Below are 114,011 nucleotides of genomic sequence, written 5' to 3' on the forward strand. Positions count from 1 at the left end.
AACAGCGTATAAAAAACAAAAAGCTGTTTCACTTCAGAAATATACCAAATCAGGAAACGTTTTAAAAAAAACACAAATTAAACAGACAAAAGATAGAAAAGAATTATAATATCAAAAACTATTTTAAAATTTTTTATACTATTAACAATGATTCCTTATAACGCCCCCACGAGCAAATTGGTGTGACGGGAATTCTCAACCAGGGATCCTCGAATTAAGAGTCGGGTTCCTTAATAACTTGGTCATGCCGGGCCTTTCGATTAAAGAGTTCAATATAATAGTGTTACTCTTAAACCTCGAATTGATTTTGTAATCAGTTGGAGTGGTATAACCAATAGCAAATGCCAGTAACGTATTTTTAACAACTAAAACTACCACACTCCTCCTCTCTTTCTCAGGTTGGTGACATGACTACTAGTTGGATGCTGATTCTTTTTTTCATCAGGAGTCGTTCCATGTTTTGGACCAGGAGGGGTCAGGATCAGAGTAAAACATTCCTCCCTTTCAGGAACTATTATTTTGTTTGTAATGTAAAATTCAAGGTAATAGCTCTCTTTACTTTACTCACAATATATTAAATTTTGTCCATAAACCGCAGTTTCAATTAATATTTCTTTTTGTGACATGTCAGGCTCATGGGTAATATTAACTCGTACTTTTTCCAGCTTCACTTATTTATGATCGCACTATTAGTACGTGTTCACAATACAGTTCCGCTTGGCTGTCATACGCACACACAAAATCCTAGTTTTACATATACAATTATTTTTAAATAAAGTTGAATTTGTCTCTAAGATTCAGTTAACCTAGTACTGTTTGTCCTGTAAGTAACTTATTTATGATGTCTAGAGGGGAGAGGTAACTAGGGCTTGGTTCATCATATATCGTGTAACTCTCTAATTTGCTCATAAATTCATTTAATTAATATTTCTCTTGTAATATTGAAGCTAGTTATCCAGGAGTGTATTGGCATGTTTCAACAGTTGTGTAGAAATTCCCAATTTATTGATCACGGAATTTTATACGCTCTCATTAAAATATGGTTTTGTATTCGCTGTAGTTTGTTCATGTGTCTTTTTGGGACATTTATCCACGTTATACAAGTATAGTCTTACAACGCTAAAATCAGAGGTTCGATTTCTTTCATTGACAGCAAATAGTCCGATATATCTTTGCTATAAGAAAACACGCACATTCTACGACTAGTGGTGTGTATGTTCTATAAATGTTTAATATGTTTTCTGGTGAAGCTACTTGTTTGTTGACAGTCGCTCTAATAAAGTTATTTGCTTTTCTCCTAATTCTGGTGTTCATACTATTAATGTGTAGTATCAACTTTAATTTTGAGTCAAATTTGATCCCTAATAATTTTGCTGAAGTTGCTACCTGTAAGAGAATCCCGCTAGCTTTTCTGGAGGTAGTTTCATCCGTTACATCTCTCTCATTCAGGATTTATTACCATTAAAAACACGAAAATAAAAATTACATTCTAACAGAACATTTGATAATGCTACACAATAGAAGGAATATATTTTTTCCTCACATTTCTTAATAAGGTTACGGAATTTTAATAATATCCTGTTATAAATCTCTGTGGCACACTTCAAAAAGATTGAAATAAATCAAAGCTAGTTTCTAGTTTCTTCTTAACAAACATTCTATGTCATAGTATCAGATTATTGAACTTAATTTGTATTTTACCAGTCTTTATATTAACTTGAATTACGTTTCAGTTGGTTATCCTCTTCACAACCTTAACTCATATTGTAGTTTTCATCACCTCCTGGTCAAGGTAATAAGTTCAAAATCTCTCACGATATTATTACCAGACGTGAAATGTAATTATTCCAAATATAAGAGAAAAATTAGTAAAGCATTATTGATGTTAACATGAAATAACAAGTGGTTTAGAAATTTAATTGATATGTAGAAATAATACTTTAACACTTGAGAGGTAATTTAATTATTTGAGTCGCTAGAGAGAATATTGAATTGGTGGATAGTAAAAGAAAAAGTTGCTTATTTACATAACTAGACAAGCATACATAAATGTTTAGTACAGCGCTGTTCCATGTATCTATCAGTTAATTCATTCCCTAAGTTTTCAACATCTGATACGTTTGTTTATTTCTATATGAAAACACAGATTCTTTGTATATGATAACTTCTATTTCGACTCTTTTATTTTTACTATTTTCTCGAGTCATCCTTCAACCCGAGATATTCTACCATAGTTCTACTAACTTAGCAAATCAGTCTGATGAACTAGCAATAGCTAAAAAAACGTTGTCTCAAAGCTTAAACTACCATATCCTGTTTCGCTCTTAAACAAATTCCATAATTCGTGGGACAACCTATAGTTGAGCATCAGATTTTTTTATAGAATTTCATATAATTTTATATGTAAATATATGCTGCATGTTAGGTAGTAGAAATGTTATTTTTTTCCTTTTTCTATGTAGAACTATTGTGACTTTTAACCAGTTTGAAATTACTAATGAGATATTTAAGAAGGCTGCAGAAATAAAATTTTATAAATGCTACAGTGCAACGCGGTGTTTCTTTATAACACACTTTAGATCTTCATAAATAAGGCTATTATAGATTTTTAACCATATTCTGCGTCTTCGATGGCTCACCTGGAAGTAAGAGAATTTATGACTCAAATATTTGGACTTCGATAACCACAGAGGATAGAACGTAGACACTCTGTTGTGTAGCAATGTGCTTAACAATAAACAAATATACTATATTCGACTTTCATTTCTAAAAATACCTTAAGATTCCAAAACAATGAAATGACAAAACTACAACCTTGCTAATTCTTACATTACAATTGTTACGTCTATAACGTTTTAATCTTTACCCGATTATTAACTAATACCGTAGCGTTTAAAGTTTTAATGAAACACACAAAGAGCAAAGTATATGTGTACGTTATACGCGGCTTTTGTTTGCCGTATACTCAGCCAAGAACAATGATCCGGGCAGACAATTGGTAGATTTTAAATTTTAATACATTTCTAAGCTAAAATATTTAATGATCTGCGCAACGAACAATTCCAAGTCTATTACAAAGTTGCGCCATATTTCATAAGCTTAAAGTGGTTAGTACGTGCCAAACAAAAGATGAATCATTAAGTCAATTTGTGTCAATTGAACTCAACTGTTGAATTTCAAAGAACTTCTATATCTTTTGCGCTTAAAAACTACTGTTATCTGAATTTTCTGTTCTTTGAGTATTTGCTTATTGCTATGTACAAACCGAACACCTAAATTTAATAGCTAATTCATCTTATACATGAAATTATGCATATTTTCAGGAAATAAAATTTACATTAAATATAGTCTCCCGCTGTTACAACGGTAAGACTACGGATTTACAACGCTAAAATCAGGGGTTCGCTTACCTTCGGTAGACTCAGCAGATAGTCCAAAGTGGTTTTGCAATAAGAAAACACACATCAAATATAGCCAAAAATGACCATTGTTAGCTTAGTTGATAATAGAATATTATCTTGCTGAAATGTCAGACTGAAGCTAATCAAAATGAGAAAGAATTGTAGTTTAAACAACCTGCTGCGGTAACACTGTGTTATTGTTTATTGGTTTTTCATTTTCGGACAAAGCTAGACGAGGGCTATCTGCGCTAGCCGTCCCTAATTTTGCAGTGTAAGACTAGAGAGAAGGCCACCAACAAATAGTGGGATTGACCGTCACTTATAACGCCCCACGGCTCAATGAGCCAGCATGTTTGGTGTTATGGGGATTTGAACCCGCGACCTTCAGATGACGAATCGGGTATCTTAACCATCCGGCCAAGTCGGGCCTCACTGTATTTTTAACAGGAGCGACAGGTTAGCGATTTTACATCTTTGTATCTCAGACTGCGGTAACCCAACCTAATGTATATTTTCAGTGAGTATACTTACTGGACTCTTACTTCACCTACCATATTTCAAGGCAATCCATTAAGAAATACCTGAGATATAACACCTCAAAATTTTTATTGAGTATTGAGTGTCTTCCTATATTTTTTTCTTAACAACAAAACTGCGGAAACTTTATTTCATAGAAAATTCGGTGTACTTATAGATCCTTTAAACCTAAAATTAGAAATGTCACTTGGTATACAAATAACTCGTATGTGTAAAGTTATTAAACACAAATCGCTCAAATTTGCCTAAAACTTGTGCGTTTGCCTACGAAAAATATCACGTGAGCTGTCATCTAACACTTTTACTAGAGCTTCACACAGAAGCAAAAGTATACCGTTTTTAAATTTTAGTCATCGGAAATAAAGGCGGATGAATTATATCAACAAAATTTAAAAAAATGAAAGGATGTGTAGATACATAAGTACTGGTTATACATATATACTGGCTAAGCGAAATAGATTACCAGCTTCTAGCCCAAGTTTTCAAAATAATCATACGAGTTGACAGTTATTATTAATGATTCATTGTAAAGTTTTTAACATAAACTTACTAACTTTTATGAAAGTATCCCAGTTAATTGCGTTTAGCGTACCTGATATTAGCTTGGGAAATTAGCATAATTAATGATATTCTCATATAGCTGTACCAATGGCCAGGCAGGTTAAGGCGTGAGACTCCTAAGCTGAAGGTTGCGGGTTCGAATACCCTTCGCCCCAAACATGCTCGCCCTTTCAGCCGTGGGTGCGTTATAATGTGACGGTCAATCCCACTGTTCGTTGGTAGAAGAGCAGCCCAACAGTTGGCGGTGGGTGGTGATGACTAGCTGCCTTTCCTCTAGTCTTACACTGCTAAATTATGGACGGCTTGGTGCAGTGGGCTAGCAACCTACTCACTTAAATACTTGTTAAAGAATCCGCAAATGATTGCGGCCCTATTTTCCTAGATGGAATCTAATGGTGATAACTAACTAACTAAGTAATATAAAGAAAGCTATTAACCTTCCTTTAGAAAGGAATAACTGCCACATATACTTTAAATAACCTGTTTATTTCTCCAATGTAAATATCTGTTCCGAATAATAAGGTTGCGATCCTAAAGGTAATGTTCGCACGATCGAGTGTCACTTTCTTACTTACTGCGGTTTCTTGGTGTCTACTGAAAAAGAGTCATAATATCTAATCATAAACACCTTAGATGTGACTAAAAAAGGTGTGGCCACAAACGAATTCTTAAAGAAATGAAATCAAAACTGGCGACCAAACTGACAGCTACATTTATAATATTAACAAGAATTTTACAGCAAATAGTCATTCATTAGTTAGATAGGATGCGTTTATTGTTTTACCTACCATCATGCCCTAAGTGGAACAAAAGTCACTATAAGTACAGCTGCCAGACTGACCACCAATTTTGATTTCATTTCTTTATGTCGCACTCTCAACTCTTTTTTTGTGCCTTAGCATTTTTTCTCACCTGAGGTGTTTTTGATTAGTTTCATGAACACCAATTGCTGGAATTGAACAGTTGACATCGTATTAATATTTTTTCATAGTTACATTTGTACTCAGTTTAGTAGAACTAAAATAGCCTGCTAAATTTTAGTTAGTTTGTTTCAAGTTAAGCCCAAAGTTAAACAATGGATCATCTGTGCTCTGAATAGGCGCCAACTTTTAGTGCTTTTTATTGTAGAGTGGACTTAAAACACTAGAAACTGGATTTTGATACCAGTGGTGGACAGAGCACAAATAGCCTTTTGTGTGGCTTTGTGCTTTACTACTAATAAATCGTAGAGTGGCCAAATTTATATATTAATAATTAGAACTTGAGTTGTACAGACCACAATATTAATTGAAATAAAATTCAAAGACAACAGTTTAAAATCAAGAACAGTAGATAATGAATTAAGGAACACGAAAACTCATGTTTTTAATTTGTGATTAAATACAAAAATATGTCCTTAACTCAAATTTCCTTCTGAAAAAATATCAAGAGCTATATATTCGATATATTTCACAGTGATAAATAAACCTTTTTCACAAAATGCAATGATATCTACTATGAAATTAGTACAGATAACATATTAACATAGCTTACAAATATAATGGTTGAACAGCTTCTAACATACATTATCTTACCATAGGCCCTGGGACACGGTAATTATGAATAAAACATGCCTTTTTCCAAGATAATAATAGCGTGTTGGCCCATATTTGTCATTAAAGACTACTTCAGTGCGTCGTGGAAGACTGTGATATTATGCTCCAATCGTCTTTTAAGGGATTAGTAAGCTCCACTACTTAAAAGGATGATCTTGACCTTTCCCTAATTCTGTACAATTTCAAATATTTTCTACCGGGTTGAAGTCGGGACTTTGTTCAGACCACTGCAATGTTTCGATGTTATTCTCTTCAAACATGTTTATGCAGTCCTTGCTTTGTGACATGAAAGTTACCACATTGGATGGCTTAATGGCCAGTACCATAAAACTACTACAATGTAGGACACAAAGAATAGTTCACAACATCGATGCAGGATACAACATTCATGAATCTGTGCACTAAAAGCTGTGAAGCTAGTCCATACCCCTGATCATCAAACTTATATCTCCAATCTTTTCTGTTTGAACAACACACTCAGGTCATAAGCATTCCTGGTGAATAAGTAGAAGAGTGTATATCATGATTCGTCGCTCAATGAGACCGTTATCCAACGATCCACTACCTAGGTTCAATGTGGTGTGCATTTTTGTGGAGTTAATGGCTTGTCGACTGTAGCTTTTCTGTATGTGTGGATGCCATGCAACTCTCGACGTGTCGAAAAAACACTTATAGAATTGCCAATGATTGCTTGCATCTTCAAACACAGATTCTCAATGGTATTGTAATATGACATTAAAGTAGTCTTAGTATGCGTAATGGTTTTATTAGGCTGAGTTATAATGTAATTTGTAGTGAGATTGCAAGATAAATTAAATACATTAATTTATTTAATAAATACAGTATGAAAACCAGTTAACTGTCGAGCATAGTCCTAACTGTACTAACAATAGGCTACTTGAAGTTAGTTATAATATCGAGTGTTTATTTTAATTCTATAAATAATAAAAGAGTTAAGACTAGATCGGAGTTAAGCGTTTCCAGTTTATTATGTGCAATAAATGAGTGATATATATTTGAGAGCTCTGAACTACTATGTACCTTTAAGGAAACTAATAGTGAGGGTACTTAATTGATATGTAGAGTTTGCATACTGCAGCAAAATTTGGAAACTACCCTAAATAACATTGAAGAAACAGATAAAGAGAAATACAAACTGTAGGAAATGACAGCAGGACCTCAACAGGAAATTAAGCTTTTACATAAAAGAACGGCATCAGCTAAGATGATCAAAAATATTTGGGTAGTTACAGAGAGTAGTATTAGGGTTAAAGTATTGAGTTTATTTGCAAAAATCCCTGTTCTGGTAAGCAGCTGATTTCAGCCCTTGGTTTGTGTAGATGAAGATTTGTTTGCTTGTTTTGAATTTCACACAAAGCTACACGAGGACTATCTGAGCGAGCCGTTCTTAATTTAGCAGTGGAAAACTACAGAGAAGGCAGTTAGTCATCACCACACACCGTCAACTCTTAAGTTACTCTTTTACCAATGAAGGGAGATGGCAAATAAAGAGTTTTATTGTGCACCTGGACACTAATGACATAGGGAAGTGTAAATCAGAGAAGCTAATTAATAAGTACAAATGATTGATAAATGCTTTTAAATATAAAGGCCACAAATTAATTGTGTAAAGGACACTGTCAAGAATTAATTATGGAAATGAGATTTTGAAAAGGTCACTTGGGCTAAATGCTAGGAATTATTATGTAAGGATAAGCAGATTAGTTGATTTGACTTGTGGGATCATTTCAGCTGGAGGAGTGATTTTGTTTTTTAATTAATGGTTTACACGTAAGTAGGAAAGGTCTGGCATGCTAGCAAGGGGTATTAACTCAGCTGTAAGAAATGTTTTAAACTATATCTAGATAGTGGTGAGGGCAAAGATAAAGCAAATGAAACAAGAGTGAAATGTAGAGAAAGTTTAGCGAAAGAACTCAGTGTAAAATTAATTATAGGAATAGGATTAATTTTTATTATTGTAATGCTAGAATTTTAAAAGTAAAATAGATTACTTTAGAGTAGTGGTAGGAACAGAAGATTTTGATATAATCGGAATAACTGAATATTTTGATGACAGAAATAATTTCTTTTATATATGTGGTTATAGGTTATTTAATAGGAACAGAGTAGTAAAAAGAGGGTGGGAGTCTCAATGAATGTAAAGTGAGTTACCATCTCATAAGGTCGAGATTATTAAGGATAACAGCAACTAAATTGGATTTATCTGGGTTTATGTTCGTGGATATCAAAATAAAAAGCTCTTAGTAAGAACCTATCAGAGATCACCAGATCAAACTGACTAAATTGGTGAGAAAATTCATAGTGAGAATAAGATTTCAGCTGTTAATAAAGTCATAATTATGGGTGCTTTTAGTTTCAAATACACTGACTAAGAAACATTATAATGAAACCATGGATGAGAAAGGTTTCTGGAAATTGTTCAAGATGGATTGATGTCTTCACCAATTGTTCAAGGTGCCTACTATAAATAATGTTACTTGGATTAGTTATTAACTTCTAATATACAAATGGTTAAGAGGGAGGAAACTGAGGAACACCTAGATACAAATGTTCATTGCTATATTAACTTTGATGCTTTGTTGCACATAGAAATAAGGAATAATGATATTTTAATTTCAAATTTTGAAGGGATGCAACAAGAATTATTTGTTGTAGATTGGGTAGCTAAGTTATTTGAAGACATTAAACAAATTTGGAAAATTTTTAAAAGAAGAAGTATGAGATATATCATGTGGGTCATTGTAATTTAAATTATAAGAATAATTATGATGGGATTAACCTTAACACTGTCATGCAAAAAGGACTTTGGTATAATGGTTGATCAGGCTCTTAAATCAACAGTATGCTGTTGCTAGTGGTAAGACAAATAATATTTTAGGTTGTATCTACAGAAATGTTAAATACAAGACTAAGGAGGTTATAATTTCATTTGTACGTGTCACTGGTTAGGTCATATTCAGAATATTGTGCTTAGTGTTGCATCCCTTACTTCAAGAAAGATGTTAAATAATTGGAAATAATTCAGAGGAGGGTTACTGAAATGATAACTGGTATGGAGGGATTGTTATATGAGGAGAGTTTAAGATCCTTTAAATTATTTGCTCTTGAAAAAAGATGAGTTAGAAGAGATCTGATTGAAGTCTTTGTTCATCACATTTTACATATTTAACAGTAAATTTACTAGAACTAGGAGACACTAATGTAGATTTAGGTAACGTAGAAACCATTTTCAGCTGAGACTTTGTTTCAAAGAGGGTTGTTGGCCTACGGAATGGGTTGCCTTCGGATATTGTGAAGGCAGTAAATTTAAGTGAATCTAAAAGAAAGATTGACAGGTATATGAATGATAAGGGCTGACTTTAATTTTTTAAATTTATTTATCTAATAGCTTTAGTATGGCTTAGAGAATGTGACAGTCGAGATGGACCAATAGGTCCTTTGTCTTCCCTGAACCTTATTGTCTTATGTTATGAGATCAGGTAACCAGCCTTCCCAAAGTGCGTCGGCTCCTACTATTTCATGCTTATTTGATCGTTTATTGGTCTTATTTTCACTTGTGAACTTCCATTTCTTCACCATGTTGCCAATTATCGACCTGAAATTGTTTGATTGTTGCACATTAGCAAGTAGACATTTTTTTTTCCCAAATGACATCCAATCATTCTTCTCCTCCGACAGTATGTTAGCTCATTCCGTATACTCACCGTTCAAGTGACATTAGAGTGCACTGCTGATCACATATGTAGGCCAAATTACTTGCGTGTTTTAACGTAACACCCATTTTCCTGCGATCAAAGTCGTTGTCCCATGACTTTTGGTAGGATAATGTATTACATTTCTGTAAAATCACATAGTGCGAATCTCTTTCGCAAAACCCAAAGCTGTCTGATTATGAGGTTGTATACATATTTCACAAAAATTAAACCTCAAAGAACACAAAAAAATCACCTTCACACGTTTTCGAACACTGCAAATCAAATAAACACAACATTACCCTAGATAATACTAAACAAAGAAATAAACATAAACAAACGCAAAATTAAAGAATCCTTACTTTTTACAACAACTCAAGCCCATAATAAACCAATACAACAGAACACCTTTATACCTATATTAATAAATATAATTGCGCCTTGCATGGCCTAGCGCGTTAAGGCGTGCGCTTCGTAATCTGAGGGTTGCGGGTTCGCGCCCTCCCTGCCGTGGGGGCGTTATAATGTGAAGGTCAATCCCATTATTCGTTGGTAAAAGAATAGCCCAAGAGTTGGCGGTGGGTGGTGATGACTAGCTGCCTTCCCTCTAGTCTTACACTGCTAAATTAGGGACTGCTAGCACAGATAGCCCTCGAGTTGCTTTGTGCGAAATTCCAAAACAAACAAACAAAATAAATATAATCAAACATCTAAGCACGTCTTCTACATTCCTACACTTAGTTACAGAACCCCCTTCAAACATGTGGTCAGCTATTAGTTAGTTACCTCTTTCTTTCTTTGTGAACCTGACGATGACCGAAGAAGGTCGAAACGTTGATCGCTCTTGTAAATATGATTTTCTCTCTCCATACCAGCCGTTTTTACATATATATTTTTCCCTAAACATTATTATGAGACCCATCTGCTAATCTATTAAGCCAAGGTTATTTTCTTAAAAATATATTTTTATTATAAAATTAAATTTAGATTATCAAATAACCTAAGTTTATTAAGTCAACGTCAGTATAGTTTTATATATATATATATATTCATTCTATGATTTGTTTAACTTTACGGGACATTATGAGTACATCAAATGACAAAAGAGAAAATGTTAATATATTCTCCTCTTTCACGTTTCTGAATAACAATAATATTATTAACGCATTTCTATGTGAAATTGGGTCAATGACTAAAATAATTGTTAAAAAATTGCGACCTCATGCATATGACAAGTGAAAATCTCCGAACGCGAAATTAAGTGGCAAAAGCCCCTTGCAACAGTATACAACATATTCAAGAAAGGTCTTTATGTGGAAAAGCAACGTAAACCATGTGTACACAATTTACTTCATATCGAAGCTCCTCAAATTTCGAGTACTTAGCGGATTATTAGATTATCCTAATCAGAAATAAGCACAGTTAACGACTAGATTATCAGATTATTAGTTGATGGAAAATTTAATGAAATTAAAATGAGTTTATCATAACAATAATTTAATCAAAATCATTTTTATTAAATATATAATGTGCATGAGGTTAACTTCAATTTACGGTAATAAGCTGATGTTTGTAGTAAATAAAAATACACTAATAATCAAAAAGTTAGATTTAATTTTTCTTTGTACCTAGCTATACATAAATATATACAGAAAAAACTTTTATGAACATATCTAGGCATACATTTGTTTTATAACAAGTTTAACCATCAATAACATATACTACGTATACACACAGTATTTATATATAATAGATGATGTTTATCTTTCATATTGATATACGTCCCCCGCTGGTACAGCGACAAATCTATAGATTTTAAATGCTAAAATCAGGAACTCGATTCACTTCGATGGACATAGCAGATAGCCTGATGTGGCTTTGCTATAAGAAAAAAGCACATATTGTATCGTATGGAGTTTTCACCTTCGATAAACAAGTTCTAACAGTTTCTAAAATATTTATTTGTATTTAATTTCAAAACTAAAAATCGTATACAAATCGCTTTCGGCTTTTCTATTTAGAAAAATGCAATCATATGCAACTAGAAAAAAATTCAAATAATCTCAGACTACGTTTACGGACGTATCGCTCATAATGGAGGTAATTTTCATTCGAATATAGAAATAAATTTTATTTAGAATATAAGTTTTTAATAACTTAAAACAAAAATTAAATTTATCATAGTGAATTAATTTGATCAAAATATAACCAATTGATAATCCTCCAGTGGCATAACTGATATGCCTGAACCAAGGGTGTGTTGGATACGTTTGGTGGGCAAAGCACAGACAACCTATTGTGTAGCTTTCTTTTCAACTTCAAACAAAGAAATAAACAAACCAAACTAGAAACAAATAACTTTACATTATCGGATAGGACAGTTTGGTTTGTTTATAATTACGCGCAAAGCTACTCAAGGGGCTATTTACGTTAGCCGTCCCTAATTTCGCAGTGTAAGACTAGAGGGAAGGCAGCTAGTCATCATCATCCACCGCCAACTCTTGGGCTATTCTTTTGCCAAAGAATATTGGGATTGACATTCACTTAATAACGCCCCCACGGCTGAAAGAGCGAGCATGTTTGCTGTGACTAGGATTCGAACTCACGGAGTGCTAGTCGAGCCCCTTTACCACCTGGCCATGCTGGGCCGAATAGGAACAGATATAAATCTTTCAGAGTATTCCATCTTTATGGTCTTCCCCGTTAGACCAGCACTATATTGACTGACTTACAATTTTTAACTCTAAAATTTAAGTACCTCTATCGAACAAATCGTAACTGTACAATAAAGTAAACATTTTTATATTGTTCTTTTTCTTATCATAACTACCAGAAATATCAGCATGTTCTCATAATTAAACATGACAGAGATATACACGTGTTTTCTGTATTACACGGTAGTAATTAAACATATAGCTATCTGTGCATTATCAGATATTCTGATCTTCGTTTGTTCTACTACATCAACATATAGAAGTTATAAATACGTGATTATCTTAAAAAATGATATCCAAAGAAGTGAGATACACGAAATTAAATGCTGTGCTTAAACACATTTTTCTGTAGTTTTTTATTCTTTTTCAAGAAAACGTAAAATTAGCTCTTAGAATCCTAAAATATTATTAACTTCTACAGGAAACTTTTATGGTGACTTGAAAACGTTGCTCAGAACTATGTGTCATGCCAAATCAACGGGTTCTGATAATAAGCTATCCACAGAAAAATATTGTGTGATTATATCTAAATATTTACACAACTAGATGTTATTTATAACTTATACTACATATGAATACCATACTCAGGCATAAGAGCAACAGTTATGGTCATATCAAAATTTATTAAAAAGCTGTAACAAATCTTTCCAATAAATATGTACCTTATTAAATTTGCTCATATGACATAATCACAAAGTCATAAAAGTGTAAATATTTTATCTTATATACCCAAATTAAAACGCATTTTCTCATTCAGACAATTGTACTATAATATTAAAATCTAAGTCGGTTTATGTTTTATAACATTGATGTATTTCTTTCTTAATATGCCTGACTTTGACTTGAGTTTGATATACATACAAATAATCTTCAACAAAAGTCCTATTTGTGAAGATTCGTTACTTGAAGAAAATTTCTATTTATTTAGTTACTGCTTGAGAGACAAGAACTAACTCTGATAATAATCAGTAAGATGTGCTTTCATCTAGCGCAGGTTTTTCGTCTAATTTCTTGGTTTTCTTTATGGAAAATTCCTGGATTGATGACAAAATTTTGTCTTTCATGTTGAACATAATTGCAGCGACCATTACTAAAACAGCCCCGAATAAAGATGTTGCACTCGGTATATCTCCAAGGAATGCAATTTCAAGTACAAAAGCGACCACAATTTCTAAGGTAAGAAAAATTGTAACGTGACTTGCGCCTATGAAATATGTTGCAAAGAAAATGCTAAGTTGATGACAAATAGAGAGACATAGAAAAGCTAAAATAATTAATGATTCAGTCCCACAGGGAATAAAGTAAAATTCGTTGAGGAACCAGGCACATATAAAACCACTGAAAGCTCCAGTAGGACCTCTCCATACCTGAATAGATGTTCATGGTACATCACGAACCATTTGGAGCATGGAAATACTTACTGCATCAAATACACCGCCAAGGATGGCAAAAACAATTCCAATAATTCTTTTCTTCTCGATGTAATTGCTAAAGTCAAAAAACGCCGTTGACAAGGACGGGGATGCAACTAGGAATACACCAGTAAAATCTAGCACAATCAAACCCATTTCCCATAGTCCACAAGGTTCCTGATATATAAAGTATCCAAAAATCAAACTATAAACAAGAAGGGAGTAGTACAATACAGATGCTTCTCCAAGAAGAAGACAGGTGAAAGAGATGAATCGAGCAACATCACCAAGAGCCCCAAAGAGAGATCTAGAAACTACCACTGACATTTTCTTTTTTGAGAAGAGAATAGGTTCCCTTCTATATATCAACAATGGCAGTGCTGTGACACTTGGTCCCAAGGCAGCTATTCCAGATATCATGGTTGGTGAAACTCCATCAGTAATGTTAAGAAGCAGATCATTTATAGCGGACATTACTGCCGTGAAAATTGCTAAACCTATTCCAATATATTTTTTGGACGTAGGGCTGATACGCGATAAACAGCATTCTCGACTTTCCACTTTTATTGGAACATTCTTAATTTCATCCTGAGACCTTTCACACATAGACATCGAGTCAACGAAGCGTCCGTAGAAAATGAGTTACGAACACGTTTCATGAAATGGACGTCGTACGAGTAAAATTCTCGGTCTTTATCAGATTTCCGTATAATGAAACAGAACGTTTGCTACAGCGTGGCGTAGTGGTTCTGACCTTTCGTAGAAGAAAATTGTTTACATAAGTTTCAACGATTTATCTATCAGAACCCAATGTCACACATGTACCTTATTTAGGGCAGTGCTCAGATATTTAAACTAGACCCCTACAGGGGCAAAAGAGAGGTACGTTAATCACAAAGATATTATATACAAAAAAAAAATTCAACATATAAGCAGGCATCAACAGCATAGAAATAATCAATATTACACTCTCTAAAATGGCAAAGTCCGTATGCATAGAGTAATTAGATAGAGGTCTGCTCCTACTTGTCACCAGTGCATGTACTTGTACCTTTCAAATAATATGTTCGTTTTCTTACATTAGTTTAACTTTGTTCGCACGTATTGTTACCCTTTTAATGGTTGACCAAAACAACCTGAGATAAGAACATAAACAAAAGTTGGACCATTTTAATTATATTTTTGATAAAAAAACTCGAATATAATTTGAAATTTGTTTTTTAGCGAAGAAAAACTGCAAGATCCCAGTTAATAAAAGTATATTATAAAGAAAGCAAGAACATGATTTTAAATTATATGAACATTTGTAGCACAAATCTACACAAAAGGCTATCTTGTGCTCTGCTCACCACGGGTTTATATAAACACAAACGAAATACGAATAAAATAACATTGTTTCTTACCCTGTAATAACTATTAACTCACAAAATTTTGCTTTTTTAAAGTTTTTCACGATAGTATCTCATATAATGGTTTGTTTTGAATTTTGCGCAAGGCTACACTAGAGCTATCTGCGCTAGCCGTCTTTAATTTAGCGGTGTAAAATTAGAGGATTGGCAGCTAGTCATCACCACCCACCACCAACTATTGCGCTACTCTTTTACCAACGAATAGTGGGATAGACAGTTACTTTATATCGCCCCACGGCTGTAAGGACGAGAACGTTTGGTGTGATGGAGATTCAAACCCACGACCCTCAGATTAGGAGCAGAGCATCCTAACCACTTAGCCATGCCGGGCCGACCTATATATATATATATATATACGAAATTAACGTAGCATATCTCTGTGTGTGTGTGTATACTGTTTCATGAAACTTCTGTGGATGCTTAACTGTCATTTATTAATAATTTGACCTCAAAAGGACTCTTAACACAAATTAATCAGTTAATTCTTAAAAAACAGTGACTGGGTTTATTTAACGTTTTCTCCTGATAATTTTTTTTCTGTAGTTTAGTGTGTGTGTGTGTTTTCTTATATCAAAACCACTTTAGGCTACGTGCCGAGCCCACCGAGGGAAATTGAACCCTTGATTTTACGTTGTAAATCTAAGACATACCGCTGTAATAGCGGGAAGCTTGTTTTGCGTCACTTAAATGTTAAGCTCATATATTCTTCATTTCCTTCTATTTTGCTTTCACCATTAGTTCAGATCTGCATAAAAAAGAAGATCATTGTGTTTTCTTTCCTTTGTTTTGAATTACGTTGATGTACTTTTCCATTCGCTCAATTTCTTTTTAAAAAGTTTAAGTATTTATTTAGATGATATAGTTTCAATTTCTTCTTCTCCTTGAATATACACTAAACTATAGTTTAATTTTTTTAAATCCTTTCTCCATTATTAAAATTATATTACAGAATTGTGTGTGCAAAAATGAACTTGTAGTAGTTTATTAAGCTATGCAATGCATTTAATTATGGTTTTCAAGGTCTGTTATTAAAGGTTTTAATAGAAATGTATCCCACACACACACATACTCCAGGAGAGTCCAGAGATATCACATTCTATTAGTCAGTGAAATATAGCAAATGCATTCCATAACCCAACTATTAAATCAACAAGTTGAACAATAAATTCCTTGCAATTTCTTATCTCTTCTAGCGGGAATTGCACAAACATAACACATTATATCCATTTTTATTTTATCCTTCGTCAATTTTAGTATTTAAGTCTTATCGAGATAAAGTCATGTATGACATCAGCGGAGTTCTGTATTATTTCTGAATATTGATTGTAAGTATTTTCTGAATAACAATCCTCGCAATGTGAGTACAAAATGTCTACTTGTGTTTTAAGTTCTCTTTCAAACATCAGATGTATTCCCTGTAGCTTCATGTGGTGCGTTTTAGTAACTAAGGTGTAGCAGTGGAATATTTTAAGGCCACGTTTTCTGATATTCATCCACGTAAATGTTTGAATTATTTTAAAGTGTATAGTTGTATTTCTCCAAAAAATAGATGAAATGTTGTTGTTCTGGTCTTTGTAATTCCAAGGATTTGATTTATTTCTGCAAATAACGCTGATACAAAGTTTCGTCCCTAACCTAAGTGAAGTTCCATAGGCATTTTAAATCTTCAAACAAAATCATTAACGTGTTTCCTTGCTAAAGGTTCAGCTTACTGGCTATAAAAAACATTTGATTCTGGCTGTTTGGTTAAACAATTTAACACTACCATGATTTATTTATTCACACTGTTATTCTGTGACAGAGAACCAAGAACATAAACAGCAACTCTTTCAAGCACGTCTCCAATACAGTACTATTGTACTTGACCATGTTGGTTTTTTGTTTAGAATCTTTTATCCAATACACCATTGTTTTTGGGCTGTATGTAGTTATTGTCTATCATAAGGATACGTCTGCACCTTTTCTGTCTCCAAAGAACAACTGATTTCTAGATCGTCTTTTTTTGACTGAACATTTCCAGTTGAGTGTTAGACTACATTAATTGTTTCTCATTACTTTCAGACGTCTTATCTCATATTAAACATTCTATTTTAGACTGGTCATCTTTACTACCTCATACTTCTTTCTTTGCACTTCATCTACAAAATAATGCATGATAATTTATATGGTTTTACCCAGGATAATGTACAATGATAACTAATGCTCTTAATGTTTCTTAACGTCATCTTGTTACCTGGCCATCTCGATTTCGAAACTTCCGCAGCTACATCAATATTTTAAGACAAGCATGATGTGCAAATCTTTTGATGATACAGGTAATCACTTAGATCACATAAGAAAGAAACAACTTTTAGTAGCTCTTTCTAAATGGTACAATACCTCCTCTTTGCAGCACTTATTTCTATGTAATCAATTTTTTTTTCCTTATTATAATTGTGATAACACTGCTACGCCCTAAAAAAGTCACTGGTATATTTATTTAATATGAATGGATCTTCTAGACTTTGGTATGCTAATACAGGAATAGTGGTTAGTTTTTCTTACGTTTTTTATAGCCTGTCCACAAACTGTGGTCCAACAAAATGTCTTTAGTTTTTCAATTAATTCGTGAAGAGGATATACTATGTCAGATAATAATTTTACAAAACGACAATATTAAGAGTGCAATTCATGAAATTCTCTTGCTTGATGAAACTTATTTAGTGTTGGCTAATTATTACACAGTATATAGACACTTCGACCCTGCTGACTATGTCTCAGAACCCTCACTTGTTAATGGAACAATCCACACCTTTTTGGATTCTGCTTTAGGTTATTTTTTCTAAGCCAATCGAGAACTATCCTTAGCCCATCATAAGCATTTCCATTAATGATTATATCATCCAAACACACAAGTAAGATGTTCCAGAACAGTTCAAAGACAACATACTCTGTTAGTTAGTGAAATGTAGCAAGTGCATTCCGTAATCTAATGGGTAACTCAAATTGTAACAACGCATTTTCTGCAATGAAGACAATTTCCCCGTACTAGCTTTGTTAAAGTATAACTGAAAATGTCCACTTTTAAAATTAAATGGTGAAAACCATTTCATCTATATAAGCCATCGAAAATACAGTCATTCCTTGGCAGAAGATGAGCACCTTTTCCTGTGGCATCATTCACCTCCTGGTAATAAATACAGAATCTTGTAGAGCCATTCTTTTGCTTCACTAATGCTATAAATGTGACCAAGTTTTAGAACTCGGTACACCCTTTGTTTTTCCATGGCTTTTACTGGTTTGAATATGTCGGCTTATTTCACAAGTGAGAGTCGTCTGGTTAAATGACATATTGGGACTGCATTTCCTCTATCAATTCTGTAAGAAATATAATTTATTTGGCCTAAGTCCTGAGGTCCACTGGAGAAGATATCTTGAAACTCCACCAGCAATACATCTGATCTATAGCATTAAGCTACGAAGGCCTACGAAGTTCTAGTGGAGCACAAGAATTTCCTAGTCATAGACTATGAAGCTATTTGAAGCTAGCCAAATCTTACATCAATGTCCCTCCATGAAATCAGTTTTCAGTATGTATTCTGCCTTGATGTCAACCCCCTCCCGCACTCACACACACGACCATATCACGAGTCCAGTAAAAAACAAAAAAAACAACAACTATGTGAACAACTACATCGATTATTCACGACAATAACAAAGATTATTGTTTATTTTGTTTATTGTTGGTGATTTTTCTTTTTGAATAAAAATAAACTTTAAACTGTTAAACATAAAGGACCTGTCAATACTAGAAACGACACGCATAGTAACTGTGTTGCAAATGTCAAAAATGGACTTATCTGAAGTCAAGATAAAAATGTTATTGGGAACATATTCATCTAGTTGTTAAATTTCATTTACAAACCAAACAATAGCATAGATATTTTTATAAAAAATTTATTTATTGAAAAATCTCATGTGTGTAATATGATACAGAGTATTGTAAATACTTTTACAAATATACTAGTTACGCACGTACATGGATCATAAACAATGAGTAATTGTAACTAAATGGTCATTTTATCGCTAATACAACACATTATTACACAAAATGCAAATAAATATATTGTACAATGCGCTAATATTTTGTACTTGTTTCACATAGAACAGTATACCTTTCTGTTATGCTACCGTAAGTTTGTCAACGTATATTTTGAAGTATTGTCCCAATCGTTGTTTCGTTTCATTTTTACCTTCTCAGTCTCCATATAACATCCTTAGTAGTACTTATATTTGGACTTTTTGCAGACCAAGCTATTATCGTAAGTCTTTGATTAGTTTCTTTTTCTTTCAGGTATTGTTTCACCACAACTATATGCTTGGGACCAAGAAGATGTCCAGCAGGTGTTTTTCCTGAAAGGACATGATGGATAAGAATCTGTTTGCATCTGTCAACAGTCAGCATGCCATCATGTTGTTATAGATCTCCAACGGTGCTGGTTGAGATTAAAATAACATTTGTTTTAGTTCCTATAACACTTCACTGTTTCAGATTGATTGCGAAACCATTCTCAACAGAATAAACCATTCTTAATAATATTGCCAAACCTTTGACTTTGGATTCAAATTTAAAGCGCATCCTACTCCAAATTTGCTCAATTGAAGGCCTTATAATGATACAAAATGTAAAACCTAGCCCAGATAATAAGTAGAATGGTAATTTTTTTCCGTATTGAGTATTAAGCAAGATTTGTTATTGTAAGCGTTAAGGAATGAAGCACAAAGCATAATTGTGAATATATTAAAATACTTAAAGCATTAGTTTAAAACGCCTAAGTTAGTGTAATAGTAAGGCTTTTCAGACGTAGCAGGAGTTTGAATGCAGTTTGATTGCAGTTAATCTTTCTTCACATTCCCTAAGCAATCTTGTTATTTCCAAAACATTTTTAGATGTGGATGTTTGTAAGTAGTATAACTGATAATTAATGATGAACTCAAATGCTAAGGTAACACCCTCTTGTAGTAAATCTGCGGTAACGACTGCAACTATCATAGAGTGAACTTTTTTCTGGTTTTATTGCATAACAGTGTTGAATAACAAGGATTATGCAAACGGCAAAGAAAATTTTATTAAACCCCATATCACTAATATGTTACATAGTATATATTCGTAATTTTATCTCATTTCCTTTTGAACGAAAAAGACATTTTTGTAAATATAAACATGTTCACATTCTGGAGAAGAAGACGAAAAAGTTAAAAAAATTCATAATTTTGTAGCAATGAGCGAACGACTTCCATTGCACGTAATTTATTGAAAACATTTCGGTTACAATGCTCAAAATACACTAAAAAGCGTAAGTGTGTGATGTATCTTTGATTACTAACTTAGTTATATAAATTAAATATTCAAACTTTCTATTTTAAAACTTTTGTTTTGACCTACCTTAAATAAATACTTCCACTTCGTATGTTAGCTTGACTGCATTTGTTAGTTTAAATAGTTATAATATTCCAAGAAAGTTTAAGAAAATGAAAAACAATGTCTTTTGAAATCAAACGCTAGATTGTAATTCATTTAGGTGGGTATTTGACGACTCTGATAGTAAATCAAAAATAATTCCGTTACTTATTTTTCTACCTTCATACTTTGCGATAACTATTCTAGCACAATTGAAGGTCACCATGTAAAAATATCATACTTTCCCCGACTGAAAACTATAGTAACCGTCTTTCCCTCAACCCAGTATCATACCGGAATTGATTGTTTCCAGACAGTTATTAAAATGATATTATTTTAGAAGATGTTTTCTTCTATGTTCAGAGGAAAGTATCAGAGACTTAAGAATCTTTTCATCCATATCTATATATGTATCAACACTCATATACTTATATTAAAGCTTGAAGGATATAAGAGATACTATCCAGCTGGATTAAATATGACTCAGTGTTACCAATTATGTAGTAAACAATATAGACTTTATGAATACATTTTTTTCTCTCAGTTGGATTACAAACCTTAAATACATCTCAATATAAGACAACACGATAAATGTTTACAGGGAAAACTACTTCCTCACTTTCCTGATCAACTGAGTTATCGACATAGTTTATCAGCAAACTTTCCCATATATTGGTTTCAAAATAAGAGTTTTGAGTATTAGTAAAAGGAAAATAGTGTAACATTTCTCTTTCTGTGCTGCATGTTTTGTGGTCATCTAAGATTATTTAGTTGGGAGCAGCTAGCTTTCCAAAAGGAAAGCACCCCAAAGGCACATCGATATGTCTTCGGATTCATACCGATATAAACCGAGTTTCGATATCCGTGGTATGCAGAGTTTAGTTTTGACACTGTCACTAGAAAAGTAAGTACCGTATTTTCCGCCTAATAAGCCGAATTTCTGGCCCTAAGTTTTGGACCTGATTTTTGGGGGTTGGCTTATTGGCCGATCACTCCTTTCGGAAATTTCTTCTTCTTAGGAAATGTTTTTCTTTTGAAAATTACCATAGGCGGTAATTTTGTCCCATCAGCAAAGCACGTTCAGACTACAGTGAAACGTTGTTTCTGGAATTTCATTGGTTACCTAATTACAGTGAGTGGAGCCAATAACGAATGACATATTGATTCCATCTCTGTCTCAATACGACACGTTCTGCTTTACTACAGAACGCCAATGATCAACACAACATGCATGCTGACGCTGAAACGAGACTAAGAAATCATTTTGAAGAAACTTGTCACTTCTTAAAAATGGCTTCGGCTTATTGGGCGGTAATAAGCAAAAACCCTCATTTTCAGAGCTGAAAATTGGCCTCGGCTTATTCGGCGATTCGGCTTTTTAACCGGAAAATACGGTATGTGTGTAAGATGTAACAGCTGTGTTGTTTGATAAAGCGCAAGCTACCTCATTTGGATTCGGTAACCATGTATAGATCTGCACATTATTAACATGTAAAATTGTTTACATTCCCTTTGTATGTATAGTAATCTTGCATAATTTAGTGTGGTTGGTGATGTTAGTGTACCATTATTACGAATTATTCAAATTCAACATTGGAATAGAGACACTTCTACTGAAGTTATTTTAATCAATAGAAAGGATAACCTGGGTCGACAAATACTATGTAAACAGGAATGGGTGATCGTGACACTTAATCTTCGTTGCTGAAATTAACCAGAAGACTTACTTGTTACATCAACCCTCCAACATGTGAAAACTAGTAGTTCCGGAAGTACCTGGAATTTAGCAAATGCCTCGTCAGAAGCGGCTAAAATAGGTATAGTGTACTTGACTCAACACTGTACATTCTTTTCTACTTTAACTGATATTTCTTATTAATAATTATACACACATAAAAAAGGAAACAGACGGTTTTGAGCAACCGTTCCGCTCAGCTTACCGTTTCTGAGAAACAATTAAAAATATTTTAGAAAATAGTCTGTTTATGTTGATATACGTTTTTTTTAGGAGGGTCTATAAAAGAAGAAGGAAAACTAAAGAGTAATACAAAGAAATTAGTTACTTCAGTATACGAAAAGTTCGGAAGGAACGAGTATAAACTAGCATCCACTGAGAATCTCTGAAGCAAGAGACAGAATACATCATTTTCAGACATATTTAGCCTGAATACTCTCACTACATCCACACGAAAAAATCTTGTCACTGCACAAAATGTTATTCACTTATAATGCAAAAAAGTGCACAATGTGGTAACTGCACTTTTTCTAACGCGAAAAAGGGAATCCGGAATTTTTTTCTCACATGTATGTGTTTTCTTACAACAAAGCCACATCGCGATATCTGCTGATTCCACCGAACGTAATCGAACCGCTGATTTTAGCGTTGTAAATTCGTAGACTTAACGCTCTACCAGCGGGGTATTTTGTTAGAAGTCCATAAACTTGCCGAGAGTCAACTTTGATCATACACAAAACTATTTTAATGTAGAATTGAACATTGTAATATCAGACGTAACAGAAGACACATCAACTGTAAACTTATTACTTCGTTCTTCATTTCTCAAAGTAAACATTTACCTGAATGAGAAGTTAATAACATCATATTACAATCTGTTTGTTAATGTAGCCTACAAAGAATCAATACTGAGTTACAACGGCGAATAAAGTCAGTTGACTGCTGCAGCAAGAGTCACGGATACGGCTGTAAGTTTGATGATGTAGATGGTTGTTCGAACAAAAGAACCAAAGATTACATCTGCCACAGTTAAATAGTGCTTGTATGATTAATAGATAATATCCAGCGATTTGTTTCACAGGATAAAACTTTTACCTGACGATACAAACTTAAAACTTTGTCTCGTACAAATAAAAAATGCCTTTTTTTTATAATGACTATTAAATAATTAAGTTTCAACATTATTCTACAACATGCGTCTGATAAAGTCAAGATAAGGTCTTCCATCGTCCTGCCTCATATCAAAGCGTTTCAAAAATAAACAGCTAAATATATTTTGAAACCATCAAAGTGAAAAGTTTTTTAGTGGCTCTGGGGAAATTTGCAAGAATCCACTGATAATGTATTTTTGGACAAACATCAACTCATTTTATGTTTAGCTGTGTGTATAACGTTAAAGTTAATGGATTTTGAACAAACAAAAGTCCGTATAACTTCAAACATTACAGTGTCAGTTTTGTGGCCATCAATGTAAATGGGAAACAAATCCCCACTTGTCTTTCATTATCCGATTTGAATGCAAAGTTTCATGATCGCAAAGTAGAACAAGAAAACAGTTTCAAGACCGAAGAACTGATATCAACTATGATAAATATTTTGAAAGATTCACACTATTTGTATTTTATCTGACGCCCTATCTGTCTGCTGAAAATTCCCACTTCAATTTAATGCGGTAAGATAATATAAGAATTTAATTCCTTTCAAAGAGCTTTAGCCAGTATTATATGCGTGACTGTCTGAAATGAACTGCGATCAGTTTCGGGAATTTATCAGTTGAGAAACATCTTAACATATTTCTAAATATGAATGAAATCCGAATTTTATCTCAAGTTACGAGAACGCGGGAAAAAAAAAATTAGCGGTGGTTTGCTTGTGAAACTAATTTACGTTACTGATTTAGATCTAATTTGTCTGTCTAGCAGCTACTGAGTCGATCCCTTCACGTAAACCACTGATAAGAAGACTCATCTTGACGAGCTGTTAACTATATAAATTAGTAGAAAAGTGCTACAAGGACTGTATTATTTCGTGTTTGAATAATTCGGTATTAGTTATGTGAATTAATATTGGTGTTGTAAAAGTAAGTTGTTTTCATGATTTTGTTCAACTCGTTTTCATTTCGATGCTTCATTTGTTTATTCTTCATTTTCTATAGACGAAACTGCCAGATGAGTTAATGAATCAGAAATAATCAGAATAATTAGTTAGGTTCTACTTCATTCAGAAAGCTAATTAACAAAGATTGAGGTTTTATGTACAGAATTGGAAAACACAATTTATTGCATATTTGAAATTGTCAGATGAGCTCTGATAATTCTTATATAATTCATATTTCTCAATTTTATCCCAGAGAGACGTATCAATAAAACCTCGTACGTTTAAATTACTAATGCTTAATAATATACAGACTGAGCTTTGTCTTTATTCCGGCTCGGCATGGCCAAGCACGTTAAGGCGTGCGACTCGTAATCTGAGGGTCGCGGGTTCGCATCCCCGTCGCGCCAAACAATTTCGCCCTTTCAGCCGTGGGGGCGTTATAATGTGACGGTCAATCCCACTATTCGTTGGTAAAAGAATAGCCCAAGAGTTGGCGGTGGGTGGTGATGACTAGCTGCCTTCCTTCTAGTCTTACACTGCTAAATTAGGGACGGCTAGCACAGATAGCCCTCGAGTAGCTTTGTGCGAAATTCATAAACAACAACTTGTCTTTATTGACTAAAACACTGCAGCATTACCATAAGGTCCCCTAGTGGATCAGTGGTATGTCTGAGAACTTAAACCGCTAAAATCCGGGATTCAATACCCGTGGTGAGCAGAGCACAAATCGCCTAATGTGTAGCTTTGTGCTTAATTCTAAACAAAAAACAAATTTGTACAAATTCTAAACCTTCAAATAAGTTAGATCACCATGAGGGTACATATTCTGACTGAATGTACGTAATTTATGTTCCTATGATTAATCGTTAAAATATAAGTAGCACTATAAATTTTAATGAACTCTGTGTCTAAAAAAAAAAAAAAAACTATTTCATTTAAGACTTAATTCCTCACTTTACAGATGCCTTTGATTCATTGGGACATATTTTTAATCTACCATGTAATATGAGTTTTCTACAATGTAGGAAAATTGTATCACTAAACAATTTAACACAACATGTAATTAAAATTCTTATTAAGTGAGAATGAAGAGAAAGTTTTGTGTGTTTTCTTTTTAGGAAAGCCACATCGAGCTATCTGCTCAGCCCACCGAGAGAAGTCGAACCCCTGATTTTTGCGTTGTAAATCCGTAGACTTACCGCTGTACAAGCGAGGGGCGAGAAAGATTTTGTACGTAGTTTGAAATGTATTAGGCCTAATACATTAAAATATGAATATTGTATTTTAAATTTGAGTAATTTTTGTAGCAATTTTTCATAAAACCTGTTTCGTTGGAAACATCAATGTCTTTCGGTAACATTAATAACAAAGTGAGTGGAATAGCTTTAACTTATTTATTAGCTACAAAAGCCTCAGTAGCAAAAAAAATATTCTTATCTAAATTTGACAACAGTGTTGTTATCTTGGATGTTCAGGTAAACTCGAGGGCTTATAAAGCTAAACATTAGAGTTAGATCCTTGTAGTTGACACAATGCAGCTATACCATTCGGCAGCCTTGCGCTTAAACTATACTGTTATATTGGATAGACTATCTAAATTAGATAACATTTTGAGCGTCTCAACCAAATTTGTTTATTTTGAAGAAAGTAGTAATAAACATACTTTGAATAATAATTATGAATTTTCTAATGAAATTCAGAATTTAAAATTTTATAGGAAATCGCTGTTGTTGAATTAAGCACAAAGCTATACAACGAGCTATCTGCGCTTTGCCCACCACCAGATATTTAGCAGTTAAGTCCGCAGACAAGCGGCTGTGCCACCAGGAGATAACTAAAACTATTTTACCAGTTCTGTTTCGCAGAGCATAGCATAAGATATTAGATACTTATCGCACTAGTATGCCTTAATATGTCTTTCTTACATGTGAAAATATCTTTCCCATGTATTGAAAAATACAAATGTTTTATAGAATATTCCATATATCGTTATGAATTAACTAAAACCTAGCGTAAAGCTACATAACAACTATCTGCGCTAGCGGTCTCCAATTTAGCAGTGTAAGACTTGATGGAAGGCAGCAAGTCAACACAACCCACCGCCAACTCTGGGGCTACTCTTTTTCCAATGAATACTGGGATTGACCGTCACTTTATAACGCCACCACGTCTGAAAGGGTAATTATGTTTGGTGTGATGGGGATTCAAAGCCACGACCCTCAGATTACGAGCAGAGCAACAACTTAGCCGTGCCGAGCCTACTTATATATATACGAAAATAACGTAGTATATCTGAGTGTATGTGTGTATATATACTGTTTATGAAACTTCTGGGCTATGTATAGATAGTTATGTACATAGTTGATATGTTGAAGTTGAGATCAACCTTCTACTAATAAGACTTTTTACCATTTGCTTAATGATATTTAATATTAATTAATTATATCCACCGTTAACGTTTTCACACCCGTATAATTATTCATTTAATACTAATAATTTTATTAATAATATTAATAATCTTTAACAAGTGTTTAGAAAGGCTGTTGAATTAAGAAGTATTTAGGACAGCTGATTTAATAAGTATTAAGAAGACTGTTGGTATAATGTATCTTTAATTACTAATTCAGTAACAAACAATTATATAAATTAAATATTCAAACTCTCAATTTTAAAACTTTCGTTTTGACCTACCTGCAATAAATACTTCCACTTCGCATGTTAGCTTGACTGGATTTGTTAGTTTAATTTGTTATAATATTCCAGGAAAGTTTAAGAAAATGAAAAACAATGTCTTTTCAAATCAAATACAAGAAAATACTTCCTTTAGGTGGGTATTTGATGGCTCAGAATATTCATTCCTTTATAAGAAACAACACGACTAAAAGTGTTGAATTGATTTATAACAACAATTAAAATGGACTGCGTACTTTAACTTTTTTTTAAATTAAGGATATTTGTTATCGAATAATTTTAGTTTCTGTTCAATTAAATAATTTTGCTGTAATCTGTAGATTGTTTGTTTGTTTGTTTTGAATTTCGCGCAAAGCTACACGAGGGGTATATGCGCTAGCCATCCCTACTTTAGCAGTGTAAGACTAGAGAGAAGGCAGCTAGTTATCACTAACTACCGCCAACTATTGGGCTACTATTTTACCAACAAATAATGGGATTGACCGTCACATTATAACACCCCCACACCTGTAATGGCTATCATGTTCGATGCAATTGGGATTCGAACCCGCGACTTTCAGATTACGAGTCGAACACCTCAACCAACCTGGCCATGCCAGGCCTATAATCTGTAGAAAGGTTTCTTTTTAACCAATCAGGTGCTTTATTTTAATAAAAGACGGCAATCAGGGAAATATCTGTACAAAAGAAAGTATATAATAGATACTATTTACCATAATCTTAATACTGTTCTTCAGTTATGTAAATATCCAAATAATAGACACAGTAGTATTTCATTTACTCTAAAGTACCTGCACAAGCACAACTTTTTGTTGTTGTTTTTCCAGTACTCTCGTACATAGTTACGATGGAAAAAAACAAAGCAAAAAACACTGGCTTATATTTGCACTTTACAAACTTACGCATATTTGCATGTAGAATTTAGTACCTTAAAGAAATATTACGCAATAAAGTGTTTTCCAGCTACTTGATAGGTAGAATAGTCCGAGGTTTATAGATTCATAAAAACCCCAATACACAGAGTTTTCAAATATTTAATATCCATAAGTTTGTTCTGTACTGACAAACACGTTTCGCTTTCTTACAATACAACTGTGTATCCTTCTTCACAAAACGTATGTATACGTATAATTAGGATGTAGTTTAAATCAGGATGTTGTCTCTAAAACTATTTCACATATAAAAATAGATTATCATCATTGCAGACATAAAATGTAGTTTATCAGTTCCATTTTCTTGTTATAAACGAGACTATACCTGATCCATGACGAGACAGTAGACACATGTAATACTGAATAAAACTATAAGCACACTAAATCAATTACACGTATTGTAATACATCTTAATTAAGTGTGACTGTCGCCTATTCACAATATCTTAAGATTCTGATTCTGGGTGATGATGAAAAGGATCTTTGTGTAAAAGAGAGTTTACTTCTTTATAGGTAAAGTTTGTAACTTAGTCAAATCAGTTTCACCATAGATTTCGCTGTCTAATTTATGGATTAAATTCCTATTTATAATCATATTACCTTACAAATTACATAAAGCGGATAAACGTTAACTACAGAAGTTCCCTAGTGATTAATAAGCCGAGCTTGTGGACCGAAATATCAAAGAATTTTCGGTGCAATGCCGCTGAAAACGCTTCGCATTTTTAGAGAGGTATGTGTTCAAAGCTAAATAAATCTCTCGGTGTTGCTGACTAGATGCATTCCCTTGTAAGTGGATCATAATTAGGAACCGCTATGCCTGAGCTTTAGGAGTATCAATGCTGATCACTCACTCTGTGTGTCTCCCATAGCACCATTCACATATACAACACTAACAGTATATTGCTCACTGATTATAGCAAAGCTATATTTCAGTCATTCACAGCAGTATGTTGTGATGAAAATTAAGATGACTCGCACACAGGTTTTCTTCAGTTCAGAATATTTTATTTCTGGAACTTGCTTCCAGAACTCAATTGTAATATCGGACTTATGGATCATCTTTAGACCCAGGTCTTCTTGTAATTCTATTAGTTCCATTTCCACAGCAGATGATTCTGTAACCAGAAGTTCGAGAACTGGAGAACCATCATTGATCACATCAAGCATGAATGGATTAACAAGAAAGGCGTAGCAGGGCTTCAGCTACTGCAAGTCCTCAAACCTGTCTAGGAAATTATCAAGCGGTCATTGTAATTTATCTTTGTATTCTTCTCGTTTGTAGGCTTTTATTTCAATATCAGGAAATGTATTTACTCTCCTTTTGAGATTGGTAAACTAACTGAAGTTTCTTGACAATATGTCTCTTTGAAAAAGTCTTATTTTGTTCTGAAAGCTGAAAATTGTCTGAGTAAGTTCAGAAAAAAAAATATTCTTCCACTGGAGTGTCAAGTTGAGTGTTTCTAGATGATTCATTACATCATTAAAAATCATTAGATCTTGCATCCATTCATCATTTCCCAGTTGAGGATAGAATATTTTCTTTTCTTCAAGAAAAGTAATAATAGGCTCCAACAGATCCACAAACATATTTAAGACATTGGGGGTTGACAGCCACCTCACAGTGCAGTAGAAAGAGACATCAGTGGGTTTACCTTCAAGCTCCAGTTCTTCAATAAAATTTTGAGCTGTCAGGGGTCTTCCGATATAAGCATATGATATTCATAATTTCAAGAACAAATTTCATAACATCTTCATACGTGAAGTATCTGGTTGCCAGGTGTTCACGTTAGATAATGCAATGAATAGGAAGAAATTCTGAAAAGGTGGGATCACTTTTCATAAATGCAATTAATCCTGCAGTTTTCCCTACCATTGCAGGTCATCCATTTGTTGCACCTCTGAAGAGTTTATCCAGTGGAACATCACAATTTGTTAATGCTCTGTCAAGCGCATTTTTAATGTCAACACCACAAGTTGTTTATTTCAGTGCCACAAAGTCCAACATATCTTCTTTCACAGATACATCAGAGAAATCATAATAAATAAATACCGCCAGTTGTGCGTTGACTTGTATGTCTGTAGATTCGTCAAGGACTAATCTGAATGCACGGGAATTCTTTAAATCATTTTGCATTTTGCCTGCAACATCATCACTGATCTGGGAGATATGTCTCTCTGTAGTGTGGCGTGAAGCTGGTGTTTGTGCTATTAATTGCTGAAGTTTTGTGTTATTTGGATCTAACCCTGCAACAACTTCAGATGTATTCTTCTTAATAAATTCACCATCAGAATATGGACGTTTAGCACGAGCAATATTCCATGATATAGTAAAACTAGCTTCAGTCGTTGTATCAACTTCATTATTGAACGTTGCCAACAGTGTCTGCTGGCTATTTAGTGTGTATTTGTGTATTTCTTATAGCAAAGCCACATCGGGCTATCTGCTCAGTCCACCGAGGAGAAAGGAACCCCTGATTTTAGCGTTGTAAATCCGGAGACATACCGCTGTACTAGCGGGGGGCGCTATTTAGTGATGATTTTAACACAGGTAACTTGTTTTTCCGTAACTATGATTAAGTTGGATAATCAGACGAAACGTTTTTGTTATTTGTTTAATAATAGCGTTTCAAGTTACTGGCTTTGTAATGACTGAGTGGCACATTGCAGATAAGACACAAATGTTTATCTCCTTTAACAGTGAATGCAAAATTTCTGTTTTCATCTTCATACTTTCGCTTCTTACAAATTTATGACGCCATCTTCCTTCACAAAATTTTCACAGACATTTCTAAAACATTAAAGTGAAAAGAAAGAATAAGCTCCAACATGCGCATTGCAACCAAACTACAGCGCCCAGTTACACACTAACACTCCGTTAATTTCACTGCCCGCAACACAGCCACACATGCGATAACCACGCGATCACAAGCAACGCCCACTAAAACTAATATTATCAGCATGGCTTGTGAGATTACTGATTCTCCAGCACAATTCCGACACGAATCTAGCATTAAAATTAGAATTTAAATTCTTAAATATATTTATTCACAATGAACAAACACCTACGTTTAATCCAGTGGACTCTCAGTTTACATCCGTTAAATAATTATAAAGCTTGAAATATTTTTATTTACCTTTTATACTAATTGTGAAGGAAAAAGGAGCTAAGCCAACATATTTTCGCGAGCTGCACAATATACACTGCTGGACAAATTCCTAAGGCCAATGAACATGAAGAAATAATATGCATTTTGAGTTGTTAAACTCAACCACTAATTTGAATAGAGCTTCGAAAGATGAAAATAAGAAAAGGAAAAATAAAAATAAAACTTTTTATGCATTTAATAGAGAAAATTTGAAACCTATGAAATTAGCCTTAAGTACTAGCTGGTCAAAAGTTTAAGACCATACCAAAAAGAAGTCCTAAACAGGGTAGGAAATGCCCAACAAGAGGTCTCAGTAGTGAGTTTCACGGCCGTCATTGCAAAGTCGATATAAGCGTTTTCAGAAGGGTGGCTGGAATGGTATTCCAGGTAGTGAAGATGGCTTCACAAAGTTCATGCATTGTTTGAAAATGACGTCCATTTCTATAGACTTCCCTTGTCATCCACCCCACACATTTTAATGGGGTTCAGTTCGAGCGACAGAATGGTTAAAAAAATCACGTTATTGACCATGAAAAAGTCATTTGTCCTAAGAGCACTGTGGATTGCAGCGTTGTTTTACTGAAAGATCCATTTACTTCCACACGAGCGAGAGCCTTCAGTCAATAAGGATGCTCTTTCCAACATGCCAATGTAGCCAGCTACTATTTGGCGCCCCTGTATAAACTGAAGCTCCATTGTTCTATGGAAGGAGAAAGCACCCCAGTTCATAATGGAACCTCATCCACTGCGTCGTGTAGTAAATGTCTCCTTATCGTACCAGTAACGTTCGAAGCTAACTGTTTAGCCTTTGCCATGTATTTACCCAACGTAACACAAGAGATGTCAGTAGGAAATTTTGACAACACTAATGCTTGAACACAAATGACTGAATTTCGTTACGTGTTTACTTCGTTTCAGTATGGTCTTAAACTTTTGAACAGCTAGTATTTAGGGCTAATTTCATAGTGTTCTCGTTTTCCCTATTAAATGCTAAAAAGTTTTTTAATTTTAATTTTCCTTTTCTTATTTTCATCTTTCGAAGCTCCACTCAAATAAATGGTTGAGTCTAACAACGCAAAATGCATATTTTTTCTTTGTGTTTCATGGCCTTCAGATTTTGGTCAGCAGTATATGTTCCTTTCAAACAGGCACTCACGTTTTATTTTAGAGGACATCTGATCAAGGTACAATTAGAAATAAAATATTATCATATTATTTTTACTCGGCCGTTTCAAACAACTCTAATAAATAAAAACAAACTTATAACATGAAATATTTACTAGAAACCTTAAAGGAATCTTTATTTTTTATAAAATCTGATCTAAGACCAAATTAAGAAGACGATAAAGGTATTAAATAAACTGTTGTAACAAGCTACCTACACTGGTGCGTTTAGATAAAATATGAACAAATATCTGACAGACATTAACACAAATACACCAGCCATAAGTTAAGAGAAAATCTAGTTCTTGAATTAAGCTGATTGAGGTTTAGCTTCGTTTGTGAAAGAATAACCAAATATCTTAAGATTCTTTTTTTGTTTTTTTCTGAGATCCAATAAATACTTTCCAAGCTGGATATTTAGTATTTCCCTACTACAGTGGACATTTTCTAGAGTTATGATTTCTCAAATAATTCATGATTATTTGATCATTAATATAAATAAAAAAGTGATTTTTGAAAACAAATTCTGATGTTGAAAGGTTCTTTATATAAAAATACCTAAATATTTAAAAGTTTATGTGCACAGTAAATTACAATCATCTTTTGGTTTTGTTATTAAATAGAGTTGAAAATAACTTGTAAAATTAAAGGCCAGCAAATATTTTCTTATCGTGAGTTTTTCATTCAAAATTATAATCATTGTTATGCGATAATGTATCCATGCGTGTAAATTTATTATATGTTGATGTTCAATAGTAAATAAATACTCTTACGTTTAACTTTCACGTATTCCTAAAAGTGAGAAAAATATTTCGGGCATTAAAACAAAAGAAAAAAATTGTTAATGAAGGAGCCAACCTAGCTACACCATCAATCTGGTCATGAAGAGAAAGAGATGCAAAATTTATTAAGTTAAAAATGCATATTTTTAAAATACATAACTTACATAAAATGTCTGAATATCATTATATTTCTAGTAAAACAAATCTCTATAGAGTAAAGAAAAATAAGTTGGTTATCCATTGCAAAACACGCAGGCATTTCTAACTAGAAATATTAAGCACTTTAAGCATAACTTTGTTCAAGATAAAGTAAAACTGATTATTACTTCATAGATAAACTCACTTCTAGAACTAAGCAACCAATCGAACGTACACCACATTTTCCCAGTCTAGTGGTTAATCAGAAAACTCTGAAATCTCAGACGCATGGAAAGAACGTCTAAAAGTTAAGTGCTATTTAAGATACTTTCTGCTTTTGTAAAATCAACAAAAAGCAGAGGCTGCTTCAAAGTTGCTTAAATTGCTAACATACCTAATTTTAGAAGCCTTCAAATGGGATTTTTAATCAATTACAAATAGATTCTGAACAAAAGAACACAAACATTTGCTGATAGAACTCCTGATAATGTAAGTAAAATGTTGTGTACTGAACATAATTAGATTAATGAGATTGATACCACAAAAAATTATGCAGTTATTACATGTATTGCATTATTTCCTTTCAACCCAGTTACTACTACAGTACTACTTGAAAATTTTCAAATTAGGGTTAAAATAAATAAGACATTTATAACATTTAATTCCAAACCAATGAAAAGATCTCAAAATTAATAATAAAGGATATCAATTGTAAAGGATTGTTTCTGTAAAATACCTATTTTTGAAGTAAAGATTAACAAATGACTATAATCAATAAGAAGTTATATAGATACGTTTAAGACAAAATAATTAAATATTTTTAATTTAGAAAAAGGGAATAGGGATCGTCAAAAATTACAGAAACAATGAATCCACATTCAAATATTGTATTTTGATTCTATTTCCACAGTAGCTATCAGTTTTAATGCAGTCAAAATAAAGATTTGTAGTTTGAGAAAATAACGTAAACAGTATTTCGAGTTTTAATTGTTTGCTTTTGTTTCAAGTCCCTGATTGTAGGTTTGATTCAAGTTGTTTCTGCATTTTTTGATGATCCCCATTCTCTTATTTAAACCGTAATTTTTAGTTATTTTGTTTATTAAATTCTTATATCCATTTATGGAGAATAAATGTTAAGCTTTACACCTGCACGAGTATCCAGTTGAATGTTAAATGCTTTTCGATAGTTACTAGTGCATTCGGTTTGTTTTGTTTGTTTGTTTTCCACGAAATCATTATTTACTGAACCACATGGTTTTGTGTTTGAGGCTTCGGTAAACACACATTTTTAAAACAAAGTATTAAAATCATTAGTATAAAACGCCCCTCCAGTTTTAGAAAACTAACTGAAATAGTTCTAATAAACCATGTAGAGAAAAAGTGCAACGTCGAACTCAAAAATGATGAATCGTCAACGTGTCAGTTTCCAATTAATACGTTAAAAGTTGCACACACGTTGATATTTAAAATAGTTTAACATGACTTTACACGGCTGTACAGAACATAATAAACATAACAACTAAAATTTTTGGATTCTTCATCAAGGTTTTTCTTATCTTTCCTCGTAATATTTTGTGTAAAAGTCTCTCTATACAAATCGTAATACCTTTCTTAAGTTTTATGAATTACCTTTATCTTTCATTCTCATCAAGAAGATTTTTTCATTTCCTGTTCGAAAGATAAATTTTTAACATGTATAACTTAATTCTAATAATAACTAAACTTTACCCACATTAAAGCAATAGTAGTTTAATAAAGTCTTCCAGGTTTATCAGTTGTTTATAATAATAAAACTATCAAACAAATAGAGAGAGATAGAGTAACAAACTGATTTATTTGGAAATTGTCTCCAACTTTTAACCTCTTATGTACGATTATGTATAAAACATCTTACCTTAATTATTGGCATTAAATCCACATTTTACTAGAATGCTTTTTCAGCAACTCTATCAAAATGAGTATGAAAACTTGATAACAGCTTCTAGATACAATTTTACAATTTCCTCCACTTTTACTGTGGTGTGATTTTCCAAAAAAAAGTATCTGTTGATAATTATTGAATGATAAACACTCCTTAATACCTCAAAACAAACATCACAGTAAAGTTTACAAAACGCGAAAGGACAACATTTTTGCTATAACATTCTTGCATTGTAATTTTATGGAGTCAAGCGAAGATAGCAATATCAATGTTTTTAAGAATAGAATCTCAAAAGTATTGTAAAACGTTAGTGAAAAATGAAGGAAAGTAACAATAAACTGTCGCTTGGTCAAATTCTCAATACATGCTTGAATAAATACCAAATGCACAACGAATAGTAGACGAGTGTGAATAACGCATAATCCATAAAGAACTTGCCATCACGAAGAGAAACAATGAATTATTTCATAAGTTTCCCAAGACATACGTTCAGGACCAAAGTATTGATTGCAAAGAGTTCTACATGGTGCTTTCACTTGTCAGTGTTCAAATCTAACTTTACTATTTTACAAGCATCGCATAATTTATTACAGATCAATGCGGAAGTAAATATTTGAGAACAGAAACTATAAATTAGTGAAAGTTTCCAACTCTCTTATGATCATTATTGGGTACAGATTCAACTTTTTTAATGACCATTACAGCTACATTGGCAACTTGACGACCATAAATCTATCAAAAATACATTATCGTTGGCTTGGCGTGTTACCAGTCTAATGCCATTAAATTGTTATTTTGGAAAGGTATAACTGTATGGTGCAAGCGGACTGCCACAAGAGAACAGATTACTGAAACGAAACGAAAAATGATTTGTCCATCTATAAAGATATTCCATGAAAACATATTTGTGAGTCTTTGATTTTTTTATGTGAATAATGGTAATCTCACACATAACGCACTGCAAGCAGCTTTCAAGAAGCATACGAGTGTGAAATAAATCGAGCCACATAATACTGAAAGCAGGATTAAGCAATAATATAATTATAGTGCTCTCAGACTAAGCATAACAATTAGTGACTAACAATTCAATCACAGTGCTACCAGATTAAAAATAACTTCAGACTAAAGATATTTGTTGCTGAAAAATATATGTTTCTTGCTGCTTAACAATACAACACGGTGTTATCAGATAAATCATAACCACTGCTGGCCTGCAATACAATTTCCGTTGACTAAGGATAGGTATTACTTGGCAACAAAGCTTACACTTTGCTGTGATACCAAGAATAACAACTGTTTATGCTACGAAAAGCTAAAATATCTCAAAGCTATAATCTTAACGGTCTTCAAATACATGTGTGGTACAAATAAAGCCAATTAAGAGAATTCTGTCAAATGTTTAAATGATGTATAAATGCAAGTTGAATATTTCATTAATTTTATATATATATATATTTAAGACATTGCAAATTATTCAACATTTACAGCTGTTGTTATTTAAACAGTATTACAAGTATGAATTATACATTACTGTTTCCTATGTGTAGCGAACATGGACAATTTCCTGATCTCTTTGTATGATAAAATGAAACGCGTATGTTTAGTTATTCTTTTCGTTATCATTGTGGCACAGTGGTATGTTTGCTGACTTACACCACTAGAATCTAGATTTCGATACCCGTAGTAAGCAGAGCACAAACATCCTTGGGTATATCGTTTTGCTTAATAAGAAATTAACAAACCATTCTTTTCATCTTCCTTTATTTCCAGAATTTTAATCAACATTAAAATTTATAAACTTTAATTAAATTATATTATTGATTCATTTAAACTTTTACTTACCGTAATTCACATTAAACATAACAATTAATTACTATGCCTATATTTTAGAAGCATAAGTGTGTGTGTGTTTTCTTATAGCAAAACCACATCGGGCTATTTGCTGAGCTCACCTGAGGAAATCGAACCCCTGATTTTAGCGTTGTAGATCCGAATACATACCGCTGTACAAGCTGGAGGTTTTCTACAAGTAACTAGAATGGATAAATTTAAAAACTATCTCTATGCTTTTCGTTAGCTTGTTTTAAATTATATCAGTTACTTTACTTCAAGTAATTACAATATGGTACCCTGATTGAATAACTAATACATGTACAAACAAGAAGCACTGAATCATGGCTGAATAAGTAAAACTTATAATGCTTACTGAACTCGAACTTAATAAATATTACATGTAATTGATAATTAGCTCTGGTTGAATAAATAATATATATCATAAATATTAAATTCTCTTTGAATAGCTTTTAAATCTTAGATGAATACTTTATACATATATTAAAACTCTTGTATGCTGGTTCAAAAATATATAAATATATATATAATGTTTTAAACCATGTTTGTGTGCGACAAAAGGTTATAGCCATCGTTTTGAAGGACATTCTAAATCCATGTTTATTTCTATGGTATATAAAGTGAAGTACTTTCTACGCACTACATTATTAGTAGGTCGTACATCCTATCACAACATTTTCTCTTTGTTAATGAATCCTCGCGTAAAAGTGTTTTGAATGTAAATGTAAAACATTAAATTTTATAATTCATGTTATTCTTTAACATAAGATAGGATAAATGTGTTTTTATGTTTCCTTATAATAAAGCAACATCGGGCTATCTGGTGAGTCCACCGGGATGAATCGAACCGCTGATTTTAGCGTTGTTAATCCGTAGACTTACCACTGCACCAGCTGGAAACTAGGATAAACACAAACACAGATTCGTGACAGAATTATACTTGTAATTCATACGTTTCGTAATGAAAGTATGTTAGTATGTTGTAAATTTTAGCCACCACAATACCATAAATACTTGGTAGTTCACAAAATATAAACACATACATCTATATATACTAGTGATTGTTAATGTGTTTTCGTGCTTCATCGTAGACTGTTGTTAAAATCCTCTTTGCTTATATGTAAAATAATGAATAAATAGAATTTTTAAACCAACAGTATTGTTATCACCTGTTTATTTCCAGAATTATTTCTTATTTCATACATCAAAATAACAAGTTGATTATAAGTTTTAAAAAGGAAACTTAATTCCTTCCATCATTTACCTATGGTAATAATTCATTTTTTATTTTCAGCTGTATTTTGTCTCGTTTTGAACTATCTCTTAAAAGATGGCCCCGTATGGCCATGTGGGTTAAGGCGTTCGACTTGTAATCTGGAGATAGCAGATCCGAATCCCCGTCGCACCAAATATGCTCGCCCTTTCAGCCGTTGGGGCAATATAATGTAATGGTTAATTCAACTATTCGTTGGTAAAAGAGTAGCCCAAAAGTTGGCAGTGGGTGGTAATGACTAGATGCCTTCCCTCTAGTCTTACACTGCTAAATTAGGGACGGCTAGCACAGATAGCCCTCGAGTAGCTTTGCGCGAAATTCAAAGTAAACTCTAAAAGAGGACTTCCAAGGATTTCATATAGCTTGTTAACAAAGTTATATCATTTTATGAATACAATTTCACTCTTTCATTTCATTTCTTAAAGAAAACAAGTAAAGTTTCAACTCTCGATACTGATCATGCAAACGAAATGTTCATTAGCGTTGTAACACTCAGGCATTTCTCATTTTTATTTACTTTTACGTTCAGATTATATGTTATATCTAGTTTATTAATTTTATGCACTTCTTAATATTTTTACTTTATGTATTATAGGAGACCTTTCATTTAAAAAGAAACTTTAGTTGAGAGTCCTCACTTCTGAGGTAGATGGTTATATGAAGCCTATTTTCTTAACATTTCTCTCAATTCTCATAAAGTTGTGATTTTATTTTTTTATTTTAGTGATCTGTTGTATTTTCAACAAATAAAAATTCACCAGTGTAGAAGATCCTGGCATGACCAGGTGGTTAGGGACATACATATACATGCAATCCGAGGGTTTCAGGTTGGAATCTCTGTCCCACCAAACATATTCGCTCTTTCAATTAACAGTATGAAGATAATGTGGCAGTAGTAATTTAGGGAAGTTGCAGTACAGCTTCCATGTTTAATACTTCTATTTCTACACGGGTTCATGTAATACATATATTGGTTCGGAATGGCCAGGTGGGTAAGGCACTAGATTCGTAATTCTATGGTTGCTGGTTCCAATCCCTGACTCAACAAACATGCTATCCCTTTCAGCCGTGGGGTAGTTATAATGTGACGGTCAATCCCACAATTCATTGATAAAAGAGTAGCCAAAGAACCTGAGAACAATTCAAATTATTCTTCTGATTTCTGAGTTCAGTTCTGACGGATGTCAGTTGAGAGATTATTTTTTTATTTCATGCATTGTGTTATAAATTTGAATTCGAAATGCATTTTGAAACAACCATTTAACATGTATATTTCAAAAAGGTTTAATTTTATGATAAAAAATAATTGTTTTACCTTAGCATTTTCAAAATTTGTATACAGTCAGCTAAAACTTTAGTTAACAGCTTTTGCGTTTATGCAGAGTTATATATTAATTGTTATTTGCGTATTTCCAACCAAATGACGTGAAATGTGTTTGCAGAGAACAGTGCTCAAGTCGCATTTATCATGATTGTACAATATTTTTCTCCATTTTCGCACAGGAGCAAGACTAACGCACTTAAGCAATGTATCATTGTAAGAAACGAATCAACACTAGTTTGTTACAGATGTGTTAGAAAGTAAAAGATATTTTTGCTCAAAGCTAGGCTTTATATATATTTATATTAGTAAATAAGTAAAGAGTTACATAAATATTCTTAATACTTGTTGGACTTCCCGTTCAAATATTGTCATTCTCCTAGCCTCCCTCCGTGATTCAGTATTCTGCCTACTAATTAGTGTTCAGATTCGTAAATGTAGTATTCGGACGTGTAAAACCGCTATTCAGATTCAAGAGCCTATTATTCCAAGTATTATAAACTGTTCCTTTTGTCCTGTAGAATCATTCTTCAGGTTCGTAGATTCAATGTCCTGAAGCCCAAGCTTCGTATAAAATTTATATTCCAGTTCCACTCTTGGACTTCTTACTGTCTTGTTAATTAAAATCAATGTTTACTCTTCTAAAATTATTACCTTCTAGGATGAATGTTCAGATAAACAAGTTTGATGTTTTATTACGAAATGCTCAAACTTCCTGGTCCATTGTTCATAGTTATAGAATTACTATTTAGACTCCGATAATCAGAGTCCATACTTCTAAGTTTAATTCAATTCCATAAAATTCGTAGGATCACTAAATTAAAGCTCAGACTTCTGTAATTAATCGGTTAGTTTTCAACCAATGGGTGCAACTACTCTTGCTAATGTTATGGTGTTGAAATGAGTTAAGATAGGCATGTTTCACTATACTTATGTAAGCAGCATATGATCAATTTGAAAGGTGATTACAGTATATAATGACAGTTAAAACCGTACGGTTAATAATGTAATTTTCTGTGAATCTCGTATCTCCTGATGAAACAGTGATAAATCTACGGAGTTACAACGCTAAAATCTGAGGCTCGATTATCCGCATTGGAAATAAGAGATAGCTCAAAGTAGCTTTGCTCCAAACAACAACAAAAAACAAAGTTAATGTTCTTATCTGCCTACTATCAACCAATAAGATATTATTTATATTATATAACAAATGTCAAAAATGACAGCCTATTGTGCACGTATCAGAGATGGCAACTAAAATCACAGGAAAAGAAAGAACATGGAACCCCGATCAAAAACGTACTAAAAATTCTTTATTCAGGGTGGACAGTGTTAAATACATGACTGTTACATCCATATCTACATTAGGTCTCACTGTATCATTTTCATTCCTAAAAATCTTTCCTACATTCGACCTTCATTTTCTTTCTTATTGTTTTCTGATTGCGATGTTTGATTTTTGCGTAAAATATTAAGCAGAACGGAAATTGCGGTTTATATTGTATAAATATTTTAAGAAACGATTTATAGTAGATCATTGGTGCACAAAGTCCGGCCCGCGACAAATCGCCGATTGGCCCGCGATGTCCAAGGAGAAGTCAAACATGGAGAGTTCGCGCCTGCGCGAAGATTAAGCTCTATAGAAGAATATGCATTAGATTAGATAATGGATGGTTTCATATTTGTGTCGAGCAATAAAGAAAATTTAATAAGAAAATCTCGTTAATGCATAGGCATTTAATCATTGGCGCAATGACGTAATATTTCCATAATTACGAAATCTCACGCGTTCCAATTGTTCTTCGAGATTTACTTACGAGCCCTATTTTGATATTATTTCGTAACAAAAAGGGCAGCTAATCGTAAAAGCAAAGCTGACAACGAAAACCGGCAGTTTCATGATGATTGGACTGCGCAATACTATTTTGTTTAACAACAGAAGAACGTGATTTGTCTTATGTGTCATTCGACAGTAACAGTGGCAAAGGTATCCAATATAAAGCGTCATTATGAGTCGAAGTATAAAGATTTCCACAACGTTGTCGGTGATGAATAAACAGCTCGAATTGAAGCTCTGCGGCGGTCGCTGAATCACCACCAGAACGTTTTCTCAAAGCAATCAGCAGATTTATGTGCAGCATGTGAGGTCAGTTACGATATTTTGTTGATGACAGCGAAATCTGGCAGACCATTCACTGATGGTGATTTGTCAAGCAATGTATGATTCAGTAATTGCCTCGGAAAAGTTGTGTCTGGAAGCAGTTCGCAAGCTACAGACGTTGGCTTTGAATCGTCTTACAGTTCAACGAAGAATTTCACACCTCTCAGCAGACGTGACAAGGCAGCTTACAAATAAAGCAGCCAGTTTTGTCTACTTCTCTTTGGCAGCAGACGAGTCGACTGACATCAGTTCAACAGCATAGCTACAAGATTTTGTTCGTGGTGTGTCGTCATCGTTTTATATCACAAAGGAAATAATCGGCATGGGTTCCATGAAGGGTGTGACAACTGGGTCTGCTTTATTCGAAGAGACAGTACGACTGTGTAGTAATGTTGCATTGGATTTCACGAAACTGGTATGTGTGACAACTGATGGAGCACCAGCCATGCTCGGAGAAAGTAGCGAGCTGGTAGCACTGTTTATGAAGCATCGAGGAAAGCAGAACAAAGAATAGGTGAAATTGCACTGTATTATTCACCAACAGAACCTGTGCAGTAAATAACTTGGTTTTCAGGCACTGATGGGATTAGTGACGAAAACCATTAATTTCATCAAATCACGAGGGCTCAATCACCGTCAGTTTCAAAGTCTTCTTGAAGAAATCGATTCAGACTATGGTGACCTTGTGTATCACTGTGAAGTACGTTGGCTGAGTCGAGGAATGATGCTCAGAAGATTCTGGGAGTTGATTGATGAGGTGATAGCATTCCTCAGAAGCAAGAAAAAAGACATAGAAGTGATTTCCATGACTGATCCAGCATGGAAAGCTGATTTGACCTTTCTGGTCGACATGACACAATACTTGAGTAATCTGAATTTAAAGTTACAAGGCAAAACGCAGCTTGTCTGTCAGCTTGCAAATCATGTCTCAGCTTTCAGAACAAAGTTGCAGTTGTTCTGCCAGCAAGCAACATCAGGCTACTTTGTGCACTTTCCCACTTTTTAGTCACAGCTACAGAATAATCAGGACATTGACACAAGTTTATGTTTGAAAGCTAGATACCTTGATTCAATCCTTCAACTCACGGTTTAATGACTTTGACCAATGCAGATTGTTGATGAAACTTTTTGTTGATCCGTTCGGTGTGTCAGTGGATCACTTGTGAGCAGAATATTAGCTCGAACTTACTGATCTCCAGGCATCTGCTGAACTGCTTGCTATTTACTGACAAAACAGTTTGCTTGACTTCTACAAAACGTTGCCTGATACATTTGTTAATCTGAAAGAGAACGCACTTGTCCACACCAGCATGTTTGGCAGCACATACTGCTACGAACGGCATTTCTCGCATATGAAACTGAACAAAAACAACACTCGCAATCAGCTGAATAATGATCATCTGGAAGCAGTCTTTCGACGTCAAACATCACGCCGTACATTTCTAAGCTCGTAGATGACATGCAGCACCATCCATCGCACTGACTTTTTGACAATTGACGTATCATAACATCTCTTAGAATAATGTGCAAACTCTTTGATGTAATCGTTATTTGTGCGTTTTTAAATGTGTTGTCCATCTTGTGTGAAACAACTGTTGGACGATTTATTCTTCACTGTTTTGTGGCCCCAACGGTTACGAGAAGTTTGTTTGTGGCCCCTGACTCAAAAGGTTTGTGCACCACTGTAGTAGATGAATCCAGCTCCAGAAAAAGAAACAATTTTAATTTCCTAAATTAATAATTTGAACAATATAACGTTTAATGTTAAATATCTAAAAACGAATGACAAGAAACATCGCACTAGAGAGTACAAGTTGGCGGTGGGTAATTGTGACAAGCTGTCTTCCCTCTAGTCTTACACTGAAAAATTAGGGACGGCTAGCGCAAATAACCCTAGAGTAGCTTTGCTCGAAATTCAGAAAAAACAAAACATGACATCCATTAATTGTATTATAGTACACAATTTCCAAAGTGTTCTTTCAACGGTTTTATATAGTAAACATAAGGATCCTTTGTGGTTACAATCCTGATTTATAAACATACTTAATATATTTTGTGCCCTACTTGTTCAACTCATTTATTCAAAATGTCACAAGAACAATTCCAAATTATACTATCAATTCGTTTATGTGTAGCACACAAAGAGATCTTTTATTCCACCAATTAGTTAAGCTCTCCGTTAATTCACCTCTTGTCTCACCACTTTGCTATTGTGACGTTTTCAAATCTGAATAGGACCACTCTTTCTGTGAATAATATCTATTTTCATTATAGTTTGTTATTTTGTAGTTGAAGTAATTTTTTTATGCGACAAACATTTGTTTGTTTGTTTCTTGTCACCTCATTATCCTCAAGATGTTAAAAACGGCAAAACCCAGGCTTCGATAGCTATGATAAGCACAGCACACATAGTCTTCTATGTAGGTTTGTTCTTAACAACACTCAAACAGATCTATTTGTTTATTAGTGGAAATTGTTTATGAAAGAAATGAAAATGCTCTACTGATTTATTTTTTGTGACTTTGGCCAAATTATTATGAAATGTTAAATTATTATTAATAGATAAATGAATAAAGGTTAAGATAGATAAAATATATCGAAGAGTTGAACATAAATTTATAAAACTTTTAGAACATGAAAAAAATTAATATACAACGAGTTTGTATCATTTTCAAATGATATAAAATGGTAAGGTTTCAGGTTAAATGAAATGTCAATACTAAGTGTGGGTCTAACCTTCTATATCAGATACGTAGTGAAAACACCAGACATTTATTTTTGTATCTCGACTTACGTAGAATGTATTTCCTATTTCTAAAGTTTTGAATGTTTTTTTAGATTTTACTGAACATACAATATGTCCTGTTAAGGTCATATGCTAATTTAACTTCGGTATTTTTTGTTTGTTTTCGAATTTTGTGCAAAGATACACGAAGGCTATCTCCGCTAGCCGTCCCTAATTTAGCAATGTAAAACATGAGGGAAGGCAGTAGTCATCATCACCCACCGCTAACTCTTAGGCTATTCTTTTCAACCGTGGGGGCGTTATAATGATGGTCAATCCCACTATTCTTTGGTAAAATACTAGCCGAAGAGTTGATGGTGGGTGGTGATGACCATATATCTAATAATTATAGCTCTTTTCCTCAATAAATAATAAATTATTGCATTTGTAGATGTATGATTTGAACACAATAAAATTAACAATTCATATTCAATAACAAAAACAATGGTATTTTTAATCTATTTACCACAGCAAAGGACATATTTTACCGTTCTTCAGATATACCTCGGTATTTTTACCTCATGTTTTGTCACAGAAAAATATTCATGTAGCTTTCAAACAAACACAAAATAGCACAAAACATTACTAGAAGTGAACCAAATATCATTATAAACTAAAAACATACTGGGAAATATTTCACATTTTAAGCTTGAGGTTTCTTCATTAGCATGCGACTGCAACCCATCATTTTCAAAACTGCAAGGAATTTGCACTCAAAACTCTTTGAATAAATAATTGCACAGCATCAATATTTGTGCCTTCCAAGCACATTCAAAGTTTTCAATACCCCTAGGGGTGTAACCATAAATATCGGTTCGATCAAGCAATTCAAAGTTGGGCGATTAAAAGGCGTCGAAGCATAAAATAACCGTCAAGCCAACCATTTTCGGTGAAATCAGGTTGGAAGGAATAAGTACAATATTAAAAACTAGGAAAATATTAATAGCTAAAAATGCGACAATTATTATACCAGACATTTATATTCACGACAGACGTGAACATTTAAACATTTATTTATAAACTAATATGCACAGGTATTTATTTTATAATGCTAAAGCTAACAGTATTGCAAGATATTTAAATAGACAACTTTTGAAATAAAATTACATCATTAAGTTAATGTTTTGGTTTGGTTTTTTTTAATTTCGCACGAAGCTACACAAAGGCTATTTACGGTAGAAGCCCCAAATTTAGTAGTGTAAGACTAGAGGGAAGGCAGTTAGTCATCAGCACCCACCGCCAACTCTTGGGCTACTCTTTTTTACCAACAAATAGTGACATTAACCGTCACATTATAACGACCTCATGGCTGAAAGGGCGAACATGTTTGGAGCGACGAGAATTCTTCAAGTTAAGCATGAAAGTGGATTCGCATGATCCGTCATTCGTAACAGAATTAATATTCTGATAAAACTTTTTCTTGTCACCTGACGATTGTGATTTTTGTGTTTTTTAATACATGTACTTAACACACCATATAAGACGAAATTCATTTCAGTATATGAACGTAACACTGTCTTCACACTCACACAGTTATGTTATCACAAATTTATTACATCAACCATATTCACAGCAGAAACACTCGATACTGATACTATTTATAAACCAATCAAGTCGATTTTTTTTATATTATAATAGCTACATGCAAGACGTAGCTCAAAGACTTTTAAGGCACGAATAACCTAATCTGAATCAGCAATCATGCTTTTCACTACAGTGGTGTAAAGTAGAAAAATATTCGAGAGTGAAAATAAATTTACCATCTTAGACAACCACAAAGAGCAACTCAACTATAATTATATCGTCCTGCCATCTAGAGATTTCTAAACGCACTACATAAACAAATAGAGACTTTTTCACTATTATTTCTCGCAGCGTTATTCATCTCATGTATAGTTTCATATGGCATTTCCATTGATTTTCCACTTATTTCCACGTGTTCACACATACAGAACCATGCTCCCATATTGATCTTATCATACATAACTGGCCTGTTAATCACATATTAACTTGTTGTATATAATCACCAATTGAAAGTCTTTCCATGTTTTAGTCGTTATGCAGAATACACCAGTGTTTCTTCTCGTTCCGGAGAAGGGTAATCTTCAGTATCAACCATTTAAATAAAGTGTGAAAGATTTATACGGATTATACCATTTATGCAAGTTATACGATACCGTATTTCTTGTATGCTCAAACAAAACAGGTTCAATACACATTATTAAATTAAAATAAATTGACTGCAAATATCTGGTAAGACTGTAAAGTCCACGTAACTGTAATACTAATATAATAAACTTCTTAATAAAAGTTCTTAATTTTGAAATTATAGTTCAAGGGAAGTATATTTCAAGATACACTTTGATCAACACGTGTTATTGGGCTACACTGGTTTCAGAGAAATCCACTCATCAGTAATTGTGAACATGTCCACACCAACAGTATGTTTCAGGTACAGTACTAGTACGGTCGTAATTATTATACAGGGTGTTCGGAAAGTCACTGTGCACTTATTTATTTATTAACAAACATGTTTCAATATAGAATAAAGGAGGTAAATATGAATAACAATTATAAACAATGTTGAAAGTGACTGCCGTTGGCATCAATACAGGCCTGGATCCTTCTTATTTTGTTTCTAAACACTGTTATCAGTTGCTGGCTTGAAATAGACTGAATAAAAGATGGTTACAAAAGTACACAGTGACTTTCCGGACACCCTGTATTTATATACATTGTGTGTCGTATAATTTATGAATTCACTTTGTTTCAAATTGTATCATTTTTATCTTTAAAGTTTATTAATTGAAACAATGTATTAATATAGTAATAAATTTTACTAACAAAGCATCGTATTTATGATGAATTATTTGTCAGACTTATTATCAAAACATTGCAAACACTAATTTCTTAGCAGTCAATTCTCTTCTTAAATAATGTGCTCTAAAATGCTGCCTTCTACTACAGTCAAGTGAACCCTGTTACAAAAATAAAACTGTAGTCTTGTCTGTCTCTTGCTGGAAATTATCGTCCAAGTCAATAGACAGTACACAAGCTCCTGAAAAAATAGTTTCGAATGACATTCTTATTTTCAAAAAGGGTGGTAAGAGTTACCCTACAAATAACAGGCCAGTTACTGTTACTTATGTAGTGAAAGACAAATATGTTCGAGTTCTTTGTTTTCAAAACTTTTCAAATTCAGTTAGTAAAATACGATATCGTAATAAAAAAGTCAACACGGATTCACCAGAAGGATATTTCGCCTTAGTAATCTGTTATTTTTTTAGGACGTTATTCATCTGAATAATGGATATTCTAGGCTTTGTGCAATTGAATTTTCAAAAGGCTTTTTTTGATAGGTGTCACACAGAAGGTAAACAAAGAAAATAAAATTAGGAGGGGGTATAAAACATGAAATGATTACACTATATCGTGGTTGGATGTGAAAAAGGAGAAGGTTGTTATTAACAGAAACCAGTCAAACTGGACCTTTGATACTTGTAAAATATTTCACGAGTCAGTACTTGATGCGTGGCTTTTTCTTTTTTACATTAATGATATCAATCACGTACTATGCAGAGGGAGGGAGGAGGTACGCTCGAACCCCCTATTTTTGGGTTGTAAAAGGATTATGCTTTCGTAGTTATAGCATAGTTCCTTATTCTATACAACGTCTTATGCATAGTGTACATTCTTCTGATAAAGCATTGACATTTCTTGGCTTGAAATACTCGTACACAAATGACTTCTGTTATCAATTTTGTAAGTGGGATCTACAGTTGTATTGCTTCTGCGATGTTTTATATAGGGTAGATTTTTTTACAGTAGGTGTTTGTGGTTTGTTGGTGATGAACTTCAACAATAAACAGAGTAACGTAGTCCATTTCATTGAAAATAATATATTAAAACAAGTCAAATATATATAGTTCAGTTACTTGAGAACACAACTGACGAAATAAAAGATTTTTTTTTTGTTACTCTGTTATTACAGTAGTCTCCGATAATTTCACGTAAAAATTACCACTATACACACTTCACTAATCAAACACTTTCATACAGCTTAGATCTAAATGATATTTAATCATCTACCAGGACATTCCACACAGTACTAGGTATTTTGATGCAACAATACTCAATTAAAACAACGAGAAAAATTCAGAAAGTTTTAATAATATGAAGGAACAAAAACATTTCCTAACTCATAACAATTACTAAAACTTTCATCGATGGAAGAAAAGATGGCTTTCTCTCTTCTCCAAAACAGGCCCAGGTACTGGCTAATTGCTTAAAAGTGTGAATCAGTGTGCCAAATATCTATTACAAAATTACGGAAAAAACAAAAACAACTGTATGTTTTCACTAAAACTTCATTTAATAACAACAATAGTTTCACCACTAAAGATATAATCAGGTACTGGTGAATCATGGCAATCAATAAATGAAGTTTTTGTACCAATGCTTTCAAGAATCACTTATATCAACACGTTAATGAAACGTTTTGGTACACTGCCACTAAGTTGATGTTCATGTAAACATTCAGCAATTGCTCTCTGCTATATAAATAATTACATAATGTGCATAGAAACTGAAGAAAGCAAGAGTGTTTTAGCTTTTATACACAATAATTATGACACTGCTATCAACATTGAAACTGTATGCAAGTTATTTATGGGAAAATCACCTCAGAAGAATGGAGCATAATCATATTATTTTACTAATCCACACATATATATATATATATATACACACACACACATATACATACATGACACTAAATGATTGAAATAGCTAATATACTGTTTTGTAATTGTTTAAATAAAAAATATAACTTAATACTTACTCTGTATGTATACAGAACAGTACTCTGATATAACAAAACATACATTTCTATGATAATAAACAAAATACTACTAAAAATGAAAAAAACAAGTCATTAAAGTAAAAATGGTACCTCCAAGCTGTAGAACATAATCCTTTAAAAGAATCAAAGTAGGGTCATAAGTGGAAATGGTAGTGAGACATGCAGGGAGGGACTAATTATCAGATTCAGCAATATCATCCAATGTTAGACCCAATTCAGTTGAATGTGCTAAGATACAAAGGCCAAATGTATGAAGAGCAAACCATCTATAAACAAAAAGCACAACCCAGTGAGTAGGTTGAAAATCATTCAAAGCTGCCACTCAATGAGCCTCATATTCAACAAACAACAGTAAATCTAAGTTACTGACATAAATGCTATTTGCAACTGTAGATATAAATATCTACAATGTTGTAATTTTTCAAAATATTATAACACTTACATTAAAACATCACAAAGCCATCTCTAGCCACAATTCCCCTTAAATTTCTCATCTAATATTTTATACAAGCTTTTCATTATCATCCATCTGTGCAGCTACATAAGACTAACAAAACAATTGAGTTTGTATTTAACTTCTTCTGGGTAATCAATTTGAAAATGTTACTGAACTGGCAGGAAGATATGAGCATTGTTGATTCACATGTAAAGGACAGAAACGATGGAATGAAACAGTTAACCTTAAATCAATAATTTTTACTAATACTTTGTGTTATTCTTCTGCTATGTCAGAAATTATTAAATAATCATTACCTGAATCCAAATTTCAAATCAGAATTTAGTTTCAAACTAAGGATAAGGACGGTAATTCCTTTTATATCAGAAGAAACAAAAATAATGGAAATTAATCCATTTCTTATTTTGGTGAAAGTGAACCAAAGTCAAAAGAGAGAGCAGTATAAATATGAAAATTTTGTGAATAGTTGATTTCCTTATTTACATTATGACTGCATTTGTGAAGTCTGACACAGAGAAAGCAGGAGCATTGAAATTTAAAGGTTTAGCTGTAATAGTGATATTTGAGTATTTTAAGAAAAATGGTAGGCATTACATTTGATAAGTCATCTTATATCACATGAAAAATGAATTAAAAATATCTAAGTGTCCACATTAGAAGTATTTAACTATTGCATTTAAACTATTTTGAATAATTCAACAAGGATGGAATGTTTTGAATGTCACTTTAAAGATGCATTTTTTGGGATTACAAGTCTTATTAAAATTTTGAGCACACATAGTTCATACTCTTAACGTGTTTACTTGTCAAAATTTATCAAATACGATAACAGCTATACATACTATGAAGTTAATATTACAGAACAGAATAACTAAAAAATTCCATTACTTAGATGTTTTGTCAGTTAAAACAAAAATATAAAAAACTGAAAAAGTTGAAAAGGTATCATCATCACCACACTCACACTGAAATGTTTGTTTTTTTAACTCTAGCAAAACAGTAAAGAATTTATTTCTGTTTCATTTATTATGACAAAAATACAACAAAATAATATCACTCAAGGGTAGAAAAATAAAATTCACCTTTTCAATAATTGTTTTTCCCAAGAGCATTGCTTAATAGGAATACCAGAAAACTTAATAAAGGTTTACAATTAGCTGATGAAAATAATACATTATGAAGATCAAGGTTTTTGTGAAACATTTCCAAATAAAACTTGAAATTTCAAATATTATAGAGATAATAATTAGCTGATGATTTTTGTTTTTTTCTCTCATCAGATAATAATGAAAATTACAAAAGTTACTGCAAAAATATTTTTTTTACTTACAAATGCAAAGAAATACAAAGAGCATATGTAAGAAAAGCCTGAAATCCAGATATTCTTGCAACAATAACTGACTAATATTTAATCTTTAACTCACTTTAATTTCAGAAAATTCAATTAGTTGAAGAGTAAGAATTTCTTCTTCCACTGTCTTGCATCTAAGATTTCCACCTCAAAAAGTGATGATACTGTGCAATCTGTAAAACAAGTATTAAATGATCACATGCATAAGAAGTGGTTTCTCACATAAAGGTACTTATCTATTATTCGATGAGACAAACTAAATTCTTCCATCATGTCTTCTATTTGTTTATTACAGTTCGAAAAAAAGTAGGGGTAAAAACAACCATATCTTTCTTGCTACAAGTCATGGCTGATGCTTTTACAGTAAAGTGGTCTAAGAATATTTTTATTGTAACTGGTAATCTTAGTTTGGATGTTAAATAATGAAGAAATTATGATTTTATTACAAAATGAAGCATCTATTATAATCATTTCTTTAAATTAAGGTTTCCTTTTCTTTTTGATGCACTATCGAAAAATTGCAGTTTTTTAATCCACAAGAGAAGAAAAATTTAGTGCCTCTTCTATTTCAGAAAAAAATGTTTTCAAGTTAAGCTTGGTTCAAATTTTTGCACAAACCTACATGAGGGTTGTCTGCATTAGCCATCCCCAATTTAGCAATGAATGACTAAAGGGAAGGCAGTTAGTCATCCACCTGCTACCTTCAGATGGTAAGTCGAGCACCCTAATCACTTAGAAAGGGCCAAAGAATTTTAAATTGCAGCATCAAATGTAAAGACTAATATTCAGCCATTGTCATTTCATTATCTGTTAAATATATCATACTTTCAGGATATTTTGATTACTTACTTTAAATATCTGTTGACTATAATATCAAACATAGTTTGACAATTATCCTTACATTTCCTGTTGTCCCTAAAATAAGATCACAAAAAAAATTGCATGGTGTTAATTTCCTTGAATATGTGAGACGGCTAATATATATGTATATAAATTTGCATAACCTCTTATTTCTCACTACTTACTTGTTGTTTCCTTTTTTGGTAGATAGGTGAGAAACATCTGAAGTGCTATTATTTTTTAACAAACTTCTGATTTTAAATCCATAACATACAAGTTACATAAAAATGCACAAAAAATATGCAGATGAAAATTGATTTCGTCACATTTACTAAGCATAAAAAAAAATATTCTGATTGCTTTGAAGAGAAGTAATAGTTCTGATAAATAAATCATAACAAGAACATTGTAAGAAACACAATAAAAATAACAATTGTGACCAGTGAATCTTTTTTTACTGGGACAAAGGAAAAATAAAGAAATGCAGTTTAGATTGTGAACCTAAACTGAAAAATTAGAAGTATTAGATGGATTTAAACCAAGACATGTCTTAATTACTTTCTCATGTAATGGGATACAAAGATAAACTTGAAAAGCCTGAAGATTTAAAAACAAAACAAAAAACACTGAAATCTTTCCAGTTTTTGGTTTTTTTTCATTTAATGTAAATATAAAGCACTAAAGAATTCATAATAATTTTTTAAACATCTAACCATCAAATGATTGTTCAAAATAAGCAATTAAAGTTACCACAAACTATTACTGAATACAAGATTTACGGTAAGTTAAAGACAGCAACTAAAACCAATAGAACAAAATGTTAAAGAATGAAAAAAAAAAGATCAAAAGTCATTTGTGTAAAGAACACGGTTAAATACCATACACATTAAGACTGAAGACCTGGTAAGTTACTTTTATCTCTGTCTGCTTTTGAATAGAACCTAGTTTTAATACTGTTTCAATACCAAAACAAATCAGATCATTGATAAAATGGCTACGTTGGTTTAATTTATAATATCTTTATTTATAAGCAATATTACTTCACTGAGATATAAACAAGTAAAACCCACATGCTACCCTGCTCATATCCTGTCTTTCATGAAAGTCATTTATCCCCTTTGACATTTGCTACTGGATTATTTACAAACAACAGTAAAAGACCTTGTTTTAAGAGATTCATTATGAGACTTGTTCATTCAGGCAATATATATGGAAACATTTAACCCATATTTGCCATTGTGGTATGCAATTTGACTAACTAATGGAATATTTAACCTAATTATAGCTTAGTTAGAAAAGTCAGTTAAATCAGAGTAATTTTAGAACACTATATTTTACAAGTGTGATAATGTTTTGTCACGTAAGACACAAGTTTAAAATAAAATTAATTATATTATGAAACACCAACATTATTCCATGTTACAAAATGGTATTTTTTATAATTTGTCATCTTCCAAATGATAAAAAGACAAACAGTCCAGATTAAGCACTAATTGTTTTTTCTTTACATGTATATCTTCTACTATCATAAATGCAACTAAAATGTAAAAACAGAAATTTATGAGGTTAAAGAAAATGACTTTAATGGAAAACAGTTGATTAAAAAATTACTTGTGATAGTGCACACATACTGAACGGCATGATCGTGTGTCTTGAAATAGGTGCTGGTAACTCGATTATTTGTTTACACAAAGCTATCCTCTGACAAATTGTTTACATCATACTCTGAGAAAATTTAAATAGAAATGTAAATCACTAAAATTAAATGTACCCAGATCTGGCTGTAAGGATAAAAAGTATACATGCATGCTTGTCTGTTACAATGTGGTCATTCTAGAATGTTGCTGGCTTTTTTAATTTTTAAATCTCAAAGTCATTCTAACATATTTCTGTGTGATGGTTTGGTTAATTCTTCCAAGTATTTTCATCAGCACAAATTTTCCTTATGCACAAAGCTTGATTATAGATATTTCATATAAATAGATGGAAACTAAAATAATGAAGACATTGGTCTAATCTGCTAAATTTCTATACAAGTTAAAGTTCAAAAAGGCTATCTTTTACAAAAACTATTACCTCAAGAAATTTGGATGTGTTTATGGAAGAGGGGGTAGTTAAGTTTAATACTTTTTTTTAAGAAGGAATTAATTTGTAAGAAGCAGTTTTGCAAAGATTCATAACCTGAGAGTCCAAAGAAAAAAGAAAAAGAAGCAAATATAACACTTTGGCATGTTAAGATTTGGATGTTACTACAATCAGGAGCCATCACTAATTTGAATGTAATCCTCACTGTTGAATTCAAAATTCCTGATAAGTTTGCATAGCTCAATGAGTTTGATATTCTAATTAGATTCAAGTGCTGCATCTAAAGTTAATACCTTCATCATAATGAGCATATGTTTAAAAAGAAGAAATGTCTATCAAACAGAGAAAGCTGTTAGGAGGAAACAGTCCCATATTATTATTTTTTTCATCGATATTAAACACATTAGGTTTTTTGTAGTAAAGAAATTCAGTAAGGTGTCCAATATTTTTATTTGAAGGTGGGTGTAGTTTGGAGATCAGAAGAATCAGTTTTTTTATGGAAGAATTGCAAAAGCCAGAGAGAATTTCACATTCATTTGCAGAACTGTTTACAGGAGGGCAAATATTTAGTCATTCAATTTAATGTCAAATTTTACCTGCAGTCAGTGATCAGTATAGAAAATTGATCTTAAAATGGTTGATAAAATTTAATTTTACTGTTTAATAGGGCTGTTACATAAATCAGATTCATTTTATTTTTTATTGTGTTATTATTAATGTTGTTGTCATGTGAAGTAAGTGTTTAAGATGTTCAACAGAAGTAAGTGGTACTAGTTAGAAAAACTAGTCTTCAAACAAAACTAGAACAACAACTGTAATAGTCATCTCATCACTTGAAACTATAATCTAATTCCATTTATTCTCAAAGTTTTTATCAGATTGTGTTTCAATATAATTTGCCAATATTTTATGTTAACTATTTTTAACTATGAATTTTGTTGTTATTTGGTAATTATAATTAAATCAATGAATTTGACAAGAGCTTCTGTTTTAAACTATTTCTAACTTCCACAGTTAAAATGATTATTAAAAATGTAACAATTTTTGAAATAGCGTAATCTACTTACGAATTCGCCCTATGCATCAAGTCAAAAGCCTCGTTAATCTTCTCAAATATTAATGTATGGGTGATACACTCATCAACCATTAACTTTCCTTCCAGATACTGTTCCACCATATTTGGGACCCCATCTCGACTTTTCCATCCTAATCAATATTAAAAGTAATAAATTAAGGAGTTAAAATATCAACATGTCTTTAAAAATAGTATATTTTTTGTACTTTCAATATTTAAACATTTCATGAGTCATTTAATGTAAAAAAAACTATAATAGTCCTATACTAAAATTAGTGACTAGTTTTAAGTGGCCCACTTACACAAAATAATGAATACCATAACTGAAAAGCTTTCCTTTTTTTCTTAAAATGAAATTTCTAAACACACACACACACACATATATACATACTCTTCAAAAAAAGAAACGCAAAAGGCAAAATATGATACAAATTGTTAACAAGTTTATTCCGGGTAGTTCTGCATGACATGTATGAAACTTTGCACATTCACTGCTGAACATCCAAAGTCTGCAATGGCGAAGTCCACGCTCACTAAATGAAATTTAACGTCACTCAACGTCATTAACAAGTATGCCCCCTGTGAGTATCAATAACTGCTTGGCATCTCCTGCCCATGGAAGCGATGAGATGACGAATCACATCCTGTGGAATGGCTGTCCACTCAGCCAGCAAAGCTGCTGCAAGCTGAGGTAGAGTCTGCGGTTGAGTTTGTCGCCGTCGCAGACGTCGGTCCAACTCGTCCCAAAGATGTTCGATGGGGTTTAAATCTGGTGATCTGAAGGGTCAGGGAAGAACGTTGATGTTGTGGTGTCTCAAGAAGACAGTGGTGAGTCGGGCTGTGTGAGGACAGGCGTTGTCATGTTGAAAAACGTCGTTGACGTTCACCATGATGGGTTGCACATGGGACCTAAGAATCTCGTCGACGTATCGTTGAGCCGTAAGAGTCCCTCGAATGTGCAAAAGATCTGTTCTGGCATTGTAGGCGATGGCAGCCCGCATCATGACGCTGCTACCACCATATCTGTCAACATCTTGCACATAGTTTGCTGCAAAACGTACACCTCGGCGACGGTAAACACGGGTCCTTCCATCCTGCCTACGAAGCATAAAACGTGATTCATCTCTCAACCAAACATGCCTCCATTGTCGATGAAGCCATATCCGATGTGCCCGATTCCACTGCAGCCGTGCTTGACGATGTTGCTGGGTGAGGATGACATATCTGACTGGACGTTGAGGTTGGATTCCTGCATCTTGTAGACGGTTGCGTACGGTTTGATCGGAAATCCTACGCAGCTCTGGTATGGTTGAGGTAGTAGACGTCGCAGTGGTGGTCCTATCCCGAAGGTGACGTAACCGGATGTAGCGATCATGTGCGGGCGTGGTCACACGAGGTCTGCCAGATCGTGGACGGTCACGAGTTGATCGATGTTGTTGGTGACGATTCCATAGCCTTGTGATGGTGCTTGAGTGGACATTCACAGCTCTGGCAACATCTGATCGAGATTCGTTTGCTTCCAAGCGACTAATGGCGTTGTTGCGTTGTGCTTCAGTCAGTCTTGACGTAACTGTATTGCGTGTCGGTGGCTTAACACTGAGCTATGGAAACCGTGAACCCGTCACTTTTATAGGGACTTTGCGCATGTTGCACTTACAGAACATGCAGATCTCTCAAACAAATTTATTGTACACGCATGCGTTTTGGCGAAAAATCCGATGTTTTCCTCCGTTTTCAAAGTGCACAAATTTTATAGTTATTTTGGTCTGACAATCAGTGCCTTAACACGTGTAACATCACAAACTCTGAGCTTGTAACGTTATTACATATATTTCTCTTTAATATAAAAAATATCCCTTTTGCGTTTCTTGTTTTGAAGAGTATATATGTACATACATACATACATACATACACACAACATACACACATTATTTTCCTAAACTGAAAGTGTATTTCAAATAATACTTCTCCACTGATGACATACTTATTTCTCGATCTGTAACATTTTTCACTCTTTTGCCATCAAGCATTGAAAATACTTGCTCCAGTTTAGTTGTTTTTTTATACCTAACTTAAATGCCTTAAGCAAACTATAATTTCCAAAATTCTCCATCACTTGAATGCGCTCTTTATTTAGGTACTGCATGTAAGCATTTCATGCTTAAATTCAATGTCAAGTAGTTTGGATTTTATAAGATAAACTATGAGGAAAACGACTGGCAGAAGATAACTGACCTGTTAAAGAAGAACCATGAGGTAGAAGTATTCCAATCAGATTGATCTTTAATAATATTTTCCTGTACTTAGATAATGATAATCCACAAATACTTATCATTTAATTTTCTTTTTACGACTAATAATTTTTTTAAAGGTGTGGATCCCATCCAATCGTGCCAACGTCATCAGCGATTAATTTTTCGTAGCACGTGCGGGGTATTTGAAATATTCCGTACCTCTTGAACTATCCACGTACTTGAAAGATGAGCGCCACCTGGAGCCGTGGGAAACAGCTAATAAGGTTCTAAGTTACATAAGTAGACTACTGGAGAACAGCGAATCAAAGTTCTTGCTGAAGGTAATACCCCAATTTTAAAACAGAACAATATTTAGACATTTTTATGTCCAAAAGATGTTGAAACAAACTAGCTTCGAGTTTAACATACTACTTTTGTATTTCATTACCTGTTCGCTTTCATTTTTCTTACTGGTGCTCGGTAAATTACATGAATCTCTTAAGAGTATTATTTATTTAAGTGATTATTTCGTGTAGATGTTTTTACTCTCGAATGAGGAATATTTTAACTCGTCTTAAAGATATATTGAATGATATGTGCGATTGTACAATAAATCAGGTAATGATAGCAGAAAGTTTGTAACGTTTGTCCAAGATAAAATATTCAAATAGGTATAAACTACATGTGTCAGCCAAATACATTAAACTTTAAATACTTAAATATTCTATGCTTTAAATAACACAGCTTTTATTCGTTCACTTTTAAGAGCACTTGGTGATTAGTCTTCTGGGAATATAAATATTTGAATTTCTCTTAGTTTTCCTGGATAACCTCTTCCATTTCTCCAAGGATATTTTAATTACAAAAATCCTCTAAAATTATTTGTTTTCACCTATAGTGATAGATTGCAGAGTGCCGTTCATTTCTTCTCAAGCTAATACAAGTAGCTCAAGACTGTGCAACAGGTGCTGTTCGTTAGCTTCCTACGTGTCCTTTAGACCGTCAGTTATACTCTTTGTTTAATTTTGCAAGTTAATTCCGAAACGAACAACTCCTTAGCCTAAAACAAAATATTGAAGTTCTGATCTGATTTACCAAAATGCCTCGTGAGCTCTGAATTTTCATATTTTTACTTTTGGCTATCAAAATAAAAGTGGTATTATCAATAATATGTAATTTGGACATCATTAGACATCTTCTACTGAAACTGGTCAATTGGTTTCTTTTCATTTTGATCATTGAGTGACATGATTGTTGTTTACCGATGTTCCATATAAAATAATGACAGTTTAGATGTTGTTCTCCAGCTGGTTCGTTTCCAAATATTCTCAAGCAATTTCTGCAAAGTTTTAATACCAATAATCATAAAACTACACACTGCATCAGAGTCGAATAAACCTAACACTGGGTCAAACATATACTTGACATACAAAATAATAATAACCCATCTGCATACTTTCTTTATAACACTAATACTTGAGTATATCTATAAGAAAGTACCGAAACACATAACAGACAAATTTATAAGACTGCACTATTCATAATATCTCAGGAAATAAACTTTTCATCTTTTGGTGAACTTACGTTGTTTAGCCATTTAACGTAACAGCATTTTTCATGAATAACAACAGTGTCCTACAGTGCATTATAGTGTTAGCACTTAGTTCCTAAAGTATTGTTTGATAAATACCTTTTGTTTATGACGATTGGTTGGTTGGTTCTGTGGTTTTATGGCGCAAAGCAGCACGACTATCATCGACCAACCACCTTTGTAAATATAAAACAAAATAAGAAGTAAAAATGAAAACAAAATAACAAGTAAAAATAAAAACAAGCTAACAACAAATAATGCCCAAAAGTAAGGTAAAAATTCAAATAGAAATAAAAATGCTAATGGCCAGTTATGACAAGGTATGGTAAAACATATTCTCAAACACGTATTTCCTGATAAATAGTGCATTGCTTTGAGAAAGTATCATTTGTTGGTTGGTGTTTTGTGCCACAAAGCAGTAATGCTATCTGCTCCAAACAGACCAGTAAATATATATATATATATATATATATATATCAATAATCAAAATAAGAAACCTAAAGCATAAAAAGTTAAGCAAAAATAAAAAGACCAAAATTTACAGTTGTTTAGTCGTTAAACAATGGTAAAAAATAAAATAGAAGTAAAAAAGGCCTGTAAAAAAAAGTAAAACAACTAAAAACACGATCATTCTGAACATTGTTAATATGGCCAATGTTTAACGCTAAAGGTAAAGAGAGCATGAAACCTTCTGTAAAACACTATCTGATATAAGACGTGGAATCCCACTGGTAACACTATTTTACACTTTTGATTCAGGCTTTAAAAACGACGTTGAATAGACATTTACTTGCCTAATATTATCACTTACTTACGGGTATGCAAAATTATTTCTCGTATTTGAAAATCCCATATGTTTGTGTCAGGAAAGAGCGAAACTATGGTGTTTAACAAATGATTTATCAGTGCTCGTTTCTCACGTTTTGTAGAAGTATATAAAGTCCTTAACAGCAGATGTTGTAGCCGAACTCAGATGGAGTGATGAAAACAATGATCACTTAGAAAAGTAAGTTACACATTTTAATTAGTTTTAAGTTTAAAAAGTAATATACATATTTTAATTAGTTTTAAATTTAAAAAGTGAGTTATACATTTTAATTAGTTTTAAGTTTAAAAAGTGAGTTACGCAATTTAATTACTTTTAAGTTTAAAATGTAAGTTACACATTTTAATGAGTTTTAAGTCTAAAAAGTGAGTTACACATTTTAATGAAGTTTAAGTTTAAAACTCTACACTTATAAATAAATGTGATCAGATATTTAGCTTATCTATTGTACCTAAAAAGTTTTCAGAAACTAGTAACAATCTGAAAAAATACTGAAAAAGAAGCTAGATGAGTGAAATCATTAGTACTTGAGTTGTATATAAGTTGTAAAAAATATTGTTGTGTCTTAGAGAAGAACTATAAAATATTGTTATCTAAACACTGATCGAATTCAACATTGATAACTTCACCCCGAACTGGAATCTTGGGGCTAAGACCTGATGAGATTAAAAAAGTAGTTAAACCATTTTTGTCTCACACTTCTATGTGACTTTGATCGCATGTTACCAATTAACACGCAAGTCACATAAATATATTCTAAGAATATTAGAATTAACCCTAGCAAATATTACTAGAGTATGTATTTTACATGGAAAATGAGTGATTTTATTAATGTATGTTTTATTTTATCAGTTCTTTACACTGAGTATCATAGCAGACCGATGTGTAATATTTCTCAGTTTGATGTAGTCGCATATTGCGCTGGTAGCGGACTAGAAAATAAGTCCGTAATTTGAGAGTTCGTGGAGGAAAGATGTTTTAAAATTTTTCGAGGTTAACATGAAAATATAAAGACAAAAAATAACATTCTGCATTTTCTGAGAGGAAACAGCAAGTATGTAAACTAGAATTAATTCATTACTATTAATAGTGTTGAAATATCACGAATTCGAACGTAACTCCAGAGGAAAACCATGTCTAAAATGGTTACGGTGCTCTTAAAATTGTTTCGTCTCCCTTTGGGAAAGCGGTAAGTTCACGGATTTACAACGCTAAGATACAGGATTCGATTCTAAGTCGTAAACCACAGTAAGTCTATCAGCGGCTTGAAAAATAAAAATACGTATGAACATGTTTTACTGTATTTTTAAAATACAGAAGCTCGAAGTTCACTTGGTAAGAATGAAGAGCTCAATCTAGTTTTATGCTTGGTAAGTAGTCAGAATATCTTTTCTATCCTATCCTTACCTCCTCCAAAGAAAAAATTCAAAGATGGATCATGTTGAGTTAACCTCAAAATTATACCAATACAATGTAAGAAGAAATTGCTTTATAATCAACTTGGAGTAATGTGTCATTAAACTTGCTTCAGATAATATATAATTTGAAATTTCGTAAGATTATTTGTGCGATTTATAAGTAAAGTTAGACGCTATTTATTGGACGTCATGTTGATGTTTACCAATTTTATTTCTTTTCCGATAATGTGTGCAAGTAAATTTGTCTTTGAATTACTGTATTCATAACAACCTTTATAGTCCATACTTGTATCAACTAAACATTGGTAACTTGTACTTCCCTGCATATATTTTTATAGTTATGAGAAATGTTTTCAGGTTATGGTAATTGTCATTTCATGTAACATTGTCTTTATTACATTGTGTCAGATATACATTTTAAATATTGCCATCAATCAGAAACGAGGACCAACATCAGTAACACCATTGTTTCATATACGAACATGAGTGATTTCAACAAAAAAAAATTCCAACGTTTTTGTAATAAAGTAGTCTAACAGAGCATTAGAATAAAAATAATAATAACCTCACATGGAAACTGAACCTTATCCTGCGAATGTTTATGACAAATGCACATTTACATTCATTCCAGACGAACCAGAGTAACAGTTTTAAATTTAGCATGTGGAGTAGAAGACGAAGAATGCCTTAACAACGCAACCGAATTGTTGAGACAATGGAAAGATGGGAAGAAGTAAGCATGGCGGATTTTGTTAGGTATCATTAGAGGCAGATTTATCTTTCCTGGACGGTTAAAGTCCGTTAGAAAATACTGTTTATGGTTTCTATAGTTAATTTTGTTAGCCCTGTACAATATGCCTTTTAAGTCTTTTTCCATTGAATAGCTTCATAAACAGAGTCGGTGAGTGGTGTAAACTGTCATTAACATAGCTGTAGTTAAACGATATTAGACGTAACTTTAGCCCTTAGTTGGTTATAATACCAATTTTGTTTGTAAGGCGAATATAAAATTAAAATTGTTGCTCTTTATTTATGATTAATTTTTTTCTTTCACGCTGTTATGTTACTGTTGTACATTTTCGTCTTAAAGTGTATTTCGTCGGTTTTTTTTTGTTGATAAACGCTTGAAAGCAACTTTTTGCATACGAATACAATTCAATTTATATTTAATGAATTTCAGTTAAAGGGACAGTTTGAGAGAATCATATGACTAGTAAGATTAATGTAATTTTCCGACGCCAAAAGTACTACCGAACACGCCATTCTGATCTACACTCCTGAAAAGCTAGAACTACAATTCTGGTTTGAATTGCAAAATCTACCTATTTGATTTGAATGATTGAAGTCCTTTAGAAAACGAAAGGGTAAACTATTTCATGTGTACTGTTGAAATCTGGTAGAATTTAAGAAAAAATATATTTGACCTTGACTTGAAGTCCGTTTGACCTATATATATATATAAGATACACTTTTCTGATCCGGACAATCAAGGTTTGGTAATCACCTATCTAACCTTGATCCTTGAGGTCTATGAGAACGACATAATTAACCTCATAGATTGATATTGGAATCAGCTAGAAATACAAATTACACGTTTTCCCTTCTTCATTTCGTTACTTAAAGTACTCGATTCGTAATTCGAAGGTTGCGGGTTCGAATCCCCATCCCACCAAACATGCTCGCCCTTTCAGCCGTGAGGGTGTTATAATACGACACTCAGTTCCGCTATTCGTTGATAAAAGAGTAGCCCAAGAGTTGACGGTGAGTGGTGATGACTAGCTGCCTTCCCTCTAGTTTTACACTGCTAAATTAGGGACGGCTAGCGCAAATAACCACCCACTAGTTTTGCGCGAAATTCAAAACAAACCAAACCAATCTGGATACACGCGGTAGATCATTCGATGTGTAGCTATTTTTTTTTTTCTTTTATAGGTATTTCCTTTACTTTGCGTAGTTTTTACATTAATTGTTCAGCTTTTGTGTTACAGAAAGACTCAGTTACTATCCTAAACTGTTAAACCCTAGGATTAAATCTAAACCTCATTGGCTTCTTGAGACACGTTTTCAGAAAAGTTTTGTGAGCAACATTTCTTTTGGGTCTATAAAAGTCTTCATTACAAGTCCCTTTAAGATATGCAAATGACACAAAAAATGCAAAAAAAAACCATCAATCATGAAATTTAACTCATCGGCGACTTCTGATGTCCTGTCTGTTTTGCATACATAATGAGAATTCACCTAAATTCTTTTATACATTCATTACACTGACTTTTATAATAGAAAAAAAGAAAATCTTTCAAAAGATGTAATATGTGGATATCATTGGTAGTGAATTACATACACACAGATCGATAATTTGAGAGTATAATATTCTGTATTTGTAAATTTTATATGAGAATACGTGTAAGTGTGTGTATGTGTGTGCGTATATATTCTATTATTTGGTTCATAATATATATACCACTGCGCGTAAATTAGCCGTACAACTTGCACAACACGTGTTTCTAAATTTGTTTCATATCAAACTTTATTCAAACCTATGTGATTTCTAAGAAGAAATAACTATAAACCCAATAAATATATTGAAGCATAATTGTTATTTTTACATAGGGAAGTGTTGACATTTCACCCTATTTTTAACTTCTGTATAATCTGCTGGTATTTACTTATAATTATTGAGTTCCTTATACATATAATTATACAAGTTGAATACACATTACATAAGAGTTGTTTTAATTTAAACAGCTATGTGTGGGGAGGTATTCACTCTGTTTTATTCTGTGGTATTCATAGAGTTAAATTATGTCCGGTTAGTGTTTAATAACTTCACTCTAATTATTTTTACCAATTTTGAAGAGTCGACCAAAACTTTTTTTTAAATGAGTGTTTTGTTCATACTCAACAATTAAGTGAAACAAAATTTAGTTCTCCATCTTTCTGCATTTTCGAATGGAAGTTATGTACTTAAAAATATATATATATTTCAATTATCCCGTATAAAATTAAATAAATGCCATATAGATTTGTCACTTTAATTAGTTCGAAAATGTGATAGTTTCCACTAATAAAGCTAACAGGGCTGGCATGACCAGATGTTTAAGGCGCGTAACTCGTAACCTAAGAGTCATGAGTTCGAATCCTCGTAACACCAAAAATGTTCACCCTTTCAAACATGTGGGAGTGATATAATGTGACACTCAATCCCATTATTCGTTGGTGAAAGAGTAACCCAAGAGTTGGCGGTTGGTGATGGTGACTAGCTTTCTTCCCTCTAGACTCACACTCATAAATTAGAGAAGGCTAGCGCAGACAGCCCTCGAATATCTTTGCACGAAATTCAAATAAACTAATAAAGCTAATAGTAATTTTGGCTTCATTCGTAAACATTTTGTGCATTAATTATGATAAATTAAATCAATATAGCACGAACATTTAAACTTATTAACTAATCTAAAAGTACAGTAATTAATAATTTCATTAAAATTATAAAAACATTATTCTAAACAAAATTCTTTTGTAAATTAATCTTTTTGTGTACTATTCCTAAACTCCATAAAGCTCTGATTAAATTTAGATTTCTAGTTCAATAAAATAATTATCCAAAACTGGTTATTTTAATAAATAAATTAATTAATATTTTATTTGATAAAATTAAAAATATTAGTGTTAATAATAAGAAACATGAGTTTTGGATAACAAATAATCAACCCGTTTTAGAATATTTAAAAAAACTGTGAACAAGTAAAGAATATTCAAACGTGATTTTGCCACGTGTAAAAACGACTCAATGAGCAATCAGTGACGACGAGAAAACCCACTTGTGGAGAAAGATATATATGTAAAAACGGCTGGTTGGGGTTGTGAAAAACAATAAAACAATCGAAAACAACCAACAGAAAGAAGACAACTTCGACAATTTAATTGACATCCAATAGCTAAACTTCCCAGAAAAAAATTAAAATTAATATTTCCCAGAAACATCTAAAATCAACATCTTAAACCATTTTTCAAAGAATTTTCTCAGAAAACCATCAATATAATTTGACAAAACAGAGAGCTAAAAAACAATCTTACAAAATCAGATATTAATTCCATTAAAAATCTTAAACAAGACAAAACATAAATATTTTAAAAGCAGATAAAGGAAACGCTATGGTCATAATAAACACGAATGAATACATCCAAAAAATGAAGAACATCCTATCAGACACAAACAAATTTAAACCAATACACACAAATCCAACAAATACACACGAAAAGCAACTAAACAAAATTCTACCAAAAATGAAAAAAGGCAATACAATTTTAAAAGGACTTTATTTCTACCTACGCAAGACCGAGTCACGCACACCACAAATATACGGCATCCCAAAACCTCATAAACCAGATTGTCCTTTACGACAAATAATGTCCACATATGAATCGTTTAATCACAATCTTGATAAATGCATAACATGGACATTCTCCAAATATGTAACATCAGCTAGTTCATTCTTCAAAGACTCTTTTAATTTCAAGTCTAATCTTAATCAACTTAATCTTAAAGCCTTAATGGCCAGTTTCGATGTTATATCCCTGTTTACAGAAGTTCTAGCCGCTGAAGCCTGCAAGATAGCCTTAGAACTCTATATCCGAAACCCTAACCCATCTATAAACATTCCCAGCAACCAATTAGCAACCCTAATAGAATTCACCAGGATGAAGACAAACTTCATGTTCAACAATCAAAACTATATACAAACAAATGGCCTAAGCATGGGCAACCCAGTATCACCAGTTCTAGCCAATATTTTTATGACACAAGTTGAAACACAAGCAATTAACACAGCATTACATCCACCACTATTCTGGTACAGACATGTAGACGACACGATTGTGGGATTCATACCTACAGAACACACATTTAATTTTTCAATCACCTTAACTCTATACATCCCAACATTAACTTCACATGTGAACAGGAAGAAAACATACATATACCATTTCTTAACCTCAAAATTACAAGAACCGATGCACAATTTAAAACAGATATCCACCGAAAAGTAACCCATACTGGACTATACATTCCTTGGGACTCAGCACATGAAACAAAACAAAAATTGAACAACTAAGAAACGAAATAAAAACAGCCATAAAACTATGCTCACCAGATGAAATTAACGAAGAAATAGACAAAATAAAACAGTATTTCATCAACATCAATAAGTTTCGTCCACAAACCGTAGAAAACATTATACGCACAACCAAGACAAAAGCAAAATCAACTAACAAAAGTAAATATATTCCACGAATTAAAAAATCACGAAACCATATACCGCTGCACACCATATATTCCCGACATTAGCAGAAAAATAACCAACATTTGGCAAAAACTAGTAACAAAATATGACATTCCAGATAATATTCCAAATTTATTCAAAACCAGGCACATAACTAATGTCTATACTATGTAAAAACTACACTGACAAACACCACATCAACATTATTTATAAAATACAATGTGATAACTGTCACGAATTCTATATTGGAGAAACAAGTAGAGAAATGGAAACCAGATTCAAAAAACACAAAATACACCTTCACACGTTTTAACACTGCAAATCAAATAAACACAACATAACCATAAACACCTAAATATTAAATAAAGAAACAAACATAAACAAACGCAAAATTAAAGAAACCTTACTTATACAACAACTCAATCCCAAAATAAACCAACACAAAGAAACACCTTTATACCTACATAAATAAATATAGTGAAACATCTAAGCACGCCCTCTACATTCCTATAGTCAGTTACACAACCCCTTTAAACATGTGGTCAGCTATCGGTCAGTTGCCTCTTTCTTTCTTTGTGAACCTGACGATGACAGAAAAAGGTCGAAACGCTATTCGGTCCTTTACCTAAGTCCCCCAGTGTCTCAGCGGTATGTCTGCGGACTTATATCGCTAAACCCGGGTTTCGATATCCGTGGTGGGCAGAGCAGAGAGAGTCCATTGTGAAGCTTTGTGCTTAACTCAAAACAACAACAATCCTTTACATAAAAAATGTTTTTTAAACCCAAACCAGCCGTTTCCACATATATATTTTTAACTCTATTAACAGATTTAATTTCTGTTATAAATTCATTAATAGAACAGTTCTGTTATCTCTTCATAGTACGGGAAGAAAGAAAATTTAGCTCCAAAAACATAAAATATATCTTAAGTTTCTGTATTTATAATAGTTATTTTTAATAACAAGGTATTTAAACAAGTAATATGAGTTCTAATGGGAGCTCACTACTCTACTTATATTTTGCAAATTTATATCTATTTTGCGAGAACAGGTTCATTGAAAATAATATAAACTCGAACATTTTTGCTTTAACTTGTAGAATTATGATGATTTAATTAGAATAAATAATTTTATTAACTCTATTTATCCAGCAATAATTAAAAATACTTCAATTTATAAAGGCACATTATTTAGATCTAGAAATTAAAATAATTGATAATGATATTAATCTAAATATATTAATTTATATATAATACTGTTATATAAGTTTTATAACCTCAGTTTTTTGGATTCTGTAAAATTTGTAATAAATTACAATATTTTATTATTAATGTTGACATATCGATTGAAACATAAATATTTAATGGTTTTAATGAATAAACTAAATAGAATTAAAATATTCTTTCTTGAATATAAGAATGTATCAAATAAATAAAAAGAAATAAAAATTTTAAATATCTTACTGAAAGTTTCTGAGAAGTATTTTTCGTTGTCAAATTCATTTAAACAACTTGGCAATACTTTCATGCGGATGAACACCTTATTGCATATAAAGGCTTGTTTTGATCCTGAAAATTGGTAGCTACAGTGAATGCAATGGGTGGTGGTTAGAAGTTATAGTAGCTAGTTTTGATAACTTGGTTGGTATTCGATAATAATATAATTTGTCGACTATGCTACTAATTAATGCTTTACTACTGTAGTAGGAGTTGGAATGCCATCTTCAGGAGGTACGTTTATCTTACATCTCAAGTGGTAGTATCTTATTTCGTTTTTTTTTTTTCCTTTATTTGCATCTTTACTTTGGAGAGCAGTCATATTTTCACAAGTGTCACATCTCGGTCACTAAATTTTTATTTATTTTGATTATTCTATTTATTTTAATTTCTTCATGTGAAACTGGGCAAATGGAGGTTAAGACGGATAAACGCTCTAACCACACAACAATCTTGGTTAACTTTTGTAGTCACATTCAAAATCTAGGGTTCATATCATATCCAAGAATATAGCCTGTAGCCTGGGGATCCTTTGGATTTAAGCAGCGTCTTTGATTATTGTTTGATCTTGTTTATATTTATTAGAATATATCTTATTCATAGTAAGTTTAATTCGAACTATAGACAAACAACGGGTTGTTAAAATAAGTGAAAGAAAAATATAAATGCGGGGCTAAGTTTGATAATTTAACTGTTTCTCATTGTTACTTGTTCATTAGTCACCATTTACATTACTTGGCTAATGTTTTGTAATGTAATATTCCCTCTTTTCTATGATCAGTAATACTATAAAAACTGTCAACATACCTTTGAATAACAAACTTACGGGACAGTCATCGTAGTTTTGAGTTTGATCGTTATTGTATATTATAGAACAGATTGAGTCAGGGAAGAAAACTGATTGATCTTAGTTTTATTGTGATAATTTCCTGTTATCAATTAAATGTTTATGGTTCTCCAACTGAAATATTATAGACTGTAAGATAACAAAAACCGTGAAGCAGTGGTTCATATTTTGTATATTTATGGTTATACATCTAATATTCATGGATACGTATGTTCTTTCTTGCAGTATTTCTCCAGATTTGAGAAGTATTGTATATCGGTATGGGATAAGTCAAAGTAATTCTGAAGAACTCTGGAACTACATGTCGAAACGATACTTGGATGAACAGTCATCGCACGAGCAAATGCGGTTTCTTAACGCCTTATCGTGCACAAAAAACGAAAATATTCTTTTAAAGTAAGTTATATCCGATTAACTTTATTCACTTATATATAATCACTTTTATTACCAAGCCAAATATAAATGTACAACCATTACAAAATAATCGGAAGCTTACTGTTGTTGCAGTTAAAAGTGAATAACTGAACAGTCTTCATTTCTATATTGTAAGCTTTTAAAGAAATTTAAGACGGTGTATTAAACTTTAGGAAAAAGTAAATATTTAGTTTTTCAGTTCACACTGTCTAAAGAAATAATTACAAATTTAGGTCTTAAATAAAGTAAAAACAACTGTTCATACAGTTAGTAATCCTACCTTGTATGTAATAAGAATAAAGACTTTACAAATTACGTGATCTAATATTGTGTCAGTAAATATTAAAGCAGAGTAGACATTAGGTTTGAAAAAATACGGACCGTAACTGCCTGATAAATAAATAAAATACGACATTTCAAAAGACAATCTTCTACACTGAAGCCAGATTATTCAAATGACAATCATAGTTTGTTACATTTGTTATGTTCACCGTCTTTTTTTTTGACAAGCTTTCTATCTTTACAGCGTTGTAGCAACTATTCTCATTCTGAGAGAAATAAGGTCTTGTTCTTATAATATTTACGCATCTCCGCCATTATAAAATATAATGTGGCATAATATTTAAGTATCTGGCAAGATTTCGAAATATTATGGATGTGATAGCTGCACTCACCGAGATCTTCTTTACTTTACTGTTTTGCATTTTCTGTAAAATGTATTGTGTTGATTCAACTGATAGTTTAACCGCAATTAAGCCTTATAACTGTGTTTTCATAATTAGTTTTTATGCAGTGTACGATCTGTTGAAAATTAAGGTATGGGAAATTGTTTATTAACTGATTACGTACCAAATAATTTGATATATGTCCAGTGTTCTTTTGTGAAGGTTAGTAATTTTTTCTTTCAGATACCTGGAAATCTCCAAGAACGACAGTATAATTCGAACCCATGATTATTTTACTGTGTTAAACTTCATAGCAAACAATCCAGTTGGAAAAAATCTTTTGTGGGAATTTTATACAAATGAATGGGAGTTTCTCGTTAACAGTTCAGTTTAGTTTCAAGGAATAAGCACAGTTATTTGATAAAACCTTATTTCAATATTCTTAAAAATCACTATTATAGTCCAATCTGTATTCACTTATATAATGGAGGTAAGTACTGAACTTTTTAAAGTTATTTAACAATGGAAACCTAAAACTATAAAAGTGTAAAAATCATAATTTAGCTTTGTATGTCCTCGTTGGTAGGACAATGAATTCGTAATCTGCGGATTGAGGGTTTGAATTCCGTCATCAGATATACTCACCCTATCAGCTGTTGAAGTGCTATAATAAACGGTAAATCCCACTCTTTGTTGATAAAAGAGCAGCCCAATTATTAGCGATGTCTAGTCGTTTTTAATGATATTTTATTACTTCAAAGTTAGAGAGTGCTGGTGCAGAAAATTTTAGAATAACTTTGTAGCTTTAAAATATGTAGCCTTGAATCAGGAACAGACCCACAAAGAGAGAGAGACATTTGCACTTATATAAATTTCGTTTTGTTCTAAATATTAGTCTAACTTAAGGCAACTAACTGAGTTGTCTCAAACTCTTCCTTTGTTCCAGCATAATTTTATTTATCAAAGCTTAATACTTTCTTTGTTTGGGCCTCTTTTTTTAACCATTAACTTAAGATCTACTTCAAAGTATGAAACCTTGAGAAACAATTCTAAAAATAACTTGAAAAATGTTTACAAAAGTTTTTAGTTGTTAATAATATTTATTTACTCATATTCTTAGTTTTGTTAAGACACAGGAAGTTCAGTTTATTCACCCGATAAAGCATAATCTCCGTCCAAAGGTGGCGGCGGTAAAAATATGAAATTAAACTATCAATGTTTCTATTAACCATACAAAATGGAGTCAGTACTGCTGTTACCTGTTCTCTGAGATAACTGCTATAATTTTATTGAGTGTGTACATGATTTTTTTAAGGGGATGGGGGAGTCAACGTCCAAATTATGTATGGTCTGAAATATTTTGAAAATAATGGTCCAAATATTTACCTTTCTGCATTCCACAAAAATGTGACACAGTGGAAATAATTACTTTTGGCAAAATTGCTTAATCATTGCTATAAGCCTAAATGCGATTAATGACAAATAAACTAGTTGAGAGAAGTATGGAGTATTAAGTGTTTATATGAGAGTGAAGTTTTAAACTACAGCTTCATTCTATAGCAATAATACACAAGTTTAGATCTTTAATTAGCAGTTTTACACGAGAAAGTATAATGTTAGCTGACTTCTTGCTAACGCCTCCTTGTGGCACAGTGGTATGTCAGCAAGTTGATACCGATAGAAACCAATTTTCGACATCCGTGGGGGGCAGAGCACAGATAGCCTATTGTACTTAATTACAACCAAACAAAATCTTCCTAATAACATGTGTGTGTGTGTGGAAGGGTCAACATATTTTGTTATCGTGAATTTTGAGAAATTCTGTATTTTATTTGTAGAAACATGTTTTTTTAAAATAATTATACATATTCATAAAATGAACATTTTAAATTCCAGTGTCTTACTTTAACATTCTTATTTCGAACAAGTTAAAATTGATTTCGTTGATTGGTTGGAGTTTAATAGCACAAATCTACGAGGGTATCTGCGTTAAACAACCGATGAAAATTTATTCAGGTTTTACTTCAGCTAACAGTAAGAAGTTACTTTTAGTGCATTTCGTTTAAATTACCATGAATGCTATAAATGGTGAAATAAAAACAACTACAATGGGACCAACAAGATTCAAAAGATTGTTTGTTTGTAAATAAACAGATGAAACATATGTGGGAACAAATAGAGATAAATAAATTCCAGAAAAATGTTTTGAGAAGATTGATATGGCTTAAAAACTTGCTGAAGAGAGGCTAGGGCTAGAACAAGAAAAATTGGTTTGATTGAAAAAGGTTAAAAATAAGGTAGAAGATGAGAAATATCAAAGCACAGGAGAACAAAATGAAAGCCAAGAGATAACAGTAAATATGTGGAGAAAAATATCTAAAAATGTCTTCAAGAGTAAACAAACATTAAACATAGAAATAAAACATTTGAGACAGTAAAAATTTGAATTGATTTTAATTAATGAAATTTAGGAGATACGTAATAGGTGAGAAATTGAATAGTCAAAGAACAGAGAAGGAATTTTAAAACAATTGAAAAAATTGAAAAAGCGGAAGTCAAGATAGTGAGTTGAATGAAATTTGTTCGAAACTAAGCAAAATAAATCAAAGAAATTATGATAAAAGTCTGACAAAATATAAAGGTTGATATTTACAAAATTCACCATTCGAGAAATGACACAGAGGTGAAAAGTAGTGGTAAATAAATATGACAGATAATTAGAATGATAAGAGGCTTAACGAATGGTTCGAAGAAAACCAATCAACATTTTTAAATGGTTATGGAACTCAAGTTACTATTTTTAGCGCCATAATACAAAAATTACGAAAAGAGAGAATTAACTTTTCATATATTTAAATGGTATTTTTCTATAATGTGTAAACAAAACGTTATTAAAAAGGAAGGATGTACGAGTTCTAGGAAGGATGTCAAATATGGTAGATATAAAAAACTATAAATAATTGTTTTTCAAAAAATAAATAGAGTATTTTTGGGCGCCTAAGACAAGTAAACAATGAATACAAAGAAAAGTGATGGTCAGACCGTTGTTTAAATGAATATGATAAGAGTAATAGAATATGATAGAAGATAAGGAACTTGAAGAGAGTAAAAATCCTAAAATAAACAGTAGAATGATTGTCGAAGGAGAAGGGAGCACACAGAAAAAAAATAGTCAAAATAAGGATTAAGCAAAAAAAAAGGAAAACGTTAGAAGAAAGTATAACATGATCGGGGCAGGCTTGGAAAGTATGTATTGCGAAGATTATAATAATATGGAAGGTAAGACAGAAGGATATAAAATAAAAAAAATGAAAAACACTGGGTGTTTGTTGGCATAAAACAGCGTGAATATTTGCGACAAACAATCAGAAAAAAATTTTAAAAATGTAAAATTTATTAAAATGTAAAAATGAATTGAGTTAAAACTAAACAAAGTCCAAAATTATGATACAAGATTTATATAGAATTAAGAAAGCCAATGGCTCGTTTTTTTTAATACAATCAAATTGAATAATGTCATCACCAATGGCACCGTCTAATGTCAGTGCTAAGAAAACGTGCCTTTGCTCAAATTCGTAACGACTGCATGACAGTAAAATGTGGACTTCAGTGTCACAAAGGCCACACATTGATGGATCAGTTTCAGATAAAAGGAGAGAAAAGTTAAAGACTAGGAACAATGAATAGACCAGCCAGGACAACTTCCCTCTTCCAATCCTTATGGAAACAGGATGGCCAAAGAACTACAGAAGGTTTGATGTGGAAAAGCTTGTTACGATGTTGCTCATTCCAAATCGACTACCAAGTGGCGCGAAATTATGTCTTGAATACAGAACCTTAGTCCACATTTGAAACAGGCACAACTACGACAGCACCAGAGCAGACAGACAAGAGAGATAACGTAAATTGTACAATTAGTGCACCGCATAGTTTTTTCAGGATCCAGGGCAGTGAACACAGAAACTGTAGATGGGATCCTCTAAACAATTACCGAGTCACAAACAATGGCTGAGTCCACAGAGTCACCTGATTTCAAACCATTTGTATAAATTGAAATAAAAGGATGGCTCAAAAGATGTTCAGCAAAGAAGAGATGGTACTTCCAATCGGTAGTATTTGCCTTCCTCGGATGACTCAAGGAAAAGTAACATGTGGGGATAGTAAGAAACCATGGTGGAATGAGCTCATGATTGCAGACAGCAACATCAACCAATGCCAGACCCAACTGAGCAAGCTGTACCTGGATACGAAGGTCCAAAGGTAGGAATGAGACACTGTCTATTATGAAAGAGCAAATCCCATTGAGGAAACTGAAATAAAGATCGAAACTCGGTAGCATATTACAGAGGAATTTGCAAATGGTAAAGCGAAAGATGGACTCAGAAATTAAGTTTAGAATTTCGCGCAAAGCTAGACGAGGCCTATCTGTGCTGGCCGTCCCTAATTTAGCAGTTTAAGATTAGAGGAAAGGCAGCTAGTCATCATCACCCACCGCCAACTCTTGGACTACGCTTTTACCAACGAATAATGAGATTGACTGTCACATTATAACGGTCGCACGGCTGAAAGGGCGAGCATGTTTAGTGCGATAAAGATTCGAACCTGCGACCCTCAGATGACGAGTTGAACGCTTTAGCCAACCTGACCATGCCGGGCTCTCAGTAAACAAACTGCAAGGTACAAACAGTGTTATCTATTAGTCGGGACCAAATGTACAGTCATATGCATACATGCGAACTCTTCAGATTTGACCTGATGACTTTGGCACTACTTTTACCTTACCTAAATCTTCGTGTCTAATATAAAGTTGTACCTGATCAACGAGCGAGGTGTATACGCATATTTTTCAGTCCAACAAATTTGTTATGAACAACAGTAAGAATAAAGTACTTCATGATCAGTGTTCATTATGTTAGGAGAACATACAGTTTCAAAAATAATAATAATAAATAAATAAATAAAAACACAAGGACACAACACTCTAAAATCCAGAAAGTTGGAAAAGCGGACTCTTTCGTTTAGCAACACACTGGGAATGACTACGTGAAGCAATGTTTGAGATAAAGAGACATTAAAGTGGGCAAAGGCGTTCGACTCATAATCTGAGGGTCGTGGGTTCGAACCCCGTTGCACGAAACATGCTTGCCCTTTCAGCCGAGGAGGCGTTATAATGTGACGGTCAATCCCATCTATTCGTTTGTAAAAAAGTAACCCAAGAGTTGGCGATGGGTGGTCATGACTAGCTGCCTTCCTTCTAGTCTTACACTGCTAAATTAAGGACGGCTAGCGCTGATAGCCCTCGCGTAGCCTTGCGCGAAATTCAAAACAAACAAGCCTCCGAACAAGAAATGTCCTCTTTCCGAAAGCGTTCAGTTTATAGGGTTTATCTTTCCTGCGCGCATGATCAATGTTTTATTTGTTTTTTTTTATTCTTTCCAATAACGTAACTTCTGGATGGTTTATCTCGTGAAAATTGAGCATGATGTAATTACAAGCTTGATATAATGATTTTCACTTTTTTTGCATGGTTGTTTTCTTAGTGAAGTTATTAATTTATTATTTTAATATTTCTGATATACTTGAAGAAACTAAATTAGAGTTTATTGTAAATAAGAAAGTCATGGATTTATGATTGCAGTTATTACTCAAATTTAAATGTTGAATTTCTTTGAGAGTTTTCAGGTAAAATTAGATGGTAGTACAAATAATCTTATAACGTCAACGCTCGGCATGGTCAGGTGATCAAAACGCTTGAATCGTCATCCGAGAGTCCTGGACTCGAATTATCGTCACACCGAACATGCTCCCTCTTTTAGTCGTGGGGGAGCTATAATATGACAGTTAATCAAACTATTCATTCACAAAAGAGTAGCCCAAGAGTTGACGGTGAGTACTGATGACTAGCTTCCTTCCCTCTCGTCTTACACTGCTAACTTAGGAACGGCTAGCGCAGATAACCCTCGTGTAGCTTTCTACGAAATAAAAAAACAACAAAAATAATCTAATGTTGTCCCTCTAACACTTATTATATTTTTAAGATACAGAAGTCAAAATGTTCATTACTGTTTATTTTATCCTATCACACTATACTTCAACCACCAAGATGGGTACTTATAGTTCCAGATTCCCTTGAAATGAGTATACATGTGTCAATAGCTATAGGATAAAGCACCTTCGTTTACAACGATGATTTTCCTTATGTTGTTTATCTGTTAGATTTGTTCGAAATATATTTTTTGCCATGCTATTAGCTGAATCTACCTCTCTGGATATTCAGCATACAGACTAAATATGTAAAGTCTGCATCTATCTCTGTTTATACAGAACACGACGCCAAGTGGTCTTGAGAACCTACGAGTTAATCTCAAAGAGGGAGCTTAAGACTGATTTGAGCCAGGATCGATAGACTATGGTCATACAACTGTGTTCTGCTAGATGGTTATTCAAGTCGCTATTCTATTGGTTTCTAAGAGTTCCACATTCTGCAAACGACCTCTACTCTATTTCTAATCAATTTGAAATAACCAGCTGATCATCGTCTATTTTCCGAATGGAATGTACATAAATGGATTTCTCCCAAAGTATTTAGAAATCCTTTTACTTTGTTGGTTGTTCCTCCGTGTGTTTTTAACATCTTCCAAAAGAGACAGTCGAGGATATATATTTGAGGTTTGGGTTAGAAGAAAAACAGTGTCCACGAATTCTATTATACAAACCGAGGTTTTTCATTTCGAGATGATCTGAAGCATTACACGAAACTAGAAGCGTTTCGAACTTAAAAACAGCAAGAAGAGGACACAACAGTCCAATATGAACACACTAAGTACACCCCTAAAAGGAAAGAAAATTCCATTTCTCTAAACGTGAAGCGCATATGTGTGACGTAAATGTTCAATATTCTTAAAAAATATTCCATATTTTATGTGATGACGAGAAATCCACTTGAAGTGAAAATGTATCTCAAGACTGCTGGTATGGGTATTAAAAGTTTTATTAAAATAATGTAGAAAACTACGTTTTGACCTTCTAAGGTCATCTTCAGGATAACAGGTCAATCAGCAGCCTTCAGATGCATTGCATGTTTTAAACGTACTTGTTTCTTCTTCGCTCTTGTAAAAACTTAGCCTGCTGTGATTGGTCCACTTTCATTTCTCTGTTGGCTTTTCATCCGAATGATACAAACATTTAGTATATGTTGAATGATCAATCATTTACATCTGAGATCCATAAAGGTGTGTAGTATTGAACGTAAAAAGTCAGAATTTTTTTATAACAGTAATTTTCCCTTTTCATATCTATCATGTTGTAATAATAGTGTTCTTTACTTTTAAATAAGAATCAGCATTGTGTAGCTTAAAATACCCTTAAAATACCATTTTCACTTATTTTATTACCAAATATCTAATTTATGAAGTTTATCTTCGTTTCAAGATAATATTAATATTTAAATTTAATTTAAGGAAAATATAAATACTGTTATTATTCATGTTATGGATTGTTTGACCTTTATGATGTTTAACCTTAATCACTTTCGTTCGTATGCTATGAACGTGATAAAATTATGGTGCGTCGCAGGCTTTACAACCGCGATTTAATAAGATATTGCAGAGAATATGTTCTTGCTGAAGGACAGAATGATTGAAACAGTCAGTCTCTGAAATCTCAAGTTTACCTTTTAAAAACAAAAACAACTTAGGTTTATGAATGTAATGATGAAAGTAATAACTGGTAATAGTATGATTACTTTACTGAAAGAAAAAATTTCAAATTTATAGTTCGAGATCTGAGAAGTCTTAAACTTTTCAAATGAGTGTATGTGTTTTCTTATAACAAATCCGCCTCGGGCTATCTACTGAATCCACCGAGAGTAATCGATCCCCTGATTTTATCGTTGTAAATCCATAGACATACCGCTGGATCAGTGGGGACTTTCCGAATGAAACCTGCAGATAGAACATCTAAAAAGAACTCAGTCATCTGTAATATTTAAAGCAATGTTAAAAACCGGGTAACAGTATTAACCCTAAACACGCTGACATGCTTAAGTGATACCCCTCCTAGCAACTAAAGGCCATGCACCGAAACCGTGTGGTACAGATAGGAAAGCAGGCACTATCATCAACGTACAGAAAGAAGGCGATAATGAACATCCATGACGAACACCCTGACAGATGTCAAAGGGAGCCGTCAAATATCCATTTACTAAGATCCTGCTCAGGAAAGACGTGTAGAAGGTTCGTATATATTGGACAAAAACTGGAGGAAAACCATATCTCTCAAGAACGTACCACAAACACTTGGGTGGACCCGATCAAAGGCCTTACTCTGATTGAGTGATACAAAACCTGCAGGGATGTTCCTGTCTGTGATGTAATGAAACAGGTCCCATAGAAGCAACACATTTTGTTTGATACTTCTACTCTGCACAGCAAATATCTGAGTGTCATATACAAGAGAGGAGGACATAGCAACATTCAAACATTAGACACATTGGACTTTAGTTACAGTCTCTGCATCCACATTTAGGAGGGATATTGGCCACCACAAGTTAAGATCTTTAGACCGGGTGGGATCCTTAAAGATTAGAGTGAGTAACCCATCCAGCGTATCTGGAGGCATGGACTCACGAGCCAGACAGTCGTTAAAAAGTCTAATGAAGAGGGGTCGGATAACATACTACACGTGGTCGTAGAATTCCACTGGTAAGCCATTTGGTCCAGGACACATACCAAGTGCCATGGACAGAATAGCCGCCTAACATTTATACAGAGTAATGGATTGTCAACGTGTGAAGGTTCCAGGGTTGACAGGAACTGTGTGATGTCTCGCCAAATTTCCTCGTCCACGGACGAAGCTGTAATAGAGCACATGTTGAGGATGTTAAGAGTGTCTTAAGACACCTGACTGTCTTCCCTCATCAGACTGGAGGTATGCTTGTTTTTAGACATCTCCGGACCTTACACAGTTGAACCCTAGTAGCATTTCTGGGATCTGTTGACTATCAGACTGGAAATGCTTGCTGCTTGGAATAATTTAGCATTTTCCAAGTCTATGTCCTTTTTAAGCCTATCAATGCCCGTAAGTATCCACTGGTCTACTGGTCTGCTTTTAAGGGCGAGCATGTGATGGGGATTTGAACCCACGACCCCCGAATTACGAGTCCAGTGCCTTAACCACCTGGCCATGCTGGACCAAGAGGGTGTTTATAAGACAAAGATCGAATGGTCAGTCATTTAATATTTTGGCCAGCCGGCTCAATTTTAAACGTAAAGTCACCTTTAATCAGAAGTTTTTGGGCGACTGTGGAAGATGACAGTGTCGCTACATATCGCCCTTGCCAAAATGTTGCAGACAGTTGAGGACGTTCCCACCCAAATGATCACCGATAACGTCAAATATCGCCGATAGGTTTGAGTCTGTAGGGACTACGAACCGGATCGACCGTGGTGGGGCGAAATATAGTCGGATGACTGTAGCCATGCCGACCACCCCATAAGTTAAATGGTTTAACAAAATATAACGGAAAACTGAATGTTCGATATTTTATACTTTACAGTGTACACGACACAGAAAAGGAACGAAGCAAAAAAAAACACAACAATAATCTGTTAATTAAAATAAAAAATACTCTAACAATCACTTATTAATATTACTTACACAGAGGAAAAAAATCGTGCCAACTAACTAGTATAGCACCTAACCACCAAATAGTTAAGTCTCCTGTAACTATTATGCTTTAAACAAGCCTTTATATGCTGCAAGGTGTACATTCACATAGAGTAGCAGTGTCAAATTGTTAAATGACCTTATTCATAACTAAACAGTTCCCCACTAGTAGAGCGGTAAATATATTTATTTAGAACGCTTAAATCGGGGGTTCAATTTCCCTAGGTGGGCTCAGCAGATAGCTTGATGTGGCTTTAATATAAGAAAAATACACATATAAGTGAAAATAGTTGTTAGAAATGTTTAGTAAAATTTCTTTATATTTATTTAGTACTTTCTTATAATTGTTACAGAATAGTTTTAATATTTTTATTTAAAGTTTCTTTATTAATCCATTAACTTTTAATTTTTGTATCAGCATTTCAACATTACTGATAAAATATTGTAACTATTACAAATTTTACAATATATGAATAACTGCGAAGTTGTAATACTTTTAACAGAAGGGTATGGTACATTAGTATTGAAAGAGGGTAAACCATAAATTGGACAGACAAAGTATTTTATTTTATCAAAAATATTTACATTGATAAATCGTTATCAATTATTATAATTACTAAATCTAAATAATGCTCTTCTGCATTAGATATTGAAGTATTTTCAGTTTCTAATTATGCTGGATAGATAGTGTTAATAAAATTATTTACACCAGTATTGTTGAGCCGTCTGAACTTTCGCGAACCTCACCTAAAAATCTTTATAAATCGACGCGCCAGGAGACAGTATAATATTGTTGGGTTGTTTCAAACAATATGCTATAAAACTCGGAAGTTATAACTGTGATAAACGCTCATTAATTGGAAAATTACAAATATTAGACCAGGAATGTTTTTAGATTTAAAACATTAGAAACCATTTAGCTTTAGTGAATTGAATTTCGAAATTAGTATTTCTACGAGGACATCAGACTTTGTCGTCTGTGAAAAACGCGTGTGTTTAGTGAAGCAGCTCGGTAGCTTGCCGTCAAGAGACGTTTACCTTGTATCAACAGAGAATTAAATCGCTCACTGTGACTCGTCAATAATAGATTCGTTTCTAGATTAGACAGAAGACTATGTAATGTTTGCAAGACTTTTGTATACAAGTTATTATCTGTGATAACCGTTATTACAGTTTGTATTGTTGTTTATATATTAAACAAAACGCGTTAAGAACGAAAACTGTGTACATCAATCTTGTTGGCAAATACAATAAATCTCGTGCATCATGACTTTTAATTAATATTTAAATTTGAATTACAAGTAAATTCAGTTTCAGGTTATTTAAAATCGGAAACTCATTCGTGATTAAGTATAATACATAACAGCCCCTATTTTGTAGATCAGAGATTCTCAAACCGTAGTACTCATACCACTGATGATATATGGAATTAATGTCAGTGATACACGTACAAACATAAAAATAACAATAAAATTTTAACGTTTGTAAATAATCTTAACACAAGCTTTCAACGTACATGAACATACTACTCTCCTCAATTACAGACTCGTTCCCGACCCGCATAGACTGGCCAGTATTTTCTTCCTTGGTAATTAAAAAAAAATTGTCCACATATTCTTCAATCGTGACAGAAACAAAAACAATCGTAAACTTCGCCATATTAAGCAAGTGCTAAAATGTAAAGTTTTGTTACTGTGTATTTTTTTTCTTTTTTAATTAGGCTTGCGTTTGTAACTTTACAAAATTACACAAAAAGTAGTACTCAATCCGCTCTACCAACATTGGTTTAGATGCCTATATTTTAATTACAGGTTGTTATCCGTTTAACAACAGATCATTAAAGTAATATTAGCGTCACGAAAGAGACTAGAACAGGAAGCTTTAGGTAAAGTTAGCGAAGAAAAAAAAAAAGAAAATAACGCATTACCATTTAATATTCCAGTGATGTCTCTCGATTTTAGTTTAACTAATTTTATTTACACTCTATCAATATTTACTTTTCGTCGCTACATGTTGGCACACTCGCAGCGTTTTCGAATTTGTTTCGTGCAGAATGCGGGTACTTTTTTTAAAACTTGTAAATAGTGCAAACGAAACCGCAGTATATTCTTCAGTACAATATATTAGAATAAAAACAACTTTACAACCTGGGATATGAGATAAGTGTATATTTCAAATTATAAATTACTAATATTACAATTATTTAGTATGAAATTACTTCTTCAAGACTAATTATGCTCTTTTTCTTTCGACATTCCAAACGAACCTATTCTGTTTCAATAATATTAAATAACTATGATCAACGAATTTCAGCTGTACAAATATTGTTAGTCAAATTAATAACAAAATGCGTTACACTGTTCTCATTGTTAGTTCAATTGTTTGTTTGTTTTTCAATGTGTCATTTAATGTTTTAAACAGGTAAAATCCAAATTGAAAACTTTTAAATTTGATTTTACCTGTTTTACAAGTTTCCATATTGTATTTCATATCCTGAGTGGTTGCTGTTTCCAAGGGATACTCGAAGAGGAAGGTGCTGAAATTCGATCCTAAATCTTTGTTATATAAATTGGCTATAGTTTGAACTATATTAAACTTATCAAAATTTCATGGATAACTAAATGCATGTAAAAATTAAGTTATACCATTTGTCAGAGAAGCACAAGAAGGTCAAATGATTTTTTTTTCTGTAGTAATAGCATCAAAAAGCGTGAAAGATACTTTGCGTATAATCTGAAAAAACTCAAATAAGTAATGAAATAGCTGCGTCAGACTACTAACCACGTAAGGATTAGATTCTTTAACCAACAATACTACAATACACTCTTTTAGTGTCACTTATGGGTATGATAGTAACCCCTGCCCCCAAATAAATTGAAACTAATATTCTGGTATAAATTTATTGGCTATTACAAACCACCCATAATTTATATTAGATACGTAACCTATACTCTTTAAACAATTATTAATAATTAACAAGAACAAAAAACCTTATCTATATAGTTCACAAATAATTACACATCCATTCTCTTTCCCTGAAAATTTAATTCAAGTATAATCTGGGAACGTTAAGACAAACCCAGCGACCTGAAGTTGGATCTTTTGGCGCGATATTCTGACCAAGTCACTCTTCTGATAGCATAATTAGATTTAAACCTTGTATTTATAATCCAAACATGTTTCAAATTCTACCCTCCTCTTAGAGATCGCAAATTAAGAGTAAAAGTAACCATATCATTTATAAAATATTCGTGTTTTAAGAGGTTACAATAATTATCACAAAGCAGTATAAAAAACTATTTATTTTCCATGTAACCTATTATAATTTATTCTAGACGATTGTTCGAGTTATTATATTACGTATTCTGATTTATTGGAAACGAGATTCCGATTCATTATGTTGCGTATTACGATTTTAAATAGCCATAAATTTTAATTTTAATTTAAAGCTGATTGAATATGTCAGTATGTATAAAATTTATATTTGCCAACAAGATTACTACGCACATATTTTTCTTAACACAAATATATAGTTTAATGAAAAAATACAATTCATAATGACTACTATTAAAAATAGTGATTTATATACAAATATTTTACAAATTTTATACAATACTGAGTCTTCTATCTGGTCCATAGCTGATTATTGTATCGAAGGTTTACTACGATCGAATTAATTCTGAGTTGATATAGTTACACTTTGCTTAATAATTAACCTCACGCCATTTACAAGCTCACTTTTCTCCGACGAAGATATCTAATGTCCTATGTAAATACTAACGTCCAAAGAAAATTCACTGAAGTTAAATGGTTTATAATGTTTAAAAGTTATAAGCACTTCTTGACAAATATTTAAGGCTTCCCGATTAATAAGCACAGATCACCCATTGTGTAGGTTCGTGCTTAATTCTGAACAAACAAACAAAACAGTTCAACATTATCTGCAAATGAAGTAGTATTATTGCAAATAGTTAAGTATATTTAAAATTGAAAATGGATATTACTTTTGGTAATATAAGATTGAGGATGGTAAGATCAGAATGGAGAATATGAAGTCACATGTTTTAACACAAATGGCCAAATACATTCTGTTTTCTATCAAAGTAGCATACAGATATGGTAACCTATATCTGGTAAAAATGATGGGAAAGAACTACCATCCCCACTCCATAGTATATCCTAACTTCACATTTCATAACTAAGTGACTTAAAGTTTGTGGAATCAAGCTTGACCACCAAAGAGGCAGAAAACTGTAGTTGAATCAGTCAATAAATTCTTTTGTGAGCTAATCAAAACTAAGATCATCAATGAGATGAATTCATATAATAACTGTTGTTAAAAATGAGTTAGATGAATCATTTCTAATATATAAAAAGCTAGTGCGCGTTGGTAACTACGTTCTAACAATGAACTTTCATGTCCTGTAGCTTAGCAACTAAAGTACAACCTAATATTTTTATTAGTCACTGTACTGAAAGAATAAAATAAAACGCATAAACAACACTACTGGAAAAAATATTTCTTGAACACATGTATATTTTTTAGTTTTGAGTATACTTACTAAAAATGTATTTTATTTCCACTTACAAAGTTTACAGTGGGAATTTGGATATTAGATTAAATACTAAAACTTTCTTTACTGTAAAAACTTGTTTACTTGATAAAAATGGTGTCAATTATTGAAACGTACCACCTGTTCTAATGAGTAATCTTATTACTGTAAAAGCTGTAAATTGTATGAGGTTGTCCAGATATACATGTTATTTTTGAACTGCGAAGTTTGGAAAATTATAACACAGTGTTGTGAAACAAGCTTTAATCAAAGCAAGCAGCATTTGCTTCAACACGCTTTTGCCAACGTCTAACAATACTGTTTATGCCCCCGCTGTATAAATGAGAGTTTAAATGTTCAATGAAGTCTCTGAAAGCTTCTTCTCCAGCTGCCTGGTTTTGAAAGCACTCATTGTTCATAGCGTTGTCAAAGTGCTTTGGAAAAAATGAAAATCTGTTAAGTGAAAAGTCTGGGGAAAAAGGTGGATGAGGCAGAACCTCGATTCCCAATTCGACAGGTATCGTAACACCAAATTTGTTGATCTTCAGTCAGCTAATGCGAAACTCGCTTATCCAACTGTCTGGTCCTTCCAACCGCACGCAGGTGGTTGGCAATGGTTGACTTGTTTGTGCTTAGCTTTCATTCAAGCTCACGTACATTGTGCTAGGGTCTGTCTTAATTGATTCCCTTAATGTGTTTCAATATAAGGATGGCTTCCTTCCACGATCTTTTTGGTCTTCAAGACTTTCATCTCCATGTCGAAATGGCCCGGCATGGCCAAATGTGTTAAGGCATGAGACTCGTAATCTGAGGGTCGCGGGTTCGCATCCCGGTCGCGCCAAACATGCTCGCCCTTTCAGCCGAGGGGGCGTTATACTGTGACGATCAATCCCACTATTCGTTGGTAAAAGAGTAGCCCAAGAGTTGGCGGTGGGTGGTGATGACTAGCTGCCTTCCCTCTGGTCTTACACTGCTAAATTAGGGACGGCTAGCACAGATAGCCCTCGAGTAGCTTTGTGCGAAGTTCAAAAACAAACAAACAAAGCATGTCGAAACCTTTGGAATAAATTCGAAATTGTAGATTCAGTAACACATCCATGGCCGAATGCCTGGATGATGTTCTGTGCAGTTGCGGTAGCTTTACGTCCAAATTAAAAGTCGTAAAAGTTTGGTTTGTTTCTTTTGAATTTCGCGCAAAGCTACACGAACGCTATCTGCGCTAGCCGTCCCTAATTTACCAATGTAAGACTAGAGAAAAGGTAGCTAGTACTCACCAACCGCTGCCAACTCTTGGGCTACTTTTGTACCAACGAATAATGGGACTGATCGTCACATTATAACGCATCCACGGCTGAAAGTACGAGTATGTTTAGTGTGACGGAGATAAAAACCCGCGACCCTCGGACTACGAGTCGAGTTCCTTAACCACTTGCCCATGCCGAGCCAAGCCGTAGAAGAAAATCAGGCGAAAGTCCTTGTTTTCCATGCTGCATTGGAGATTGCGAAACGTTCGCTGAGTAGAGTTGAAACAGCAGACAATTAAGACACCTTGTAAAAGACAAAAGTTGGATTAAACAAATCAACCAACGATAAGTTACTCGATATTCAGCTTCTAAATGCCATCGTAAGAATTCCAGCATTTATTTCTGGACAACCTTATGACAAATTTCACACATAGGTGAAATATTTCTTTTACAATTTCAACAAAGGTAAAACTGAAAAGAGAATCGTTGCATAGAGCCCCATTGTTTACCCTGATTCAATGTACCCATTGCTGTGGATTGCAGTTTTGCCAACTGAAGACCCATTAGTACAGCTTGGTTTGTCAAATCAAAGAAGGAAGAAAGGAGATCTTACGATCAAATATAAATCAAAAAAATACAGTTAGGCTTCTTATGACGGTGATTCGTATTCAAAATTAATGGGGACTTTAGTTACTTTTCATGCACCAATAAACAAACCTGAAATAATTTAGGTGGTTGAATAATGTTAGAGCTTGTGCCTAAATCATTATTTTGCATTTTATATATCGGACCATGTGTTTAATGATAACATATATGCGTTACAGATTTATATTTCAGTTTCTCAATTTCATTGAATTGCCAGTCCAAGTTGTGCCAATGAATGCCCAATAGGCGAAACTGCAGTAAACAGCAGTGAGTATGATCAATCGGGGAAAACGTTAGGCCTCTACATAATGGTTTCTCTTTTCAATTTTACATTTTGTGAAACTTGAAGAGAAATCTGTAACACACACACACACACATATATAATCATTAAACACGTGGTCCAAATTATAATGTGTAATAATGACTTAGGCTCGAGTTTTAACATTATTAAAATACTTGAATTATTTTAGGTTACTTTATTCGTGATTGAAAAAGACTTAAAACCTTCATTATTATCAAAAATATTTGTCGATTCCTTAATTTAGAGTTTCTGTCAAGTAAAGAGGTTTGTTTTTGTCAAAAACATTATTGATATAACAGAAAACAGCTCAATTGAGAAACGTTTTAAGTTTAAAACTGAGTTGATATCTCTATTTTTATCATAAATTATATGCAATTGGCTCTAGGCTGTATGACCCTACACTACGTCTTTAAGCTTATTATACCAACACTCACAACACTTTAAAGGTTTCTATGAACCCCCTTCCTTGCACCCTCGTTACTAAAATCGTAATGAACACATAGTAATCAAACTATTCTATCTGGATAAATACGTTTTGGCTTTTGTGACTCCTCCAATTTCGAAAAACGAAGCATAACGTAACGTGACTTACATTGGTTTTTATGTAGGTTAGTTATCTAGCTCAATTATACCCACTTTAATTCATTTATTAAATATTTGAAATGCAAGTTTTTTTGAATAGAATAGAGATGGATAAAACTTGCATCATTAATATATATCAAATCATCGGTATAAAAGAAAGTAAAAACATATAAGCTAGGGATTATTTCTTGTTTCAGAAAAAAGTTTCCCTTAAATGCAAATACAGATTAGCTGTATTTGAGGAAAAACTGGCTCCCGTAAGGATATAAATTTCTTGTTCAAACCCTAGCTCACTAGAAATGATATAATTATTATCGATATGTACAAAAGATAAAGATATTTTTGTTTTGGTTTTAGTCAACTTATATTTAAAAATAGTTGTGTTTACGTATAAAAACTGATTAATTATATTATTGAAGGCTTTTTTTTTAATTTTGCGAAAAGTTACACGAGGGCTATCTGCGCTAGCCGTCCCTAATTTAGCAATGTAAGATTAGAGCGAAGGCAGCTAGTCATCACCACCCACCGCCAAATCTTAGAGTACTCTTTTACCAACGAATAGTGGAATTGAGCGTCACATTATAACGCCCTCACGGCTGAAAGAGCGACTATGTTTTGTGCGACGGAGCTTCGAACCCGCGCCCCTCAGATTAGAGTCGAGTACCTTAATCCACCTGGCCATGCCGGGCTTGTTAAAGACTTCAATCAGGTTTTTAAAATCAACTTTAATCTACTGGATTGTAAAATCGTAAGAACAGAAATGGCTAATTTAATATAATTGTAATTAGTTAAACATTTTAAGACTGGTATATTGCTTTTTATAACCCAGAAATAACGGTCCAAATCTACTTCTGATAAAAAAATATTTGAATAAATAAAACGTCTATAATGTTATTAAGTATACTAGAAACCGATGTGCAATAATATTTACTGAATTCTTAACAAATCTAAACTTAAAAGATGTTTAATGTGGTTTTGAAATTGCAAAAGTAAATTGGAATACATCCAAATTATATTCCATTATTTTAAGTTAATAATAACTCTGTTTTTTTATTAAATTAATTTTATTAATTAAAATTCACAAATAAACCCAAAGTCACGTCAGGCTTTTTCATTGGTTTGTTTGCTCGAAATTAAGCACAAAGTTACACAAGGGGCAAGCGGTGCTTTGCTCCTATTGGATATCGAAACACGGTCTCTGGTGTTTAATTCCTCAGACATTCCGCTGTGCCACTAGGTGGTTTACTATATTAATAAAGGTAATTGGTAACAGATTGATTTTGAATGTTTAATTTGATTTTAAAAATGTTAAATGAAATATATGTCTTGTTTGTAGATTTATTTACTGTATTTACCTGTTTAAGTGATAACCCCAGACGTTTATATCGTTGAAGTCTGTTATGAGTCACAGCTTAACTTATGAATTTCACACAAGACACTTCGGTTTCGGTTTACGTATAAATTCCCATCACTTTTATTTGTTGCTAATTTCATCGCCTACGAACAGTTATAGCAGTAACTCTGTTCTTACTTGTATGTATAGTACAAACATTCGCATGCTTTTAATAACAACTGGCAAAATGTTATGGCATTTATCTTTATTTTTACAATAACCTGAGGCATGTTATTTTAAACCTAGGGATCATTTACGTTATATTCAGCTACAAACCGCCTCCAGGAGTCGCATAAAAGAGTTTGATTTGAGTTCAGTTGCTAATTTAGAAGTAAAAGACAAGAGGGAAGGTAGATAGTCATCACCACTCACCGCCTACACTTGGGCTGCTCTTTTAACAACGAATAAAGAGTGAGAAGTTGATCTCTTTTGCACACAATATGAATTTGTAGATAAACCGTAACACCACAAACTATTTTTATTAAAATGTCGTGAAAAGACAATAGACTTGTCATTGAGATTTACTTGAGTGATATAATCGAAACAGTGTCTGACGTATTCCACAATTCTTATTATATATGGTTAAAAAAGCTTCCGTTGTTCCACCTCTTTAGACATGATGCAAGTCGTTTGTTTCACTTCACTTGTGTTTTGTCTTTTACGGTTTTATAAGTTCTGTAAATGATCACATTTCTCTGCGATGTTTTATCTTCAAACCCATTTGCTTTTTACCTCCTACAGAGTTGAAAGATTGGATTGTATAGTGTTTACAAGATCCATCGGTTTTTAGACCTTAATATTTCTTTATCTGGATTTTCCATCTTCTTCTGACATGTTTTTTTAGCATTTGATTTATAAGCGTTTCCAATTTTTTTTTATGTTCATAATCTAGAGTGAAATATTTGTAACATCTTAAACAATCTATTCCTCACTGAAGTTTTGAACAGTAGCAAATCCGCACCTGTAACTTTCCGGATACTTGTAAATTCACTCTCGTCTTTTTTGACATCTCTTACGCTAACTTTTAACCTTCTGCACGTATTTTGATGCAAACAGAATGTTTTTTTTCTTTCATCTCTCCTTCTGAAACAAAAGACATGTGAGTAAAAGAGCCAAATGTATTTGAATTTTGAAAAATGCTATCAGTGTGCCACCATATCAAAATATGCAAAAAAGGTAGATTTAATATTATAATCGTTTGGCACACAATACAAAACTGAATGTATAGACGAGTTTTCGAAACCAAGCGTAATTTGATTATTCTTAGGAATGCCAACAATACTTCAAAAGTCTACATGAACTCATATTGTCTTTCTGTTAGAGAGAAATATGATTTTTTTTTTCTGAATCATTCTGTTGTTGCTAATAAACATGAGCTGTGTTGATATAATGTAACTAAGTTACAACTTTCAATGCTACAGAAAATGGTCCCCTATCGGGTTTGCGGTAAGTTAATGGACTTGCAATGTGAAATAAATGGATTCTATTTTAACACTAATCTCATCTTTTCAGAAGTTACTCATTGTCATTAGTTATTAAAGTTTGGATAAAAAATATCCGTTTATGTAATTGAGAATAGTGTATATATTTAGTTAGTGTATATATTTGAGAAATAATAACGAACAGGTTTTTTTAAAAAGAGGATGGACTATAAATGCTGTATTAAGTGTTTGTTTGTTTTTTGAATTTCCCGCAAAGCTACTCAAGGGTTATCTACGCTAGCCGTTCCTAATCTGGCACTGTAAGACAAGAGGAAGGCAGCTAGTCATCACCACCCACCGCCAACTCTTGGGCTACTCGTTTACCAACGAATAGTGGGATTTACCATCAAATTATAACGCCCCTACGGCTGAAAGGGCGAGCATGTTTGGCGCGACAGGGATGCGAACCCGCGACCCTCAGATTACGAGTCGCACGCCTTAACACACTTGGCCATGCCCGGCCATCTGTGTTAAGTGACGGCCAAAGCTATTCATTCGGTAAGGAAAGTGTTAAGTTTTCATGTCATGCATGTTGCCAGGCAAGAGAATTCAGATCTTCCAACCATCAGATTCTGCTTTCTTACTTCCTGTACCAATATCTGGTTTCAAAATTCAGTTCCTATGGTCGAAAGATGTTAGTTTAAGCGCTTTCTGCCTCCCTAGATATCAAGTTTTAGAATTCAGTCACTTGAACCACTAGATGTCAGCTGTAGTGCTTACTGTCATATAAGTTACCAGGTTTTAAGTTTCAGTTCTTTTTCGGCATTAATGATAACATAATCTTCTTTTCAAGGTAATTGCAAACTTTGTTACTTACAGGAATAAATCTACTTCTTAATGAAGTGGATTTAATTCTATAATTAACAATATATCGTTGTATTATTCGTTTGTTTATAATTTTGCGCAAAATTAAACGAATGTTATCTGCGTTAGCTATCCCTAATTTAGCAGTGAAAGACTAGAGGAAAGCTAGTCATGACCACTTACAATTGGGCTATTCTTTTACCAACAAATAGTGGGATTGACTGTCACGTTATAGCGCTAAAAGGGCGAACATATTTGATTGGGCGTTGATTCGAGCTTGCAAATCTTAGGTTGTGAGTCATTTTGGGTCCCATGTCAGTGTAACAGTGAAAATATTAGAAATTACTTTATTTTGTGAACGATTGAACTTGTTCTAAGAGTGACGTGGTATAGTATTTACCAGTCTCCTAAGTTCGTATTATTGTTTCAAAGTCTTTATTCACACAAGTTTGCAACGGTTTTACTGTGTTAATATTTTTACATATTCTAGAGCAATTCCTGTACGCTGGATCCAAAAAATTTATGTACATTTCTCTAGACCAACTACGACGTGAGAGTACTATCGGTCGTTCTAAAACCTAAACTTAACAAACATAATAGTACAAAATGTCCACAGTAATAAACAAAATAATAATTTAATCTAAGTAAGAGTTTAATTTTTTCCCGTTTTGTCAAAAAAAATATTATTATTTTTGAAATCTGCATAGCTGAATTATTTAAAATCTATTATTAAAACCAAAACAACTTTTATGATGTTTAAATTAGCTGCCCTGTGTTATTGATGTAAGTAAAATTTAATATAAAACAATACCTCTATTTTGTGCTTTATTTCTTTCACGCAGCACAACATGGCCACATAGTTAAGGCGCTCGACTCGTAATATGAGAATCGTGGGTTTGAATCCCCGTCACACCAAACATGCTCACCCATTCCGTCGTGTGGACGTTATAATGTGACTGTCAATCTCATTATTCGTTAGTAAAAGAGTAGCCCAACAGTTGGCGGTGGGTAGTGATGACTAGCTGCCTTCCCTTTAGTCTTATGCTGCTAAATTAGGGACGGCTAGTGCAGATAGCCCTCGAGTAGCTTTGCGTGAAATTCGAAACAAACAAACAAAACCGTCTTTTACAAATCATTGTACGCATTGCTTTTACGTTCGAAGCTCAATTTCTTTTAACATTGACTCTACTTTTTCCTAAACAAACATTAACGATACATATATGCTTACAATCACAATAAACTCTAAATTAGCATTTGAGTTTTTCCAAATAAAGGTAGTTCTTCCGTATCTCTTATTTCGTAGTTTAATGTATCATAGTCTTTAGTTTTTCGTTGTTCAGTGTAGAGTTGAAGGGTAGAAATATTTGGAAACCGGTTTAACTCTGTAATTCGCGAAAAATTCGCGAATAGATCAATCCTGAAACTCTTCTTTAGCCAAAATATACTATTTTATTAATAAAAAAATACAATGTTGATATCAGAATTTGGTTATTTCCTACTGTGGTTCCAGTTCTAAACACGCAAAACCGGAAAGCATTAATACCAACAATATTAAGTTTGTTTAACGTTAAGCACACAGCTGTACAATCAGTAAACTGTGTACTGCCAAACACGGGTATCGAAACCGTATTTCTAGCGTTTTAAAACTTCTTCATTAGCAATTTATGAATGACATTATTATTATGTTTATATACTAGATAATAAATAACATATTGAATGTGCACAATGTTACGTATAAGTGAAGTAAATTCTGTTAAAAATGTCTCCTACCGCTTTGCTGAGAGACCTCAAGAATCTTAATATCAAAGTGAATCCCCCGAAGAATGTTTAATATTAAAGCGATCCTCCACCTCTCATAGTAGCTCAGTAATAAGCTTAAGGTATATAATATTAAAATTCAGCGTCTGATCCTGCGGTGAACATAACGGAAATATCTTATTTTGCAGCTTTGTGTTTAAAGAAATGAAGAAACGGAGACCAAGAGAAAGTTATATCATTCATCTAATTTTTTAACCTTCAAATTAATTGTCAGTGCTTTTCTACTATTCGAATATGCTTGTCTGCTTTAAAGTTTCAAACGTTATTTTAGGAACATTTTTAAGAAAGGTTATAATTGAGTATTCCAGCTAATAAAGCTAAGTGACAGTAATCAAAGTAGATAGTGATAAGTAACTATACGATACTGTCTTTACTTCTTCTATAAACAGGAAATATGTTGTTTTTTAAACATCTTTAATTATATCTCTCGCAATTCCACAAATATATCTCATTCAATTCTTCTGAAACTTTTCTCAAAAACTAATCATTTTTTCTGATAACATCAGTAAGTTGTTGCTGAAACAGAACGAAACATTAATTTCTATACAACGTAAATTTTACAGTACGTCCAATAGAAAGATTCACAAAAGATAACACGGATAAAGTAGTTTAAAACATGTAAAGAAGATGATACGATGTCTTATTCATAACACATTTAACTTTAATTATATGATATATTGTTAATTACAAACTCAGTCATACGTATATGTATAATTTTATCGACGCTCGAAGTTATAAAGATGTATTAACGATGCAATGTGATTTCAGACAACACAATTTGGGTGTGGCCTGATAGCGTCCACGTACGTAAGAAAAAAGACGGACCTGGATAAGCTGTTAGTTTGCTAAAATAGCACTGCACAACAAAGTTTCTGCTTCTTGAACACTGTTTGGTGTTCCTTATAGACTTTTGGCTGCTGATTACGAAAATCATATTCAAATTTGCCCATCACGTACCGTTTCATCGAAATCTCCAGTTTCACCAGAACATTGCTACAACAGAAAAACGATATCAAGGCAACTGGAATCCGTAAATGCTTGTTGACTACTGTTAGACACTGCAACGTGATGCACCGGACATTGAATACGAACGAAAATCAGGAGCAAAACATTTTTAATTATTTGAACTGAATAGCGTATTAGAAACAAAAACGCAATTAATTACGTTATTGCCAGTAAACAGTTAGCTGTCTATTTCTCAGAGTTCCTACGTGATGAAACAAAACCAAAACTATATTTGTGCATACCCACCTGTCACAATCAGCAAAAACTTTTCAGGAAACAAAACTTTTCACAAAAGTTGTTCTGCAGTGTAGTTAGTTGCCTTATTACGCAATCTATCTTAACTTTGTAAGAAAACTCTTTGTTTTCGGTACATTTGTCAGTCTTTAGTTTTTTCATAAATTTGTATAATAAATTATAAACCTGTAGATATCAGCGAAAAAAAACCATGAAATAGTTATCTTTTGTTTTTTACTTAATAATAGAAATTTTGGATTCGGTGGAGAAGATAATTCCCTTAAATAAACTCATAATAAACCTGAAAAACATTCCAAAAACTACGCCTGGCCAGTGTACTCTGGTGAAAATGTCTTTTACATTTTTAGTATTGCACTTTCATATACTGGATTCTGATTTTTGGTGTCTGCGATTGTACATAAACCTGTTTTCACGTGCCACAATACATTAGTTCTGATACTCAATTTAACGTTGCAACTTATAACAGTAAAAGTTCTGACTACGTTATGTCTGGTTACTAGAATAAAACAACAACTAGGTTTTACCCATATGATGTATTCTTGTTAATATGTATCTTTAAAAAATATAAGTTTCATACGAAACTTGTATTTAGCGTTTAATTTTGGTGCGTCCTCATGGTAGATGCGTGAATGTGTAATGAATCTCTTTGTCATGAAACTTTTATTACTATAACTATTCACTTATTTACAAGGTAGCTTTCTCGTTGTGTAAATTATTCTGATTTATAAATTATTAATAGTTAATTTTACTTTGTAAATTAGCATTATTGTGTTTTAGTTTTTCTTTAGGTAATTAACATTCGTTGTAAGTAAAGTAATGAGTGAGTAAAACGTTAGCTGTATACACTAATTTTAGTATTTTAATAAACATGTATTGCGATATTCATATTATTTAAAATTTATATAATATCAAACAGGTTATAATCGTTCTCGGTATATGTCTCGAAAACTATAAATTAATTTCAACTCCATTTTTCTCCATTGGACCAATTGGAAAATTTGGTTTGTTATTTAATTAAATTTCTAAAAATAAAAATCCCAGGCATTTTTCTGTTTTAAACATTTTAATCAAAGTTAGGGAAAGAAATACGTAGCATTATGAATATTTTGTTTATATTATTGCCCTCTAGGAATGCTAACTCTTAAAAGATGCAATTTATTGAATTTGCTCACATTTCCAAACTTTCAAAATTTTATTTTTTTAACACCGTAATTCGATAACTCTCTTTAATTACTTTAATTAATTTTTTTTATTTAAACGACTCAAATCCTTCATTAGAAATAACAGCGCACTTAGTTTTAAAAGAGAGAACGTTATTAAATGTCTGTTATTAGTTTGAATTTCATATGCGCTGGCACATCTTCCCTATAGAGGGAGGAAAGAAACATAACTCTATATGAATTTCTTATGTGTGTCGCTTTCAACTAATTTTAGTTTGAAGAAAACAAATATTTATACATGCTCGTGAAAGAAACTCTCATATTCAGCTGGTGCCGGGTACATAGAAGCCATACATCGATCGCCTCAAACTGAGTTTACATTACAACTTTAGAAGTCAACGTCTTTTTTTTTTTTTCAATAATATATGAAACTGCTTATGGATACATTTAAAGAAAACGTAGTCTAATGTACTAGAAAAACCATGGAGAAAACTGATTACCTCGAAATATCATTTTCGTGTTCTCAAACAATGACATAACCAAAGATAATTCTTTTCGGCCATATAGAATTGAATGAAAACGATATAAAGCTGCAAATTAAGGTATGTACATGCATGGTTTGGTTTATCCAAGTAATAGTAATTTCATGATCAGAAATAGATTTAAATGAAACGTAAGCTACTAATAAGATTTAACAGTATTTTCTAACTTAAACAAAATTCAAATAATGGAATGTATTAAACGTGTCAAATTATTATTAACATATATAAAGATTAGCACATTTTATTATCAACATTTATTTAGTGATGTGCATTTAATGGAAACTAAAGAAGATTCTAAATCAAACCGAAGTTATCAGTTGTGCTATGTAATTTGCGTTATAACTTGTAATCCGAGGGTCGCGGGTTCGCGCCCGCGTCGCGCTAAACATGCTCGCCCTCCCAGCCGTGGGGGGCGTATAATGTGACGGTCAATCCCACTATTCGTTGGTAAAAGAGTAGCCCAAGAGTTGGCGGTGGGTGGTGATGACTAGCTGCCTTCCCTCTAGTCTTACACTGCTAAATTAGGGACGGCTAGCACAGATAGCCCTCGAGTAGCTTTGTGCGAAATTTCCAAACAAAAAACAAACAAAAGCGTTATAACTTTCTATAGGACCTATTGTTATAATTACTAAACAAGTTATACATATTTAATTTAGTATTTTTGTTTTATTCCACTAAAATAAAACATTTTCTTACTCGTAAACAATTTGGTTTGTTCTGCGATTACAAAGCAAAAATGAATAGTACTTCCTTTATTTTTACTTTTTTATTAAAGATTACAAAAAAACATTCTTTTTGGACACTTTGCGTGGGTTTCCTTTCATAATCCGGCTTCTTCAAATAACACTAACGAAAAGTTTTTAATGAGGCAGGGCATTAAATAAAGGGGGTACAAAAAAGTAGCTATCGTTCTTCGTTCGAATAAGATAATTCAAAACTGATAGTTTTCACTTTAATAGCATAGAAGTCGACGATAAATTCAGATCAGGTAAAGCTGTAGTTGATAATACACATTGTTTTCCCGAAAGAAACTTATGCCAGATTACCATATCACTCTTTGCAACTTAAGTTAGGAATTGTTATAGATTTCTGTTGCTTTAAGTTTAAAAGTGCCCTCAATATTTAGGTAGAATCAGATCATAAACATCGTCTCAGCCTATTATTTCTACCTTATGATGATAATAATTATTATTATTTCTAGTATTGTATTTTTCCCCTAAAGTAAATTATTCATCTAAAGTCTGACTTGATTGATTCATAATATATTTTATTTTTGAAATAGTTAAACGACACTAGTTTTACACCTGAGCTTCAATATTTTTACATTAATCGTTATTTTTTAATTATTTGCTAGGTCAGAGGTAAGTTTATGGGCTTATAATGCAAAACTTCGGAGCTGAGTTCACCTCGGTAACTACAGCAAAGGGTCCACTACAGCTTAACCCTACAAAATAAAACATAACCATCTCTTTGTTAAAGAACAAAGTTTCTCTTCAAACAAAATATCTGTGATTTTCTGAAGCTGGAAACCTAAACGTCTGAGTATCGTTTGCACACTTTACCATGGTCATTGTTTTAAGTAGTTCTCAGTTGTTTGTGCTTTTTTTACTCCGTAGTGAATATTTCAAACTTCAATTAGAAGTTAAACCGTACAAAGTAATAAAAAATCAGTTATCAAATTAAGGCTTAGTTAATTTTTATCATAACAGAGAGTAACAATTTCCTGGAAACTAAGCAATTTAAATGTGCCTTTAAAACGGTTCAAGCGATTTTTTAAAACAAAAAACCTGAAGCCATTTTACAAATAATTAGCCTTACATAATTACGTAAAATTCAGGAGAACACTGTGCTTGGATTATCGATACCTTTACGTCGTATAGTTTTGTATTATGAAGTTTATCATCGGATTAAAACTCGACTTAAACAATCAGCGACTTAAATATATATATTATTCTTTCAATGTCTATTGATGATAATCTAAGAAATACCAAAAATAAATCGAAGGAAAATTGCCACAAACACAACAAGTTATAACACACTTCGAACAATACATTAGTGCAAATAATAGTAGCAGATAAAGCTCATTTAAAAGGCGAATTTCTTTCTATTCTATTTAAATTATCATAGTCACATTTAAAGTGATTCACATAAGGTAATCACGTGTTTTTTTCCGTTCATTTTATTTCATTGATCATCACATGAAATAGTTTAATACTTTCATAAACTGAAACCTATGTTGTACATTGTACTACACTCTACTGTAAAATCTATTGTAGTACACTGCAAATTAAGAGGGAGACAAAGTACAATAACTTAGATATAGCTAATGTAATATTAAACAGCGATGAACTATACGCATGTAAATAATGGAACAAGATAATTAATGTTTCTTTAAATTAAAAAAATAGTGAATGCTGCTGTCTTAAAGCTGAATATGTCATCACCTGATCGATCATTACAATTAACTCACATTTAAAAATTTTAACAGTCAAAAGTTTAATTGTTTGACCTGTAATTTTCGTAAAATTAAATCACGTTTGAATTCACTTTATCCAAAAACATATGTGGTTGAATGCTACTGTACATACTTCTTAGAAAAGATATGATTCAAATTATTACTATTTTTATTATGTTATATCATACAAACTTGCAAACGACAAATCGTGATTAAAACTTACTGGGTTTTGCTTGGCATAATAAACAGCTTTATCATCAAAGTTTTCTTTAATATTTTAAACATCTACAATGCTGTTAAATGTTACATTAACGTATTAAATATATTTAGTGTTGTTTTTCACTCTTCTGGGCTTGAAATTTCTACAGTTATGGTAATTTCTTCTCTAGAAAAAACTTTATATCGTAAAGACCAGTTTATAGGCCTGAAAAGTGACAACATTTCCACACGATACGAAAACCGTTCATATGTGGGATTTCAAGCATTACATGGAATAAAACGTTTAAGTTCTGCTTTTAAATGTAATTTCACAATTTCACCTACAAGAAAGATATTCTTTTCAGATCAATAGGACCATTGGTGGTACATAAACAAACGGTATTCTTGTGTAGGAAGTATAGACCACTGACACCTTCACTTCTCTAAACGTGTACGTCTATAGTCTTGGTAGGGTTTACCACTCATATTTATCAAAATACTCAGCTGTCCTACAAAAATCTATAGCATATACACACATTAATAGCGAAAACGTTTTGCCACCGAGTGCAGATCTAGGCATTAAATTTGGTTTGTTTGTTTTGAATTTCGCGCAAAGCTACACGAAGGCTATCTGCGCTAGCAGTCCCTAATTTGGCAGTGTATGACTAGAGGGAAGGCAGAAAATCATCACCACCCACCGTCAACTCTTGGACTACTCTTTTACCAAGGAATAATGGGATTGACCGTCGCATTATAACACTCCTACATCTTAAAGGACGAGCAAGTTTGGTGTGACGGTGCTTCAAACCCGCGACCCTGAGATTACGAGTCGAGTGCTTTAATCACCTGGTCATGCTGAGCCATATATGATAATGGAATATCTATCTTTCTGTCTCGTTCTGTATCTCTCCAATTGTTAATCGTAAAAGCGGTAAGCCTTACTCACTTGAAACGTGAAAACACCATTTTCGGTTTCTAGTAGAAGACACAGCAGATAAAATAATCAGATTTTGTTCTGAGAAAAAACAGAAACAACAACATAAAAACGTAAATGTATATAAAGATTTTTCTTTTCAGTTGTAAATCATAGAAATATTATTTTAATTTGCATTTCTTTAATTTTACCATACTATATCGAATTCATTTATTTGAACTGAATTAAATTAGATACCTTCCTTATAACACTTCTATAAAAATGAGAACTGTTACAAATCGCTCTCTTTGGTAGTGGTTTTTCTGATGGTAAATAATATGAGAAGGAACGGGACCATCCATCTCAAACAATCTCCGCACCTACTTAGTTAACCTGAGTGCTCTGTTGTGCTGGACGCACCTATTTCACTAACACCCACATCTTTTAGTCAACAATGTATTGCAGTCAGTCTCGTTTACTTAAAAATCAAATACATAAGGAAAACTTTATTGAAATAAGACATAGACCGACAAACAACGCCCAACAGACAATCGTATTGTATATGCAATATAATCTAAAACACTGCGCTGATTGCAAAATTTTTGTCTGTTCGTCACAAGTGTTAGGAAGTTTACTATTGACCTGTCTCTACGGGTGCAAGCTTCATATATTCATGCTAATGAAATTTATCTTGGATCTAAGATTTTTTGTGGACTTTTTTACACTTTCGTCTATTCACACACTCGTACACATACACGAAGAGACAATAATTAAAAAAAAATATTCCCAAAATATTTTCATCTTTAATTATCGTCAAAACGAAAAGAATATTGAATTACTTTGTACTGAACAGTTGTTTTGGAAACAGGATCCGAACTGACACCGAATGCCAAAATCGTATCAATCATACCACATGTTCTTGAAATGTATAGAAATGAATTGAATGTTCCTAAGTTTTTTATACAACTGTGAAGCTGAATATTTAAAGGAGATCAATAAACTTCGGAAAATTTTGTTTCACTTAAGTGTTTTGTTTTTCAATGCTTCATAGTTTTCTCGGCTCAAAAGTTATTCAAAGAAACTCACTTTTATGCCGTTTATATAATCATGTTATAGCAGCTTTAAAATATTTTACAAAATATTAAACAACTGGTTTTCTACTTAATTAATTTAGGTAAATTTAGAAAGGTATGATAGGTTTTGTCTGAATGTTTGTTAGAAAATCTTTATTTGCATGATCATATCATGCAATCTATTTGATTGCAGACACTACAAAAAAGAAAGCTAGCTGTGCTTAAGTAAGCTTAATGGAATATTTGTTTGGATTAATACTTACCTTAAGTGTTTCTGCTTTGTTTGTTATTAAATACAAAGATATATAATGTACTACCTATGCTGGGCCCACCACGAGTATCGAAATCAGATATTTAGAGTTAGAAGTTTTGACACTTTCCGCTGGACCATTGGTAGCCACTGTTGCAAGACCCGTAATAAAATAAGGTTTCTATGTATCTTGTTTGTATTTTACCTCAGCTGTATTTTAAATGTGATGAGGCCAGTTGTATACGAAGTTTTATTACCTGTATCAATAAACTCGTCCTGCTATGAAGCTGTCGTTGTTTTTTTGTATTCAAATATTTACCTATGGAAATTAACTGTAATCACTATGGATTCTATACTTTTAGACACAAATAAGTTACTGTTCGATGTAAAATATCCATACGCTCAGGCTCGACAAAGCCAGATGGTTAAGGCACTCGACTTGTAACATGAGGGAAGTGAGTTCACATCCCCGTAGCATTAAAAATGCTAGTCCTTTCAACCGTGACGGTTAATCCCAATATTCTTTGATGATGGCTATCTGCACTAGCCGTCACTAATTTTGCAGTGTAAGACTTAAAACAAACGAAATCTTTACTTTTTAAACTTTATCTCTACTACGAATTCAAATATTTATATTCAACGATTGTTTCTTCAGTGTTTTCTAAACTCAAAATATACACTTTAATTTTACATATTGTGTTAACACTTAATTATATGCTAAAAGTTTTCATCTTCAAAATCTTGTAATCACAGTTTGTGTTTTAAGCTCATGTTAGACATTGAACGGTTGCAGTGTTGCCACTTCAAACTAGGAAATATTTGTGTGGATAAAAACATGCAATAAATGCGTCTTAATTTCATTTTTTAAACTACATCACAATTTATGCAAATTATCTAAGCACGTAAATGTTTACCTTCTGCTTAGATTTATATGATGCTTGGATGTGGCAATTCTACACCCAATTCTATTCTTCACTAAGCTGACCTGGGGGATCAAACGGCAAATAATTTAGATAGCCGACATGTAAGTCTCAGGGGTTATAAAAGTCTTGCAAAAAAACAACAAAAGCCATAGTTATGGTTGATGATCTTACAGAGTCTCTTGTTAGCTCTTTTCCAAGATTGAAATTGCCACAAGGATACTTTGAAAATAAAACTGAAGAATAAGAGCTAATAGTTAGACAATTTTTGAAGAGAAAACTTTTGAAGTGACCGTTTTTGTTTTAAATTACTACGCTTAGACTTGTGGGACTTGACGCTTATTATATCTTTCAACGTAAACTTATAGAGTCGCTTCACTCAGATTTTAGAGTCAATTGAAACTAAATTACTCAGATGGATGTTTGCTTGATATTTATTTATTTTCTCCTTTACGAGAAGATGAACTCAAAAACCTGTAGGGAAACACTTAACACTGACACGAAAATCGAGTGATTGATTATCATCGGTGGGTACAGTTAATGTAGCATTTTTTATCATTATTCCATGAGAGCCACACAATCAAACACAAAAAGAAAAACACTGCAACAGGATAGAAGCTTAAGAGCCCATCGTAACTCTTCATTCCTGTCCGACTACTTGTATACATGTTTGATCTTGTGATGACAAGAACCTGTAACTAGTATTAAAACTTGAGATATGTGGCTTGGTTTGTTTGCTTGTTTTGAATTTCGTACAAAACTACACGAGGATTATCTGCGTTTGCTGTCCGTAATTTAGCCGTGAAGGACTAGCTGGTTATCTCCACTCACTGCTAACTCTTGGGCTACCATTTAACCAAATAATAGTTGAATTGAGTGTCGCGTTATAATACCCGAACAACTGAAAAGGCAAGCATGTTTGGTGAGACAATGATTAAAACCCCATACCACCAGACCGAGTGTAAAGCATCGTTACCACATGGCCATGCCGGGCTTGTTGATGCATAGCTTCACTGAATAATTGAGATATGTGTTCTTCTTTTTCCGGAATCCATATCTTACAGAAACATCTTGGCTGAGTCTTGTCCTCCTTTTTAAGATTTCGGGGACAACTTTTACCCTGAAAGATTTTTCTGCATCTAGTGACTCAGATCTGCGTTTTAAATATTCTTTGTATGAAGATAAAATCAAAGAAAACTGAAATTCAGGGAAAGAAACAGAATTATGAAAATTACCATGATAAATGTAAAATATATTAAATTGAAAATAAAGATATGACACAGTTATATATAAAAACATTCGATAAAGAGATAAATATTGTGTTGATTTTAAATCTTTTTAGTCTTTTTCTGGAATGATTTCATGGAGACTTCCAGGCGAGATCACGTGTAGCCACTTGCAAACGCTATGAATTTATCCTGTCCCAAACATTATTCAAGTTATAATCTTGGTAGTTCCTTTTTATTTGTAATAAACATTTTGATTGCATTAAGTTTGTGTTTTATTCCAATTTTCTTTTGTCAGTTTATTCATTATATACGTTCAGTTTGTTACCAATAGCAAGGGGTGAAATCAGAATGATGTCGTCTACATGAGCCGTGATTTTTCTTGGATATAGATATGCCTAATATCTTACCTCAGTACTAATAAGCATTTTTCCTTCATAGATTTCCCTTGTCATTAATTTCTCCTGTAACATCTGTGTATGTGGTTTTTGTCCATCTGGTGTTACCTCAAAGACTATACTCTTGTAACACTAACAATAAGAAGTCGTGATTGACCCAACCACTATTTTTTTCTTATTACTATAATAACGCATGCGTCTTGAATGTTTCGTTCTGTGTTAATAAAATCAATGTTGTCGATTATAGGTTCAGATCAGCTTACCATTTCGTCTTTGCTTGCGGTTATTGTTACCAAGTGATATCTATTATATAATTATAGGTGTAGGAAACAGATTTTCTAGAACCTGAAATCTTTGTTTTCTTAGGGTATTTTTATCAAGAGCGTATACTTAGACACCTAATTGACTGATTATTCTGTCTTTTATCGCAGTGTTTAACGAGTCTATACTCATCACTTAAGGTTTTCTGCAAATTATGAAAGCAACTGATTTTCTGGAATAACGTAAGTTCCAGTACAATTTATAATTTAAATTATTCGTAAATGTTCAGCTGTTGTCTTGACTATCAAAATAAATCTCTTCTAAGAGTAGATGCCCACATTATATCCACTCATATAAGTTCTTGTAAATTCTTTTTGAGGTTACTTTTAAAACCTTTTGTATTTAGGGTTAAAATAATTAATGGTATTTAAGAAGCAAGTTTAGTTAAATGTGTAATCATGAAAGTGTGTTAAAATGAAAATTTATTTCACATGTAAGCTAATTCACATATTTGGGTCACCATTAGGATGGCCACTTTTAGTGGTCCACCTCTGTGAAACCGAGCGAGTCCGTTTTTTGAAGAGGTTGTTTTACTCTTTTATTTCTGGCTCTGAAGCTTTGTTTTCTTAAGACGAGTCCCTCTCCAGCACAGAGGTAAGTCTTCGGAGTTAGAACACTAAAATCAGGAGTTCGATTTCTCTCAGTGGATACAGCAGATATTCTGATGTGGTTTTGCAATAATAAAGAAGCACAATCGCTCTTCGGCCCGGCATGGCCAAGCGCGTTAAGGCGTGCGACTCGTAATCTGAGAGTGGCGGGTTCGCATCCCCATCGCGCCAAACATGCTCGCCCTTTCAGCCGTGGGGTCGTTATATAGTGACGGTTAATCCCATTATTCGTTGGTAAAAGAGTAGCCCAAGAGATGGCGGTGGGTGTTGATGACAAGCTGCCTTCCCTCTAGTCTTACACTGCTAAATTAGGGACGGCTAGCACAGATACCCCTCGAGTAGCTTTGTGCGAAATTCAAAAAAACAAAAACAAACAAACAAACGTTCTTCAGACGAGGAACATTCATCCAGTTCCAATCTTTAACCGGTACCTCTTCCCGTTGTACTGTTTATATTTACATTCTGTCTGATCTGTTTGCCAAACTTTCAGAATCACTTAGCTTCTTTAGTTGTTCACTGCTTACAGCCTCTAATACTTTTCTTTCAAATACTCAACCGTTTCTTGATCAGGTGTCGAGGGAGTGGCATCGGGCCAAGGTCACCTCAGGAGTGGCCTCGGTGACACTGACACCGTATATTTTTTGGATGCCAGGAGAGCATCATAGGTGCCATGGACATAAAACATAACCTGAGATGGAACTATGCATGCAAGATTACGCTACTACTGCAAACATGAACCAGAATTAGAATACTTACTACTCATGTAAGAATCCGTTACTACTGTAAACTGGGACTGTAACTTGTAATCTAATGCACATGTAGGAGTCTTCAGTATCTTTCACTCTAACTAACGTGTTACAGATTTTTATTTAAGGGTTAATAAATTTCATTTGTTTACTATTCACTTTTTGGATGTGTAAGCCTGTAATAAAAGGATTCAACGTTATTTTCAACCGTCTCTCGCTTGTACAGCGGTAAATCTATTGATTTACAACGTTAAAATCAGCGTTTCGATTCCCCTCGGTAAACGTAACAGAGAAACAAACACAAACGTTTTTTCACCCAAATAACCGGATGATTGTTAACCTTTAAACTAGTGACGTGATTGTTAAATGTAGTTCACTACTGGGGGAGTCCACATTATTGATAATAATAAATCATTTTTACCCTTTAAAAGATCAATGTGACTGTCAAATCAAAAGCACTGAGTTAAATCACTCATTTTCTGCCCAAAATAAATGATAAAAACTAGCAGTAAATAGTGGGATAAAATGCAATATTGATTAGATTTCATTCGATATTTTGCTAGACCCGCGTTATTAGAGATCATATAACAAATTATGACTCCGTGTGTAATTTTCTCTATAAATAGTTCAGAATAATATGTTAAAACATCTGATAAGGCATTTACTCCATGGGTCATTTAAGAGTAAAGAAAATATAGTTTGTACTTAGTTAGTATAGCACTGGACACAATTATGAAAACTTGAAAATGAAAGAGTGATTGCACAATTGTGCAATTGCTTGTGGTGTTTACTGCCAATTAAACTTATGTCACATGAAGTATAAGGCATGCTTAAATATATTAAAACATAGAGTTACAATTAACCGCTAAAATACCAACATAGTATTATTAATTTTCGTTTTTGAACGTATTTCTAAGTTACTTATCAGTTTACGTTTTGCAAAGTTTTAACAAAGTTCCTTCATAAATACACGTTCTGACGTATTGCTAAACATACGAACATTATATAGAATGAATTATTTTATCACCCATTAAAAGAAATTTCCCACGAAAATTTAGAAGTAATTCAACGAGAGCGAAATAAGTAGTCTAATCTCTACGTGTATATACAACTATAATTTATTTTTATCTTCCCAATTTTTGTTCTTTATTCAACTAAGATGTAGTTTTACCTGTCCGTCTCTTGTCTTCGAACGAAAGTGAAGCTTCTTTTCTACCTAGCTGAGGTAGAAATGTTTCTACTTTACTCTCAAACCAACCATCGTGTAGCTTTATCTACTTGTTCTCTCTCTACATATGCAACCAGAATGTTACTTTGCGTGATTTTTCTCTGCTTAACTGAGGTACTGCTAAACCTTTTGATTTCTTCTTTTCTTTTCATCATGGCAAGATATTTATTTTGTGGGTTCTTTTTTGTTTAATTAGGGTGGTATTTATCTTCTATTTTTTTCTTATTTATTTAGTCACGATACTTTGAAAACCTTAATACTAACATTGTTGATGCAGAAAATTATGAAAAGAACATCTTAGCTAATGTAAAGATTTTATCTAAATGTCATAATTTTCTTGACAGAATAATTAAATAATCCGTTTTAATGAAAAAAAAACCTAAAATGCACAAATAGAAAGGTTGGTCTCTAGTGTAGAGACGTTAATGGTATTTTTAATATTTTAATATGTTGAACTTTAACAAATTCTCTATACACATTTATAAGGATTGAAATATATGATTAGAAATTATTTTATGTACGTATTGATATAATAAGACGGAAAAAATATTACCGACAGAAACCTGAAGAACTGTTTTAAATACGAACGTATTCTATTTCAAACTCCACAATATTAACAATTTGCTTAATGGATAAAATTATTTATCGTTATTTGATTGATTTGTCTTAACAATATAAATTAAATAATAGTTGATGCTCTTCAGTGGCACAGCGGTATGTCTGCGGGCTAAAATCTTGGTTTCGATACCCGTGGTGTGTAACTTTGTGCTTAATTCTAAATAAACAAATAGTGATGTTTGCTATTATTTTCATATATTATGAACTTTATAAATACGTGAATGAATGTTCGATTTACAAATAATCGTGTTCCAATTTAGATTTCAGTGGATTTGTGAACTTGTAGGATATTGATAGCTCCTGACGAAACTGAAATACTAAATTAGTAAAATCACATTTTGGAGATATAGGACGTGATGTTATTTAAGTTCATAAAAATCTCTCATAATAATCTCCAGTTTGTGTTAAATAAGAGTAAGAAAAATATCTTTTTGTGTTTTTAGCTTTTCATTTAATTTTTAATGAGAATGTTTTATTTTTTGCTTCTTCTCTATTGAACTAAGGTACTTTTTCTCTTCTATATTTAATGGGGTACTGCTTTCTCTGCCGATTTTGTTTTTGTCTAACCGAAGTGCTGCTAAACTTTATGGCTTCTTTAATGTTCATCAAAGCTAACCCTGTTTTCTGGTTTCTTTTCTGTTTAATCAGAGTGCCGTTTTATCTTCTGTTTCGAAATATCTATTTTATCAGAATGCTGTTTTATCTGCTGGATTTTGTTTTTATATTCTGTGTAATTGGAGGTACTGCTACGTTTGTCGGTTTCTTATTTTCTGCTCCACAAAAGAGATTCTTTACTTTTCAGGTTCTTCTTCTGTATTTAACAAGAAAACAGATATATCTACTTGTTTCTTTTTTTTAGATCCCCCTCTGTTTGACGAATATTCAACGTTTTTATTTTCTTTTTTTATAGTGTGCGAAACCAATATTATTAGCTTTATGATAGCAATGAAATAAACACCCTCTAAGTTGATCGCTTTCATAAAGTGGACCTGTCTTCTTCAATGGAAAACTGGGAATGGTGGTGTAATCGAACGAGGATAATAAAAAAAAGAGAGCGGGTTTAATGACATCATGAAGGTCATCTGACTTTCCGAGAAATTTTTATTTCACTTTGTTCTGTTGTTAGTGTCTCATTTCCGGTGCAATGTAGCCAATGGGGAGGGTTTGTTTTTGAATTTCGCGCAGAACTACACGAGAGCTATCTGCACTAGCCGTCCCCAATTTATCTGTGTAAAACTATAGGGAAGGCAGCTAGTCATCACCACCCACCGCCAACTGTTGAGCTACTCTTTTACAAACGAATAGTGGGATTGACCGTCACATCATAACGCCCCCACGGCTGAAAATATGAGCATGCTTGGTGCAACGGGGATTCGAACCCGTGACCCTCAGACGACGAGTCGAACGTTTTAACACACCTGGCCATGCCGGGCCCGATGACGAGGGTGTATATGAAAAGATGTTAGGATTATTTTATTTTTGAAATAGCTAAATATATGTATATTTAAAAATTATAGTTGGGTGTTTAAGTAAAAAAAAAGACACCTGAATACTGATTGAAAAAGATGTTATACTAATGAATTTATAAAAACAGGTATGAAAAATTATATTAAATAAATATTAAGTTTTAGGAAATTCAGCTTTCATATTACATGAAAAAAATAAGCAAAGAACAAAATTATTTTTCTGACAAACATGAAAATAACGAACGCAATCACTGATTCTAGGATCTAGATTAATTCCGAATGGTTGAACAGTGTATAGATCAGCACTCCAATAAGCTCTTTTTATTTCTGTATCTGCTTTAGTTTGTAATTATATTTCAGTACCAATGACTGGGTTGGTTAGTGGTTAATTGAGCAATAGGGAGATCTTTTTCGGTGTTAATAGAAGATTTATAACTGTTGATACGTTCTTTGAGAGTTGTTTGTGTGAAAAACTAATATTTTTTTGTTTGTTTTGGAATTTCGCACAAAGCTACTCGATGGCTATCTGTGCTAGCTGTCCCTAATTTAGCAGTGTAAGACTAGAGGGAAGGCAGCTAATCATCACCACCACCCGCCAACTCTTGGGCTACTCTTTTACCAACGAATAGTAAGATTGACCGTTACGTTATAACGCCCCCATGGCAGGGAGGGCGAGCATGTTTAGCGCGACGCGGGCGCGAACCCGCGACCCTCGGATTACGAGTCGCACGCCTAGTGTAGTTTTGCGCGAAAATACAAATAAACAAATCCAATGTTTCATGCCGGTCGGATGTATTTTAGAAAATAAAATAAAAATGAGTATGTGTATCACAGGTATTGTACGAACTAGAAATTTTCTCTTTTTTTTTCCTTACAACTAAATATGTAATATATAAAAATCAAGGTTAAGTCAATTGAAGGTGTTAAACATACATTAACACACAATTGGATCAAACTGTATGTTCTTTCGCTGGCGTAAAAGTACCACACTTTTTTGCCCTGATGCTGGATAATGCTCGATATAAAAGTTCAAGGATCGTGCTAGACTATCTTAAACAAACGTAAGGGGTGATTTAATAATTAATCTTTAGTTCAGAATTAAATTGATCAAAACACACGTGCGCCTCATTCAAAGTCGTGTATGTCAGCACTTTCTTCAACTACTTGAAGTCAAAGAATCTTCGCTTCGATTGATGGGACACACTACAATGTCATTTACCGATTGGTCTAAAGGATATCTTTCAGATGCACTGACTAATGTAATGACACTGCCAGGAGTCTGATATGCAACAAAGGGTATCTAAACCCGGTTTCTAGCGGTGTGAGTCCGAAGATATGCCGCTGTGCCACTGGGAGGCCTCGTTTTGATAGATATGAGTGTCTTATACATATTTACTGGGTGAGGTCTCAAATCCAACTACTTTGAATTTGAAAGTATTCATGTCCCACGGTTTTTAACAAGTAATGCTCTTCCTCTGAAACTGGTTTATTAACTCTATTCTTTGAAAAAATGTTCTTCAAAAACTATACTCTAATATTTGTCCTCTTAAGTATGGTTACAGAACAATTTAACTACAAAATTTTGTCTTTCAATCTTTCGTTGTAACACATTTCTAACTATAGCTTTATAAGAGAGACTGTTACCTTCACTTGTGATGTAAAGAGGTAATGGTAATGGTTATTCCTTATAACAGTACATTAGGTATAGTTCCAGAAAATAAAAACCGATTGCATATTAACCTAAAGGAAAAATAAAGATAACTAGAAATATTAATTAAGACTATCACATCGTCGTGCGGTTGAATACTAAAGTTGGTGGTTGGTTGCCTTATAACTTCGAAAGAAAACCTTTTCAAATGAGCTATAATTCGGCTTCACTGACGTAATTTGTGTAATGTGCTAGAGAATATAAAAATAAAGCAGAAAAATTAAAGAAGAACCAATGGAATACGTTGAAGTATTTCATTTCCACATTAATCAAGGAATACAGACCAATATAATCACACATTACAAAATAACACATTATATCGTTATATTTTTACACTGAACATTTTCAACTGTCACTACAATAGCTACCTGTTAAGGGCTTTACTTACAGAACATAAGAAAACATCCAGAAACAAAACTAAATAAAAAAAACCAAACATTATAAAACGCACAACCTACAGCCTGAGGCTTCTTGGAATTACCTTAAAATACAAAATACAAACGATTATATGTATTATAGACAGTGAACTGAAGACTTCATTGGTTATTTATATCTAGACTAATGACGTTTAAATAAATACAACCGTTAAAATGAATCAGAAGCTTTCTGATCTTGATTCTACATCACAGAAACGAAACAAACGAGAAACACAATGACACTAATGCGATATATATGTTAATACTTGAAAGCGGTGAAACTCTATATTCAACAATTCTTGTAATAGATTAATAGTTTGTGAAGCTCACAACTCTCTTTGATTCTATATATTAAGATACTTTCTCTGTGATTAAGATAAGACTGAGACGTGCGTGTTTCTTTTTTCTCGGAAATTTGCATTTTACTTCGACTGATTTAGTTTCGGTTTGAAATAACGTTCCGGGTGGATAATAATACTTTCGGATTTGAAGTTAGCCGTTTATTTCTAGTGAATCAAGAAACACTTTGTGAAATTAACGATTGGAAACACTTTAATGCATGGATAACTGAAATGTATTGAATTATCTGCGATTATAAGTAGATAAACTAATTTTCAAGTGTTCAGCAGGTACATCTTTTAAAAAGGGCGTCTAAAAATATTATAGACTGCCCACTATATAAATAAATTCTAGAAATAAGTTTTAATTCTAAATATATTATTTCTGTATTTGGTTTGCCAATTCAGTTTCTTCTTGCACTCTTCTAATTTTATTCCATGAAGAAATAAAAAATTATGCTGGTCTTAAAGAGCAAAGTTGCTGCTCTATTTTGTAATGAACACAAGTTATTTTATTTATAACACAAACCAGTTCAACTTCATGTTGAAGAGGCAATATGAAAAATAACGTTTCTACTAAGTATACGTTGTTCGATCTGTATAGCGAAATTGCGACTAGTGTATACTAATATTTCTTATCTTCTAAAATCCAAATACTGCACCTTATAACTCTTTAGAACTGTATGAATTGCCCCAAATATTAGTTATATCACTTACTATGGCTTTTCCCCTCTTTATCTTAAATAACTGTACTCGAGCCACTTAAATGTAAGTAGAATTAACAAAGTATACAATACTTTTAACCCACGTGAACCACGTTTAAGTCCTATGACTGCACAACGATGTAATAGATCAGTTCCATGTGCTATTTCTAAATTTTAGTCATATTTCAAATCTGGATGATCTTGGAATAATTTATATTTTGTCTCACATTATTGAGAGTTAAGTTCAATAAAATTAATGTAAAAATGACCATTATAATGACCACGATTTATTTAGTTTATAAATAAAGTAAATGGACATAAGAAGGAAAAGCGATGTGCAAGTATAGCACGAGCATATTACAGTTGTGTCAAGGTGACTGTAACGACACGTTACCTTATTTTCTGTTTTAATTTATATGTTTTATAATTAAGATTCAAAAATATTATCATGATTAACCAAGAGTATTAACTTTAAGTAATTACGAAATTTGTTGAACTGTACATCTTCACAACATAATACACATATAAAATATGTCTTAATTGCACTAAACACAAGTAACTATTCATTAATTACAGTTGTTTGGAAAACGACCTTCTCAGTTTATCTTCATAAAACACCCAGGTGTCTCATCGATAAGTATCAAAGCTTATAAAGCTAGAAAACTGGGTTTCGATATCCGTGGTGAACAGATTGCCCATTGTGTGGCTTTGTGCTTAACAATAAACATATGCTTACAAAGTAATTCATAAAACAAAAAACAAAAAAATATAAAATTTTTAAATTTGTTTCAATACATTACTACTTAATTAATGTTAAGTACGATACCCGTCATGAAACATATCATGAGCTGAATAATGGTTAGCCATTACTGTGTGGCGTCAGACACCGGTAGTCAAATATTTCCTTTCTTGATGAAATAATGAAACATTACTTATAACACTCTTAAATAACAGTATATTATAGATATGATTAACAGTTATCATACGGGAAGAAAACTTGTCTTTACAAAATCAAATTTTAACACCTGGAGAAAATATAAAAATTCTTAGACAGCAAATGTCTTCATACTTTAATGTTCTGAAGAGTACCGAAAACACGTGATCAAAGTAAACTAATTATATAGATCAGAACTATAAATAATAAGCTAGTAAATACGTTAGTTAATTACAAATATTGGGCTAATTAGAATTAATTTCATCAAATAAACACGATAAGCATGTATCGATTCATCAGTTTGATATCCTCCTTATCATCAGTACCCTAGACCGTTATCCCAATTATTAACAACGTACAGCAGATTAGGAAATTTTCGTTAGTCGTAATGCAATATACAAATCTAACAAGAAAAATAATCTTTATAAGCATAAAAAAATAAATATATACACGTACACAAACCAGCTGTTTGCCTTATATGTTATCACTGATTCTTGTTCCTATAAATCTTATGCGTAATATCCGTGACTTTATATATAAAAAGTGCTAAGCCTACATAACACTTGAGATCTAAGTACCATTAAACCTTCTTTTTCACACAGGCTTTAAAACTAACACATCCACTTTAAAGGTGCTTGAATGTCATAGGTACCATATAATGTTTATCATTATGTATACACTTGCTGGCCACTTTATTAAGGTCGATACCCAAGTATGAGTTTGACTGCCGTTCACAGGACTAACAGCCATGACATGGTGTGGCATAGAATCAATAAGCTACTGGGAAAAGTGGTAAGTGTCGTAAATATTTTTTTACAAAAATATTCTACGCAATAGAAGTAGGCAGAGGAATGTAATGGCGAAATCGATTTGTCTGAGGTGGTTATGGAAGACATTTAAACTGATATTTTTTAAACCATGCGTGTACAATATGGACATCATTGTCGTCATGGAAGTAGTTGAACCCATCAGTGTACATAAGAAGTATTACTAGATGTATTCGATCAGAAATTATACTAAAGTAAGCTGTAGCATTCAATCATGATGTCTTCTCAAGACAGCAGGAGGTATACATTAGAGTAGGAAAACTTGCCTTTAACCATTACTTTCACCACCAGAGGCGTGAACAGCTTAAACCACGCAAGAGTAGTGGAGTTTTCGTGTGGCCTTTTCCAAATTTGTTTTCTCTTCTTTGTGTAAAAGAGGGCAAAACCTGGTTCATTATAACGTATCAATTTTTGCCAGTCCTCATTAATTCAATATCTGTACTTTTTATACCACTTAACGTTTTTTTCTCAAGTTTCAATCTACGATTATCAGCTTATGCAATGGTCTACCACTTCCATAGTCCATTTGCTGCAACGTTCTTTCCAAGACAAGGCGAAGGTAAATATGACTTGCTCTACATTAAATATCTGCCGATTGGTGTATTTTCTGATGATGGTTAAACTGTACCATCGTATTTAACCATCTTTCTCTTAGTCTATGTTTGTGGCCACAATTCTACTCGCAGCAAACATTTTATTCAACACATTTTAATTTTGTGTGTCCCCATGTTTGTTAGAGTGATTGCGAATGTGCTTGTCTCAGTCATTTATAATACTGTAGAGAAGAGCAGTCACGTCATGTAATCAGTTAGTGTGCATTTCCTCACCAGGAAAATATAAGCTGTAATTCATAGCACAGTTATTCTAAATAAATATTTTTATTTTATTATATTTATCACATTTCTGAAGGTTATTTCCTGTTTAAGGACAAATATTCATATGCATGAACAGTGTCATCATACATTGTAAGACAAGAGAATAAATTTACTGCAATCG

General features: G+C 32.9%; 1 protein-coding gene across 5 annotated transcripts; it reads right to left on the reverse strand.

Moving 5' to 3' along the window:
- Positions 1-19,305: 19,305 nt before the first annotated feature.
- LOC143228099 (alcohol dehydrogenase class-3-like) lies at positions 19,306-55,577 on the reverse strand. Of its 5 annotated transcripts, none has more exons than XR_013015189.1 (4): positions 55,443-55,577; positions 52,300-52,365; positions 51,524-51,623; positions 19,688-19,817 (listed from the first exon to the last, which is right to left on the reverse strand). XR_013015189.1 is itself a non-coding variant. In XM_076459426.1 (3 exons), exons 1-3 carry the CDS (start codon positions 55,550-55,552, stop codon positions 51,599-51,601), a joined length of 201 nt encoding a protein of 66 aa, XP_076315541.1. In that variant the 5' UTR covers positions 55,553-55,577; the 3' UTR covers positions 50,923-51,598. The 5 variants fall into 5 exon arrangements, 1 of the variants encoding a protein (XP_076315541.1); XR_013015188.1 differs by lacking the exon at positions 19,688-19,817 and adding an exon at positions 49,512-49,908; XR_013015191.1 differs by lacking the exon at positions 52,300-52,365 and having other exon boundaries at positions 19,306-19,817.
- Positions 55,578-114,011: the final 58,434 nt, after the last annotated feature.

Source organism: Tachypleus tridentatus, chromosome 10 (assembly GCF_004210375.1).
Source record: "Tachypleus tridentatus isolate NWPU-2018 chromosome 10, ASM421037v1, whole genome shotgun sequence".
NCBI classification, from domain to species: Eukaryota; Metazoa; Arthropoda; class Merostomata; order Xiphosura; family Limulidae; genus Tachypleus; species Tachypleus tridentatus.

What these genes read in the sequence shown, in the direction of transcription:
- LOC143228099 (XM_076459426.1), bottom strand. Translation starts at nt 55,552, where the DNA reads ATGGTGGAACAGTATCTGGAAGGAAAGTTAATGGTTGATGAGTGTATC. An exon ending in TTGATGCATAGGGCGAATTC is followed by an intron (nt 52,366 to 55,442) that starts GTAAGTAGATTA and finishes ATCTTATTTTAG; the next exon opens with GGACAACAGGAAATGTAAGG. An exon ending in ATAGTCAACAGATATTTAAA is followed by an intron (nt 51,624 to 52,299) that starts GTAAGTAATCAA and finishes CTTGTTTTACAG; the next exon opens with ATTGCACAGTATCATCACTT.